This window comes from Electrophorus electricus, chromosome 21 (assembly GCF_013358815.1).
Source record: "Electrophorus electricus isolate fEleEle1 chromosome 21, fEleEle1.pri, whole genome shotgun sequence".
Classification (NCBI taxonomy): Eukaryota; Metazoa; Chordata; class Actinopteri; order Gymnotiformes; family Gymnotidae; genus Electrophorus; species Electrophorus electricus.
The window spans coordinates 1,252,500-1,386,635 of record NC_049555.1 but is presented as its reverse complement, the minus strand read 5'-3'; the positions used below and the strand labels follow the sequence as shown (position 1 = coordinate 1,386,635).

The 134,136-nt window shown below is 39.5% G+C and overlaps 4 protein-coding genes, 4 long non-coding RNA genes and 1 pseudogene across 9 annotated transcripts; all 9 read right to left on the bottom strand.

The window, feature by feature from the left end:
* Positions 1-12,866: 12,866 nt before the first annotated feature.
* LOC118240477 lies at positions 12,867-21,126 on the bottom strand (annotated as a pseudogene).
* A 22,637-nt stretch (positions 21,127-43,763) lies between these two features.
* LOC118240419 (rho guanine nucleotide exchange factor 11-like) lies at positions 43,764-46,544 on the bottom strand. The gene is made up of 9 exons (XM_035520740.1): positions 46,425-46,544; positions 46,043-46,160; positions 45,727-45,905; positions 45,545-45,620; positions 45,017-45,199; positions 44,773-44,854; positions 44,421-44,590; positions 44,001-44,266; positions 43,764-43,840 (listed from the first exon to the last, which is right to left on the bottom strand). The coding sequence occupies exons 2-9, from the start codon at positions 46,098-46,100 to the stop codon at positions 43,823-43,825; spliced, it is 1,032 nt and encodes a 343-aa protein (XP_035376633.1). The 5' UTR covers positions 46,101-46,160; positions 46,425-46,544; the 3' UTR covers positions 43,764-43,822.
* Positions 46,545-47,243: 699 nt separating this feature from the next.
* On the bottom strand, positions 47,244-51,221 carry LOC118240423. Its single transcript, XR_004775403.1, has 3 exons — positions 51,167-51,221; positions 47,538-47,794; positions 47,244-47,303 (listed from the first exon to the last, which is right to left on the bottom strand). It is a non-coding gene; the product is annotated as an uncharacterized LOC118240423 (long non-coding RNA).
* Positions 50,036-51,095, bottom strand: LOC118240421. The gene is made up of 2 exons (XR_004775401.1): positions 50,883-51,095; positions 50,036-50,536 (listed from the first exon to the last, which is right to left on the bottom strand). It is a non-coding gene; the product is annotated as an uncharacterized LOC118240421 (long non-coding RNA).
* Positions 51,222-53,941: 2,720 nt separating the features above from the next.
* LOC118240476 (rho guanine nucleotide exchange factor 11-like) lies at positions 53,942-58,919 on the bottom strand. The gene is made up of 14 exons (XM_035521140.1): positions 58,885-58,919; positions 58,514-58,662; positions 58,121-58,261; positions 57,691-57,767; positions 57,419-57,541; positions 57,037-57,154; positions 56,721-56,899; positions 56,539-56,614; positions 55,999-56,181; positions 55,755-55,836; positions 55,403-55,572; positions 54,983-55,248; positions 54,694-54,822; positions 53,942-54,326 (listed from the first exon to the last, which is right to left on the bottom strand). Exons 1-13 carry the CDS (start codon positions 58,917-58,919, stop codon positions 54,805-54,807), a joined length of 1,617 nt encoding a protein of 538 aa, XP_035377033.1. The 3' UTR covers positions 53,942-54,326; positions 54,694-54,804.
* Positions 58,920-71,177: 12,258 nt separating this feature from the next.
* Positions 71,178-72,237, bottom strand: LOC118240422. The gene is made up of 2 exons (XR_004775402.1): positions 72,025-72,237; positions 71,178-71,678 (listed from the first exon to the last, which is right to left on the bottom strand). It is a non-coding gene; the product is annotated as an uncharacterized LOC118240422 (long non-coding RNA).
* Positions 72,238-75,084: 2,847 nt separating this feature from the next.
* Positions 75,085-75,924, bottom strand: LOC118240424. Its single transcript, XR_004775404.1, has 2 exons — positions 75,838-75,924; positions 75,085-75,470 (listed from the first exon to the last, which is right to left on the bottom strand). It is a non-coding gene; the product is annotated as an uncharacterized LOC118240424 (long non-coding RNA).
* On the bottom strand, positions 75,900-77,964 carry LOC118240475 (rho guanine nucleotide exchange factor 1-like). Its single transcript, XM_035521139.1, has 7 exons — positions 77,879-77,964; positions 77,697-77,772; positions 77,149-77,331; positions 76,905-76,986; positions 76,553-76,722; positions 76,136-76,401; positions 75,900-75,971 (listed from the first exon to the last, which is right to left on the bottom strand). The coding sequence occupies exons 2-7, from the start codon at positions 77,746-77,748 to the stop codon at positions 75,900-75,902; spliced, it is 825 nt and encodes a 274-aa protein (XP_035377032.1). The 5' UTR covers positions 77,749-77,772; positions 77,879-77,964.
* LOC118240420 (4-hydroxy-2-oxoglutarate aldolase, mitochondrial-like) lies at positions 77,960-113,500 on the bottom strand. Of its 2 annotated transcripts, XM_035520741.1 has the most exons (9): positions 112,487-113,500; positions 97,704-97,918; positions 96,818-96,946; positions 92,705-92,832; positions 84,984-85,118; positions 84,587-84,683; positions 80,173-80,306; positions 78,195-78,310; positions 77,960-78,057 (listed from the first exon to the last, which is right to left on the bottom strand). In XM_035520741.1, the coding sequence occupies exons 2-9, from the start codon at positions 97,900-97,902 to the stop codon at positions 77,985-77,987; spliced, it is 1,011 nt and encodes a 336-aa protein (XP_035376634.1). In that variant the 5' UTR covers positions 97,903-97,918; positions 112,487-113,500; the 3' UTR covers positions 77,960-77,984. The 2 variants fall into 2 exon arrangements, with proteins under 2 accessions (XP_035376634.1, XP_035376635.1); XM_035520742.1 differs by lacking the exons at positions 77,960-78,057; positions 78,195-78,310; positions 112,487-113,500 and adding exons at positions 78,515-78,575; positions 105,960-106,275.
* Positions 113,501-134,136: the final 20,636 nt, after the last annotated feature.

Below are 134,136 nucleotides of genomic sequence, written 5' to 3'. Positions count from 1 at the left end.
TATGTTACCACAGGCCGGCTACTTTTATAATGTACATTTATCTGCATGTTCCCATTTATTGTGCAAACAGAAAAATATGAGTCTGTTGACAAATCATTTGATGACGTGACTCTGATGAGATAACAGCAAATGTTACAATCTAAGATAGATAACAATTGTAATTAAGGGTTAATAAAATGCACTTGTAAAGCAGAGTACCATTATACTCTATATCAGCACTCATGAAATCTCTATCGTCTAATCAAAGAACTAACTGTTCTATAATAAACAATATCATTGGATTTTAATGTTGAGCTGAGTTTTGGTCTGTCTTGTTCTTGTTACTTTTACTTAATTTTCACAATAATACACACAACCATTTACATGGAACTCCAATTTCATTGTGCCAACCCTTCCGTTTTTGCACAATAAAAGATGTCTAAAAATGACCGCAACACACATTCCAAAGTCATAAAAAATATGTGATTGCGCTGGAAGTGACAGAGTGTACCTGGAGTCTCATTCAACCTCTTTCTTGATATTCTGCTGGAGATGCTTCCGAATTGACCTGTAAGAGGATAGAAACTGTCTGGGGGTTTATGAAACAGCCAGTGATAGAATGCATGTGTACATGTGTTTTGTATGAGAGAGAGATCGCAAGAGAGAGATGTAGAGAGATCTGGCTGCTTGCCCAGATTTTGGATATATAGCCTTAATGTTTAGCAGACACATTTAGGCCAAGATTTGCCACAACATGACAACAAATATGCCATGACAAGATTGGTTCATTTAGGCCAAGGCTAAATCTGATCCTGGCATTTCATCAGCATTTCTCCTGTGATATTTTATAGTGACACTTAATAAGGCTTGTAGAAATACAACCACCCAGAACCTTCAACTTCCCAAGAATCATTTTATATAATGTGAATGGTTAGTGGCTTTCATGGCTATGCAGAGACAATGGAAAGACCGTAGGTCCACCAAAAGCTTTAATCAGCTACTTTGGGTGGACCCACTTGCACATGAAAGCAGTAATTTAAATATTCAATCCATTAACTGCTTTATAGTTATGCAATTGTCTCCCCTCTATGATCACCACATCTGTCAGAGCATTTTCCCCTAGTCCTGTCTGAAGCAGAGCAGAGCCCTGATCGATGCTATTGTTTTTTGGGCAGGCTTTAGCAAGTGATTGCTGTCTCTTTACACGCTTCTCAGAAAAGACACGTTCTTTGTCTTGTGTTACTCAAAGGTGGTTCTGTGTGCTAAAACAACATCTTGACCTTTCAGCGATGCTGCCACACTGAAAAACAGAAGGCCAAGAAAAAAACAGCTTCTATTCTTAGACTCTCTGGCACTCTAAGTGCTTGCTGATACCTTGCTGACTGCAGTATTTCCTACACCTTTCCAACTGAGAGGCTCCTGAACTTGCAGCACCTCTGTCAATTAATCAATTGCATAACAAGAGTTCATCCACTCTATAATTGAGGGAGATACCCCCTCTAATCATTAACGCTCATCATTACAAAGACCATTAGTGTAAGCTGATGAAAAATTACTATTGGTCCTGATCAAACAAGGTTTCATAGACTTTAATGAGCACAGCAGACGCAAGGCTACACTGGGGGTCTGCAGCCTTTTGTAGTGCTTTTATTTTTAGGACTCATGTAAGGTGGTGCATGACCACCATGTGCATTGTAAGCTGTTGCCTTGGAAACAGGAGAAGCCATAGCACTGGCTGTGCAATGTTGCATCATTCATTGTTATAGCTTTCAAGAAAGCCCAGGTTGAGGAAATCATACATTCAAGCTTTAATGCATGCTTTCATACTAGTGCATAGTCCCAAAAAGCATTTGGAAATGGATGACAAACAGTGGCCACTGCATCCTCCTTAAGCCCAGAAAGCAAGAAGAAATTCTGAATATTGCAGCTAAGAAACCAATTTGTCAGTAGATCCAAATTTGGAAGACATTTCATGCCATGTCTGGTGTTCTTTGCAGTGATGACCAGTCTTACCTAAGCATTTCATTATTCACTGCTGATTTCCAGATATTTGTCACCTGGGATGCCCTACAGTGCTCCTTGCAGTCATAAGCACAGTTGCCCAATGAAATTCATTCAAACCAAGCTTCATTCAGCTAACTGACCTCTGGAAAGAAAAGGTGATCACAGCAGAGTACAGCTAGAACAGAGATAACCATTCTCAGGTCAGTTCAACTTCACAATCTCTTACCCTCTTTTGTACCAGGCCACATTTAAAGTGAATAAAAGTAAGAGGTAACTTGGCATCATTTGGTAGCAAGATTTGTTAACCACTAGACTGATTAAACTGTGCTTTATGTGCAATTATTTCTGAGGATACAAAGCACTCAAATAATCAGAATTTTTTGATGTTCATATTGTCTTCTATATTAAAGCAATTAAAATGTTGGTGGACTGATTCCATTTTCCAGCACAGTAATTTAGCCTTTATGTACTTATTCATGTGGAGCCAGACTATGATAAATCTCTCTCTCACACACTCACTCACTCACACACTCACTCACACACACACACACACACACACACACACACACACACACACACACACACACACACACACACACACACACACACACACACACACCCCACATAGCAAGTCATATGATACAGGACAAAAAAAGGTGCAGTAATTTTCTAATATGCAGTGTGAAGCACACTCTACGTTACCATGAACATCACAATTCCCCCTACAATTTTTTGCAATTTAAAAAAATATGCTGGGTGAAGTGATGTGTAACTCTGGACACATGATTCAAAGTAAACAATGCTTCGTCATGCTTCTCCACACCAGCCACTCCCCCACAGCAAGGGATGTTGGTGGCAGGGGACAAAAAAACCAGAGTGGTTTAACTAAATCCTTCTAATTGAACAGAATATACCACAGCAAAATTCGATGAAAGATGCAGTTCTTTTATTACAGCTCTTTTACACATGTCCATATTGAGAAACATGTCATTTTAAGTCTGCTGGCCTTAATATTTTATACATGGATGCAGCAGCTGGGAAGAGAATGTTTTTGTCAGTTGCTCTTCAGTTGTCCAGAGAGTACAGACAGCACATACCCTGGAACAAATGCAATTTCCCTCTTCATTAAAATGATTGTTTTTTTTTATTATTATTATGCCAGAAATGGTTTCCAGCAACATGCTTTCCTTTCTCAAAACTGTGTTTGGACCACTCAAGGACCTATATTCACCCATTCCTCAGGCTATTTAAGTCTTTTTTTTTTCATAATCTTAATGCATATTCCATATGCAGGTTGTCAAGGTTCAGATGGCTTCCTGGACAGCAAAATGAAGGTTAAATGCACATTTATAATCAGTATGGAATAATGCATTCCATTTTGTGATTAGCGATAGACGTGGTTATTTTTACTCCATCCAGATTAATGAGGTCCATATTCTTATTGGTCCAGTTTCCCTAGAATGTTTGCATTTCTCCAGATTATTTGTCTTTGTATTGCTAATCCTAGCAAGCATTGTTATTATTACAAACTCAGCCTGTATTTAATCATCTTTTTTATTCATTTAGTCTTTTAATCATCTTTTCTTATACAGACACATACATAATAAGAGATGTGCAAAATGTATGATGTATAGTCCATGTATCATATCCAAGAGCCTTTTATCCCTTTTAATGCCTTTTAAAAATCTTTTTTCCAGTGGCATATCAGAGTGTGATTCCTGCTATGCCAAAAGTATTATTACATATTTTTTCCTTTGGCTAGTTTCTGTTCCCATCTCTCCAGACTGCAAGCGTCCTGTGCTGTCCCATTTCTCTTTCACATTCTCTCTCTCTCTCCTGCCCTCTCTCTCACTCCAATAATAGCATACTTCCTGTGGCTCCTGTAGTTCCATTACTAACTGTAACGCTCTCTGAGATCCTAATCATGCTGTATCAAGTGTAGGTAGACACGAAAGCAAAGGGACCCAGTAAATTTTCATATGGTAGTTTACACCAAGATTTGTTTGGAGATCTGTTTTCTGTTGTGATATGTGGAACTGATATTAGCTTTTGATGAATTGCTATAAAGAAATATTATGAACCCATAGAGGGGTGTCATCATTTTTATTTGAAATATGAATGGATGCTGAGGAACACAAAGGTGGGAATACATGTGTAGGTTAAGTCAGGTTACAGTGTGATAAATCACTCCCACCGTCATTTAAACATGCTTTTCTAACCATAGTTTACTATACCATGTAATGGACACCTGAGTCTTAAGGTGGACCCCTAAAGCTACCAGTAAAATGACACTCATGAGTTAGGTGATGTTTCAGCAAGGTCCCTCGCTGTCTCTTGCAGACTCCTCTGCGGTGACTCTGCGGCGGCGCACTGGCTCAGATGAAACCACGTTTCCCCTTTACCCTTCAGGCGTACGGCGTGGCTGGTTCTTTCTGTCACCTGGAATGGACCTGTCCACCTCGGCTCACTCCATTTTCTCTTGATGACTCTCAGCAGCACCCAGTCCCTAACGGGTATCGTCTGGGTTTGTCTGCTCCCTGTCCGGTCCCCCTCCTGCGTGGAGAAAGCTGAAACGATACTTTGCAATTCATTAAAGTATGATGTGTGTGTGAGATGTCTTTGTTTTCTCATTTATTGTTAAGGGTCCCTGGGGTCCTGGAAGTCCTCGACCTGTCTGCAATTCAAAAGGGGTAAAACCAGTTGTTGCATTTACTGAACATCTCATTTGCATTAATGCCAAAGGGAAGGCGTCAACCAAATTTAATTTTGTCTGTGCACAGATTTTGGCCACGTACGTGTACCCCTGTGCTGAGTCCACCATGTCTGTGTAGTCAATTACTATCTCTTCCCCTGGTGTTAATGACAACGGATACTTACCGGGTGCCACCTTAATTGCAGGTTTGGGATTGTACTGTTGACATACTCTACATGTCCCCTGCACTTTTGAGGAGAGACCACAGGTTCTCAATGGGACTAAGATCTGGGGAGTTTCCTGGCCATGGACCAAAAATGTCAATGTTTTGTTCACCGAGCCACTTGGTTATCATCATTTTGGCCTTGTGACATGGTGCTCTGGAAAAAGCAACCCACTAGCAAGTCTGGGTTTGACATCCTAAGACGGCGGCTTCGTAGCTAGCAAGCTATAGCGCCAACTAGCTACTGAAACTCTGCATTTCCATACAATTATGTCGCTATTAACAAGATAGCGAAGATTAATTAGCTACTTTGTTTCATTCTTTGGAAAGGTGCCATTTATAGTGATATAGATGGCTACTTATGTGGTGTTGCTTAAACGTACAGGTTTGATGGTATAGATTGACTTTTGCTAGCCAATATAGAGCTAACTAGCGAGCTAATAGAAATAGCTAGCTAGCAGAAAACGTTCGCCATTAGCGATCACAAAACCAGGTACAACTAGGAAACTCATTGCGCTCCATTGGTTGCCCGAACAGTTACATTTCTAACAGTGATTTAATATCGGTACTTACTTAATACTTTTGTTGTTTTTATTAATTTAACTGGTGGAGTTTCTGTCAGCCACGACCCTCATGTTTCTCCAGTGGTGGTGTTCATCTCTGCCCATCTGAATTATTGCATTTAACTACTTGTTGTTTCACGTTGACATTTTTTTTTTATTATCGGGGACACTGCGTGTATATAAGCAGATATGATTTCTTTTCCGCCATCTGTTTCCATCTTCTTGTTGTCCATGATTTTTCTTCAAAAGAGTGGACATATTCCAGTTAGCTAGACTCTCTCTCCAGATACCGTTTTAGACAGATAAACGTCGGCTGGCCCTAAATGATGGCTTTGGCTCAACGTCCACGATAAAGCGTCAAACTATTGGCTGTGGAAAAACAACCAGTTTAAGACAAGACATGCGGTGCGTAAAGATACGAAAGAGCTTAAACGTACCGCTTGTCTAAACAGACTTTTGGGGGATATGAATAAGCATAAAACGGACAAGTAAGACACATGAAAATGACCATTGCCAGAGTGAAGGACAACTGATATTCAAGTCAATTATATTTAAAGGTATTTCAACGCAGACGTCGCCCCTGTGTGGCGAACTGTGTTAACCCTGAGTGACCGTGTTAATAGAGTTATGGTTACTGCACAATATTTTATCTTTTTAACCTATCGTCCTTCTTTTTTAAACAAAGTAAAAGCGCATATGAAAAATCTACATATGCTTTCTACTTTATATATATAAATTATATTGGCTGTGGAACCAAAGTATTAATCAATCTTTTTTCTGGAAAGCCCAGTAATATGAAGGCAACCTAGCTTTAGGAGGCTCAGTGAATGTTTACTTTGCATTTCTTGACTGACAGGAGAGCATAATCTCTCCTGTCTTGGACAATAAAGCATTCGTGTGAGTATTACTGAAAAACACTAACCATAAGAGAAAAAAGCATATTTTTTTCAATTGTTGTGTCCTGTGTTCGTTTGGTGTGTGTGTGTGTGTGTGTGTGTGTGTGTGTATCCATAAGACAAGCTTCCACTGTTGACAGCATTTGACCTCACCCTCAACCACTCTCCTCCGACCCACAAAGCGGCCAATGTTCTGGACCTGATCTTCACCTGTACCACCACAACATCGGACATCAGTCACCCCCCTCCACCTCTCGGACCATCACTTTCTATCCTTCTCTCTCTCCCTTCCTTCTCTTTCCATCCTGTCCTCTCCAACATGTTCCTCCTTCCTCCATCACAATCTGCACTCCATAACTCCCTCTTCCCTTACTTCTACTGTTTTGTCCACCCTTCCTCACCCTGACTCTCTGTCTTCTCTCTCTTTGGATACAGTTACAAATTCTTTCATTTCTACACTCTCCTCGTTAATGAATCTTCTGTGCCCTCTCTCCTCTAGACTTGCTAAGTCCTCCCCACCTGCCCGCTGGCTAACAGAAAAACTTCGCTGCCACAGGAGAGAACGAAGGACTGCAGAGAGGCGGTGGAGGAAATCTCACGTAGATTCAGACCTCAGCTCATACAAGTCTCTCCTTTCCAAGTTCTCACTGGAAGTAACATCTGCAAAGTCATCCTACTACAGAGAGAATTTCAAATCATCAGCATCTGATCCACGCAAGCTCTTCACTATTTTTTCTTCTCTCCTTAATCCTCCCCCTCCCCCTCCTTCCTCTTACTCTTACTCTGGAGGATTTTATCACCTTCTTTGAGGAGAAGGTTGCAGCAATCCGCCAGTCCTTTTCCTCTGTGCCCACTCTTCCAACCAACATATATTCCCCAACATCCAACTCTCTGACCTATTTTTCTCCTCTTTCCTCAGATTAAATTCTTCAACTCCTCACTTCCTGCAATCTGACTACATGTCTGCTGGATCCTCTGTTCCAGACAATCGCAAGAGATCTGCTTCCTTTCATCTCTTTCATCATCAACAACTCCTTATCTTCTGGATGCGTGCCTACTGCATTCAAAACCGCCAGGGTGGTACCAATCCTCAAGAAGGCCACACTTGACAGCTTCAGTGTTACCAACTACAGACTGGTATCACTTCTCTCTTTTCTCTCAAAAGCCCTTTAAAGCAGTTTATAATCAATTCTTTTTTTCACCCAGAACCAGCTGCATGATCCCAACCAGTCTGGCTACAAACCGGCACAGGTGACATGGAGAGGATCCACATCCAAACCATGTAGACTCTCCACTGGTGTTCCACAAGGCTCAGTATTAGGCCCCCTTCTCTTCTCTTTGTATACTCATTATCTTGGTGATGTAACATCTTCTCATGGTTTCTCCTACCACTGCTATGCTGATAACACTCAATTATTTCTTTCTTTTCCACCCTCTGACATGCAGGTCTCCAGATGTATCTCAGCATGTTTGACTGACATTGCGTCATGGATGATAGCCCACCACTTGAAGCTCAACCCCAGTAAAACCGAGCTTCTGTTCATCCCAGGTACTCCCAACCCTTACCATGACCTCACTGTTTCCTTTGAGAACTCCCTAGTATCACCATTCGAAGCTGCCTGTAGCCTGGGCGTAACTTTGGACAACCAGTTGTCGTTTTGAACTCGTTTCTAATCTAACCCGGTCTTGGAGATTCCTCCTTTGTAACATATGATGGATTCGACCCTTTCTCTCACAGGAAGCTACCCAGGTGCTTGTGCAGTCTCTTGTGATCTCAAAGCCAGACTACTGCAACTTGCTACTTGCTGGTCTTCCTCTAAGAGCCATCAAAGCTCTACAAGTTGTCCAGAATGCAGCAGCACGACTGGTCTTCAATCTTCCGAAGTTCACACATTACGCCACTGCTGCGCTTTCTTCACTGGCTTCCTGTAGCTGCACGCATCAGATTTAAAACCTTGATGCTTGCCTACAAAGCCAAAAATCGACCAGCCCCTTCATACATGAGGTCAATGGTCAAAGCCCAATCTATACCTCGAGTAATTCGAACCTCAAGTACGGCTCGGCTTGAAATACCTTGCTTCAGGTCTCATGGATGACAAGCATCGAGACTATTTTCTGTCTTGGCTCCAAGATGGTGGCATGAACTCCCACTTCCTGTCCGGACAGCAGAGTCCCTTGCAGTCTTCAAATGCAGACTGAAGACCCATCTATTTGCAGAATATTTAAAGGACAACTGACACTGCTCCCATATTGACTGACTAAATTAATACTTTTTGTAGGGTATTGTTTATGTTGTTTAACAAACTCTAGCACTTATTGTTTATAGCACTTATCATTGTTTAAGATAGACCTTATGTATTTTGTACTTCTAGTTATTAGCATTCATCCCTGTATTCTACAGTATTCTAGTTCATTGGTATGTCTGATTCTAAACTACTGTACTGTACTTGGATATATTCTATGAGTAAATGACAAAGCACTTTTGTAAGTTGCTCTGGATAAGAGCGTCTGCTAAATGCCGTAAATGTAAATGTGTGTGTGTGTGTGTGTGTGTGTGTGTGTGTGTGTGTGTGTGTGTTCCATTCTAGATCCACTTCTAGATTCCATTACAGAGTTTCATGTTTGCAGAAAATCAGGAGACAAGACTCTGCCCACCCTGAGGAGAAATAAAAGAGGGAAGAAGCTAGAGGAAGAGAGAGATGTTCTCTTGAGTTGTTTGTTAGCAGTGTTGATGGTTGGCTTAGTGTATGACTTTGCTTCCCATGTTGACTTTGCACTAGCAGTTTGTTTTTGCCGTTGTGTATTTGTATATGTTCCACTTTGTTCCCTTTGTTGTGTTTCACTGGTAAGTAGGAAGTGACTGCCATTTTGTTTGGGGGGTGGGTTTGCTCTGTGTTTTCCACGTAGTGTAGTTGTATGTGTATTTTTCTTTTGTCTGTTTAGGTTTAGTGAGTTATTTTGGCCTGTGTCACTCCTGACGTTATAATCCAGTGTTACACTGTCTCTTATATATATATATATATATATATATATATAAATATCATACTGTCTATTGTACAATACACTGTATATCATTGAACTGTTTTGGTTTGTCGCTGTCTGACTTCATTTCCACCATTCCACTTGATTTGTGGTTTTTATCACATTTCCTCTTACGACCTGGAGCCTTAAATGTTGTCACAATTTTCATTAATAATTTTACAATAAGCATTTAATTATGCTTTAATTGGGGTGCATGTACATAAAGCTTCTCAATGCTTATCTAGGATTTGTTTGTCAGTGTTGTAGATGAGACAAAAATATCACCTTAGGTTAGCACTCATGCTTTGAGAAGCTTTAAGAATATAGGCCTAGATTTAGTAAAATTAAAGTTTAGTTAAGCCTCTTTTCCTGTAAACATTCTTTTAGTTACCTCAACACCACCTATTTTTCACACACATACTGTTAGCTTTAGTCTTTGAGCAAGTAGTATACTCTAGTATCTGAAACAACAGAAAGGACAAAACAATATGAGCTGAAAACAGAAGAAAATGGAAATATAATGCTCTGTAAGTGTATGTAGCATTTAATATGAGAGTGCGCTGACCAAACATGCTGCAATGAACAGGTGATGCCTTTAGGATGTGCAGATTGTGGGGACATTCTGTTTCATGAATTCTAATGGTTTTTTTTAAATACCTAAATTGTTATTACTTTTCTATCATTACTTTTGCACTGTTAGAATAGATCTGTATATATCTATGATAAACTGTGGACCTCCGTAATAGGCATGCTACAGCCCTAGCTACAAAATCTAGATAATTTTCTGGTGTCAGATGATCTAATCTGGTCAATGATGGTCAAGATAGTTGAAAAGCTGGACATCCAGGCAATAGATGTACTTTATGCTATTAAATCATCTGATTAAACTGGTAGACTAGCAAAAGCTACGTTTTGTTTCAGGTTTGATGGTTTAGCCACAATTTCCAACTGGACAGCAGGTCCAGCAGCATAAACAACTTGACCAAGCTATTCAACCAGTATGATTGAGCAGTTGGGTCATACTGGTCAAATCTCAATCTGATTATACTGGGCAACCAGTTTGGTCATTGGTTATGCTGGCCAACTATCTTGTTCTTATCTTATCTGAAGTGTAATGCTTATAGATACATACAAAACACTCTTAATTGTAGGTATTTATCCAGAAACCAGAGTTGTATTATGCAGCATCTCTTTAGATTGAATACTATTCTGTAAAATAGTAGGCAGGTATTTAGACAGAACCTGAATTGTGTTAAATGGGATTTATATCAGCGTTTGTAAGGCTGCGATATGTACAACCTAGCATAAATAAATACGCTAGAATGTATAGCACGAATAGCCAGCCATGATAAAACCATGGTAACCTAAAAACGTACTTTTCACTTGGTTGTTGTTGCTTCCCGCTGGTCTCATTGAAGTCCAATCGCCTCTGTGTCCTCTGGAAACAGCACTTCTGTTGTGTTGGGAATGGATTTGAAGCATTTTTGAAGTTGCATGTGTTTTCTGAATTTGCACCGGGTTGTGTTGTCATTTTGATGAATGTGCTTTATGTATTTGCATTGCGTTTGTGAAATGTATCGCAAGTGTTGTCATTTTGATGAATGTGCTTTATGTATTTGCAGCACGATGGGTCTTCCCTGCAACCGTAGTGGGTGTGGAGTGTGAATCAAGCTCCAACTTTGCTAAAATGAAAATGTAAATAAAACATTTTCTCTCTTGCACTTTATGTATGTTCTTTAGAAAGGCTCTTCGTTCGGCTCTACATTCCTTCACTTACACACAACCCCACACCTGTTCCACCTTCTAGCTTGCCAAATGAGAGTAGGGAGGATTGGGAACTTTCTGCTCACCTACCCGACAGGCAAACCTAAAAGCCACCCTGAAATCATGTGATGAGCGACCCCAGCCCTTAAATTCTGACTCGAGATACCCTAACACAAAATCGATTCCGGTTGAGTCTAAAATGAGAAACTCCAAAACCAGTGGCAATGCTTAACAAGTGCCTTTGACCTTGCTATTCAACCATGCCATCTGATGGACAGCAGTGGGGAAGTCATTTTACATTCTCAAAACCTAACCCCAACAACATATACAATGTGTCATCGCAGTGCTATTGAAAATCTTGGGATTATGAGTGAGTGAGCTCTCATAGAGCTCCTAAAATGATCCAGTTCAAGGGTGAACTGTGACCTGATCCTGAACTCAACTCAACAAACAGGTAACGGGGTCAGCATGGTCTACTTTGATGCCAGTTCGCTGTGTGTTATCATACTACCTGACCACAGAATGACATTTAGGCAAATCCAGTCTAGTTCAATGATTATTTAGGACACACTTCCCTTTCAGGAGTCCCAGTTTAGTGTTCCAAAATCCATGGCATTTCCCTTTTGGCTCTATTTAGTTGTTAATCAATTTTTTTTTCTCTTTCTAGTTTTGTGGTAGCTTGGTGGTTAAGGTAGTTGACTTGTAATCAGAAGATTGTGGTTTCAAGCACCACTGCTGCCAGGTTGCCACTGATGGGCCCCTGAGCAAGACCCTTAACCTTCAGTTGCTCAAGTTGTACTCAGTCATAATTGTAAGTTGCTTTGGATAGAAGCATCTGCAAATGTTATTTGTGGTTTTTCTACAACAATTACTATACCTATAGCTTCATTTTAGTTGGTTCCATATACTCAAGCCCTGTTTATTTACTATATATGTTTATTAACATTTAATTTACCATATAATGCAGGATTCACTTTCATTTTTATAATCCCTGCATACGTGATTAGGACTCTGACTAACCATAACCTGAGTGAGACTGAATTAATATAAAGCTTTTTTTAAAGTAATTACACTTCAATTATAATTAACATATTTCCCTACATTTAGCATGGTGCCCTGGTTAAAGGTATTTTGACAAATTTAAAACATACATTGCTACTATTTCAATCCACTAACAAAAAACTTGATCATCTTAGGGAGGACAAGATGCAACAATTTCTATCAAATGTTTCCAGATGATGAGAGTGTTTACAGTGAAATGCATCATACCTTGTGCAGTAGAAATATTAGACTTTATTTGAAGATTATGGCAAAACAGAGGCAGACTTCCCATGTTGTTCATATGTGTCACACTACTGTCAGATGAAACATTTGTAATAATGTATATACGAATTATACTGAGGGATGACTATGAACTTGACTTGGCATGAAAAACTAAAAGCACTGTTAATATTTACTGTAAATTATTAAGGTTCATTCACATATAAGAAATCATACATTTATTATAAAACTGAATGTTACTCAGCAATATGAATGATGAGGGTTTAATTTTAGGTGCCAAGTGTTGGGGCAGATAAGTGAGTTACATGTGAATGTGTTGGTCACGTGTGATGAACTTTGAAATCCAGGTTGCACCAGTGCCTGTGAATTTTTAAATAGTATTTTGCCAATATTATTCCAACCTTGAATGTAAATACTACCCTTACATGTTAAAAGTGAATGGATTATGCCAAGTAGTTTACTGCGCTGAGCTTATGGGGAGAGGGGTCAACGTGAAGCCCACAGCTGGCATGAGGTCCAACTGTTCCTCAGACACGCCAGGTGGAGGAGTGAAACGAAAGTGCTGCAGAAGAGTGGCGAAGAAGAGGAACAGCTCCATCCTGGCCAGACTCTCTCCCAGACACACCCTACGCCCTTAACAGACACACAGACAGACATTTAAAGTACAACATGAAATCTGGAGCACCAGATCAATGACAGAAAATGATTTCAGTGCACCTCCACAGAAGGGCATGAAGGCATCTCTCTTAATGAAGTGTCCCTACTCATCGAGGAAGTGTCCTGGATTAAAAGTGTAAGGGCTCTCCCACTCATTCTCATCCTTCAACACGGATGTCAAAAGAGCAAATACACAGGTTCCCTGCAAAGAATCACAGTTTTAGCTTAAGCAGGAAGCTAGTGACAGCTTTCTCTGGTATGACAACAGTGCAAAATTTAAATTTACGCAGCCATTTTGTCATGTCTTTGTTATATTTATAAACCAGCCAGTTTCAGCTCTCAGTCTCCTACGTACATTTAATAATTTTATCCTATGCATGCTTTTGTTGTATTGCTTTTAGACTCTTCTCAGTTAATCTAACAGCCTGACCTTCTTGATGAAGAAGCCTTGGAAGTTAATATCACAGGTAGTGGTGTGAGGGAGACTCATGGGTACTATGTCTGCCAGTCTCTGTGTCTCATGGATGACTGCATCTGTGTAAGGCAGGTTCTTGTGGTCATCCAGCACTGGCTGGCGGCCTCCAACCACCCTGTCAATCTCCTGTTGTACCTGATCTGGAGCACAACAGAAGATATTGTCTCGTGTTTTTAAGAAGACAAAAGCAATCAACTCTTTCAATATTACAATATAAACAAATACAAGAAGCAACCATGGTAAACCCTCAAACACCATCAAGCACCTCTTTGTCTTCCTCATTGGAGAAATGTCTTGGACACTGGATATTCACATTGCAGTTGGAATTCTTACCTTGTATGTGGGGGTACTTGGCCATTAAGCAGAATGCCCCAGTGGAGCGTTGTGCTGGTTGTCTCAGTACCAGCAGCAAACAGGTTGGAAACAGTTTGAAGGAGATTCTGTGCATGGAACAATGAGTTCTTTTTTCCAGCCTCCTAACCAATAATCAGAAGGGATCAATTAGTCAGCCAACATAAGAGACCACTTTCTTCCATCAGAGTACAACTGAGTAATACCAGGGATCATATAGAGAGATGTTTGAAAACCATCAAACCACTGGCTTTTTCCATACCAAGCCTAATCAGCTGGCCTAACAGTGAACCAATTCAACAAGCATGAAAAGGTTTTCTTAAGAAGTCCCATTTTATTTATATTTTTAAGGAACCAGTTTTGCTGTGCTAAAACCTATAAAGAAGCTTAAAATCATAAGGTTCCATTTATGCTTGCCAACTTAAGCCATTGTTTCATCCATGTTCATTTGTATGGTGGCCAGGAAGACCCAACATGCTGCAACTACATTAAACACATTCATCAAAACACATGTGCTACATTTCAGAAATGCAATGCAAATTCATGAATGTTATACAAATTCCAAAAACATTTTATTCAAAATGACAACATATGCTACATTTCAGAAATGCAGTGCAAATTCAAAAAACACATGCAACTTCAGAAATGCTACAAATCCAGTCACAACACAATGAAAGTGTTGTTTCAGGGGGACACAAAAAGGGGTTATTCAACCAAACAGCCAGTGAAAAGTAATTTATATTTGTGATTTCCAAAGTTTTGTCACTGGTGGTACAGAATGAACAATTGGCCTATTTGTGCTTTGCATTCTTGCACATGTTTGGTTGTAAAGAATGCAGCCTTAAAGAACACTGATAAAACAAAATCCCAACTAACAGAAATATAAACCTGATCCTGCCAGTTAATAACTAGCTAGATGCATTCAGAGTGTGTTACTATTTTAAACTCCAGTTCAGCCTAAAGAGATTCTGTCGAATACAACTAGGTTTCTGTCCATATACCTACTTTTAGAGCGTTATTGATTTCAAACCATATTTTGTATGTATGTAAAAACAACACACTTGAGATTAACTAGTAAGAATAAGACAATTGACAAGATGGTCACTGTAGCAGACCAGTTAAACTATCAAACCTGAACAAAAACATAGTGTATCCTGTAAATTAGTAACACACTCTGAAGGTAGCTAGCTAGCTAGCTAACTAACTACGTATTAAGCCAGAAACATAGTCGCGTTAAATGGGATTTTTTTTTTCATCAGCGTTCTTTAAAGCTGCATTACAACCTAGCAGAATTAAATATGCAAAACTGCTGAGCATGAATAGATCAGTTGTTCATTCTGTATCAACATAATCCATAACAAACGATATAACCATGGTAATCACAAATATAAATATTTTTCATTAGCTACTCGGTCACCACTGGTCTCATAGGAGTCCATTCCCTCTCCGTGTCCTCAGAAACATGTCCGTCGTGTTGTAGCTGTTATTTGCAGGGTTTCTGAAGTTGCATGCGTTTTTTGAATTTGCATCACGTTTCATTTGCAGCACAGTGGGTCTTCACATTCATCGTACATTTGTGTTATTTTTAATTTTATTTTCTGCAATCTGAACAGTGTTACATTTAACTTTCCACTGAATTAAGAGAGTCAATCAAGGACACTCTGCCAATTGTAAACGCAATGTGTATAAATACTGCTATTATCAATGTTTAAACACCAGTTAAAGAGGTGTATACCAAGCTTGAAACAGGTGTTTGACAGTTCATGACTGAACTTGCTTTGGAGCAAGGGAAAGACATTCCTGTCTCCCATGAATATTGCCCCTATCTGTATTGTGAATTGTGTGATTTTTGTGTGCTTGTTTTTGTCCCACACAGAGCATCACGCACACATGGACAATGTTCCAGGCTGCTGGAACTGTCCAAATGCCCCATAATAAGAAGTGATAACGGCCTTTTGAAAGCCAACTTTGATGTTGTCATTCTTGTGACATAGCGAACAGGGAATTCCTTTACACAGTGTGACAATCAGGCTTCCCACACTCATAGAGCTCCTTGTGCAAGTATAGTCAATTAAGCAAAACATGTTAATTTTGTTAGTCTTTCCACTACTGCTTCCACTTACTGTAGTACTAGCAATTAAACTTCACATCTAGTAGTTCTCTAGGTAATGCTGTCAGTTATTAGGGATCCCTGTATGACCTTTATTCTCATTTATCCTGTCTGTTTTTAAAAATGATATTACCTATATGAATCAATACATTAATTCCTTTAGAATTGGTGATTAGTTGCTAAACATCCTATCGATTGTTGATCAAACTCAAAATCTCCCACTGAGATGCAAACGAGAGTTTTCTGTTTCACCATTTGGCAGCCAGATAGTGCTACTGAAGCACTTTGAATTGCCACAGTATATGAAAAGTGCTATATAAATTAACTTAAGTTGCCTATTGATTAAAGGTCAGATTGAGTCGTCTTCTAGTTAGTCCTGTAGATTACTTTTGTTTTCTAAACAAATATTCTCATTTGTTTTATCTGGTTTCTCTCTTTATTCCCTCTATTCTTCAATGTATTATACACTATGCGATTGCTGATTAGTTCAACGTTCCATTAGCTGTCAAGTTTGTGGCTTCACTGGTGGCATTTCTAACCTGTGGTGGATGATCACGAGTTAGACAACTTGCGACTTCCAGTTGAGACTGATTAAAATATTTCCATATGCGATGGTGCCCCATTAATTTACTATAACTATAACAAATTTGATGAGTGCAGAATTATAAATTAGGAGTTCATACCACTACAGAGGTCATATGGATACTCCAAAATATGAGTGGTTGTATATGCACTATGTACAAGATAAAACTTGACACATTAAGCATTTCTGTATACAGCACAAGAAGGACATACCACGTTTTGTTTGCATGCTAGAAAACAGTCAATAAAGCCTCTGCACTCCTGAGGGTTCAGGGTCTCCTGGAGGCTGTGCACAAGCTGCATTATATCCTTCAGAGTTTTTTCACAGTTTGCCATGATAATTTTCCAGTCCTTTAGCCAGAGCCGAAGCCAGGGGAACATATTGTAAAGCTACAAACACACAGATTAACATTTTGTTATGTGCCTCCTACATTTATCCATACATCATCCTATCTTTGTGTCTCTTGCTTATTCAAAAACATAGCAGGGTACCTGTATAGAAGCTGAACCAGTGATCCTGATATTCTCATTGCTTCGGTTTACCATGTTTTGGAACCGAGGATCACTGTATTCAAACCTGCTTCCATATACAATGGCTGAGGTGATATTTGAGGCATTTATACAATAACCAATAACAGGATGTTAAATGTTCCCATATATTACATTTTGGATAAATGGATAATTACATTATGGATAATTTGGATAATTACATTTTTGGCTCAACTACAAAAAATAGTTACTTCTGGTAAGAGTAAAATAGAAAATATATACTTATGTCTCTTACCCTTAAAGTTCTCCACCACTTCCCTCAAATTCCACATCTCTTCTATGATTCTCTCTTCACTCCCTCTCTTGCCCTGCCCAAAGTCCTGCAGGGTGCTAAGGGCAAAGCGCCTCATCTCTTTCCAGTTCTCACCATTAGAAAACAGAATTCCTTGATCATAAACAGAAATCATTAAACCTTTGTTGTTAAACAGCTAAATGTCAGCGAAATGCCATAAATGTAAATGTAAACACAAAATGCAGAATGGTTTTTCATCTTAACTGTGAGACAACTGCATGTTTTTACAATATTTATATAAAACAGGTATTCATGATGAAACACACATTGGGAAACTGCTTATGATCTATTCCAGTGCAAAACCAAATTATAACCATGATTAATAAGGAAAATAACATAAAATAATAATTGTCTTCAGAAAATGGCCTTTTATGAAGAACATTGCTGGCCTGGCTTCCCTCTGGCTGTTTCACAACGGTTTCCCCTTTTCTCCTAATTCTTCTCTTACACTTTAGTCATGCTCTTTCACCATGAATCTTGTTTTATTAATGTTTCCCTTGTTGGTGTCACTCTGGGTGACTTCTCCTTCAGGATATAAACACCTCCCCTGCCCTTCTTTTGGAAAATCTGATCACACCTCCATCCTTATCCTGCCTGCATACAGACAAAACTCAAACAGGAAAAAAGGTTTTCTGATCAGTCTATCAATGGAGTGCAGAGGCCACCTTCACACTTCAGGACTGCTTTGAAACCACAGACTGGTGGATATTTTGTGACACAGCTGGCACTAACATCAATGAATTCTCAGACATATGTGGAATAGACTTTGCATGATCACTGACTACAAAGGAAGTTGGTACTGTGATAGGGGGGTTGACCTCCTCACTTGCAGAGAAGCTAAATGTTCATTATGCTCGGTTTGAGGAAAACATCCCCCTTGCTGCAAAACTCCCAGTAGATCAGGAGAGCTTTGTGTCTGAGGAGGTCAGATCCTTTAAGGCAGTTAACCCACGCAAGGTACCTGGTCCACAATTGGATACTGGACTACCTGATATGCAGACCCAAGGTGGGGAAAGTAGAAAACAGCTTCTCTTCAACACTGACTCTGAAGCACAGGGGCTCCACAGGGTTGTGTGCTCAGCCCCCTCCTGTACTCCCCATTTACACATGACTGTGTAGCCAAACACACATCTAACATCATCTTCAAGTTTGCTGATAGCACAACCATCCTAGGCCTCATCACAAGGGGAGACAAGTCAACCTACAGAGACAAGGTTAGTGCTCTATCAAAGTGTTGCTACGACAACATCCTCCAGCTCAATGTCAGTAAAATGAAGGAGATGATTGTGGACTACAGGAAGCTGCATTTGGGTGGTCACTCTCGCCTATACATCAACGTATCCCAAGGGGAAAGAGTCGGTTGAGTTTTTCGGTATACACCTCACAGATGACCTCACCTGGTTCAACCACACCAACACACTGGTGAGATCAGCCCAACAGCACCTCTTCTTTCTGTGAAGGTTCAGGAGGTTTGGCCTGCCGCCTGACATTTTCACCACCTTTTATAGATCTAAAACAGAGAGCAAACCCACAGGTTGCATCACTGTCTGGTACTGCAGCTGCACTGCAAGTGACTGAAGGTCCTCCAGAGAGTAGTGAGGACTGCAGAATCCATCATAGGCCACAAACCTCCAGCCTTACAGGATAGCCATCAGTCCTGCTGCTTGAGGAAAATGAAAATGATGCAGCTAGACAGTAGCCACCCAGCACACAGCCTGCTCACTGTGTGTCACAGGCATCGCAGTTCCCACGGCGACATATTTACGTGCTTGGTTTGGTTTCTGTCCCTGGTATACTTGGCTCGGTTTTGTCAAGCTCTTGTTTTGGTTTCGTTCTGTTCCACCCCCGAGCCTGTATCCCCAGCTGTAATTATGTTCACCCGTGTCTGGTAATGTTTATCTGGATCTTCATCAGTCTTGGTTATTTAAGCCCTGTTTTGCTTTCCAGTTTGTCGGTTATTTTGGTTTGCCAGTTGTGTTTAGATTTGGTGTTGCTGTTGCTGTCATTGTCTCTGTTACTTCCTAGTTAGTTTCCTGAAGTCTACCTCATTCTGTGCTGATGAACAGTTTCTACCCTCCTATAAGGCTCTTAAACAGGATGTGAAACAGTTAGTCCTTAGTATTAGTTCTTGGCAGCACACCACTACTTGAACATTTCCACATAGTCACTATTAACATACAGGGTGTAGTTTATCTACAGATTACCCTGGGCTAATATATTCAATAGCAGGAGGCTCCTTATTAGGACTCTTCTGAAGTCTAGTCACCATCTATTCTGAAAAAAATCAAAACAAAAAAGTAAATAAATAATGAATGAAAAACAAATAATTTACCTAATTAAAATTTAAATAGTACCATGATCAACTCACACACACATTCCATCATCTAAATTGGCTGAATAAGGTTTTCTGAATCCTTGGCTGAAGTCATAGAATATGGGACTGATGTCTCTTGTCTCCAAATTCTTCTGCATGATTCACCAGTGCTTGTTTGACAGTTTGATATCCTGTCAGGACAACTACTTTCTTTGGACCAAAATACACAGTGAATATGGATCCATATTGTTTTGACATCTGCAAACACAAATTGGATGGATAAAAAGTTTTCTGTTAATACAATGTACTCTATACAATGGGTTGATGGATTTTTTTGAATTTTAAGTAAAGACACTGCCATATTTATTTATTTAGTTAGGGTTTCAGAAGTAATAATCACATTGTTGAACTTGTGACTTTATGAGTCAAGACTGATTTAACATAGTCCTTAAATAATAATTAATTCATTAATTTTCCCTGCTAATCAGAGTGGTGCGGTAACGTGCGGTGGCCCGAGTGCCGTAGGGGGAGCGGCAGGACGCACAGACTCCTCCGACTGGGACGAACATTTATTCACATTTAACATGAAACACTAACGGCACTCACAAGAATCACTCACGACTGATACAAACAAGAAACGATTAACATTAAACACATACGGTGAACACTAATACAGTGAACATTGACTATGTTACAGCACACGTTACAGAATAACCAACCGCTACAGCACGCACTCTCCCTCGACAAAAAAAGTAATTCCTAGCGGGGGGTGCATGAACATCCTCTGCACCTCTGCCTGGATCCCAGGATATTGGGGAGAGGACCGTTGTCTGCGTCTTCTCCGGAGGTAGAGGGGAACAGCCCCAGGAATTTCTTGGGGGGGGCCTCAGGCGGTTGAGCCCGGGCCAGGGAGGACCGAGGGGCACCACAACCACCAGAAAGAGGGCGGTTGCGTGGAGCCAGCGGGATCTCCCAAGACCCTTCTCCTCAGCTGACTCGCCAGCGAAACTGGAAAGGTCTGCCCAAAGCCTCAGAGGCAACCCGCCTCTGGGACGCTCTTAGAGCGGCGGGAAAGAGGAGGACCGTTTAGGGATGTCTGGAACCGGGGCGGACGTGCACCCCCGCGTGTCCGCTGAGGCCTCGGACACGTCAAGGAGCCTGCGGGGACGGCGGGCGCCACGTCACAGCGCCTTGTGTTTGTGTGTTGGTGCTATTGTGTGTTTCTGTTTGCGCCTTTTGTGTTTACAGGCGCAACGTGTGGTGGAGTGTACCGGACTGCCCCGAGAGAGGCAGGGAAGCTGCCTTTCTCTCTCTCCCCGCGAGGTCTCTCTTGCTGGCGGCACCTGGCCCGCCTGGGCGCCGGGCACTGCCATGCTGTGTTTGTGTGTACGTGTACACGGTACCTGGAGGTTCACGTTCATTGGACGGATGCGTCGGGATCCGCGCCCCTTGGGAGGGGGTTCTGTCACGGAACGCTCGCCTCCCGCGATTCACGTGGTTCGACCCGCCATGTGCAGTGGGAGGACTGTCTTGTCTGTAACCACACCTGCACCTCGTATATACACCTGCACCTTAATGTATATAAACGCGTGTTAAAGTGTGCAGGATGTTGGTTATTGTTGGCGTAATGTCTGAATGTAATGTGTTTGTTAGATGTATTCTTGTGTATCGTGTTTGTTTAACTTTAACCATTTCATGTTCCTTGTTTGTGATAAGCGTGCCATTGTGTCGTTTGTTAATAAATGTTCGTCCCAGTCGGTAGAGTCTGTGCATCCTGCCCCTCGCCCTACGGCACTCGGGCCGCCGCACCTTACAGGTGCCCCAAGTAATCTTATCATTTTTGATTGCCAATTTATTGAGGTGATCATAACACTATATTTGTGACAATAGCTGTTGTAAAAAATGCTATATACCAACTAGCTAGCTATCTTCTCCGTAAACTAGCTACTGTTAGCTCACACCTACGTTCCATGCAAACATTATTGTAAAAAGTAGAAAAATGAACATTATGAAAACTATTCCAGTGTTTAATTAATATCACTTCCACTTTGTAAATATTTCTACCATGTGAGTCACGTATCTGTGACTATCATGAACAATTGCATCATTTCCTAGATGAGGCAGATGTAAAAGGAGACATTTACAGCGAGGCATTACTTAGCCATTGTTGTAAAACAATTATTTTGTAGCCTTCTTGTCATTTTACTACCTTAACCCTTTCCTTTTATAAGCTGTTTTTTAATCAGTAACAATTTATGAAACATTAGCTAACCTACTAATATGCAAAAAATAGGCTTGTCTTCATAGCCAGAGTACACATATTATACTGTTACTGTTCCATATTACACAGGGTACTGTTCTGAATGTTTCTTGTAGATAATGGTCTAATGAATCATTGCTTGGTCTTACTAAATGCTACGCTGTCTGCCAGTTCACACAAGCCACCTGTTGCAGTGTTGCTGTCAATGTATGTCAATTAGAATTCTGTCAGTGGAGGTGCTGATGCCATCAGGGGCTGCTGTGTTCTCGCACACATAGCTGGCACTAAATAACAGGTCTAAACCAAGTTAAGAATGCACTCTTCTCGGTAAAATTTAATTTTTAGCTCTGAAAATGACCAAGGTGTGGACCTCAGTGACCTCATAGCTAGCTATGAGCATGCTCCTAAAGTTAAAGGGGAACTTCATGGATTTGACTAATTTTCTTTATCATTCAATGATTTAGACATAAACAAAGTTATTAAGAGTTTTTTGGTGTGAAATGTGCATTTCTAGACACATTTAGTAATTAGCTGTCAGAGTAGTTCACAGTGGTAGTACTAGAACCACACGTTGTGACGTCTACACTGCAAAAATAGTCACTTAATCTGTTCTCCAAAATGAGCAGTATCTGTCTTCTAAGTTTGTATATGATGATGGTAAAAGAGTGATAAACTTTAAAAACTACATCTTTGGGTCCTATTTTTCCTTACAACATCCTCCATGTGTCTCTCCATCCTACACCTCCTGGTTCTTCTGCTTGTGTGTGTGTGTTCAGTCACTCTCCTTGCATTCAACCAACCAGCAGGTCAGCAGGTGTAGTGTTACGATAGAAATGACAAGTCACCATTTACTACATAATTAATGTGAAGTAGCCCTATTTTGTTAGAATAACTTGAAAGTAGTCTAAAAATGTCATTTTATTTATTTTATTTTTTTAATGCCCTGGCCAGTATTCTTTGGCTGCACTTTAGGGGGACATTGATTTTATTTTTCAATTTTCATTAGTGATGTCACATACGTCATTGTTTGTATGCAGACCTCTACAGGATTTTATATTTGAAGGTTCAGTTTTACAACTAGCTGACTGGGGATTTAGGAACGACAATATCACAATATTTTTTACTAATATCAGCCTTTATCCAGTAGACTCAGTATAATGTGCAAACAGCAGTAAGATGTTGTAAAGGGATTGTGGGGCAAAACATGGGTGCAAATTCACAGAGCTGATGGACCTGGAATGTGGAACAGGTTGCACTGAATGGTGGGAGATGCTAGAGTGACGCTGAAAGGACAAAAGCTGAATGTGACATCATCAGGAACAAGGCGCGATTAACAGTACTCATTAAGTGACGATTTATTAATGAAACACACAAAGAAAACAAAGCAGCTTCAAATAGAAGCAAAAGAAAATAAATGAAAATAAAATAAAATTAAAAACAAGCAGGAACGCTACTAAATGGTGGGCAGGCTCAGCAAAGCCTGTAACAGCAGGGTTAGGGACCATCAGTAGGGTCAGAGCTGATGAGATAGCACCTCTTTTATATCTGAGGTCAATTTTTCAACTAGGAGTGAGATATTGTATTTATTTGATGCTATGAGTTTATGTATTTGTGTTAACATTTTCTGAGGTTTAATTTAGTGTAGTTATATATATGGCTAGGGGGAGTATGGTTACAAAAGTGTCTGATATTGACTGTTTTCTTTAAAACATCTTTGTACAAATTGAAAGTGACAGTTATCTGGTATGTTGTATTTTTCTGACGTCAAAGAAAATACCAGAGAATAACTGTGCCCGGCTGATTATACCTCTCTGCCTCCATGTGCAAAATACAAAGGGTTTGTTATTGATTAAAAACATGGGATTGTTCCATAAAGTTTGATCATAGGGAGAATAGATGCAATTAAGAATTTTGTTTGAAATCTACCAAGTATTCAAGGTAGTACTTATTGTATTGTATTCATAACATTTCAATTTTTTAATAATTTTGTTTATGAATGGAATGCTATTGATGCCTACTTCTTGAATTAAGCTCCTCAATGTCTAATCATGATTGGTTTAAATTACTTGTCCAGTGTCTGATGTAAAGCAATTGGTGGGAAAAGAAGTAGTAATAAAAATTTGTATTAATAAATAAATTTAATTTTGAGGTTGACATTCAGGTACATGCTGATGGCAAACACCTAGAAATCACAGAGGGGGAGAGTTAGAGAGTTAGTGTGCACCTTCTGCAGTTGTTTGACACATTTAGGTCCTTTTCAGGATACGAGATTAACTGGTCCAACTTTTCCAACTGGTCAGCTCTTACATCTTTGAACAACATGGCCAGTTCAATTCAACTACCCTCCTTATTTCCTGTTAATGATTCATTTAAATACCCGGGGTTTGATTCTTTCTTCTTTATCAGTGATGGCAATGGACAATTTTCACACCTTGCTGCAAAAAATTGAGATGATTTATATAGGTGGAGCTCACTGAGAACATCTCTGGGATAAAAATGAATATACTTCTACAACTCAGCTATCATTTTTACATACTCCTGATTTACCTCCCACTCCCTGTATAAATGACATAGGCTACCGTGATTTGGGCTGGCATTTCAACAAGCAAAATGGCTCAGTTTTTTGGCTTGATACATCATTGTTTATTCAAAAAACCTTTTTCCATAACTCTTTTTCACATTTTGACTTTAGCAATATTCTGACTTTTCCATCTCATCCTAGCGTAAAAATCTTTTTGTGATATTTGGGTGTTTGGGCCTTTTTCCAATTCTGCAAAAACTTTGTGGACAGAAACCCCACTACTGATGGTGTCTAACCCTGTTGAGGGTCCCTAACCCTACTGATGGTCCCTAAACCTGCTGATGGTGCCTAACCGAGTTTACGGAGGCAGTAGGAGGGTTTATTGGAAAACTGGTGGACGAAATGATTCCAAGAGCCACCATAAAGACATTTCCCAACCAGGGTGAGAAAAAAACCATCTGCAAGCCTCTGAACTCTCACACTACTGCCTACAACGTGGGGCTCATCAGGAACATGAACAAGTACAAGTCTGTGGCATACGGAAAGCACAGGGCGGTGAGAGAGCTGAATCAGCGCTATGGGAGGAAACTAGAGTCACAGTTCCAGCAGAGTGGCTCTAGATCCCTGTGGCATGGACTATGGATAGATACATAAATATATATACCTACAGAGAGACAGATAGACACAAACCTACCGATACATACCTGCAGATGGATGGACAGATACATACATAAATATACATACCTATAGATAGATAGATAGACACATACCTACCGATACGTACCTATAGATGGATAGACAGATACATAAACAACTATACATACCTAAAGAGCGATAGATAGATACATACCTATCAATACATACCTGCAGATAGATAAAAACATAGATACATACCTGCAGATGGATAGACATATACATACATAACAATACATAACTATAGAGAGAGATAGATAGGTACATACCTACCAATACATACGTGCAGATAGATAAATACATAGATACATACTTTCTGATACATACCTGTAGATGGATAGACAAATACATACATAACTATACATACACTATAGACAAATAGATAGATACATACCTACCGATACGTACCTATAGATATCTATCTATAGGTACGTATCGGTAGGTATGTATCTATCTATTTGTCTATACAGATACATAAATAACTATACATACCTAAAGAGAGATAGATAGATACATACTTACCGATACATACATGAAGATAGATAAATACATAGATACATACTTACCAATACAGACCTGCAGATGGATAGACAGATTCATACATAGCTATACATACCTATAGAGAGAGAGATAGATAAATACCTACAGATACATACATGCAGACAGATAATACATAGATACATACTTACCGATACATACCTGTAGATGGATAGACAGATACATGCATTACAATACATACCTTTAGATAAATACATAGATACATACTTACCGATACATACCTGTAGGTGGATAGACAGATACATACAAAACTATACATACCTACAGACAGATAGATAGATATATACCTACCGATACGTACCTGCGGATACATACATAACAATACATACCTATAGAGAGATAGACAGATACATACCTACCGATACATACCTGCAGATAGATAAATACATAGATACATACTTACTGATACATGCCTGCAGATGGACAGACAGATTCATACATAACTATACATACCTATAGAGAGAGAGATAGATAAATACCTACAGATACGTACGTACGTATAGATGGACAGACAGATTCATACATAACTATACATACCTATAGAGAGAGAGATAGATAAATACCTACAGATACGTACGTACGTATAGATGGACAGACAGATACATAAACAACTATACATACCTAAAGAGACAGACAGATATATACCTATCGATACATACCTGCAGATAGATATATAGATATACACTTACCGATACATACGTGCAGATGGACAGACAGATATATACATAACTATACATACCTATAGACAGATAGATAGATACATATCTACCGATACATACATAACAATACATACCTATAGAGAGATAGACAGATACATACCTACAGATAGAGAAATAGATACATACGTAGCGATACATGCGTGCAGATGGACAGACAGAATCATACATAACTATACATACCTGTAGAGAGAGAGAGAGATAGATAAATACCTACAATTACATACCCATAGATGGAAAGACAGATACATAAACAACTATACATACCTAAAGAGAGATAGAGATACATACTTACCGATACATACCTGCAGATAGATAAATACATAGATACATACTTACTGATACATGCCTGCAGATGGACAGACAGATTCATACATAACTATACATACCTATAGAGAGAGAGAGAGATAAATACCTACAGATATGTACCTATAGATGTATAGACAGATACATAAACAACTATACATACCTAAAGAGAGAGCGACATATACATACCTATCGATACATACCTGCAGATAGAAAAATACATAGACACCTACTTACCAATACATACCTGCAGATGGAAAGACAGATACATACATAACTATACATACCTATAGACAGATAGATAGATACATACCTAGCGATACATACCTGCAGACAGATAAACACATAGATATACACTTACCGATACATACCTGCAGATGGAAAGACAGATACATACATAACTATACATACCTATAGACAGATAGATAGATACATACCTACTGATACATACGTGCAGATAGATAAATACATAGATAGATACTTACCGATACATACCTGTAGGTGGATACACAGGTACATACATAACTTTACATATCAATAGAGAGATAGATAGATACATACCTACCGATACATACGTGCAGATAGATAAATACATAGATACATACTTACCGATACATACCTGTAGGTGGCCAGACAGATACATACATAACAATACATAACTATAGACAGATAGATAGATACATACCTACCGATACGTACCTGCGGATACATACATAACTATACATACCTACAGAGAGATATATAGATACATACCTACCGATACCTACATGCAGATAGATAAATACATAGATACATACCTAGCGATACATAACTGCAGACAGATAAATATATACACTTACCGATACATACCTGCAGATGGACAGACAGATATAGACAGAACTATACATACCTATAGACAGATAGATAGATACATACCTACCGATACGTACCTATAGATGGATAGACAAATACATAAACAACTATACATACCTAAAGAGAGACAGACAGATACATACCTATCGATACATACCTGCAGATAGATAAATACATAGATATACACTTACCGATACATACCTCCAGATGGACAGAGATATATACATAACTATACATACCTGTATAGAGAGAGAGATAGATAAATACCTACAGTTACATACCCATAGATGGATAGACAGATCCATAAACAACTATACATACCTAAAGAGAGATAGATAGATACATACTTACCGATACATACGTGCAGATAGATAAATGCATAGATACATACTTACCGATACATACCTGTAGGTGGATAGACAGATATATACATAACTATACATACCGACAGACAGATAGATAGATACATACCTACCGATACATACATGCAGATATATAAATACATAGATACATACCTGCAGATGGACAGACAGATATATACATAACTATACATACCTATAGATAGATAGATAGATAGATAGATAGATAGATAGATAGATAGATAGATACATACCTACCGATACGTACCTATAGATGTATAGACAGATACATAAACAACTATACATACCTAAAGAGAGATAGATAGATACATACCTACTGATACATACCTGCAGATAGAAAAATACATAGACACCTACTTACCAATACATACCTGCAGAAGGATAGACAGATACATACATAACAATACATACCTATAGAGAGATAGATAGATACACACCTACCGATACATACGTGCAGATAGATAAATACATAGATACATACTTACCGATACATACCTATAGATGGATAGACAGATATGTATGGTTATGTATGTATCAATAGAGAGGTAGATAGATACATACCTACCGATACGTACCTATAGATGGATAGACAGATACATAAACAACTATACATACCTAAAGAGAGATAGACCTATCTAGAGATACCTATCGATACATACCTGCAGATACATAAATACATAGCTACATACTTATCAATACATACCTGCAGATGGATAGACAGATACATACAAAACAACACATACCTATAGAGAGATAGATAGATACATACCTACCGATACATACTTACAGATAGATTACATATATACATACTTACCAATACATACCTATAGATGGATAGGCAGATACATACATAACTATACATATCAATAGAGAGATAGATAGATACATACCTACCGATACATACATGCTGATAGATAAAAACATATACATACTTACCAATGCATACCTGCAGATGGATAGATACATACCTATAGATACATACCTGCAGACAAATAGCTAGATCCATACTTACTGATACATACCTGTAGATGGATAGACAGATACATACCTACCAATACATACCTACAGATAGATACATATATACCTACTGATACATATGTATAGATAGATACTTACAGTGAGAGAGATAGATACCTACCAATACATACCTACAGATGGACAGATGCTTACCTACCAATACATACCTGCAGATAGATATATAGTTACATACCTACCGATATAGATAGATAGAGCGATAGATACATACATACATACAGACACATAGATACAGATAGATGCATACATACATACGTACATACACAGATAGATAGATAGACACTTACATACAGATACATACATACATACATACATACATAGATACATCCAAACATACATACGTATATAGATACATACATACATATATACATACATACAGATACATAGTTACAGATGGATACATACATACAATCATACACAGATACATATTTACAGATAGATAGATAGATACAGATACATAGTTACAGATACATAGATACATACATACAGATACAAACATACATACGTACATAGATAGATAGATACATACATAAATACAAACAAGCATACATAGATACATAGTTACAGATGGATACATACATACATACATACATACAAATACATAGTTAGATAGATACATACATACATACAGATACATAGTTACATACGTACATAGATACATAGATACATACAGATACGTACGTACATACATACGCAGATAGATAGATAGATAGATAGATAGATAGATAGATAGATACATACATACATACACAGATACAGTACAGATACTTACATACATACACAGATACAGTTACAGATACAGATACATAGATACACAGATAGATACATACATACATAGATACAGATAGATACGTACATAAATAGATACATAGTTACAGATAGATAGATAGATAGATACATACATACACACACAGATACATAATTACAGATACACAGATGCATACATACATAGATAGATACATACAAACATACAAAAGTAATTAGATACACGTAGGAAGACAAAGAAGAATTTTAGGTCTACCTTTGATATCGAAGAAATCAAGAATTGTCCTAACTATCCAATATGAGGAAAAGGCACGCAATCGTTATTTTGCAGTGTCGGTTTGCGCTCTGACCGTAATGTCAACACCGCGTGCAGTCGGACCTTTATAAAATAACTTGTTCTATTCTGTCTCACACACACACACACACACACACACACACACACACACACACACACACACACAGTGACGTCATATACACCACTGTGTCGTTTTAGCGTGATTAAAATAGGCTACTCACAGGACTGTTACGGATCTTTTGCTTTGACTAGCTAGGTTAGCTAAATCAGCTAGGTTAGCTAGCTAGCTAACTATTCGACGAAACTGAGTATACAAACGCAATGGTAAAAACCTGTGGTAAAAAGACCAAAACCTTAAGTAAATTGTTAACTGTTAAAAAATAGATTTCTAAAGCCTGGATTATGAATTATTGGGAGATAGAGGCGACAATGCAGCGCTAAAGACAAAAAAGGAATTTTAACCGCAGTTATGAGTGGCAGCACCAGCAATCGCAGGTGTGAGTGGCATTATATTTACATTTACCCTCCACATCCTTTGTGTCTGTATATTCGTCCTCGATGCGTCCAGTACACCATCTCCAGAAACGCCTCATTTTTCCTCTGTCCTCTTCAGTGACTTTCCACAGACTGATTTGTAAAGGTGTTCATGGGATTCCCCTCACATGTGACATCAGGCCACAGGACATATGGGGTTCTAAAGTTCCAAGAGTGTAGATGAGTTGTTTTTCTTTGAATTTCCTAATTTCATTGCTGCCATAGCAACAACTGGCAATGCAAACAGACGTGTCATTAATGCAGTGACTCTACCTCAACCTGGATTGATTAACCATGTACGGCTCACCGGAGACTGTGATACATATAACATCCCAAAGTGTACTTCATTCTGAGCAAAATCTAACTAGCCTCATTACTGCTGAACTATGAGGGGCCCTTTAGGGAGAAATCAGGGAAACACGACTTGTACATACATATGAAACATTTTCACATAAATAGCCTACTACTTACATTTGTGTATAATAATTTAAACTTGCATATACACGCACTTGCCCACTCAATCCCTGGTGCGTAAACATAGAGTTGCACTATGCTTATGTTGGTATGGGGATGTCTGTGTGTATATAACAATTTTCTGTGCGCCCGGAAGTCATTTCATTGTAACTTCAAGGCAGATATTTAACATGTGTACAGTGCGTATAATAGACAGAGGAAGACTGTTGAACTATTAATATTACGACAGTTATTGACATTTGTGTAATAAGTAGTGCTTCTCTTAATGACAAATGTAACTTTTCCCATATAGAATTGTGTGCTTTATATTGTTTGGAGGAACTTTTTCTTCTCATTTAGAAATATGTTCACTAAGTGCTCAGATTGTCTTATTATTTATTATGCTCAGTCTCAGCATTTTTGGCAGATTTCACCACGTTATTACGAACGTGGATACGTCATCTTATAATTATAAGCAGTGTGAGATGTGAAGCTAAGCGAATCACATGTGCAGAATTTCTAACAATAGCCTGTTTTGTATAGCCTGGCTAACTGACCAATCAGTGAAATTAAATGTGGCTGCTGAGCTTGTTGCAGCTGGGTCAATTTAATTTGATTTAATTGTGTTTAATTTTAAACTCAGCTGCGTGCCATGAGACACAAGTTAATCTGAGCATTTTTTTTTGTTCTAGCTGTAAGATAACGCCGACTTAACCTAGCCATGTTTTAGTTCGCTTGAAATAATTGAGGTTCATCGCTAGAGGGTGCTGTTCACTTTTTTTCTTTTTTCTTTTTGTATTATTGATCAGGAAAAAACTGAAATAGATGAGGTGGACGTTTTCTATGTATGATATGGAATTTGAGTATATGAGTGAATGTTACTATGTAAATGTGTAAGAATTTGTGGATAAGATTATTATGAGATTATTTATAATCAAACGACTACATTATACAACCACATCTTCCTTTTATTTACATATAATACAGATATTTTATTTACAGAGCAGCTCCTCATTGGTTCAGCTCAGAAGCTTCTTTTTTGATGTCCTCTTTCTCCAGGTACTCCTGCAGAATTTGTAGATAAGATTATTATGAGATTATTTATAATCAAATGACTACACTATGCAACCACATCTTCCTTTTATTTACATATTATACAGATATTTACAGATATTTATATTTTACTTACAGAGCAGCTCCTCATTGGTTTGGCTCAGAAGCTTCTTTTCAATGTCCTCTTTCTCCAGGTAGTCCTGCAGTTTAGGCATCTCATCTGCCAACCGCCTGAGGGCAGAAGAGACGTGGTGTGAAGCTTAGCCTGCTGTTAAAGGTTACAGATATAGTACATCTGTGAGGCTAAAAGCGCTTATTATATGAAGCCTTATAGAGGTCATTTGGAATGATCTCTTTCGATCAACCCTAATGTAACCCTTACAAACTTTCATGAACTCATTTGAATAACACTACCATAGCCCTTAAGAACTTTCCTAAAATTTTTTAGGATGTTCTGAACAGATTATCTCTTAAAGGTTAAATCCCTCAAAGGTCTTAGTCCTGCTCATCCCACATGCTGATGTGTGAGTGAAACAGTGCAGAGGTGTAGAGACCTGGACTTGGCGGCATGCAGGGCTTTCCTGGCAATTAGTGCTGCCGGAGAACCAGAACATGCTTCCACATCCAGTATATTTTACTCCAGTTATTCTTTTTATGAGCCTACACACACACACACACACACACACACACACACACACCACACATTGGCTTTTACTTTGCTTAAAAAAGGAGGGAAGATAGGTTAAAAAAGAAAATATTGTGCACTGACCATAACTCTATTAACATGCTCACTCAGAGTTAACACAGATCACCACACGGGGGTGATGTCCGAGTTGAAATACCTTTGAATATAATTTACTTGAATATCAGTTTTCCTTCAATCCGGCAATGGTCATTTTCATGTGTCTTACTTGCCTGTTTTATGCTTATTCATATCCCCCAAAAGTCTGTTTAGACAAGCGGTACGTTTAAGCTCTTTCGTGGTGCATTTGACATACGAGTTTATCTTTTGCTCATAATGCATTAATGACATTTACCATCTCCAGTTAACAATTTACTTCAGGTTTTGGTCTTTTTACACAGGTTTTTACCATAGCGTTTGTGTACTCAGTTTCGTCGAATAGTTAGCTAGCTAACCTAGTGCCTGTGTGTGTGATAGTTAGGACAACTCTTGATTTCTTCGATATCAAAGGTAGACCTAAAATTCTTCTTTATGTCTTTCTGTGTGCATGTATGTTTGTATGTATCTATCTCTCTATAGGTATGTATTGTTATGTATGTATCTGTTTATCCATCTACAGGTATGTATCAGTAACGTACCGATGGATAGACAGTGAGGGAAGCCCATTGTAGGTATGTGACCTACAACCTTCACCTGTCTGTCTTTAAGTGGGTTTCCCCTAAGGCTGGATTTTAAGGCCCTGTTTTGGGTCTACACTGAACACCATCAGTCCATCCAACAGTCCATCATCTTAGCCATTCATCTACCCACCTCTGCCCTGAAGTCATTCCCCTCAGTCCTAGCTTAGCTAGGTCCTCCCTCCTTGTTTGATCAATCTCCCTCTCTTTTTCTATCTAGCTCTTTGTTTTTTCACATTGCACAAGAAACGTTTGTGCGCAATTAGACACGCACGCACGCACGCACGCACAAACACGCACACACACTCGTGCTCACACGCACACACTCGCGCGCGCACACACACACACACACATGCACATGTGTACACACACACACATATGCTGTACTGACTCTGTAGTCTAACTCAGAGCATTTTAAATTTAAAAAATTCCATTGAGATTAAGCTGCAAAACCACATCTTTAATTTGAGAAATTAACATCAATAATGGATGAACTATACAATAATAACTGCTCAGTTTGTTCTGAATCCTCTTATTTAACGGGACCATGAGTAACTGGCCCCATGGCTGCTTGTTTCTCAGCCAGCTGTTTGTCATTACGTTATTAGATCCTGCACTAGAGAGCTAGCAAAGGTCTAGAACAAACCCATTTAATACACAAAAAGGTCTGGAGTAAACGCCTTCACATCACTTAGAGTGTGGCCTCCTTATAGACTGTCTTGTAGGTGTAGTGATGGAGTACCAAACTCCCTCTCATTAACTGTAAACCTGGAATGTATTTATGATGGCCAGTAACCTGAATTTCCAACACCCTAGACAATGCAGACTCAGTACGGTATGCTGCCTTCTCTATTCAATTGCCGTTAAGGGTTCTTATTGATGGGTTGGGATTATAGAATTATGGTGTATTAACAGATTATTGCTTCTGTGTGCTTTGGATGACATGCCCAAATCCACCTGAATATGTCAAAGCCAATCCAGGTGGTGTTTATATGAGTAAGGTTTATATGAGTAATCTTCATCACTGCCCACTGGTTCTCTGGCAGCTCCAAGCGCAGACATGACGAGCGTGAAGAAGTGGGCGCCTTCGCCTCTCCGGGTCCTACACCTGTCCGCCAGGCTCTTCTCACACCCACGCGCTTCCAGTCAGTGGGGGCGGCCTCCCACGACCCCCGCCCACAGCACTTCTCGCGGACGTGCAATGCTGTGCACTTCCTGTGTCAAATGTATGGGTTCGGCGTGCCACTCTACAACGTGCGCTATCATACCAACACCAATGGCTTACTCTGTGTCAACTACAGCGTGCTGGTACCAGGGTTATCCGAACCGTTCTGCGGTGCTGCCGAAGTTCTCCCCTGCCCCAACAACAACAACATGGAGGAGGAGGCCCACCACACCGCAAGGCCATGGGTCATGCCTAGAGTTACTGCTGTTACTTCTCAGTTTGAATAAGCTTGGTTCATTTTGTTGTTTGAATTCTCATGTTTACCGATGTTTTATGTTATGTTTTTTCTTAAGTTGTATAATGTTTTAATTATGCAGTAAGAGTTTCCAGTTTGTAAAGGCTTTTTGTGGTTTTTGCATGTAGATGAGTTCACAATTTTGACTGTGTTGCACATTAAAAAAGAAAGTTGTTGGATACATTTCTCCCTCTTTTCCCACAGATATTAAAAATGTTTTCATTGACTGGGGGGGGGGGTTTACACCTGTCAAAGCGTAATGCAAGTGTCCTAATGTGAGCTTGGGCAGGACAGAAACCTCCCATGGAGCAGAACAGCAAAAGCTCGTTTAATTTTCATTTTCAGTAGGTATACAGACCGTGAAAATGGGGCTTCTGGCTTTTTGGGTTTTAAGCAGGAAGTGTCAGAAAAGTTACCACAGGGATAACTGACTTGTGGCGGCCAAGCGTTCATAGCGACGTCGCTTTTTGATCCTTCGATGTCGGCTCTTCCCATGATTGCGAAGCAGAATTCACCAAGCGTTGGGTTGTTCACTCACTAACAGGGAACGTGAGGTGGGTTTAGACCGTCATGAGACAGGTTAGTTTTACCCTACTGATGATGTGATGTTGCAACAGTAATCCTGCTCAGTATGAGAGGAACCGCAGGTTCAGACATTTGGTGCGTGTGGGATTATGACTGAACGCCTCCAAATCAGAATCCTCCCGGACCCCAGTGAGCAAAGACACATGTGAACGGACCAGGGATTCAGCTGCAAAGCATGTTTGTGGAGAACCTGGTGCTAATTGACCTTAAATGACCTGATTCTGGGCCAGGTTCTTGTGAGTGGCAGAGCAGCTACGTTGCTGCGATCCATTGAAAATTAGCCCTTGATCCAATCTAAGAGGTTTAGCCCGAGGAGGGGGGCTTAAGTGTGGTCCCTAAAGGGTCGGCTGGTGCGCTGCATTCCTGGAGGTCTGGAGCTCCGGAATGTAGCATGGGACATGGTGAGGAGTGTGTCCAGGTGAGTATGTGCTGTGCTGGGCATGAGTGATGGAGCGTAGTGCCCTGGAGGTATGGATGTTCCATAAGGGGAAATGATGTGGAGTGTGCCCAGGTGAGGATGCACTTAGTCGAAGCTTTCTCTCTCCTCCTGCCGTATACTCCCCAACTCGTTGCAGTGCCGACGTAGAGCATGTGGCCGCACGTTTGCTTGCAGCGTCCAGTATTAGTATATCCTATACACACAAACCCCATTCAACCGCCCAGCACGGCTGTCAGAGGGGGTGTGTGACTGTCGATCTACAACAGGTGGTAGTAACACTGAAAGAACTTTTTTAAAGCCAGAATTTACCGAATTTATTTTTTCACATTACATTCTATATTACATAAAGTCATTTACTTCAGATCTCAAGGCAGAGCTGTATGGCAAATAGTAAATTGTTAATACAGATTTTTTTTTTGTATTATTAATAGGTTAATAATATTAGTTTATTCGATCAAGTAGGCTAACGCTGGGTATTGTTAACACCATCAACTACAATGTGTTTATTTCCTTACCTTTATTTACATTCTGAGTGTAAAATCTCATATTTACGTAAACATTCACATAAAAGATTCACAATCTTTTCATCATGAGTGGGCATACAGAGAAACCGCTTTCCCAACGCGTCAGTCCGACGGGACCCCAGAGTTTAGAGCATGGACCCCTTCAGTGCACTGGTAGCCTTTACCAGAGCTGAGCTCAAGACCTGCTCCACTGGGTTGAGCTCCGGTCCCGGTGACCAGAACAATTTAATCAAATGTGTTGTGTTTTTTGTTCCTCTCCAAGATGTTTCAGACGCCGATATTCAGATTTGAGTCTGAGCAAGTTGAGAAACCCACTATGAGGGTTTCTGGGTGCTCTGGAGGAGCATTCAGAAGTACTTGTGACTAGAGAAACACAGCCAACCACATAAACAAGAAATAATGTCAGTAATGTTTGCGGCAGGTGTTTCAAATGTGCCCAGACTCATATTCAAAAATATCCATGTTTCAACAGTTTGAAGGAGGCCATGACATGAACAGTCTGGTGGAAATTCCACAAGATATCAAACTCCACACTCACACAAACTAGTCATTCTCCCATTTGGAACAATCCAGACTTTACCATGAACAAAAATATTAAACTTTACCTCTTGGATAGAAAAAGGCATTAAACACCTTAAACATATTTATCATAAGACTTCTTTCATGTCACGCCCACAACTAGCCCCAAAATATGGTATAGAAAGCCCCAGTTCCTACAATACCATCAGCTAAGATCACCTATGTGTTCAAAAATCAATTCCGATACCTACATCCATATCAGATTTTATAAACAAACATTCTTAATTCAAAAAACCTATTATCTAAGATATACAAAATAATAGTGAAATCAAATCTCACAGTTACTCTCCCATCGAGACAATGGGAGGAAGATTTATTACTAGCCCCCGATGCCACAGTTTGGATTAAAATGTGTAATAATAATTACCACATGACAGCAACACTAACCCACAATGTATTCAGTACAAAATAATACAGAGTACATTATACTACACATTGGATGTTTAACATTGGTTTCACAAGCTCAGCAATCTGTACATATTTTACTCAAAACACAGCTGACGATTACATTCACACCACGTGGCAGAGCACACCTATCAAGCAATTTTGGCAAGTCATCATCACCAACATATCCCATGCTTTAAATAACCATATCCATCCAACACCATCTTTATTTCTCCTAGGAGATATATCATCAACCAATATGACAGGATACTATGTATAACATTATTATATTGATATAATAAAAATATTATTGCAAAAAAACAACAAACAAAAAAAACATACTCATGAACTGGAAAACAAAAAATAATATTAGTGTCACCCAATAGAAAAATCTATTGATAGACTATGTATCAATAGAATAATTCTATTAATTATTAATCAATAACAGAACCGATCATCTAGACTGGACACCATTGATAAAATCCATACAGAGCCAATCCATAAACGATAAATATCACACTCTAATACGTGTACATATACAATCCAACATACATGTACTCGCACATAACCATATATATATATACATACATACATACATACATACATACATACACACACACACACACACACACACACACATCATTCCTGTAATGGTGCAGATGGCGAATACTTAAAAATATTCTATATACATTTTGCGTTTTTCTGTTCATCTGTCTGTCTTTTTTTAATAATAAAGCTCTAAAGGTCCTCTGATGGGGGGTAATAAATTAATATATTTATTTCTCCAGATTTCTAACTCTGAGAGAAAAAAAATGTCCTTTTACAAATTGCACCTCGGCTAGGTTTACATTCCAGGTGATTATTTTAGAATTCAAGGGGAGGAGCTGCAGGAGTTGGAAGAATTAATTAGGAAAAAAGAAGTTATCAGAGCAATAGAGGAATGAAACCCACGCAAGAATCCTAGAGCCGATGGTTTACCTGCTGAATTTCATAAGGTGTGCGTTAGTGAAATTGCTGATCTTCTAGCTGATGTTTTTAATGAAGCATTAGATGGGGGGCAATTGCATGATTCATTTTATCATAGTGTGATATCATTAATATATAAAAAAAGGAGATCCTTGTAAGTTGGATAATTGGAGACAGGTCAGCCTATTAAACTTGGAGTACAAAATTTGTGCAAAAATAATTGTTAATAGGATGTCAGAAATATTGAATGATATCATAGAGTTGGAACAGATATGTGCGATAAGAGTAAGATACATGTGGGATAGTTTAGGAGTAATAAGGAGTTTGGTTATTGAAGGGTCTGAGAGGGATTTTTATATAATAGGACTGGATCAGAAAAAGGCCTTTGATTATATTTCTAGAGACTACTTATGGTGTACATTGGAACATTATGGATTTCCAGAGAGGTTTGTAAATATGATTAAATTATTGTATAGTAAATCAAAAGTACAAATGAATGTTAATGGTGTGTTAACTGAAGATTTTGAAATACATAGAGGGGTTAAACAAGGATGCCCATTGAGTGCTGCATTATATGTCATCGCTATTAGCCCACTATTATATAAAATTAAAAATGATCAGCAATTACAAGGTGTTCACATGTTAGGTATGGAAAGATGGAAAATATCTGCGTACGCAGATGATGTGACGGCTTATGTCAAGAATCAAAATGAGTTTCATATAGTTAAAAGGCACTTTGAAATGTATGAAGTTGTGGCTGGAGCAAAATTAAATGAAAGTAAAAGTGAAGGGGTATGGATAGGAGATGGGCAACCTGTACCAATAGATGTAGAAATAAAAAATGAAATTAAAATATTAGGTTTGATGGTAGTAAATGGTAGATGTAGCGAATGGAATTGGGAGAAAAACGAGTGTGAAATTAAACTAGAATTGGGAAAATGGAGGGTGTCAAACTATAAGACTAGAATACAGGAGGTTAAGACCTTTATTTTTTCGAAATTGTTGTTTTTGGCTATGGTTTTCCCTCCGGATGAGAAATGTATTAAGAGGTTGAATAAAATGTGTGTTCGTTTTATTTGGGGAAATAACAGAAGTGACAAAAAGGGAAATTATGTACAAGTCAAAAGATAAAGGCGGATTAGGGGGAGTTGAGTTAGCTCAGAAATTAGAAAATGCCTTTTGCAAAAATGTAACGAAAGCTATATTTCGGAAAGCAATTTGGGTAGGAGATGTAAATCAGTGGAAAGAAAAGAGGCAAGTCAAGGAAACATGCTCCTTATTTTAAATTACTATATGGAGATTTTTTGTTTAAATATAGGCAGCTTAATATTGATTGGAATAAGTCCCCAAATAAAATGATATATAAAACAATACAAGACTGTGATTTTGGGGGAATGTCAATTATAAGGGTCTGACAGTGACAGAATGTGAAACCTGTGTTAAAAATGTACAGTCTAAAAGTATCTCGGAAAATGTTTGAGATACTGCATGGCTTATATCTGTTGGAAGATTGCCTGTACGATGTAAAATTGCATAGCCGATGAAATGATAGAACATATATTACTGCAGTGCACAAGGACTATTGAAATTTGGGAGAAAATGAAAGGTATTGGGTTTAAATGGGATCATAACAGGAAAAGTATTATGTATGGAGTGTTTAATGAGAATTTGACTGAGAATGTGAAGGACCTTTGTTGGATGATTGTTTGTGTGCCAAATTCGAAGATTTGGAAAACACGATGTAAGATGATTATTGAGCAATGTATAATACCTGCAGAAATAGTTTTTAAACAGATTGTGTGTGAGTTAAAAAGGTTGAAGACGTTTGATATGAGAGGAAAAATTCCCTGGACTCTTTGACATATAAATGGATGTATACCTAATTTACAGATGTAAATTGTATTGTTAATTATTAATGTATAGAGTGAAGGTAGTCTGTGTCCTCTGGTAGATATTGTTTGTGAGGTTTTTGTGATGGAGGGTTTGTATTGAATTGAATTGAATTTTCTTAATAAAGTCAATTTAAAAATGGAGAAAGGCGGTCCTAGAAACATTATTTATTTACATGAGCTTTGAACGAGAGAGTGGGATCCATAACTCCAAGATCTTTAACCGTTAGATAAGATGTGATTGGGAGACCATTGAGGTTCATTGAGTAATTAGACAGTGGGGACCTAGCTAACTCTGGGCCTAATAGAAACACCTCTGAATGTCTCCGAATGTTAGAAATTAATTAAAAATACTAATGTCAATGTATTTACGACACATGCATTTAGGACATGTAATTTTTTCAATTATGCTTGCTACAGAATTAACAGTCAAACGTTCAGTGACTTTGCATGCAGAGTTGTAATTCTGCTTATTACTAGAACTGTGGCTAGAATCAAAATCAACGCTAGTGTCGTTCCTAAAGCCATTAGACTCCTGAACTCTGGCTAACTCCAATTCCAATTCAGATTCCAAAATGGGCACTTTTATACATGCTTATAGACAGTCACACACACACACACACACACACACACACACACACACACACACACACACACACACACACACACACACACACATACATACGTACCTACATACATACATACATATCTATACAGACACTCACACATTGTTTTGCATCGGACTAGTGCTGAAGTCAAACGTCACACAAATAAACTATGCACTCCTGTTGCAGTCTTGCACATTATCCTACTTGCTGCTAGAGTACTGTACTAAACCAGCACTGTACTCTGAACTGTTCTGGCTGCTACCGGTGACTGCTATGTTCAGGGTAGCATATCACTGATTGCTATGCACAACTCGCTTTACATATGCCCAGTACTGTGTACTGTACTAAATTGCACTGTCTACTCATTTTGTATTTTGTATTTGTCCTGTCCTGTATTTATTATTGTTTATTTAATGTTTATTTAATGACATTTTGCAGTATATTGGACTGTTTGCACTTGTGTAGCATGTTGTCTGTTGCACTGTTGTTTTTATGTTGCACCATGGTCCTGGAGGAACATTGTCGTGTTTTTTTTGTGTACTTGTATATAGCTGAAATGACAATAAAACCTCTTGAACTTGAACTTGAACTTGAAGTCCCTCCGGACAGGCCAAGCCCTACAGCCTAGAACTGGGCTGCAGGATCAAGCAGCGCCTGTGGGAAGCACTCTTCTGTCCGACTCTGCGAGAGGAAGTGAAGCCTGATGGACAGTTCAACGTGACTGAGACCTTCTCTACTCCAATTTTCAACAGCTTCGTGCTGCACTTTGAAGTGGACATGAGTGGAGAACCCATGCCTGAACAGCCTAAGAAGAAAAGCCGAAGACACTGACTTTATTATTATTATTGTGATTGTTATTGTCATCCTTGTTTGTATTATTACTATTATTCTTCTTATTCTTATTATTATTGTGATTGTTGTTATTAACTTTTTATATTCTATATGTATAGTTTCTGTATTGTTTAAAATTTGTTTAAGCTTTTCTTAATTTTAAATTTACTCAATCAGTCTGTCCCTTGTAAAATAATTGTGCAATAGTTCATGAGGTCATTGTAATAACATTTAAAATTATTTTGCATTATAATAAATTTACTGTAAATAACAATAACTTCAAATGTTTAAGGTGTGGCATCTTAAATAAATTGTTAGAACTGTACATCTTTTTTCTAACGTTACAAAAAAAACCGTTTTCTAACGTTTTCTAATGTTTCTAACGTTAGTGCCGAATGTTAGCTAATGCATTATGATGAGCCTATCCTTTTTGAGTTACTTACTGAGATCATTCTCATAGCAAGTTCATTACACCTTGTGTACTTGTTGTAGTGCAGTGAGCAGTTTCAATCTTAGTTACAATCTTAGTTATCAAAGACTCATTCCACCCAACCACAATACATCAGAGAGCTGTTTTGCATGTCAGAGCATCTTCACCTTGAGCCACAAAGTTAAATAGCTTTTAGGCCTGGTTCAGGCTTCAGTTCTTACTTCACAGTATTCTCACTGCTGAGCTGAGTATAGAATTCATTTTCTGAAAATAAATGTTTTCCCTCAGAATAGGGAGACATATCTAAAGTTGTGGGGCACAGCAGAACCACTTCAAACTGGCAGTGTTTGAGTGCTGTCGTATGGCAGATTAGGTCTAGTGGAGCTCATTTGATGGTACAGATAAGAAATTTGGCTAACATTACTGAAGGGCACTGTTCAGAGTGCTAGATGACTCCAACATAAGCCCTTAATGACAATTGACATAAACATACTTGAACATTTATAAATGCTTATGCCAACAAGCATCAGCTGACATTAAAAGCTGCTTTTGACATCTTTGATATCAAGTTAACATAACTATAATCAAGTGGCACATTTTTGGTAAGATTAGGAGATGTAATAACACTAGGTGGGGAGAAATTACATCACACATTATAACAACTGACTTTGCAGTTATGTGGGTTTTTTTTTTTTTTAACTAAAATTAATTTTTAACAAAATGTTTAATTAATAAAATATTTTATTATTTAATCCTTTAATGAACCATCTTGTTCTTCAGGTCAGTGAAGACCTGCCAAAAATACTGCGGGTCATTGTTAATCTGCAGCATCTTGCCACTCATGCGGTTAGCAATGTCCAGGGATCGGGCCCAGAAGGCCCCTTTGTTTTCCTCCACCAGGAAAGCTTTGGCTGGGTAGCTGATCTCCTCACACATGTAGGAGCAAGACACATACAAGCATGTGAGCAGGACGGCCTGCAGCTCCTCCTTGGTGGCCACCTCAGCTGAAATGATGTCGCGGCACAGCATGTAGAGAAAGACCACGGTGCTTGGAATGAGGAAGCTTTGCTCCTGCCATTCTGTCAGTGTCACGTAGCGGTCCACAATGCGCAGCCACTGCACAGGCTCGTCAGCAGTCAGGTCCTTCAGCAGGCAGCAACGCCGGCACAAGAACACACCCAGGCATGTGAGCAGCTCGTTGGTGGAGGACTGCATGAGCAGTCTACGCATTCAGTGCTGGCCTGGCCCAGCCTTTCAGGCTTACTCGCAGTGGGGGACTGGGTTAAAGAAACATCACAAAAGACAGTTCACAACTGAAACCGGATTATGAGTGATAACAGTGGGCTCCATTTAAACTCAACCCAAAATAATCCCAGTGATTCCAGACTAGATCTTTTTGTTTGGTACAATCAAAAAGAATTGTGGTACAGCATTAAACAGATTTAGCCCCAGTATTTATAAATTGCTTCTTTGACACACTTACCATTGCTCGACCCAAGATAAATAGATGGTGTCCTGATAATGGAGGAAGACGCATGGATGGTGTCATCTGAACTGACTGACAGGTGACTTTTTTCTCACCATTGTGAGCAGTCTACAGTGCTTCAATCTCCTATGAAAATGAAAACAAGGAGTTAACCAGGATCTCACAAGTGCACAAAGCCATTCTTTTAAAACATAACATGAAAGTGCTAGCTAGCTGCAATGATAGTGTGTGTGTGTGTGTGTGTGTGTGTGTGTTTGAGAGAGCGTGAGTAATATATCCACTTTACCCTAAGCTGATGCAGGTTTTTCATCAGCCCCTTCATTGATTGAAAGATTCCATCCACATTTTTTATCATGCGCTGCCGTATGCTTGCTCGTGATTGGCAGGGCCTCGTTTCATGCCTCAGCATCTCCAGGTGTGAACGGCCTTTTGGTGACTGGCAAGGCATCTCCTGCCCTTCTTGCTGTGAGGACAATGATGTCACTTTCTGCTTCTGACTGGCAGCCTCTAAAGGATCCAAGGATCCAAGGATCAACAGTCTTAGTGTCCTGACTGGCAGAACACAAAGGGTGCAAAAAAGTTGGTAAATATCTGAGCCTGCTAAAATTCTATTTATAAAAACACCACCACCACCACCACCAGAAATATACTGTTTAACTATCATAGTGCAACAATGACTGTGTAACGGAGTGTAACAAATTCTTACCATCTTGAAGAGCAGCATCAGCCATTTTAGCTCGTCCTCCCACATAACCCTGCCCACCAGTATGCATGTAGGCTTCTGATTGGTCAGTTGGGATAGCTGTTGATCCTTGCTTGGTGGCTTCACTGCCTCCAGAGGCCGAGGAGATGGTCTTTTCTAACAGGTTCTTCCATCTGTGGAAACATCGCTAAAGCCATCAGGTCCCAATTTCTACAACAGCACAATGTTGTTAAAATCATCTGAACATAAATGGCCTGACACCATAAATGTTATCACAAAACAGACACAGCAGTGCTGACTGGTTGACCTTGATGAGAAGATGGTGGGTCAGAGAGAGACAAAAAAACAAACTCACGTGTTTTTCTCAGAGGAAGTCCCAGCCACCAGCTCGTATATCTGTCTCTCTGATGTACTGATCACATACAAGGCCTTGTTATCTGATAGAGAAGAGCAGGTTGTCAAACAATGTATTCAAACTAACCCACATGCAATTTCTAACTGGCTTCTTAATTTTTTAAAAATAAAATAAAGACATAGTTATTCCAGACCCATTCATCTATTCTGGCTATTCATAGCTGTAAGAATAACTACAAATATACCTGTAGCCACAGATCTGACAAGAGATGAATCCAAGCGAACAACGGGGCAAAAGGGGGTTTTGAGGTCCGTGTTCCTACCCCAAACCCCACCCAGTGAGCGCGCTGGACATCGCAAGATCAAACGGTCACCTGAACCCCTTTGGAGTAGCACCAACATGTCTGAGAGAAGCAGAGCATGAATGTCTGGAACACACACACACACACAGAGTGAGAATGGACCTGTCAAGTAATCATTTGCAAGAGGAAAAACAAAAATGTATGCAAGCTTGCACACAGATCACTGAAAGCATCCATTCACATTAAAAGTCCTTGAAACATGTGTATACACACGTATGAACATACAGGCAGATGCAGATGTACACACACACACACACACACACACACACACACACACACACAGTTATTCAGACCATGTCATGTGTGAGGTAGCAGGGAACCAAATAACTCCAAGTCAGCATAGCACCATGCTCTCAATAGCTGCATTCCCCAGAGTTAACAGTGATTTGTTCAGCTGTGATGATCTCTTACCTATAGCTTTATCTTTGTTAACTTTCCAAGTCAACCGTCCTTCGTGGATCAGTTTTTTAGTGGTCAGGTCCAGATTCTACATAGAAAAAGAATATAGTTAATAATTCATACTCTGGATCAGGTGCTCCAAGACCAGAGAAGCTGTTTCGAAGGCAGATGGTGGATACATAGTAAGGCCGTACCTTGAACTGAGCAGCGACAGGACTGGCCTGCCTCTCCAGAGGGGACAAGTCTAGCCTGCGCTGATAACGGCTGAGCTGTCGCCGGTGCTCCGTCTCCCTGACGACCTCATTGACAGCTCGTAGTATCCCACGGCAGCACGCCTGTGCCCTCAGCAATGGCTGCAGGTCTGGAGAACCAGCTGTTGTGGGGGCACATACTAGTGTTAATCCAGGAGAAAGGGTGTGTGTGCTTGCCTCCTTGGTAAGCTGGTATGTGTGTGTATACTGAAGTGTTTTCATGGTTCAATACATTGTATGTGAGTGTTTCTATACATGCCTTCTGTGTGTCTGATGATGTTATCCAGCAGCAAGGGGTATTTGGTGAGTCTCTGCATCTCAGACACTAGAAGGTCCTTTAATTGTAGTCGGCGGCAGTGAGGGCTGGCTTCACATTCCTAACACACACACACACACACACACGAATGAGCCAAGGACATCTAAGTCCAAATGTGGATTCTGTTGACTGCAACACCAATTTATACCTAAAACAGCATCACTAGAAGTTATGTGCTGCAATAAAAGTCAAATCTAAAAGACTGGATAGTCTCCAATTCAAAATATGGGTCAACCAATTCACAACCCAGCCCACTAACAAATATGGCAGAAGCTCTAGTGTTTGTAGGTTTGTCCAAAGGCTTTATACCTCTAAAAAGTGTTACCTGTATAAGGTGCGCGAAACGCGGGTCTTTGCGTTTATTTTTAATGAGCTCCAGTGCCTGACTCTGCTGACTGCACAGGTGAGACACCTGCTCCTGGAACTCCTCTCCTGCAGCGTCTTCAAACTAACACGCACACACACAAACACATGAGCTACTGACATATCAAGTAAAGCAACAAGTATATCCCACACTACACAGAACAACCACTTCATTTTAGACAGCACCAAAAGATGATGTGAACTAGAAAGGGAGTAACACTAGCCAGCTCTCACTGTAGACACCATGATGTCTCCTATGCCTTGAACTATAGGAGAGTCCCTCAGCCTCTTCATGGACTCACACAGATTCGCTGAAACACAAATGCAACACCACAAAACAGAATCTGTTTAAGCGAGCCAGTGTGTATGTGGTTTGTTAGAAAGTTGTGTCAGTGGGCAACAAAACTCTACTTGTGTCATGAAGGCCACCGCAGAAACAACATGTACAGCCTCCAGTCCATACCTGCTCACAGTAATGGCATGGTGCCAATAGCTGATATTGTTCTGTCATTAAATTCCCAGGTTGGGTGGGTTTTACACTTCTTTAATCTTGATTATGATTTAGACACCAAGTAGGCTTCAGAAATTTAGGTTTGAAAACACACTAAGACAAATGGAGGGGATTTGCACGCACGCACACACGCGCGCACACAGAGAGACTGACCATGAAGACTGTAGACCTGGGGCAGGTTGGGGAAGACACAGGAAAGTTCTTCGACGGTCAAAAGGTTCCTCATCTTCTGGAAGAACACCTGATCGAGAACCCTGAGAGTCCGCAGGTGTGACCGATTTGTCCCCTCTGCTGTCCCTGCTCTTAGAGCGGTGCCTGTCTCTCCGATCCCTGAAACACCACCACACACGCATGCGCACACAGATGTATATAAACATTTATATACACAGTATACTCCAAGTTGGTACATAAAGCAACATAAAATGGATAATCGTTAAATAACGATACGGTGGTACCCTCAGTGTTTGCAGTAGTGTACATTCACATTTGTATGTTCTAGACAAAACATCAATGCCCACCCACATTTAGGCAAAAGGGAAGAATGTCGGGAAATGGCATACGCACCTGTGCTTGCGAGAGCTACGGGAATGGGAGGACTTGTAGGAGTAGCCCGAGTACTGTGACTCGTTGTCCATGTCTGGGGCCAGTGGGCGGGGTTTGTGGACCCCAGCTCCGCCTCCTGGAACATTTTGTTGCTATGCCCAGTTGAGTTTTGCGCTCTGAGATAGATTTAGAGGATAGAGCCAGCGGCAGCTGCAGCAGTTCAACCTTACTCCTGAGAGAATCTATTTTGAAGGCTGAAGAGGAGGAGGAGGACTAACCTGAGGGAGGAAGAGTAATAAGTATACCTTTAAAGCAAATACCATAATCCAGAGCAACACATCTCAGAGTGAACACGCTCCCTGTTAATCAAACCAAAGACTGGTGGTGTCAGCACAAAGCTCTATCTGCTCTTAAAGGTGAGCTACAAGTGCCCACAATTTCACTACAATCTGTTCTCATTCAGAATGAACAAGTGCATATAAAATCAGAGCAACACCATAATATGTAGAGATCTATAAAGATCTGTTTTTATATATTTCAATGAATCCATTAATGTCCCAGAACAGTGATAGTATAAAATTGAGTCACATTTTGAAAATGAACATCTTGAATACACACTGAAAATTGAAACAAAGGTTGTAGTCTTCATCTATTAATTGAACTGTGCAAGAATAATGAACAAACCAGAAAATAGCATTACACACCACTTCACCTTCAAGGTATTAAATGTTTTTCACCCTAAGGAAGCAATTTACAAAAACAGGCTCATCGTTCAACAACTTTGTGAATCGGTACTTTCACAATTCTCACACTCACCACAAGGTCTCATCACTCTCACACACACACACACACACACACACACACACACACACACACACACACACACACACACACACACACACACCAGCCATCTCCCATCATCTCCAGGGTTACCAAGCTTGGCTCTTACCAAAGGAATGAATAAGAGGGTACAGGAGCAGTGAACAGTGTGGGGGCTAGGTTTCTATGGTTACATGACCTTTAACCACACAACCCTATTTCTGGGGAGAGCAAAAATATGTCAGTGAGCTGTTCGTATGTTTACCTGGGTCTGTGTGTGTGGTCAGCTCTAAAATAACAGCAGCAACTGTCATTGAAGAAGCTGTTGTGTGTGCCTGAGTAGGTACTAAACACATTCTTAAGAATAGTGACTCTTAATCCAATTCCTTTAATGAAGAACCACAACTTTCCTCACTTTCTATTTCTAAATGTCTGTCCCCTTCTCTCTGATTGGCTGTATATGAAGGGAACGCAAGCTTTCCTGATTAGGAAGCCAAAAACACAGACCTCCTCTTTCTGCTGTGTCTGTGTGCATGCACTTCTTACTCACCCACTTGTCAGGGATTGTTTACAAAACTGGTAATACAGTCAAGGATACCATTTGTCGAGGGCAGACTCCCAACACATGCCACGCATCAATCTCAAATAGGGGCTCTTGGATTCTCTCACACACACACGCTTCTCACAGGAATTGTAAAAACAGTAGGCCTACGTTTGAACAGAATAGAATGGGACCATAACCCCATGCATTTTATAATAAAGGTTAGAATAAAAACTCATATATAAAAACATAACTCTCGAAGAAAATTAAGAGATCAGTCCCAATCAGTATCTCTGCATTTGGCAATGATTTCAATTCCACAGTCTGTTGAATTCCACCACATGTACAGCTCTTTGTATTTAATGAGATTCTGATTAGGTAATCAAAGCTTATTTAACAAGCAGTGTGAAAGACTGGTGGAGAACACCTGAAGATGCATGAACAAGCTGCAATCAAAATCTGAGATATTCCACCAAATACTGATTTCTTAACTAATCCTAAGTTAAAACATTAGTACCATGAATGTGTTTTCTTTGCATTATTCTGTGGTTTGGAAACAATGCATTTTTTTTTTTGACCCATTGTCATTTTGTAGGTAGGTGTAAACCATCAACAGTGATCTCAAATTACTTGTCGCCAAGCGACGTAACCAGCTCAGCGGATCATTGTCTGCACAGGGTAAGGCCTAAATGCCTCAGAGTAACAGTGGACAAGAATTGCAGGGGAGGTACTCAGGGCGCCCCCAACACCCACGCAAAGACAGGCCGAGGCTTAGAGGCCTTCATTGAAAAGCTCGAATGCTGGGACTGGACCAAGTTTGGTACAGTAATCAAAATATCCATGAATCTAAGGCAGTTTACGCCGCACCTACATTTAAGAAAAGTTTAAGTTGGTGTTCGATTGTAAATACATAACCAGGACTATCTACATCCCAGCTTTTGCAACAACTTAAGTCGCTGCTTGACACACAGTATCGGTTCTCTCTCGCGTTTACTGGAGTTAGGCGAGCTAAGGATTAAATCGTAGCCAAACCCATTTTCCAATGAAGACTGCAATAAGGTATGGTGGAAACAGTTTGCGTCTACTGATACAAAGATTACTGCTGTAAGCATACATTAAAACATGCACTTCAAGCCACCAAAACAATAAACAAGTGAAATGAGTGGAAACATTAAGAATTATTTTATTGAAATCAAGTATTTGGGTTTAAGAAACAATTTGACGAGACTCCACACAAAGGAAATGAAAGAATACCCAGCAGGGTTCATCAATCCGGTTCCATTTTGTTTGCATGTCAGCACCGAGTTCACCGTATTCCAATAACCCTATCCACCAATACGCCAAGAACTATTAAATTACTGCAGGCTTAGAGCACAGCGACGCGGACAGGACAATGCGACGCTTAAAATGAGTTTTACTTGGCTCCAAAAGTTAAAAGGTGAAAAACACAAAGCGAAGACAGGCGTCGTTCCCTCAATTCGCTGTGAGGGGAAAAAAGACTACAAAAATTAGGCGACTTGCCTTTCTTTGCGAGGGGCTACATCCGAATGCTAAGGACCTTGCGGCACAAAGAAAATCCAAGCGCAGGGGTTTTCCAGACTGGAATAAAATGCACTTTTCAACATCCACGTCGTGAAATTTTGCAAAACACTGCCCAGTTCTATGGAAATAAAGAAAGTAATCCTTAAAGGCAATACGTTACATCTTAAGATCAGTGCAATGTAAAATCCATGATCCGTTCCCAACTCTTCCACTATGCGTTGGTTCAATGCCTTGAGCCCCGCTGCGTGTGTGAATACTATCATTCATCACCCAGACACTTGCGAATCAGAGCTATTCGGCTGGAAAACCATCCAAATGAAGAGCGTTAAGGATCATGGAGAGAGCATAAAACGTATGCTTTACTTTCCATTACGGCATGCATAATATTGTTTCACCTAAGCATATAATTTATCCTCACTCTTATACGCTTGAGCAGTTTTAACGCCACGTTTCTTTACACTCACTATTAGACAACAGGCGTACTCGTCGCACTTTCTTGTCTGTTCCTTTGGCCGTGCACCTTCCCTAAACCAAACAATTCCACTCCGTTTTCCCCTGTTTTGCCTGCGGGAACAGCTACTCATCTGTTATTCACAGAAACACATATTTCCGTCTCCTTCATTCAAACCGTGGCTACTACACCGACTACGCCCCATGCCAACACTTCTCCTCCCCCATGTTCCTTGTGTCGCCCCGCCGTCCCAAACTCCCGATCCCTTTCCTCAATATTCTACAGGTTATCACTCACCGAATATACAGCTTTCAATCGTTGTTCACCCTATTCTACCATACTACTTCAGATCATAGTTTAGGTCATTATTTAACCGCCTGCTTCAGCTTCATTTTTTTTTTTTTTTTGTAGATTTGATTCTTTATTGATCGTTGACCGACTGTTATCTGGGTTGCGGGCCACCTTCAATACAGCAGCGTTGTATTTAGAAAGCGATCCTAGAGAATTAGGACAGCTAACGTAAACTGCATGGCGCAAAAGATGGCCTGTAGTCCTTTGGGTTTTTCTCCGGGATCATTCTCTGATTGGGTATGGTAGGCTCTGAGTTTAATTATTTTTGCCTTAGATTCTGTTAATTCAAGGCTTCTTGTCTGAACCTTGTCTGATCCTCTTCTTTGAGGAGAAGGTTGCAGCAATCCGCCGGTCCTTTTCCTCTGTTCCCATTCTTCCAGCCAGTGTTCATTCCTGTACATCCAACTCTCTGGCTTCTTTTTCCCCTCTCTGCTCAGAAAAACTCTTCAACTCCTGACTTCCAGCAATCCGACATGTCCGCTGGATCCCATTGCCTCCACTCTGTTCTAGACGATCTCAAGAGATCTGCATTCTGCATTCAGAACCACCAGGGTGGTACCAATCCTCAAGAATGCCACACTCAACAGCACCAACATAACCAGTTACAGACCAGTATCACTTCTCTCTTTCCTCTCAAAAGCCCTTGAACGAGAAGTTTACAATTCATTATCTGGTTTCCTCACACAGAAGTAGCTGCATGATCCCCATCAGTCTGGCTACAATCCAGCACATTCAACAGCCCTCATAGCAGTGACTGCGAATCTTTATGCTGCTAAAGCTGCCAAACTGTCTTCTGTCCTGATTCTTCTGGACCTTTCAGCAGCCTTTGACACAGTAAACCACAACATTCTCCTCTCTGTTCTCTCCAGCCTTGGTGTGACTGGCTCTGCATGGAAATGTTTTCAGTCCATTTAGGTAACATGGAAAGGATCCACTTCCAATCCATGTAGACTCTCCTCTGGTGTCCCCCAGGGCTCAGTATTAGGCCCTCTTCTCTTTGTATACCTGTTCTCTTGGTGATGTAATATCTTCTCATGGCTTTTCCTACCACTGCTATGCTGATGACACCCAATTATTTCTTTCTTTCCCACCCTCCGATACGCAGGTCTCCAGACTTATCTCAGCATGCTTGACTGACATTGTGTCATGGATGACAGCCACCACTTGAGGCTCAACCCCAGTAAAGCCGAGCTTATGTACATCGAGAACTCCCTGGTATCACTATCTGAAGCTGCTCGTAGCCTGGGCATAACTTTGGACAACCAGTTGTCATTCTCTACTCATATTTCAAATCTGACCTGGTCTTGCAGATTTCTCCTTTGTAGCATACGAAGGATTCGGCCCTTTCTTTCACAGGAAGCTGCCCAGGTAATTGTGCAGTCTTTTGTAATCTCAAAGCTAAGCTACTGCAACTCGCTACTTGCTGGTCTTCCTCTAAGAGCCATCAGCCCTCTACAGCTTGTCCATAATGCAGCTGCATCACTGGTCTTCAATCTTCCTAAATTCATATGTCACTCCACTGCTGCGCTCACTTCATTGGCAGTATGAAGTAACTGACCACATCAGATTTGAAATCTTGATGCTTGCATACAAAGCCAAAAATGGACCAGCCGCTCTATACATTTTGTCAATTGTCAAAGCCCGGTCCACATTCACCCCAAAATCCAATTACACCAACGACCCTCAAAACAGTCCCAACACATGGGAGTGGGAAAGCCACACAGGATAGAGGGCCATTCTTCCTTCTCCCTTTCACAGGTTAGTTTATAAAAGGGAAATGTGATGGCATAATCTAGCATTAGGCTATTAGCATCCAGATGCAGCTAGATTAAGGTAGAACCTGGTCCTTAACACTGATCTTGGACAATTTCATTCTTTTTTGAACCATAACATTAGCCATTATACAACAAAGGCCAAACTGGAGTCAGTGTAAAGGAGCCACTTCTACCAACATCTTAACAGATCAAAGTATAAATCCTTTCATATGTGTCAAAAACCAACCCTGGCATCACTGAGCCATTTCAAGAGGTGAGGGACGAGCTTCACAGTATTTACACTACACAGAAGGTGCCCCTTCATAGGTAATGACATGATATCAGACAACAAATATGTTCCTTTTTGTTCCCTGCAATGTTGACAGGAGTCAGTCCAGAACAGGGCTGCACAAATAAGTATACAGTAATGAGCAGTGAAGATGATGTCTTGCCACAACACAATGGCAATCCCAGTACGCCCTGCCTTATCCATTGTGCGTAAAGAGAGGCCAAACCTTTATTTTCTATTCTGTAGAACGCTTAAAGAAATAAAATAAACTCCTTCCACACTCTTTATTCTTTGCTCTCGCATAGTGTTAATTTATAAAATAAAGGATACAACATAGACATATGATGATATTAATGCAAAATACTCTCTTGGAGCCCATGTGTCTTGCAGGGGTCCCAGTGAAAAAGAACCTGAATTTGTTTAAGTCACCCATCCACACATTCCATAAGGCGAAGAGAGCCACAATCTTGGGTCAAGTTGACATGGGCTGATTATGGGTCCTCGAGCAAAATGGCACCTGTTGGGTTGCCAGTTTGTCACTGATGACGTGAGTGAGTATTAACATACATGTATTGGGTAAAGTGCTTGGGGGGGGGTCCCTTTAATGGGCAGATTCATTTCCTCAGCCATACATTTTCAGTCTCATTTTAGTTCCATTTCTTCATCTTCATTGACTAATTTTTTTTTTAAACTGTCACCTCAGTTCCCTTGTTCCAACTTTAGCTTTACCTAATAAAAAAAAAACACCTCACATATCTGGACTTTCATTTGAATGCTTTTTATTCCAACTCGGTGCATGAGCTGAAGGTTCGTCTGTCCTGTCTCTCTTCTCAGTTGCAGACAATACAATATTTGCAGGTTTCTCCCAGGAGAAAGGCATGCTGGGATTCTAGTAAAGAGCTACACAGGATGTATGAAATGGCAGGAATGCCACACCCTTAGTATGTGTGTGTTCATGTTTCAAATGTGTAAGTAAAACTCTTTACAATGTCTCGTGTAATAAATCAAAATCCTGTAGAATGGATCTTGGGCTGAACTGGTTCTGTTGGCCCTTCTTCGTTACCTAAACAGGTTGGAAAGATGACCATACAATTGCCACAGTCTGCAGGGGTAGTACACCATAAGCAACATAATTACATCAACTCCAAAATCAATACTAAACATTATTCAAATAAATACATAAAATTCTTAAAGTTAAAATTGGGAATTGCTACAGGTTTGAAGGCCAGTTTTCAGTCTGGCAATAGCAAGACCCAAGATCTGCGGTGATGTTTTAATATTCAACTGTGTGCTCCATTTAAACTCAACCCCAAATTATTCTAGTGATTCCAGACTAGATCTTTTTGTTTGGTACAATCAAAAAGAATTGTGGTACAGCATTAAACAGGTTTAGCCCCAGTATTTATAAATGGCTTCTTTGACACACTTACCATCGCTCGACCCAAGATAAATAGATGGTGTCCTGATAATGGAGGAAGACCCATGGATGGTGTCATCTGAACTGACTGACAGGTGACTTTTTTCTCACCATTGTGAGCAGTCTACAGTGCTTCAATCTCCTATGAAAATGAAAACAAGGAGTTAACCAGGATCTCACAAGTGCACAAAGCCATTCTTTTAAAACATAACATGAAAGTGCTAGCTAGCTGCAATGATAGTGTGTGTGTGTGTGTGTGTGTGTGTGTGTTTGAGAGAGCGTGAGTAATATATCCACTTTACCCTAAGCTGATGCAGGTTTTTCATCAGCCCCTTCATTGATTGAAAGATTCCATCCACATTTTTTATCATGCGCTGCCGTATGCTTGCTCGTGATTGGCAGGGCCTCGTTTCATGCCTCAGCATCTCCAGGTGTGAACGGCCTTTTGGTGACTGGCAAGGCATCTCCTGCCCTTCTTGCTGTGAGGACAATGATGTCACTTTCTGCTTCTGACTGGCAGCCTCTAAAGGATCCAAGGATCCAAGGATCAACAGTCTTAGTGTCCTGACTGGCAGAACACAAAGGGTGCAAAAAAGTTGGTAAATATCTGAGCCTGCTAAAATTCTATTTATAAAAACACCACCACCACCACCACCAGAAATATACTGTTTAACTATCATAGTGCAACAATGACTGTGTAACGGAGTGTAACAAATTCTTACCATCTTGAAGAGCAGCATCAGCCATTTTAGCTCGTCCTCCCACATAACCCTGCCCACCAGTATGCATGTAGGCTTCTGATTGGTCAGTTGGGATAGCTGTTGATCCTTGCTTGGTGGCTTCACTGCCTCCAGAGGCCGAGGAGATGGTCTTTTCTAACAGGTTCTTCCATCTGTGGAAACATCGCTAAAGCCATCAGGTCCCAATTTCTACAACAGCACAATGTTGTTAAAATCATCTGAACATAAATGGCCTGACACCATAAATGTTATCACAAAACAGACACAGCAGTGCTGACTGGTTGACCTTGATGAGAAGATGGTGGGTCAGAGAGAGACAAAAAAACAAACTCACGTGTTTTTCTCAGAGGAAGTCCCAGCCACCAGCTCGTATATCTGTCTCTCTGATGTACTGATCACATACAAGGCCTTGTTATCTGATAGAGAAGAGCAGGTTGTCAAACAATGTATTCAAACTAACCCACATGCAATTTCTAACTGGCTTCTTAATTTTTTAAAAATAAAATAAAGACATAGTTATTCCAGACCCATTCATCTATTCTGGCTATTCATAGCTGTAAGAATAACTACAAATATACCTGTAGCCACAGATCTGACAAGAGATGAATCCAAGCGAACAACGGGGCAAAAGGGGGTTTTGAGGTCCGTGTTCCTACCCCAAACCCCACCCAGTGAGCGCGCTGGACATCGCAAGATCAAACGGTCACCTGAACCCCTTTGGAGTAGCACCAACATGTCTGAGAGAAGCAGAGCATGAATGTCTGGAACACACACACACACACACACACACACACACACACACACACACAGAGTGAGAATGGACCTGTCAAGTAATCATTTGCAAGAGGAAAAACAAAAATGTATGCAAGCTTGCACACAGATCACTGAAAGCATCCATTCACATTAAAAGTCCTTGAAACATGTGTATACACACGTATGAACATACAGGCAGATGCAGGTGTACACACACACACACACACACACACACAGTTATTCAGACCATGTCATGTGTGAGGTAGCAGGGAACCAAATAACTCCAAGTCAGCATAGCACCATGCTCTCAATAGCTGCATTCCCCAGAGTTAACAGTGATTTGTTCAGCTGTGATGATCTCTTACCTATAGCTTTATCTTTGTTAACTTTCCAAGTCAACGGTCCTTCGTGGATCAGTTTTTTAGTGGTCAGGTCCAGATTCTACATAGAAAAAGAATATAGTTAATAATTCATACTCTGGATCAGGTGCTCCAAGACCAGAGAAGCTGTTTGGAAGGCAGATGGTGGATACATAGTAAGGCCGTACCTTGAACTGAGCAGCGACAGGACTGGCCTGCCTCTCCAGAGGGGACAAGTCTAGCCTGCGCTGATAACGGCTGAGCTGTCGCCGGTGCTCCGTCTCCCTGACGACCTCATTGACAGCTCGTAGTATCCCACGGCAGCACGCCTGTGCCCTCAGCAATGGCTGCAGGTCTGGAGAACCAGCTGTTGTGGGGGCACATACTAGTGTTAATCCAGGAGAAAGGGTGTGTGTGCTTGCCTCCTTGGTAAGCTGGTATGTGTGTGTATACTGAAGTGTTTTCATGGTTCAATACATTGTATGTGAGTGTTTCTATACATGCCTTCTGTGTGTCTGATGATGTTATCCAGCAGCAAGGGGTATTTGGTGAGTCTCTGCATCTCAGACACTAGAAGGTCCTTTAACTGTAGTCGGCGGCAGTGAGGGCTGGCTTCACATTCCTAACACACACACACACACACACACGAATGAGCCAAGGACATCTAAGTCCAAATGTGGATTCTGTTGACTGCAACACCAATTTATACCTAAAACAGCATCACTAGAAGTTATGTGCTGCAATAAAAGTCAAATCTAAAAGACTGGATAGTCTCCAATTCAAAATATGGGTCAACCAATTCACAACCCAGCCCACTAACAAATATGGCAGAAGCTCTAGTGTTTGTAGGTTTGTCCAAAGGCTTTATACCTCTAAAAAGTGTTACCTGTATAAGGTGCGCGAAACGCGGGTCTTTGCGTTTATTTTTAATGAGCTCCAGTGCCTGACTCTGCTGACTGCACAGGTGAGACACCTGCTCCTGGAACTCCTCTCCTGCAGCGTCTTCAAACTAACACGCACACACACAAACACATTAGCTACTGACATATCAAGTAAAGCAACAAGTATATCCCACACTACACAGAACAACCACTTCATTTTAGACAGCACCAAAAGATGATGTGAACTAGAAAGGGAGTAACACTAGCCAGCTCTCACTCTAGACACCATGATGTCTCCTATGCCTTGAACTATAGGAGAGTCCCTCAGCCTCTTCATGGACTCACACAGATTCGCTGAAACACAAATGCAACACCACAAAACAGAATCTGTTTAAGCGAGCCAGTGTGTATGTGGTTTGTTAGAAAGTTGTGTCAGTGGGCAACAAAACTCTACTTGTGTCATGAAGGCCACCGCAGAAACAACATGTACAGCCTCCAGTCCATACCTGCTCACAGTAATGGCATGGTGCCAATAGCTGATATTGTTCTGTCATTAAATTCCCAGTTTGGGTGGCTTTTACACTTCTTTAATCTTGATTATGATTTAGACACCAAGTAGGCTTCAGAAATTTAGGTTTGAAAACACACTAAGACAAATGGAGCGGATTTGCACGCACGCACACACACGCGCACACAGAGAGACTGACCATGAAGACTGTAGACCTGGGGCAGGTTGGGGAAGATACAGGAAAGTTCTTCGACGGTCAAAAGGTTCCTCATCTTCTGGAAGAACACCTGATCGAGAACCCTGAGAGTCCGCAGGTGAGACGCTTCCGTTGTGAACAGCTCTGAGGAAGAGGATATAGCAAAGTCACTACAATTTCTTACAAACGTTACACAATTCAGAATTCCACATGTTCATGAGTCAGGATAGAATTACCATATGTGCATAATAAATAGAATACTGTATGTTCAAAAGATTTAGTAGCTATTTAGTTTAAGTTAGATCAGTAAATAATTTTTTTTCATTTTACATGTTAACTGTGTACTGGGAGTTGTCTTTTATAGTCAGTTGCTGTGCACCACATTTGCTGTTTTACCATATATGACAGCCTGCCGTTCGATCTCCCGGGAGCCGAGAGAGGCGAGTGTGTGCGGCTCCACTGTCTCCTGCCAGTTCTGACAGTGGACCGTGTCCTCTTCCAAAGGAGGTGCATCAGGCAACAACGCCAGTGGTGTATCCACACTCCTACAGGAAGAGAAGGAGGCATGGGGAAAGAGAGAAAGAGAGACAGAGCTTCAGCAGCAACTAACTAAGATAAATCAAGGTGATGGATATGGATGTTAAAGAACTGGACAGCAGGTGTGCATGTGTGCTCATTAGCATCAGACTAATGAGGTGTATATAGTTATAATTACATCTCAGTCATGCTCATGGATCTCTGCATCCTGGTGCAAGGCGGTGACATACCTGTCCAGAGTAGATGCTGTAGGCCGGAAATTCATGGCTCAGGAACCTCAGCAGCTCTTCCACTAGTGTGTCTAGTGAAATATGTTCAATGTTGGATGATCTCCTTAGTGTTCGTTTCAGTATCTGTTCATTCAGCTGAAGAACACCTTTTCTGAACGGGTTATCAGACGCAACAATGGTCCTTAAAAAGTCCACATTACCTATTATGATGTAATAAACGGAGGTGTGAGAGCTGCAGTAGTGATCTAAGCCAGTTAGCTAGCTAGCTATGTTCTTGTCCAGACACTTTAATGCCTCATGGCTGGTGCAATGACACAATATTCAACATTTCCTTCTGATTCTACTTTTAATTCTGTGACATTAGCTAAGCAACTATAAAGCTACTCGTCCAAAAATGCCAGTGTCGTTAGACGTATCAAAACGTATCAAACATAGCTTTAGCTAGGCTAGCTAATCAGACCTTCTATGAAACAATCACAACTTAGTAAATTCATAGTTGTTAATCACAGTAAAGTGTTTTTTCTTTTTGTTGTTTGAAAAGAGTTACCTTGTTACCTTGCTAGCTAACAGTTAGCTAGTAACAATGCCATCAAAAGTAGTTCTCCACTGATACAAGATAGCTAAGAGAAGTTTGGCTCGGAATGTGACTGATTGAAAAACAAAAATACATCACAAATAGCGTTATGCAATAATACCTAACGTGCATACATCAAATACAAACAGTCCCCAATGCAAACCTCTTTTACAAGGCAGCTATTTAGCGTCTGCTACTTCTGCAAAACAAACTCAGTCTTGCATGTTAGTGTTAGCTATCCAGCTAGCTAGGCATTGCTCCAGGACAGGTTTTAGTATAGCCAAAATAATTTGATTGCCTGTTAATTTTTTTAAAAGGTTGATGTAGTGATGTGACGTTTTACTAAGCGTGCCCTGATAAAAAGCTAATAAAATAGCTAAGGGCCAGATTCTGTTATATCATTAGTTAATGTCGTGTCCGTTGATGCAGGAAAGAAGAGACAGGAACCAATGCGTTACCCTGTGGCCTTTTATTAATGCAGAGCTCTGGAGATGTCACTTCACAACACAGTGCGAGTGAGATCTAAAGCATAACTTTGCAACAGACAGACTTATATTTCTCTCGCCTTGTGACACTTCTGCTTTTGTGTTTTTCCATCTCAGCCGTCACCTCTGTTTGACCGTCTCGTACACGTGTCTTCTTGCATAATCACACATATGCACGTCTAGGGCATTTCCTGTTATGTCTGGACATACAGTAATTATTTTATTTATTCAAGGATTAGTCCTATTCCATTCTGCGCATTATTCTCTACTAGTGTAAGCTTAGCATTCATTTAATTTCTGAAACCCCACAATTCCCCCTTTTGATCTCTACAAAGAGATCACCAATCACACTCCTTTATTCTGGCATCTCCTGTCTCTACGTCCCTTTCCCCCTGTATCAGTGGCATCATCGTGGTACCCTCATGCACATCTTTCCTTTCTATCATAGCTGAGATTAGTCTAACCATTAACGCCCTAATACATGGAATACAGCAGCACCCGCATGTCACAGCAATTCCCGTGAATGTGGCTAATGAAACCATCAATGACACAATTAAGTCTTTCCACTGACCGAACCGGCTCACCATCCAGGATTCCAACTGGTTGTTTATGCCTGAATTCTCATGCATTTCCTCTGATAGGGTCTTCAAACCATCCAATGCTCTACTAACTGACCCATCCGGAGCGGTATTATTAGGAATGAATGTACAACACATATCCTCAAGCATAGCGCAGACGCCCCCCTTTTCCGCCAACAACATATCTAATGCCATACAATTTTGCACCGCTATCAGTGAGGTTGGTCCCAGCTGATCTCTAAGTCCTTGCACTGCATCCCTAGTCAGGTTGGCTAGCCTGAGGACATTATAATGTACATAGTTAATCCGATCCACATTTTTATTTGGAGTAATGGGGAATAATGCGGAAAGTATCGGAATATTCTCAAATCCCCCTGCTATCTGGTCTGCTAACTTATACCTGTCCGGAACTCCACGAGGTATTTCTATTGCATCTATGTATGTGGGGGTATTCCTTGTTAAATCAAAATGGTTTGCCTTTCGCTTCTGTCTTGCTGCATCAGTTACCGGGTCCCTGTGTAGTTTTTTGCCTATCAGTAATAAAGGAGCTGCTAACCTGACCATGGCGCATGTCCCCTCCGAGTTCTCTGGCATGTTAACAACCAAAGTCATCCTTCCACAATAATCATACAATCCTGCTCGTGCCCATGAACCCACAGACTCGTTCCCAGTGACTGTGCGGTTACACCGCCGGGATGTGCCCCAAGCGTACTTGAGGTGTGCTTGAACTTCTAACGAAGCAAGTGTAGTTCCCCTCCCCCTTTTTGGGTGAAAATAGTCCTGTTCTGGTTCTGTTACTGATGGGGGGGAAAATAACGCTCAAAGTGTCACAATTCTTAGGGTTTCTTTCCTTAGTCAGGCCAATCATGCACACATAACCCTTGGGGTCTTTTTGTGGGAATAGGGGTGCCGGGGTTGTTATAAGTCTGGGTCTTGTGGCTGCACATGCTACACATCCACCAATCTCTACCCCCATTCTGCTTCACCGTCTTGTTCTTAATGTTTTAATCCTTTCCTACTGCCATGCTATTATTTAACCCAAGCGTGACCAAACTGTAAATGGAAACACACAACACAATACACCAACAAATAATCAAACAACACAATTGTCCAGAAGTCATCACTGGTGTTCTGTTCTTCTTACTTCGGGGTCTAAGGGTGGACTACCTTCACCCTTTTGCTCCCGGGGATTATTCTGCCCCTTCTGTGTGGGAGTGAACACCTGACCCGTCCGGGTCAGGTGAGTTAGGTGATGTTTCAGAAAGGTCCCTTGCTGTCTCTTGCAGACTCCTCTGCCGTGACACTGTGGCGGCGCACTGGCTCAGATGAAACCATGTTTCCCCTTTACCCTTCAGGCCTACGGCGTGGCTGGTTCTTTCTGTCACCTGGAATGGACCTGTCCACCTCGGCTCACTCCATTTTCTCTGTCTGCTCCCCGTCCGGTCCCCCTCCTGCGTGGAGAAAGCTGAAACGATACTTTGCAATTCATTAAAGTATGATGTGTGTGTGAGATGTTTTTGTTTTCTCATTTATTGTTAAGGGTCCGTGGGGTCCTGGAAATCCTCGACCTGTCTGCAATTCAAAAGGGGTAAAACCAGTTGTTGCATTTACTGAACATCTCATTTGCATTAATGCCAAAGGGAAGGCGTCAACCCAATTTAATTTTGTCTGTGCACAGATTTTGGCCACTTTGTTTTTCACATTTAGATTCATCCTTTCCACCTTACCTTGAGACTGAGGATGATACACTGCCCCAAATGAATGTTTCAGACCCAGCATTTTCTCTAACTCCTGCAAATTGCGCGCTGTAAAATGAGTGCCATTATCTGATCTCACCTTTCTCGGAAACCCATGGTGAGGAATGTACTGGTTCACCAGGAACTTTACCACTGAAGCACTGTCTTCCCGTTTTGTTGGCCACGCTTCCGTCCACCCTGTGTAGTTGTCTACGCGCATCAATACGTACGTGTACCCCTGTGCTGAGTCCACCATGTCTGTGTAGTCATTTACTATCTCTTCCCCTGGTGTTAATGACAACGGATACTTACAGGGTGCCACCTTAATTGTAGGTTTGGGATTGTACTGTTGACATACTCTACATGTCCCCTGCACTTTATGATAGCTACTCTTTCTGGTCCCTGCAAGGCCTTTGCCAGCTCCCTCATTTCTGCCTCATGTTTAATTGGTTTGTTTCCCGCTGTCCTAAACCCTGCTCTCATCCATTGTCTTAGCTCCACATGTGCTGCCCCTACCGTGTAAGCAGAGTCAGTATAAATATTCACTTCCTTGCCCTTTGCTAACTTCAAGGCCTCCACTACTGCCATTACCTCAGCTCGCTGTGCTGATTGCTAACCTTTCAGCCTTTCTGCTTTCACCGTCCAAAATTCATCTACTTCTCCCTGTGTTTCTGCCACCACTGCACACCCTGCTTTTATATCCCCGTATGGTCCTCTAAATCCACATCCATCGGTGAACATGTTCCCTGCTCCTGGAATTGGTTCTCCTTCTAGGTCTGGTCTCACCTTCTCCTGCTTTTTGACTTCCTGTTCGCACTGATGAGGCTCTTCTCCTCCCATCATGTCTGCCATGTTGATTCGTTCATGCGTGTACGTGATGTGTGGTGCTTCCAAAATTTTGCTGATCCTCTGTTGCCTTAGTGCTGTCAAGGCGAAGGCTTGTGAGTTCACGTATGCTATTACACTGTGTGTGGTTAGTACCGTGATTGGATGTCCCATTACCAGATGCGCTGTTTTCTGTATGGCTTTAGCCACTCCTGCTGCATGTTGGGTGCATGTTGGGTGTCTTTTTTCCATGTTGTCTAGCTGTGTGCTCACATGCATGAGTACTTGTCTCTCTCTCCCTTTCTTAGCTCACAATCTGATTCCAGTTTTTTCAGTCCTATCAGGTAACATGGAAAGGATCCACTTCCAATCCATGTAGACTCTCCTCTGGTGTCCCCCAGGGCTCAGTATTAGGCCCTCTTCTCTTTGTATACCTGTTCTCTTGGTGATGTAATATCTTCTCATGGCTTTTCCTACCACTGCTATGCTGATGACACCCAATTATTTCTTTCTTTCCCACCCTCCGATACGCAGGTCTCCAGACTTATCTCAGCATGCTTGACTGACATTGTGTCATGGATGACAGCCACCACTTGAGGCTCAACCCCAGTAAAGCCGAGCTTATGTACATCGAGAACTCCCTGGTATCACTATCTGAAGCTGCTCGTAGCCTGGGCATAACTTTGGACAACCAGTTGTCATTCTCTACTCATATTTCAAATCTGACCTGGTCTTGCAGATTTCTCCTTTGTAGCATACGAAGGATTCGGCCCTTTCTTTCACAGGAAGCTGCCCAATGTGTAATAATATTTCTTGTTTTTGTTCAGGAGATGTGCAGACATTATCTGCTGTATTATTTTTGTGGCTGCCATTGTCACCTATATTCTTATTCGCTCCCTGGGTAAGAAACATTTCCAACTACACTTTCATTGGGGAAAAAAATCATTATTATTGTGGGCTCAAGCGGAAGGTGTTTTACCCATGTATGGCTTGTGAGATATCCTTCTAACGGAGGTTCTAACACAGCGTGGCTGCTTGGAGACTCTCGTCATGTCGTGTTGCCCCAGAACTCCACTGGGATGTTTTGTGGAGCTGGAGTCAATGTGTAAGTCCCTCACATACTGGATTGGTATTTATATCTTCACAGGAATACCAAAACAGCACACCCAGTATGTAAGGAACACCGTCAGTATTCTTTCGAATGGACTTTAGTGAGTCGGACTAGGGTTACAATGGAGCTGTGCAGGTGCAAATCATGTGGAAACATGAAACATCAACAAGACAAGATGGGTTAGACTTTAGCTTTAAGATTTTCATGATTGGCACTGCACAGCAACAAGTGGAACCAATCAAATCACTTGTGTTTAATGATTGTCTCTAAACCAAGGGGTCCAAACTCATGTCTAGGAGTGTCACAACACTGCAGAGTTTATTGGTTACCCCTGTCAAATTCACCCTCGAAGAAAGAACACTTAGCTGGGTAGTGTTGTGACTCTTCAGCACTGAATCCTGATACACATACTCAAAAAATTGAATAAAAATTGTTTATTTAATTGGCTAATATTCATGTGTCAAGCTGCATTTGTTTCCTGCATCCTCTCGTGTTTCAGTGACAAACCAAACGTCCTCTACTTTGACCTTCTGAAGTGTGCCTAGAGCAACGACAGAAATGGACGCCACTCTAGAGGGTCTCCAGTGTCCAACCACTCAAGTGAGATTTCCATACAAATGTCCTGTTGACATTGTACAGAAACCAAACACGTATGTCAGTAGCCTTTTAGAAATATGCACATGAGACTCATTTATTACAAAACAGTTTAGCATGTAATATGTGAATGCCAGTTTGTAATTCTGGGGGCTTGGGTCTCTTTTCGCTGCTTGGTTTGGGAGCCTTTTGCTGTATCATGCAATGAACAATGTGTAAATAGTGTAGATAGAAATTAAAAAAAGCAACACTGTGTTTAGCTACTCAAATAAGATCTCCTTCACTCTGTGTGTTTGTGCGTTGGTTTGCAGGTCTGTGTTAAAAAATGCCCTTCAGAGTTCTGGAAGTTGCCCCCAGAGGCGTATGCCCCAAATGCCCTGCCTAAAGACTTCTTTCAGCAGCAGTATTGTGACCCTAGACTTGACCTCGCCCAAACCACATTGGTAAAACCTCACACTGCAAATAAGCAATGTAACCAGCTTCATCTCTGAGAAATAAACCTTCACCTCACTCTTGACAGAACAGAATTTGTCGTATCAAAAGTCTTTGCAATATGCAACTCTTTGTACATGTAATTCATGCATTGGCTTAGCCACTCACGCATACATAGCATTTGTGCATACATAGCATTCTGCATGTTAATGAGATTTTCACATGCATTTCCACTACAGAGTGTCCAAGACATCCTCAATCAAGAGCTTTGTCCATATTTCTACACCCCAAGTAAACCAGGTACAGACAGCAGGATTACACAACTACCTGTCTATTTGTCCATTCTGTTTTGTAACAGTTTGACTATGCTATGTACCAAAACATAACCAAACCACCAGGAAAGTACTTATACCTGCAGTGATAAGTCAGCAGGTTTAATTGTTAGTCATATTATTTTCTGTCTCTCCCTCCACCCAGAACTAGGGAGATGTCTGCCTAGCTTTGACTGGCAGGACGTTCCTCCAGACTTCTCTCTCCCTGGATTCGCTTCCGTTTATGAAACAGTCGAGCACATAAAGGGATCTATGGAGTAATCCTTCACACACACTCACACACACATTTCACTCTCAAGCTACTACACATATGCCAATCATCAGGACTATATTGTTTTTATTTCCACTGTGATGTTTCTGTCTCCTCTAGTGGAGGGTCTGGAGCGTAACGACGGCACCGTGCAGAGACCATACCACATGCCCAGGTCTCTGTGGCAAATCCTTCACAAGAGAGACAGCTTTCTCCCTTAATGAATAAACCATCCAGCATATATTTGAGTCTTTTTTCTGTTGTTGTAACTGTAAAACTGTTCTCAACAGCATTTCGACCACTGTTTTGTTCAAGAGAGATCTGACGGGGCGGCCTCTGGACTGATCCAGTTTTGACCGAACGGCAGACACACACTGGATGTTCTGGCAGACATTTACATATCTGGCTGGACCTTAACCATGTTGCTCTGTTTATTTGATACGCCTGCTCTTTTCATATACCGCACTGCTTATTGTGTAGGAGTAGGCTTGTTCCTAAATGTGGAGTATATGAGAGGCTTAAGGGGAAGTTGATATATTTAATTGAGTTTTAGTTCATTGCCAACTGCTCTCATTATGTGTGAAAGATCACATTTCATGGGATGCTACAATATATTTTTTTTAATTCCTGAGTGTAATAATGTCACGATTGGCCACCCTCCTGGACTCCCTGTTTCCGTGGTTTCACGTCTTGCGCTGCAGGCTGCTCCCCCCTGCAGCGTTGGTCAAGACGGGTAGACGCTTACCTGGGATCTCGTCGTTATCAAAATAAACGTGACCCTGCTTCTTCCGGGAACGACGAGATGCCCGTGTACAGGCAGCCACGACCAAGGCACACAGCAGGGTTTAAATACATGAACTAGAAACGAGGGACAGGTGTACGCAATCAGTGTGAGGACAAAATGAAACCGTGGAACGGAACAAAACACAAGACATGGAAAACACGGAACATGGAAGGGACTGATCGTGACAATCAGCATAGATTATTTAACACAAAGATTCAGAACTGCTGGTGCGGTGTATTTAATCATCTAATATAGACACCAGTACCTCCACTAAATCCTGCCATAATGATATCAACATCAAATGCAAAAAAAGTAATTTTGTTTACAATAGTGAATCTAACACCAAAAAAAAAGCCAAACAAATAAAACGTGATGATGGACATGCGCCTCTTTAAAGGATTTTCTCAATAAATATATGTAGAATTTATGACTATAACAGAAAACAGCAAAGAGAAAAATGCAAGAATGCATATGGCGAAGGACGTATGGCAAGTATGGCAAATTCCTCCTAAATGTCTATTTGGTTCCATCAATGCAATATTTGAAGCTCTATGAAATAAACAAACCAAATTGTTATCAGAACACTCCACTATATTCATGAAAAACACTTTCTCATGTACTCATGTTTTCTGTATGGCTTTAGCCACTCCTGCTGCATGTTGGGTGTCTTTTTTCCATGTTGTCTAGCTGTGTGCTCACATGCATGAGTACTTGTCTCTCTCCCCCTTTCTTAGCTCACAGGCGAAACTCTCTCTCCTGGGGGCTACGTGTTGACATTCAAGCCGACAGCAGGGCCCAAACTTCGGGAATTAAACCTTAACAAGCTTGCCTGTCTAGCTAACTCAACCAGCGAGTAGGCTTAGTTAAAATAACAGCTTTAGTGAGCAAGGCTCCGATGAAAAATGCAAGTTATGATGGCCATTCACACTCCAGACACATTTTTTTTTAACTCAACAACGACTCCTAAGTTCTTTCAAACTTCTCAGTAAGGAATTCAAATCTGAAAAAGTACGTTCAAGAATAGTTTTGAGATGTCATTCACCATCAGTTGGTTCTGAAAACTTGACTTGTAGAGTAACATACCATGCTGATGAGGTTACAGTGTCAAGTGTGAATGTGTGGAAGCTTGACTTGGAAAAAAGACAATGAATCGGCCATCAAGTCTACAACAAAAGCATGCCAGCTAACATTGGTACTCACCCCAACCTGCCTTTGCACTGTGCAATTCCAGCAGTCTTAAACATTGTTTTGCATTTCAAACTGTACAAGACGATGCATCTGAAACCTTGACCAAACTCCATGGCACAGTGCTCCATCGATAGTTGTTCTCAATATCGGACTACATGATACAGATTTTCTGGAAACTATCATGCTAGATCATTAAGATATTGTGCTTTTGTCACAAAAATGTGACATCAAAAAGGCATTCTATCTGCTGCCACAACTGCACAAAATATTTTTGTGTCCCACATACTTCATGCTCATTTTGCTATACCACTGTTATTTGTAGTTGGCATGTGAGCTATGGCAGGCTGTTCCCTATTGGTTGTTTTTATACGCGTGTTGCGTATATGTGTACTGCGAGATTTTAGAGCAAAATTTCTGACACTGCATGAGGAGACATGAGATGCCCAGTCCAACATTTCAGTAAAAAAAAAAAAAAAAGTCAATCATTCATATTTTGAAGCACTATAGACTTTTTATGGTCTGAAGCTATAGTGGAATGGTTTTCCAGGCTGGAGGAGGTATGAAGTGAAAACATGGACTCGATCATCTCCACGTGTGGACTCTGTGTCCAGCAGGGCCTCTCCAGGAGCCTGGATAGTGACCGATTTGTCCCCTCTGCTGTCCCTGCTCTTAGAGCGGTGCCTGTCTCTCCGATCCCTGAAACACCACCACACACGCATGCGCACACAGATGTATATAAACATTTATATACACAGTATACTCCAAGTTGGTACATAAAGCAACATAAAATGGATAATCGTTAAATAACGATACGGTGGTACCCTCAGTGTTTGCAGTAGTGTACATTCACATTTGTATGTTCTAGACAAAACATCAATGCCCACCCACATTTAGGCAAAAGGGAAGAATGTCGGGAAATGGCATACGCACCTGTGCTTGCGAGAGCTACGGGAATGGGAGGACTTGTAGGAGTAGCCCGAGTACTGTGACTCGTTGTCCATGTCTGGGGCCAGTGGGCGGGGTTTGTGGACCCCAGCTCCGCCTCCTGGAACATTTTGTTGCTATGCCCAGTTGAGTTTTGCGCTCTGAGATAGATTTAGAGGATAGAGCCAGCGGCAGCTGCAGCAGTTCAACCTTACTCCTGAGAGAATCTATTTTGAAGGCTGAAGAGGAGGAGGAGGACTAACCTGAGGGAGGAAGAGTAATAAGTATACCTTTAAAGCAAATACCATAATCCAGAGCAACACATCTCAGAGTGAACACGCTCCCTGTTAATCAAACCAAAGACTGGTGGTGTCAGCACAAAGCTCTATCTGCTCTTAAAGGTGAGCTACAAGTGCCCACAATTTCACTACAATCTGTTCTCATTCAGAATGAACAAGTGCATATAAAATCAGAGCAACACCATAATATGTAGAGATCTATAAAGATCTGTTTTTATATATTTCAATGAATCCATTAATGTCCCAGAACAGTGATAGTATAAAATTGAGTCACATTTTGAAAATGAACATCTTGAATACACACTGAAAATTGAAACAAAGGTTGTAGTCTTCATCTATTAATTGAACTGTGCAAGAATAATGAACAAACCAGAAAATAGCATTACACACCACTTCACCTTCAAGGTATTAAATGTTTTTCACCCTAAGGAAGCAATTTACAAAAACAGGCTCTTCGTTCAACAACTTTGTGAATCGGTACTTTCACAATTCTCACACTCACCACAAGGTCTCATCACTCTCACACACACACACACACACACACACACACACACACACACACACACCAGCCATCTCCCATCATCTCCAGGGTTACCAAGCTTGGCTCTTACCAAAGGAATGAATAAGAGGGTACAGGAGCAGTGAACAGTGTGGGGGCTAGGTTTCTATGGTTACATGACCTTTAACCACACAACCCTATTTCTGGGGAGAGCAAAAATATGTCAGTGAGCTGTTCGTATGTTTACCTGGGTCTGTGTGTGTGGTCAGCTCTAAAATAACAGCAGCAACTGTCATTGAAGAAGCTGTTGTGTGTGCCTGAGTAGGTACTAAACACATTCTTAAGAATAGTGACTCTTAATCCAATTCCTTTAATGAAGAACCACAACTTTCCTCACTTTCTATTTCTAAATGTCTGTCCCCTTCTCTCTGATTGGCTGTATATGAAGGGAACGCAAGCTTTCCTGATTAGGAAGCCAAAAACACAGACCTCCTCTTTCTGCTGTGTCTGTGTGCATGCACTTCTTACTCACCCACTTGTCAGGGATTGTTTACAAAACTGGTAATACAGTCAAGGATACCATTTGTCGAGGGCAGACTCCCAACACATGCCACGCATCAATCTCAAATAGGGGCTCTTGGATTCTCTCACACACACACGCTTCTCACAGGAATTGTAAAAACAGTAGGCCTACGTTTGAACAGAATAGAATGGGACCATAACCCCATGCATTTTATAATAAAGGTTAGAATAAAAACTCATATATAAAAACATAACTCTCGAAGAAAATTAAGAGATCAGTCCCAATCAGTATCTCTGCATTTGGCAATGATTTCAATTCCACAGTCTGTTGAATTCCACCACATGTACAGCTCTTTGTATTTAATGAGATTCTGATTAGGTAATCAAAGCTTATTTAACAAGCAGTGTGAAAGACTGGTGGAGAACACCTGAAGATGCATGAACAAGCTGCAATCAAAATCTGAGATATTCCACCAAATACTGATTTCTTAACTAATCCTAAGTTAAAACATTAGTACCATGAATGTGTTTTCTTTGCATTATTCTGTGGTTTGGAAACAATGCATTTTTTTTTTTGACCCATTGTCATTTTGTAGGTAGGTGTAAACCATCAACAGTGATCTCAAATTACTTGTCGCCAAGCGACGTAACCAGCTCAGCGGATCATTGTCTGCACAGGGTAAGGCCTAAATGCCTCAGAGTAACAGTGGACAAGAATTGCAGGGGAGGTACTCAGGGCGCCCCCAACACCCACGCAAAGACAGGCCGAGGCTTAGAGGCCTTCATTGAAAAGCTCGAATGCTGGGACTGGACCAAGTTTGGTACAGTAATCAAAATATCCATGAATCTAAGGCAGTTTACGCCGCACCTACATTTAAGAAAAGTTTAAGTTGGTGTTCGATTGTAAATACATAACCAGGACTATCTACATCCCAGCTTTTGCAACAACTTAAGTCGCTGCTTGACACACAGTATCGGTTCTCTCTCGCGTTTACTGGAGTTAGGCGAGCTAAGGATTAAATCGTAGCCAAACCCATTTTCCAATGAAGACTGCAATAAGGTATGGTGGAAACAGTTTGCGTCTACTGATACAAAGATTACTGCTGTAAGCATACATTAAAACATGCACTTCAAGCCACCAAAACAATAAACAAGTGAAATGAGTGGAAACATTAAGAATTATTTTATTGAAATCAAGTATTTGGGTTTAAGAAACAATTTGACGAGACTCCACACAAAGGAAATGAAAGAATACCCAGCAGGGTTCATCAATCCGGTTCCATTTTGTTTGCATGTCAGCACCGAGTTCACCGTATTCCAATAACCCTATCCACCAATACGCCAAGAACTATTAAATTACTGCAGGCTTAGAGCACAGCGACGCGGACAGGACAATGCGACGCTTAAAATGAGTTTTACTTGGCTCCAAAAGTTAAAAGGTGAAAAACACAAAGCGAAGACAGGCGTCGTTCCCTCAATTCGCTGTGAGGGGAAAAAAGACTACAAAAATTAGGCGACTTGCCTTTCTTTGCGAGGGGCTACATCCGAATGCTAAGGACCTTGCGGCACAAAGAAAATCCAAGCGCAGGGGTTTTCCAGACTGGAATAAAATGCACTTTTCAACATCCACGTCGTGAAATTTTGCAAAACACTGCCCAGTTCTATGGAAATAAAGAAAGTAATCCTTAAAGGCAATACGTTACATCTTAAGATCAGTGCAATGTAAAATCCATGATCCGTTCCCAACTCTTCCACTATGCGTTGGTTCAATGCCTTGAGCCCCGCTGCGTGTGTGAATACTATCATTCATCACCCAGACACTTGCGAATCAGAGCTATTCGGCTGGAAAACCATCCAAATGAAGAGCGTTAAGGATCATGGAGAGAGCATAAAACGTATGCTTTACTTTCCATTACGGCATGCATAATATTGTTTCACCTAAGCATATAATTTATCCTCACTCTTATACGCTTGAGCAGTTTTAACGCCACGTTTCTTTACACTCACTATTAGACAACAGGCGTACTCGTCGCACTTTCTTGTCTGTTCCTTTGGCCGTGCACCTTCCCTAAACCAAACAATTCCACTCCGTTTTCCCCTGTTTTGCCTGCGGGAACAGCTACTCATCTGTTATTCACAGAAACACATATTTCCGTCTCCTTCATTCAAACCGTGGCTACTACACCGACTACGCCCCATGCCAACACTTCTCCTCCCCCATGTTCCTTGTGTCGCCCCGCCGTCCCAAACTCCCGATCCCTTTCCTCAATATTCTACAGGTTATCACTCACCGAATATACAGCTTTCAATCGTTGTTCACCCTATTCTACCATACTACTTCAGATCATAGTTTAGGTTATTATTTAACCGCCTGCTTCAGCTTCATTTTTTTTTTTTTTTTTGTAGATTTGATTCTTTATTGATCGTTGACCGACTGTTATCTGGGTTGCGGGCCACCTTCAATACAGCAGCGTTGTATTTAGAAAGCGATCCTAGAGAATTAGGACAGCTAACGTAAACTGCATGGCGCAAAAGATGGCCTGTAGTCCTTTGGGTTTTTCTCCGGGATCATTCTCTGATTGGGTATGGTAGGCTCTGAGTTTAATTATTTTTGCCTTAGATTCTGTTAATTCAAGGCTTCTTGTCTGAACCTTGTCTGATCCTCTTCTTTGAGGAGAAGGTTGCAGCAATCCGCCGGTCCTTTTCCTCTGTTCCCATTCTTCCAGCCAGTGTTCATTCCTGTACATCCAACTCTCTGGCTTCTTTTTCCCCTCTCTGCTCAGAAAAACTCTTCAACTCCTGACTTCCAGCAATCCGACATGTCCGCTGGATCCCATTGCCTCCACTCTGTTCTAGACGATCTCAAGAGATCTGCATTCTGCATTCAGAACCACCAGGGTGGTACCAATCCTCAAGAATGCCACACTCAACAGCACCAACATAACCAGTTACAGACCAGTATCACTTCTCTCTTTCCTCTCAAAAGCCCTTGAACGAGAAGTTTACAATTCATTATCTGGTTTCCTCACACAGAAGTAGCTGCATGATCCCCATCAGTCTGGCTACAATCCAGCACATTCAACAGCCCTCATAGCAGTGACTGCGAATCTTTATGCTGCTAAAGCTGCCAAACTGTCTTCTGTCCTGATTCTTCTGGACCTTTCAGCAGCCTTTGACACAGTAAACCACAACATTCTCCTCTCTGTTCTCTCCAGCCTTGGTGTGACTGGCTCTGCATGGAAATGTTTTCAGTCCATTTAGGTAACATGGAAAGGATCCACTTCCAATCCATGTAGACTCTCCTCTGGTGTCCCCCAGGGCTCAGTATTAGGCCCTCTTCTCTTTGTATACCTGTTCTCTTGGTGATGTAATATCTTCTCATGGCTTTTCCTACCACTGCTATGCTGATGACACCCAATTATTTCTTTCTTTCCCACCCTCCGATACGCAGGTCTCCAGACTTATCTCAGCATGCTTGACTGACATTGTGTCATGGATGACAGCCACCACTTGAGGCTCAACCCCAGTAAAGCCAAGCTTATGTACATCGAGAACTCCCTGGTATCACTATCTGAAGCTGCTCGTAGCCTGGGCATAACTTTGGACAACCAGTTGTCATTCTCTACTCATATTTCAAATCTGACCTGGTCTTGCAGATTTCTCCTTTGTAGCATACGAAGGATTCGGCCCTTTCTTTCACAGGAAGCTGCCCAGGTAATTGTGCAGTCTTTTGTAATCTCAAAGCTAAACTACTGCAACTCGCTACTTGCTGGTCTTCCTCTAAGAGCCATCAGCCCTCTACAACTTGTCCATAATGCAGCTGCATCACTGGTCTTCAATCTTCCTAAATTCATATGTCACTCCACTGCTGCGCTCACTTCATTGGCAGTATGAAGTAACTGACCACATCAGATTTGAAATCTTGATGCTTGCATACAAAGCCAAAAATGGACCAGCCGCTCTATACATTTTGTCAATTGTCAAAGCCCGGTCCACATTCACCCCAAAATCCAATTACACCAACGACCCTCAAAACAGTCCCAACACATGGGAGTGGGAAAGCCACACAGGATAGAGGGCCATTCTTCCTTCTCCCTTTCACAGGTTAGTTTATAAAAGGGAAATGTGATGGCATAATCTAGCATTAGGCTATTAGCATCCAGATGCAGCTAGATTAAGGTAGAACCTGGTCCTTAACACTGATCTTGGACAGTTTCATTCTTTTTTGAACCATAACATTAGCCATTATACAACAAAGGCCAAACTGGAGTCAGTGTAAAGGAGCCACTTCTACCAACATCTTAACAGATCAAAGTATAAATCCTTTCATATGTGTCAAAAACCAACCCTGGCATCACTGAGCCATTTCAAGAGGTGAGGGACGAGCTTCACAGTATTTACACTACACAGAAGGTGCCCCTTCATAGGTAATGACATGATATCAGACAACAAATATGTTCCTTTTTGTTCCCTGCAATGTTGACAGGAGTCAGTCCAGAACAGGGCTGCACAAATAAGTATACAGTAATGAGCAGTGAAGATGATGTCTTGCCACAACACAATGGCAATCCCAGTACGCCCTGCCTTATCCATTGTGCGTAAAGAGAGGCCAAACCTTTATTTTCTATTCTGTAGAACGCTTAAAGAAATAAAATAAACTCCTTCCACACTCTTTATTCTTTGCTCTCGCATAGTGTTAATTTATAAAATAAAGGATACAACATAGACATATGATGATATTAATGCAAAATACTCTCTTGGAGCCCATGTGTCTTGCAGGGGTCCCAGTGAAAAAGAACCTGAATTTGTTTAAGTCACCCATCCACACTTTCCATAAGGCGAAGAGAGCCACAATCTTGGGTCAAGTTGACATGGGCTGATTATGGGTCCTCGAGCAAAATGGTACCTGTTGGGTTGCCAGTTTGTCACTGATGACGTGAGTGAGTATTAACATACATGTATTGGGTAAAGTGCTTGGGGGGGGGTCCCTTTAATGGGCAGATTCATTTCCTCAGCCATACATTTTCAGTCTCATTTTAGTTCCATTTCTTCATCTTCACTGACTAATTTTTTTTTTAAACTGTCACCTCAGTTCCCTTGTTCCAACTTTAGCTTTACCTAATAAAAAAAAAAACACCTCACATATCTGGACTTTCATTTGAATGCTTTTTATTCCAACTCGGTGCATGAGCTGAAGGTTCGTCTGTCCTGTCTCTCTTCTCAGTTGCAGACAATACAATATTTGCAGGTTTCTCCCAGGAGAAAGGCATGCTGGGATTCTAGTAAAGAGCTACACAGGATGTATGAAATGGCAGGAATGCCACACCCTTAGTATGTGTGTGTTCATGTTTCAAATGTGTAAGTAAAACTCTTTACAATGTCTCGTGTAATAAATCAAAATCCTGTAGAATGGATCTTGGGCTGAACTGGTTCTGTTGGCCCTTCTTCGTTACCTAAACAGGTTGGAAAGATGACCATACAATTGCCACAGTCTGCAGGGGTAGTACACCATAAGCAACATAATTACATCAACTCCAAAATCAATACTAAACATTATTCAAATAAATACATAAAATTCTTAAAGTTAAAATTGGGAATTGCTACAGGTTTGAAGGCCAGTTTTCAGTCTGGCAATAGCAAGACCCAAGATCTGCGGTGATGTTTTAATATTCAACTGTGTGCTCCATTTAAACTCAACCCCAAATTATTCTAGTGATTCCAGACTAGATCTTTTTGTTTGGTACAATCAAAAAGAATTGTGGTACAGCATTAAACAGGTTTAGCCCCAGTATTTATAAATGGCTTCTTTGACACACTTACCATCGCTCGACCCAAGATAAATAGATGGTGTCCTGATAATGGAGGAAGACCCATGGATGGTGTCATCTGAACTGACTGACAGGTGACATTTTTCTCACCATTGTGAGCAGTCTACAGTGGTCTGCTTCAATCTCCTATGAAAATGAAAACAAGGAGTTAACCAGGATCTCACAAGTGCACAAAGCCATTCTTTTAAAACATAACATGAAAGTGCTAGCTAGCTGCAATGATAGTGTGTGTGTGTGTGTGTGTGTGTGTGTGTGTGTTTGAGAGAGCGTGAGTAATATATCCACTTTACCCTAAGCTGATGCAGGTTTTTCATCAGCCCCTTCATTGATTGAAAGATTCCATCCACATTTTTTATCATGCGCTGCCGTATGCTTGCTCGTGATTGGCAGGGCCTCGTTTCATGCCTCAGCATCTCCAGGTGTGAACGGCCTTTTGGTGACTGGCAAGGCATCTCCTGCCCTTCTTGCTGTGAGGACAATGATGTCACTTTCTGCTTCTGACTGGCAGCCTCTAAAGGATCCAAGGATCCAAGGATCAACAGTCTTAGTGTCCTGACTGGCAGAACACAAAGGGTGCAAAAAAGTTGGTAAATATCTGAGCCTGCTAAAATTCTATTTATAAAAACACCACCACCACCACCAGAAATATACTGTTTAACTATCATAGTGCAACAATGACTGTGTAACGGAGTGTAACAAATTCTTACCATCTTGAAGAGCAGCATCAGCCATTTTAGCTCGTCCTCCCACATAACCCTGCCCACCAGTATGCATGTAGGCTTCTGATTGGTCAGTTGGGATAGCTGTTGATCCTTGCTTGGTGGCTTCACTGCCTCCAGAGGCCGAGGAGATGGTCTTTTCTAACAGGTTCTTCCATCTGTGGAAACATCGCTAAAGCCATCAGGTCCCAATTTCTACAACAGCACAATGTTGTTAAAATCATCTGAACATAAATGGCCTGACACCATAAATGTTATCACAAAACAGACACAGCAGTGCTGACTGGTTGACCTTGATGAGAAGACGGTGGGTCAGAGAGAGACAAAAAAACAAACTCACGTGTTTTTCTCAGAGGAAGTCCCAGCCACCAGCTCGTATATCTGTCTCTCTGATGTACTGATCACATACAAGGCCTTGTTATCTGATAGAGAAGAGCAGGTTGTCAAACAATGTATTCAAACTAACCCAAATGCAATTTCTAACTGGCATCTTAATTTTTTAAAAATAAAATAAAGACATAGTTATTCCAGACCCATTCATCTATTCTGGCTATTCATAGCTGTAAGAATAACTACAAATATACCTGTAGCCACAGATCTGACAAGAGATGAATCCAAGCGAACAACGGGGCAAAAGGGGGTTTTGAGGTCCGTGTTCCTACCCCAAACCCCACCCAGTGAGCGCACTGGACATCGCAAGATCAAACGGTCACCTGAACCCCTTTGGAGTAGCACCAACATGTCTGAGAGAAGCAGAGCATGAATGTCTGGAACACACACACACACACACACACACACACACACACACACACACACACACACACAGAGTGAGAATGGACCTGTCAAGTAATCATTTGCAAGAGGAAAAACAAAAATGTATGCAAGCTTGCACACAGATCACTGAAAGCATCCATTCACATTAAAAGTCCTTGAAACGTGTATACACACGTATGAACATACAGGCAGATGCAGGTGTACACACACACACACACACACACACACAGTTATTCAGACCATGTCATGTGTGAGGTAGCAGGGAACCAAATAACTCCAAGTCAGCATAGCACCATGCTCTCAATAGCTGCATTCCCCAGAGTTAACAGTGATTTGTTCAGCTGTGATGATCTCTTACCGATAGCTTTATCTTTACTAACTTTCCAAGTCAACGGTCCTTCGTGGATCATTTTCTTAGTGGTCAGGTCCAGATTCTACATAGAAAAAGAATATAGTTAATAATTCATACTCTGGATCAGGTGCTCCAAGACCAGAGAAGCTGTTTGGAAGGCAGATGGTGGATACATAGTAAGGCCGTACCTTGAACTGAGCAGCGACAGGACTGGCCTGCCTCTCCAGAGGGGACAAGTCTAGCCTGCGCTGATAACGGCTGAGCTGTCGCCGGTGCTCCGTCTCCCTGACGACCTCATTGACAGCTCGTAGTATCCCACGGCAGCACGCCTGTGCCCTCAGCAATGGCTGCAGGTCTGGAGAACCAGCTGTTGTGGGGGCACATACTAGTGTTAATCCAGGAGAAAGGGTGTGTGTGCTTGCCTCCTTGGTAAGCTGGTATGTGTGTGTATACTGAAGTGTTTTCATGGTTCAATACATTGTATGTGAGGGTTTCTATACATGCCTTCTGTGTCTGTTGATGTTATCCAGCAGCAAGGGGTATTTGGTGAGTCTCTGCATCTCAGACACTAGAAGGTCCTTTAATTGTAGTCGGCGGCAGTGAGGGCTGGCTTCACATTCCTAACACACACACACACACACACACGAATGAGCCAAGGACATCTAAGTCCAAATGTGGATTCTGTTGACTGCAACACCAATTTATACCTAAAACAGCATCACTAGAAGTTATGTGCTGCAATAAAAGTCAAATCTAAAAGACTGGATAGTCTCCAATTCAAAATATGGGTCAACCAATTCATGCATCTCACTCCAGATCAATAGAAGATAGATGACCACATTCAATGGCTTATCGTCATGACAATCATGTGTCCCCTGGAAAAGCCTGTAAGTGTATGGACCAAAAGTGGGAATGCTTAGAGCTGGATTAAAGCAAAAACTTTTCAAACTGCTGACACCCTATTTAACCAAGTTTTTCATTTCTATGCTATGCCAGAAGACATGGTTTCAGAAAGAAGTCTGTAATAAACATCCAAAGCATGAAAGCCATTTACAGACCAACTGGCAGTGACTTTGTATCACTTCCATTCTCTATCCACAACCAAACCAGCAGGTTGTTTGGCCCGGTTTTTGTTATGGTCAGAGTATGCCCAGAATTCTCCATGTAGCACTTCAACAAGACTTGCTATGTGCCTGTCACAGTTTCTCACCCTTTGGCATTATGATTCATATGGCACTTTGTGGTGCTTTTGTTTTTCTGTTTTTGTTCCTTTTCCATAGCATCAATCGCAAAGTGGTTATGTTTTGTTTTATCATGTTATAACATTTTATATATATATATATATATATATACACACACACACACACACACACACACACACACACACACACACACACACACACACACACACACACACAAACACACACACACATACATACATACATATATATAAATAATTTTTTACATTAAGCCAGTTCCAGCTTTGATTTCACATATATAGGGGTGGCACGATCAGTCCCTCCCAGGTTCTGTTTTCCGTGTTTTCCCTATCTTGTGTTTTTTAGTTCCATGGTTTCGTTTTTCTCCTTCCCTCATTTGATTTTCCACACCTGTCCCTCGTTTCTAGTATTAAGTTCATGTATAAACCCTGTCTGGATCCCAAAGTTTAGGGCTGTTCATTTGAATGGTTGCGTTTATGTGATTGTGAATGTGTTGGTTTGTACTCTGTGTATTCTAGCCTTCGTGTTTCTTAGCCCTGAGTTCTCCCTAGTCTTTGTTATAGCCTGCTTCCCCTGTTTGTCTCCTTGTGTTTGTTTTGTTATTCATGTATCCCCGTACTCTCCATGTCGGCTCTTTGACCCTAGACTGCCTTAACGACTCTGATTTTTGATTTGCCCATAATAAATCTCACTCCTCTCCGCACATGCATCTGCCTCCTTACCGCTCAACGTTATAATGGGGGACTTTTGGCCCATTAAAGTAGAAGTTCAGGGACTAGGTGGAAGATGTTCAGGGACTAGTTCATTAAAATGTCCATTTTTTTCAACTTTTAAACTTTTTTAGGTAGAGTTCCATATAGTTGTCTAATTGTATTTGCCACTGCACATTCGGTATCCTAATGTGACAACATGATAGAGTTAAATAAAGTCTTTCATTATAAAAAAATTATTAAAGGTTTATTTAAAAAATAAATACTCAGGCAGATATGCTAAAAATTACTTTAAGCTGAGAATTTAAGAATCTCACAGCTAGGGTTGAAACCACAATGCCCTATTTCATATTTTTCAATGATGGGGGGGTTCAGATGCCCTGAAGAAAACAATACCCACTAGATGGTACTGAGAGGTTAAAATTTGAAGGTCAGGTTCATGGACTGTGGAGCTGTCATTTATCACCTTGATACCTATACAGCATTCCTATAAAATATCTTCCTCTTACAATGGTGTGCAATGCTGTGTTACCATGGTAATAAAACACTCACTGCTATGTTTGGTTCAATGAGTCGATACTGGAGCTTTCTTGCCTTGTCCCACTCCCCGGATGTACACAGCTGTGCTAGCTCACACACCTCTTGCCCCAGGACATTCGCTAGAGCACACACTCCACCCACAGCACCTTACAAATACAAGAATAGTTGAGGTCAGCCTATAATTGGTTATCACAACAATGTAGTCATTATAATCACTCACCATCATTATATGTAAAATAAATATGCATTGAAACAACTATGACAAATAAATCATTATTAGAACAATATATTATTTGATATATTTACATTTTCAGTATTACATATTTATCTGTACAACAGTACAGATGGAAAAATTTGAAACAGCCTGTGTTTTTCACACAAATTGTATGATGATTGACAAATCCATTGCACACTTAAACATCATTAAAGCCACAGAGTAATGGCATTCCAAAGTGACTGCAGTACTTATTCACTCATCACACTTCAGTTAATAGCGCTCCCTTGAAGATAACTGTACTGAGGTCGGTCACATTTCCCTTTCCCAAGTAGCAAACATTCTACTTGGTGTTTAATACAGTGCATCCTTTAATGTCATGAAAACAATATTTCACTCAATCAACATGTAGATCTCTATCAATATACATCACATACATAACATTTGAGTAATGGTAGGCTTATACAGATAAAGTAAATTACAATGCATTTCTAAATTTAACATTTCAGTCAGTTAATCTGATCCATCCAAATTTTACTTTACACTTGGTAAATGTGTTATTGTGTTCTTCCATGTGAGTAATCACTTCACTGGGGTCATCAGATAAGCACCCTCATTCCTTTGGTGTTTTACTTATAAGCCACAACACCTCCAGATGGCTTAACAGAGACACCTGACATCACTTCTTTCAGCAATTCCCAGAGTCTTTTTCTGCTATTGCTCAAGTGTAAGGAGAGGACAAACTAAACATCTGCCAGTGTAGAAACTTTATTTCATGATTTTTTTAATACTGCATACACATTTCCTGTATTTTCTGATGAAAAAATAAACGTCACTTAGTCTGTAAAGTACCACTTTGTAACAGTTTCTTCAGTTGTTTTATAACTGGTGAGCACTGAAAATATAAAGAAAACATAGTAACAGTCCAAGAGTCTTACATCAAGTATGTTTGACACCTTGATCTCTACCACAAGGAATATAACTAAGTCTAAAGAATAGCCATATTTATATGTAGGCCCTATTATATGTTGCGTGAGGTCAAAGGAATTTAACAACACGGCGAAATCACAAGTAGTAGGATCTGTGGTTTTGTCAAAATAGAGTAGTAGGACCGACCAGTGGGCTTGTTAAAATCAACAGGAAGTAAAATGTAGTCAAAGTCAGTTGTTTTGCAAACAAATTCATCAAATAAATATGTGTTGTGTCTAGGTGTGTGATATAGGACAATCATTAGAACTGATTGCTTGCCTTAATAGCAAAATATTCAAAAGACATATCTTACAATATTGGGGTGGGGCTGATTTGTTTAAAGCATCACTGTTGAGCCAGGTTTCAGTTAGAAAAATAATATCCAACTCATAGTATTCAATTATTTGCCCTATTGTGAAGACTTTGTTAACTGATACAATATTAAGAATTGCAGCATTTAACACATGTGACACCTCAATTTGTCTGCCCAGCTTTAATATAATTAAATTAGATCTAACAGGGCTATAATTAAAGCTGTTGTGGAGCTTATTATCGTGCCACCGGCTATTGCATAGCAGCAGAATAGAAGAATGTGCCATAGTGTAGTAATAGTGATAGCATGGATTCTAACACATCTGTATTCTCGCTCCTTATGGCATGGTGTAACAGTATTTTAGGCTTCGTGGTCTGATGTTAATGGTCATCCACAGTTTGTGATTGATGATTTGTACAGCATTTTGTCTAAATAGTATTGATTTTTATCTTTGTCTGCCTATTGTGTTGAGAAAAAAGCAAATAGTAATTATTGGTGAAATATTTGTTATGTTTGGGCTTATTGTTTTGTTTTTTAATTTATCTGCTCTTCTGGCTTCATTTTTGATTTGACCTAATGTTTTGTTTTTATATGTTTTATTTATTTATTTTTTTGGTTATCTGTTTGGGTATTTTGGATGTATATGTGAAACAAAAATAGAAAAAAAATTTAATCTTCATTTAATGAAAATTAAACATCAAAAACAAGACAAGTGCAAACAGCTAACAAACAAACAGCAATAGAAAGGCATTCACAAAAGGATTCACAAACATAGTTACATAGTTACATGGGCACAATAACCAACCAAGGTTGGAACTAACAGTGGGGTATTTATACACACACTGAAAGAAGGAAGATACAAAGGTGAAGGGGGGACACACTGCTAACATGGAAACAGGAAAGTAACCAGAGGGCACATGGGACACATAACAGGTGGGAAAAAAGCCACATAGTGACACTCACCATAAGGGCAAGGGGGTAGAGGAGGGTACTGTGATAAGCCCATTTATGCATATTGGTTGTGTAGCGTTCTCTTGCCTTACAGTACTTAGTTACTTGAAAGCTGGTGCTGCACTGTGTCTGTTTTAGTGTATATGGTTCCTTTCTGGCATTCATCCTTGTCGTCGCAGGTGGGACATTAGTCTCTATATCAGAGTGTGTCCCATTTGTGTACTACAGATTAATATTATAAAGGTATATACACACACATCATTGTTAGCTGAGAGTCTTTTGACATGGGTTTTAAACTTAAAATAGTAACAGCTGATAATCAACCTTGTTTACATATACGGATAAGACAGCTACATTTAGCTGCCATGAGCTAGCTAATTAGCTAGCTTACAAAGCTTAATTAGCTTAATTACAAAGGCCAAACACTGTGGTAAGTAGCTACTGTGGAGCTAAATCACAAATAAACATGCATTTCAAACAGCCTTCTAAAATAGCAACCATTTATTATATTTAATATAATTATTCATTATTTTACTTTTGTAAAAAGAAGTTGTAGTGACATTTAAACATCCATTCTCCTGTCACCATCGCTGTAAAACTTGTGTCATGGTCCATAACACAGTGACATGCCTTGTGTATTTGTTGTAGCCTACAATGTATCTTTTAGTACCAATTATTATTAGACTATTGCAGACTATTATTACTATTTATAATTACTTTTAGCTATTAGTTATAGTGGGAAAAAGCAAGTATAATTGTGAAGTAAATATACCTGGCCAAGCCACATATATATTTTAAAAAGTCTAGGTAAAATACCTAAAATTGTATTCTATGACACACTTAAATGTTTCTCTGGGCAAAAGTCATAGAAAAGTCATAGAAAAGACTGCTGTTAAGGCGAAATAGCCTACTTTTTGAATAAACAAACATACAAAAAGGGCAGGACATAGGTTATATTATGTTCATAATTGCCTAAAACCCCCAAATTATAAAAAGCACCATTCTAGGTTAAATCCAGTCTTCATTAAAATCTTAAAATGATGTTGTAGAACTTCAGGCTCTCTAAATACAATGTGATTATCCACTGCATTTACAACAATGTGCAGTTCTCTAAATAGAGAACGTAACTGCACATAACATTAATATCTAGCCCACTCACACCAGATATACACAGAAGGTTTGTGCCAACTCTTTCATTTCCTATATTAGAATCCGAAATCAACACAGAACTCTTGTTTATGACAGCCTCCCCCAACCCCCCACCCCCCAGTATGGACTTGGGAGAACCCACCTCCTATTCTTAGCAAATGATTTTGTATATTAACCCTGCCACAGTGCTTCTTGTGCGGTGTGGAATTTTTCCCCCTCAACCGAGGTTAGACCTCAAAAGGAGGGTTAATTTATCTGCACTACTGCAAACAGCTCAAAGACTTTTCTCTTAATTTTGAGTAATGGTAAAATCTTAGCTAACATCTATTCAATGTTAATTGGCAATAGATTAACCCAAGCTTGTGAGGGCAGTCACGCAGCCTGAAATAAGGGTGATCATTTCCCTTCTGTGAAACCGCAGATAAAACTCCCATTCCTGGACATTAGTGCCAGAAGTACAGAATTCCCAGCACATGTGCATTTTGAATATGTGGTATTTACATTTAAAATCTGTTGCTGTTGTTTCCATCATAAGGCTGAAAAGTCTGAATAAATCGTTCAGTGGCACAGTCATTAGATATGTTTAATCATATGTGTGTGACATTATAAAGTGAGAAGGTACTAGTGGATCATGCAATAACTTGTAAGACTAGGCTATACATAAAAAAATTTAAGTTTTATTATTTACTGCACCATTAACATATTCCTCAGAAGGGAAAAAGCCTTACAGCAACTTTAACAACAGACTACATAATTTACCCGATCATGAAATCCACAAACCTCTGTTTTGCATGGAGAAGTCGAGCAAGGGGACTGGGATTAACTCTTACCTACTGTGTATGAAGCCATTAGAAACCCAGCTGATCCTGCCAACACTTGGAAATCCTGTGATCTGGTTTTATGCACAATGAGACCTATTCTTGTAATCTAACCATTATGCAAATGGAAAAGGCAAAAGAAAGAAACCATGAATTCATTTGCATTATAAGTTTGTAATATATGCTTTACTGCAGCCTACAAAGTAATACAGTGTAAGAATTGGAGCTTTGAATCCAATGCTGTACCACGATAAATACTGAATGGTTTATATTCTAAATGATCCTGCATGGGTGACAAAAATTTGATTCTTTTCCACACTTTCCTAGCATTTCCTAGCATTTCCTTTTAGCATGAGATCTGCTAAAGAAATGGAAAAAATACATTATTAAATAAAAAAAAGTGTCTCACATCTCCACCACTGTCCTTGATGCCGATTATATTTGGATGTTGGGATAACTCAATCACAGCACTCACAGGTAAATCCAGAAAGGTACTGGCTGGTACATTGTACAGGACAATGGGTACAGGGCTGGAGTCTGCCACCTATAAATGGTGAAGGGGGAGGCAAACATAACATGAAATTTTACGAAATTATTATTTATCAGAGGTAACTGGAATGTTACAAACTGACAAGCAATGAAAACGTGTCAGCCTATAAAGTGATAAAAGTATACAACCCTGAAAGAAATTAACATTGCCATGAAAAAAAGGTATCAGGGCCTACCTATAAGAGACTTATAAAAACAGTGCCAGGGTCTCTCAGTACAGTATGAACTGTATAATGTATACATGATGGTAGAAGATCCCTCTTCTAAACTGAAGAACAGTTCTTACAAATTCTCCACATAAACCTTATGCAGACTCCTGAAATGGTGCAGGTGCATTGATTCTTTTTATGCTTGAATGTACAGTACCAGCAATAAATTTCTGATAGAGTAGTAAAATTGAAAAATGGTGCCATGTGTATAACCATAGCAACCTCAAATTAAAAGAAGAATGAAAAAGCAAAAAAAAAAAAGAAATCTTATAAAAAAGGTCACATTTTTGTTTTAGTGTAAAAACAACTTTCCTAAAAAAGTAGAATAAATAACTTGTATTTTTTGAAAAACATAATAAATTATTTTTAATGTCATGTGAAAAGTAAAAAATAACTTGCATCTTTTGTAAACAAATATTTCAAATATTGCAATAATCAAAAATGTCAAGAAAATACTGCTAATTAAGAGCAATCTTTCAGCGATACCATCCTATGCACTAGTATACTATTATTTATTTAGGTACTAGGTTATATTATTTTATTTAGGTATTAGGTATGCATTAGTGCCTAGGTTTTTACCAAGAAACACTAGCATGTTTAACTTTTCACATTTTAGGCTAGATCTGAGGCAAGTAACAATGTTTCCTCCTGAACTAAAAAGTTGCTCAGATAGGGAGCTGGTATGCAGGAGATCATTTTTGTCACCTTACTTGGAGTGGGAAAGATGCTTTTTCCACCATTTCAGTGGATTTTCCTCAATATCTAGCATAGGACATCAACTAGCTGCTCAGCTCTGTTTCTAGTCTTTTGCTGAAGCTAACAGTTATAATGCTTTTTTTTCTAATTACAGGACAACAAGTAGCTGCTCAGCTCTGATTCTAGTTTTTGCTGAAGCTGACAGTTATATTGCCTTCTTTTTTTCTAATTATAGGAAAAAGCACACCCTCCCTGCTCGCGCCACATGGTGATCTTTCTTTGCTTTTTCTGAAATAAACATGCACACAAAAACAATTATATTACTGATGATTTCACTTACACTTGAAGATTTTACAAACTTTACAGCTCATGCAAAATTAACAAAAGAAGAGAAATGCCTCTTAATTCTAAACTAAATAATATCCGATTAATAACAGCACATTTTTATTTATACTCTGATGACTCAGTGTAGCATTTTGTTACATTGTAATGTCAATATTACATTGCAACACTAATATCAGGCACACTAACATTAATAAAGGTGCTATATGAACAGATTTTGTTGTCACAGTATTTATTGAGCATGATGAAATTAGCTGTAAATCTTTATTTACATAGCACCTTTTTAAACATATGCTTAACAATAGCACAAAGAAAATAAAAAACACAAGGCATGTAGAATTTATGACACACAAACACAGAAAGAATACAGCAGCAAGTCAGCACCGAGATATCCCCATTCAGATGATTAAATATTGTAGCATTGTGTCTGTTAAGCTCATGTGCACTTAGCGATTGGCAGGTACAGCCTGTGTCCTAAACATTGCTGCCGTGTCCATGCATTGAGCTCTGCAGCTTTGACAACATTAGTGTCACTGTCTGTTGTAATGGCCACAAGTCTCTTCTGAACTCAAGTCTCTTCTGAACGTCTTGAACTCTTCAAGAACTAATAACATTTCTCAGGCCCTGTGCAACCATTTGACGTGTGATCCACTGGAATATTTGCCAGTTCAAAGCATCTGTTACGCTTCCATTCATTGTCAATGTAGTACAAAGAAAGTATGGGTCCATCATCCTACATAACCAGAGATCAGATGTAGCTGTGGAATAGATTTCAGTTGGGCAGCTACATTTTAATGACATTTTATACATTCTGAGCCCTGCAGTTTGAGAAAAATATTTTTGCAAAGGTATAGTACGTCTTTTGTCGAGGGTTTTAATGAGCTTTTAATCGCACTGTAGCTATGGGAGCCATATCCTTCATGATGTAGTAGAAAATGGCATTAGTTATTTCTTTCCATATTCTTGAATCCTTTTCATGCTGCATTACTGAAAGGTGCTTTGTGGAGACATTTGTTGCTGGGTGCTTGTTGCTCTCTCTTTTTGAGCCATGCACTGGTCATATTTGATAATATGATTGCACTCCAAGTGTTGAAAAAGATTCATGGTATTACCTTTGGTTTCTGAAATGCCTTCTCCACAGTGTTTACACACAGTGTTCAGTGTCATCTTCACTAAAGACAAAATATGCCAATGGACATGATATTTTGATTTATTTTTTGGTACAAGCTGCTCTGTGTTTGAGTTCTCCTCCATATTGCTTCCATTTGGCTTATTGGATGGGACCACACATGCTAGTTGTTGTTTTTTTAAATTTATTTAATGAAATAACAAACATGGCCAAGATTGCATCAGTTAGACATTCTGAATGTCAGTTTCGATTCATAATTGCCCAGTCCTATGCAACAGCCAAATTAAGAATTACTTAGTAAAATGTAACTAAAAAGAGAGGGAGTCTGGTTATCTAACTACCCAATCAAAAAGTAACTAAAACTTTGCTAGTCTTCAAAGTTTTTCTGGATTCGGGACAGTTTTAAATAAAAACCAGAGAACTCTTCTTAACAAGTCACTCTTGTTATAATATATAACTGATATAATATCAAAAAATAAGTTGTAGAGAGTCACCAAAAAACTACAACAAAGTTATCTGCTAAAATGTCTGCCAGATTCTAGCAGTCAGCTGCTAGAGGCTACTGCAAAAGCTCTACTCAAGACAAGATTTTTTTGTTTGTTTTTCTATGAATTATAGACTTAAAAGCACTGTAGCCAAACACTACAAAACATTGAAACATCTATCCCAGATGATTCCATAAAACTGCATTTAAAAACAAAAACAAGCAAAGAAATTCCAATACACCTCCAATTATAACTCACATAAAATAATTGCAATAGGAAGCAAGGAGGCTTTGCTCTACTACCAGTGACTATTCTGCTATGGTGGGGGGGGGGGGGGGGGGGGGGGGCAGGGGCCAGTGCCCCTGTGACAACAAGCGTGGCAACCCTGCAGTGCCCTAAATAAGAAGTGAGTATTCTATTGCCAACAGACAGCCCCTCTAACAACTGGTTTGCTTTACTTATCTAAACTTCTTCCATACACTCCCTTCCAGAATTGTAGATTCTCTGACACTGGCCTTCTTACCAAATCTCAAACATGACTGTCCTCAATGAGAAGCAGATTATTCCATGTCATTGCTATAAAAACCCTGGCATGTACTCCCTTTTCACATATGAATGTGCATACCTTCACACAGCTCTATAAAACTCAAGCATCTAACTAAGTCTTCGTTTCTCTTTTTTGTTTTCACATGCTTGCTATGACAATCAATTGTTTTTGTTTTGAACTTACTTTTGTTAATATATTATTTTTATTGTGTTGCTTGTATTTTAATATTTGTTTATATTTTAAACTTTAAACACATCACTGAGAGTGACAAATGTCCTACAAAACAACATTTTTAAAATCATCCTGGTCATTATTATTATTATTTAAAGTTAACTGTGACATTCCAGTTCTAGTTTTATTGATATATCACCCTATAAATCTAATTTACAGTTTCTTGGAGTTGATCATAGTTCCTGTGTTTTTGTTTGTCTACCTTCTTTTGAAGGATTGTCCACAGGTTCTCAATGGGATTGAGATCTAAGGAGTTTACTGGTCATGGACCCTAAATTTTAATGTTTTGTTCATCAAGAAACTTTTGTTATCACTTTTTCCTTGTGACATGGTGCTCCGTCATGATGGAAAAAGCATAGCTCATCACCAAATTGCTCCTGGATAGTTGGGAGAAGTTGCTCTTGGAGGATGTTTTGATACCATTCCTTATTCATGGCAGTAATCTTTGGCAAAATTTTGAGCAAATTCAGTCCCTTGGATGAGAAGCAACCCCACATATGAATAATTTCAGGATGCCTTACTGTTGGCATGACACAGGACACATAGTAGCGCTCACCTTTTCTTCTCCAGACAGTCATTTGTCCAGATGTCCCAAACAGTCTGAAGGGGACTTCATCAGAGAAATAACTTTACCCCAGTCCTCTGCAGTCCAATACCTATACTTCCTGCAGAATGTCAGTCTGTCCTTGATGTTTTTCTTGGAGAGAAGTGGCTGCTTTGCTGCCCTTCTTGACACCAAGCCATCCTCCAAAAGCCTTCGCCTCAATGTGCGTGCAGATGCACTCACACCTGCCTTCTACCATTCCTGAGCAAGCTTAGCACTGGTGGTTACCCAATGCCATAGCTGCATCCTCTTTAGGAGAAGGTCCTGGTGCTTGCTTGACTTTCTTGGGCGTCCTGAAGCCTTCTTCATTGCCATTGAACCTCTCTCCTTGAAGTTCTTGATGAGTCAATAAATAGTTGAATTAAATCAGCTGCCTTGTCCTCATTATCACTTTCTCCTGACCTAACAAGAAGATCACTGAAATTATGTTAGCAAGCCATTCTGTGGCAGGGCTGAAATGCAGTAATTTTTCATGGTGAGGAATGACTTTGCAATTAATTGCAATTCCTCTGATCACTCTTCACAATCTAGAGTTAATGCAAATTGGCCCCATAAAAACTGAAGCAGCAAAGTTTGTGAAAACCAAAATGTGTGCTAGTCTTAAAACTTGACAAAACACAAGACTAGTTGTGGTTTTGTAGATGTCGCTTTGCTCTTTTGATAACAGAGGGAATAGACGTTGATACTTCAAATCACATACTACTAACAATTGATGTCTTCACTCCACTTTTTAAGTAAGCATATCAGATTTAGGAATTTGAAACAGAATATGAAACCCTGTCAAATGCTGTTTCTGCACTTACAAACAAGTTCACTGTTGACTGTTCTAATTCTGTTATTGCATCTGTGTTGGATCAAGATCCTTCAACATTATGAGCTTTTTTTTTTGTAATTGGCCTCCATCGTACACTAATGAGGTATGTACAATAAACACCTGCAGCAAGCAACCTGAGCACCTGGACTTGTCCGTAGACCAGAATGTATGAGCAACATGTAGTGGAATACAGTGCATCCCTAAGAGCAGCTAGAACCTTGTTAATTACAAAGTATAAAGAATGACAGGGGAAATACCAAGCAGCTTTTCACTACAACTAACAAATTGCTTAAGCCTAATAATGTTTACTGATAGAAATGCAAAAAAATACACAGCAATTTATCTTGCTTTTTCTAGTTTTACTGTTATTAATATTGAATTTATTTCCATGTTGGGGTCCAAAACCTATGTGCATCATTCAGGTCCCACAGCACTTTTAATAAAATGTTTGCTCACCATATTACTAGTAGAGTACATAATTCTCTTGACATAGAATTTATTCCTCCAGAATTTAAGATTGCAGTTATGTCTCCGGTTCCTAAGAAGGATGGTTCTGATGGCTAAAAATACTCAAAGGAGTGGATGCTGTCCAGAGCCAGAATCATATTTAATTTATCAGAGCCTTTTCAAGCTAGTCTAAAGCTAAACACAGCACTAAGACAGGTCATAATTCTGAATGATCTCATTTCAACAGACTCTAGAGCATTAACAATAATACTGCCTGTCCTTACAGTTGTTGTATGCATGCATGTTTTTGGAAACCATTAGTTGTTCTCTTTTACTTTATCAGATGGAAATACTTCTTGGACTATCTGGCACTGTGCTTTATTGTTTCAGATCTTATCTTTCTGGATGTTATTTTTTTTTATTAAGGGTATGAAATCTTCCTCTACACTTGTGTGACAGGGCATTCCTCAAGGGTCTTTCCTTGGACCAATTCCATTCTGTATTTATTCTCACTTGAGCATATCAGTAAATTTGGTTTGGATTTTTACTATGCAAATGATACCCAAATTTATATTTCCATAAAATCTAGTCTGTCTCATTCCATAGCTGTTCTTACATGTTGTCTCAATGAAATGAAGTTTCTTAAACTTAACTGTTCTAAGAATGAGGTTCTGTTAAAAGGTACATTTTCTACTGTTCCTTGGACTCTTGCATAGAATCTTGGCATCCTCTGTGATAAAAGTTAACTTTAAAAGCCCACTTAAAACATAATTTATATAATATCGCTTGGCTGGGGCATCACTAGTCAAGTTTTCCACTAACTAGCCCACAAAGTCATGGCATGTTGGCATTCATATAAGGCCAAATTGTTAAGTTGATTATGGAGATTGTTTACACTATGATGATACTTTTCACTGCTGAAATGTCCTTCAACATAAATGTTCTGTTGATGACTGTGCTGTTGTTCTATGGCAACAATCAACTGGGAATGTGTTAAATTCCTAATTGTAGTACCTATGGTTTGTAGTTTAATTGAATGACCACCTTAATATAAAGGAAACCATCCCAAAATATACACTCTCATTTTGGTATACAATTTTTAATTATTTTTGAACACAGAAATCTATACCTAAACTTACTGTCACATCTCCACACTGCTCTAGATCATCCGGCCAATCCTCTCTGACAGACCGACCAGACTCACCCAGAACACCATCCCCAGTTTACCAACCACATCTGCCCTCATCTAGAACTTCCGTAAATGTTCACTTCTCATCCACACTCTCATTGTGAAGTATTATTTCCTCAGTGGTTAAGGTACTTGACTTGTAATTTGAAAGTTACTGATTCAAGTCCCACCACCGCCGAGTTGCCCCTTAACCCTCAATTGCTCAAATTGTACTCTTTCATAACTGTAAGTCGCTCTGGATAAAAGAGTCAGCTAAATGCCATAAGTGTCTGTTTTTGCGGTTAATTGTTCATGAATTTCTGGTTTGTTCAACTCTTTTGGTGTTTGACTTTTGCCTGTTCCTTGTCATCAATTTTTGGAACGTGTTTTCTGTGCACCTGTTTTTCTGTCCTTGTGATTCATGAGTTATTATATACATATGTAAATTATGTTTTGGAAGAAATGTCAGTGCACCCATGTCCTGTCAATTGCTACACTCCGCAAAGAAGTTTTCATTCATTTTATTCATAACAAAGAAAATTCCTGTACCTGACAAATACTGGCAAATCAAACTGATTCTAATTATTAAGTAAATATTTTTGTTAAGACTTGGGTCTATGTTTAAAGGTCTTAAATTGTGATTTTCAAATGTTTAAAACTTGTAAAAGTCAAAATTGGAAAACAATTCTCTTTGGACCTCCTGACTAGCCCTGGATGTTATGTCAAAGCCCCAGATGTCTCCAAATCTTCTTTTTAAATTCTGGTTTGGTAATTTTCTCTACAATGGTTTACTTTATCAATAAAAATCAGCTTTATCATCTCAACCAGCAAATTATGCAATATTTCTGAAAAAGCAAGGGGAATGTCACATTAACCATGTAAAGAACCCCATCATTATACATAACTTACCTGGATATAGTGGTGAATGAGAGCACTGCCATCCATCCTACCATGATAAAAACATGGTGTCACTACCAGCAGGCAATCAGCACCAGCACTGGCCATATTTTCACTCATTTGGATTGTCGCTTTGGTAGCTTTAACAAGAGAGTTCATTTAAGACTTTGATTAAATCATTAATACATGCCATTTTAATGAAAAATATTAAACCACAGGTAAAAAGATAACTTTGTTCAGTTCATCTTGAATGGCCAAAGCTGAAATGAACAAAATATCTTTCTAACAGGCTCACTGTTGCAACTAGTAATAACAAAAAAAAATCAATCAAAAAAAAAAAACAGCAGCAGCAAGTGGAAAGCACATTTGCATTCATAAGTTTTTGCTAATTATGTCAAAACAGCCAACAATGAAACCACAATAACCTGTTCTGTTTTTCACTCATCTTTGCTTTTCCAGTGGGTCTTATTCTTTTGTCCTTTGTATCTGTTGGTTTTGTATACTGAGAGGAGATGGGGACAGAATTCCAGTAAAAAAAAAAAATCAGCATGATAATGGGACATCTGAATAATTTATTTTGGAATCTGTTTTCATCGTAATCTGAAACATGTGAGATTATTCAGAATCGTGGCATTAGTTTGGCTAGTTTTTTGGTGCCGCTGCAAAGGGTTGTTCTTTATTCCAGAGATCATTCAAGGTGAGGTAGTGTTAGGGGTTTGATCTGCATTCCCTGTGGATGGCGTTTCAGTGATTTTAGGAAACCAGTGTTTGGTCACTTCCTCGATTGGTAATGCCCACTTCCCTCAAGAGTATGCCTGATCAGTGCATGGTGCAGTTTCCAGAGGTGTTCTCACAGTGCACTGCAGTTCACTGGTCCTTATGAAGTACTGCAGTGCAAGTCTAACAAAAATTGCCTCTCTGGATATAAGAGGGCATACACAACTCTGTCACATATACTTGTTATGAGTGGAAAGAAGAAAGAAGGGTTGTGCAACCTTTGTAAAATCGCTGTTACTAACTGATGGGAATTTCTCATCCATCCTATGTGTTAGACAAATACCTGATAAAAGGGTCTGATGTAGCAGTGTTGACAATGCATTTGGCGCATCTTTCTCCAGATTGGCAGGCATAATTGATTACTCTGATCCTGGAATTCCCTGCTTAATTTTTTTGGATACTCTCCATGTATGTTGTTTTGTGAATAAGCTTGTTTCCATGGCTATGTCATGTTTATAATTCTAGCCACTTGTTTATCCTTACTTCCATGTGTTACATCTTAGCCCTTGTATAATATTGTGCACTTTGTTTTTATTTAGTTTATCATGTGTTCCCATACTTTACATATTGGTAAATTGATCCTGGACTGTTGATGCTGACTCTGCATTTGCCCCTAATAAATCTTGTTCTTCTCCGCACATGCATCTGCCTCCTTACCACTCAGCGTTACACCTTTTGATTCTGTACTGAATCTGTACATTATCTGAGTGCACACACAATGTCTTTGCTTTTATTATGGCAGATGGGTTATATTCTTAAAGGTTATGAGTTCTGGTTTACATAATGCACTGGCCACATTTCAGTAGTTTATGAATCAGATGGTGGATTGAAAGTCTGTGTGGTGTATTTAGATAATGTGGTAATATTTAGTGATACATGGGAGCAATTTTACAGGACACCTGTTCCTTATTTAATTGTTTGAAGCACATCTTGCCATTAATTTGGCAAAAGCTGAGTTTGCCAGGGCAACAGTGACCTACCTGAGTAAAGTAGGCAGGTCAAGGCCAAGTGCATCTTCTGCAGGCTAAAGTCCAGTACACACCACCAACCACCAAGAAGAAACTGATGAGTTACCTCGGACATTCTCCTTTTGAGGCTGTTAAAGTTCCTCTTATTTCAGCTCCTCATTGATGGCTCCATGGTTTGATCAGCCATTTAAAATTTAGGTGGATGTCAATTAATTTTAGTTTAACTATTCAGTGATTTGGCTGGGCTTTGATTGGGCTTTGCACCATTTTGATATTTATGTTGGGGGAGTTTTGGTTCCATTGATGGTCTATTATCATGGTGACAATCCTCTGACATTTCTTCATTCTTTGCAGAACCTTAACATTTAATGCCATTTCTTACAGCTTTATGCTTTTGATGTGCACCATATATGTGGATAACTTGATTGCGGACATGTCAGGGGTGCTTGTGTTTTATGATTGTTTGTTTTTGTCATGTTCTCCTGTCTTTAGTCTTCCCAGGGCCAGAGTTTTGACATCTTAAAATGCTGAACTTTCTACTTTTATGGGGGTTTTTTTGTTGGTGTTTGAAGGTTTGTTTTTTTGTGGTATTTGTTTGGTTGTTTTTGTGGGGGCAGGGGTGAGACAACTCTATGGGCCATCTGGCTTATTTTTGCTTTGATTGTTGTACGTGAAATGATTAGGCGGAATGAACCTCATTGGTTGCTGACACAGTGGAGGTCAGGAGTTTTGGGTCTCTTTAAAAAGCTCTTCAGTCTGCAGTCTTTGATTTCTTTTTTTTCAGTTTGGACATTATTGCTGATGGGGACTGCTAAGTTCATTTTAGTAGTGCAAGGTAGCATTGTGTGGAAATAGAGTCAATTTTTGACTACAAACACTACTCGTTGCCTCCTTCAATTGTTTGTTACGGACTGGTCTCCAGGTGGTCAACAAAGTGTAACATTTCTTTTAACTTAACCTTTTTTTTTTGCAATTTATCTATTAACTAATTATTTGTTAATTACTTTAATAATTATATAATTGTTTTACACTCATTAATAAAATATGAATTATTAAACATTTATTCTGTTGTTTAACTGTCATTTTTTAAATAAAAAATGCTGGGGTTTTTTTTGTTTGTTTTGTTTTTTTTACAGTTTTCTGGTAAATGACTAAAATATATTTAAACTAAAGCTAGAATGCTAGGCTAACTTGTAGAGAATTGTACACACATGCAACCAAGTATAAGGAACATATTGACACCCCCCAAGTCCAAATGGGAGGAGCCACAGAGAGAACATCAAGGCTAAGATATAGTAATGCAAGTAACGGCAGACCAACAGACCTTGTACTAGTAACAAGATGCAGAAAACAGCTGATAAAAAATCCAAAAAAAAGTAATATGAAAAGTCAAAGAAATATTCAGGAATAACAATGGAAATAGAGAGAATGGGGAAAATTAATACCAAGGTTGTCCCACTGGTGTCAGGAGCACTTGGGGCTATGAATCTAGAGGAGTAGCTCAAATGACAATGTCAGTAAAAATCTCAATCTAAAAAAATGCAATTCTAAAAACTGCAAATAAATAAATAATATAATATAATCTATAGAGGATCTTATCCTGCCATGAAAACAACTCTGCTTCCATGTCCCCCATTTGTCTGAGACACTCCATTCTTGCACGTATTCATGGATGCACCATTCAGCAGAGTGGTGTCTAAATAAACCCATATATATATATACAGAATTAATGTAAATTATTCCCTGAATGGCACCACATACAATAGCAGTCAAAAGTTTGGACACACCTGATTGAATGCATGTTTTAATTGTAATAAAGGCATTTTAATCTAGTGGATTGTGCTTAAATTTGTTTCTAAGAAAATTATAATTTGGGAAAGGTTTTCACCTATATATGAATTCATTTTCAACACACACACACACACACACACACACACACACAGACACACACACACACACGCGCGCGCACACACACACAATGATGCCCCATGAAGCTAGTTAAGAGAACACCAAAAGCATGCAAAGCCTTCATCAAAGTATAGTTACTTCAAAGAATCTAAAAGTCAATATTTAATCACAGCATACTAATATGTGTTATTCCATTGGTTTGATGCCTTCCCTGTTTTTTTCCTGTGGAAAATAGTTAAAGAAACAGAGTAGGCGTGTCCAAGTGTTTGACTGGTACTGAAAATATTTTTCATTTATCCCTTTTTGTGTATAGTCAGCTTTTGAGCATGTCTGTTTAGGAGCCTCATCAATGTCTGACTGTCAAATGTGATTTTATTCCTTTGTTCCTTCCATTTTAGGGTGGATTTCAATTTGCCTTCTAATGATGCCCAAGTGGAAGCAGCACAAAAAATATAAAAGATATACAGCTCACATTCACAGCCAGATCCTGCCATCAGCAACTTGGCTTTAGGCAGTGCCTGTTTAACTCTTCTCACAACCTCGATCCGCTCTTCTGTTGACAGATATGGGTACTCCCCATTAGAGCCCTGAACCACAAGACCTGTCAGTGAAATGAAATATGAAATAAACCCACACAGAATAGAGGCAGATAGTTATTTTTCACATAAAAGTAACAAGTATATTTACCTCAAAATGTACAAAGTTCTGAAATTGTGAATATCTGGAATGTACAGTCAAATATTTGGACACCCCTGATTTAATGCAGGTTTTTCACATTCTTAAAGAAAGTTTAATTCCAAGGTTTATGCATAATTCTTTTTTCAAGACAAAATAAACAGTTCAAAAAGAACAACCCCCTCAAGAGTTAAACTTCAGACTTTAGTCAACCCTAGCCAACACTTGCTTAGCATATGTGGCTACCTCTTTAGTACCAAAACCATCCCATGTGGCTACCATATGAAGCGGGTTAAGAAAAAGCCAAAAGTGTGAAAAGTTGTCATCAGTGGTCACCATGATAAAATTACAATATAACATTATCTTTTTTTTTTTTTTTGGCACTATTTAATTCCATATATGTTCTTTACTCATTATTCTAAAATATGAAAAAAAAAGAGTTGATATATTAAAACACTTAGATTGGTGCTAAATATGAAGGCAAGTATAGCACAAATGATATTAACTCAAATTATCACATTATATTGGGACTTTCTAATTCTTTTAATTTTACACACAGGATCACATTCACATTTTTAACCTCTGTCTGTTTTACAAAGAATTTTAGTTATGTCTACATAAGTATTCCAAAATAAGCATATCAGATAAAGATTTATTTTTAATTATATGACCATTATACTCACCTTTAAAAGGTATGTTGTTATACTTCTGCAGATTTTTATATAGGCTTTGATAATCTACCTCTCCCTTCTGTGTAAAAGGAGTGACTATAGGAGGATAAATTCCACTAATGTCAAGTGTTTGACCAGCACAGTGACTTGATCGTCTCCATAGAGAAGCAATACTTCTTGTGTAGATATTAAAACTTCTGACGGACAACATGCCTCTGATTATGGGTCTGAAAATAAAAGACAGAAAAAATGGAATGAGGCTATCTGACCTTTGTTTCAGTTAATATTTAACAGCAGTCTAAATATTGACAGAATGTTTAGAGAGGAAAAAGTCTTGTGATGACTATGTCATGAGGTTGCTTCATTGGAAAGTCGACCGGATGGGGTAATTTATGTGGAATAGGCGCCGTGGATCAGTGCACCCATGGCCAACTATGCCAACCTACAACTTTTGATATTAGTAAAAATTATGTACACTTGTTTAAAAGTACTGACAGCTGTAAATGTACTAGTTTAAGGATGCTACCACCCTGCTTAAGGCCATTTCCATGGAACCATGCCGCACATCTTAAAGAGTCAATCAGAATATGTCTGATGCATCCAACACATCCAACTGCTTGTTAAAAATGAACTTTTACAGCTTCCACAAGAGCCACTAATTACTCATCTTACCTCAAAACTGAAGATGATTCAGGGAAGAAAGGCTAAAGCAATACCTGCCAGCAAAACCAAGGAAATGGGGATACAAGGTACTTCTCTTTGCTGGTTCTAATGGTGTCCCACACAACTTTGATATATACATAAGGAGAATTGTACAACCCCTTGAAATACCAGATATGGGAGCCAATGGCAATGTTGTCCTGTGCCTGGCTAAACCTATAGCCAAGCACAAGAACTATAAGACCTTCTTTGAAAACATGTTCAGGAGTGTCCCTCTTGTGCTCAGACTGATTCAACAAGGAATTCACTGTACTGGTACTATTCATAGTAACATATTACCAGGCAGCAACATAACGAGTGATGGACAGCTAAAAAAACTGAACAAGGATCTTCTCAAGAAAAAACTGACATTGTTGGAGAAACCAACCTACATGTAGGGAAGTTGTATGACAACCTCTCTGCGACCCTGCTTAGTAACTACACCCAGTCACTGAGGCTGAGAGGTTGGATGGCAAGCAAAAGTCCTTGCACTTCCTGAATACAATATCTGTGACTGCCAGGATCATATACAGAAGAGACTGTAGTGCCATTGGTATAAAAAAGGAGGAACAAATGAGGCTCTACACATTTAAATCTTATATTGCTGAAGGACTTTGCAAAACTGCAAAAAGGTCTTGAGGGCAAAAGAGGTTATCCCAGTTTCAAAATTGCTGGCAAAGATGTGTGACTGGATGCCATGGCACACTGGATAGTTATGTCTGAGAAGAAGGGGGATGCAAGGTACCAGAATTCAAAGGCATACCAAAAGCCAAGTGCCAGAAATGTGATGCCCATCTCTGTTTCACAATCATGAGTAACTGCTTTTTAAGGTTCCAAACAGTGAATCAAACAAACAATGAAAGATAAAACACAAACCCACTAATAGACACAGCATGCCTTGATAAAAATACATTCATTCTTTCTCAATATAGTCAATAAAGATGATATGAAACAATTTGATGCTTTGATGGCATTTTTTTTTATTGGTAGCTGAACCATTTTCTAGTTGATATTTATTATAATAAAACAAATTCTAATTAATATATTACTTGTTTTCACCATATTCCCTTATTTGTAAACAATAGAACTCCCCAGGAGTTTAGTATATTTGTAGCACATTGTTGCCCTGAGGCAACAAACCAATATCTGGTTGGGGGGTGTGGAGTTTCAACCCTACTCCAGGTGTTCGTGTATGTGTGGAGAAGAAACACAATCCTCAAAGCACTCGGGTACACAATTAATTGCACCTTTATTACAGAGATCTCTGGAGAGCCACTACACCACGCTGGGTGCACCTAAATCAGGAAGTGGCTCTGCCTTTGCCGACAAACAAACATACATTTATAGGGAAGACCGCAATTGTCTCCTGTCACAATCATTCTTTGTATTTTTCACTCCATTTAAGGAGTTGTTTTTTTTTTTACTTCGTGCTGAAAGGGCAGCCTTTTTCGTCACCTCTTTCACCTCCCCCTCCCTTCTTTGCTCTCTGTGCGGTCTCCTCCAAGTCTCTTTGTAAAACTGCAGTAATATACGCGACAAGCCTATGCATGTTCTTAATACCCCTTACCCTTTTAAATAATGCAATGTAATTACTCACCCACATCCTATACTTTATGCCATGTTTAATGCCATGTGCCTTTCATTACTGACCCCATCCCACAGGGGTGACCAATTTTATGATTATCAAGGACCCTAAAAAAATAGGTTGAATTTTTTTTCCCCAAAATAACAAAATGTATACCATAGAAGGTTAACTTTAAGTACTTGAATTAAATACACAGCTACCACTAACCATTAGCACTGAAAGGTATCTAGATACAAAATGTTTGTCAGTACCAATAATGTTGTCACGGAACGTTTGCCTCCCGCGAGGCACGTGGTTTGGCCAGCTACGTGCAGTAGGAGGACCTTCGTTTGTGGCCACTCCTGCACACACTTGCACCTCGTTTCGTCTGTGTATTTAAAGCCATGTCAGGGTGTGCAGTATCATTAGTCATTTTTGACTAGCATGTGGATGTAACATCATAAATGTGGATGTAATGTCGTAAATGTCTTGATGTAATGTTCCCTTTATCATTGTTAAAAGCATTTGTTTTTATTGTCCTTGTTTAAATGTTAACCGTTTCATGTTCGTATTAATCGTGTGTAATTCTTGTGAGTGCTGTTAGTGTTTTATGTTTATATGTAAATAAATGTACATCCCAGTCGCTGGAGTTTGTGCGTCCTGCCCCTCGCCCTGCGGCACTCGGGCCACCACGCGTTACACATGTTTACACAACTTTCCAATTATTCAATCAGTTAAGGTATATTTGAAATCCAAACTATGGTTTTATAGCTAGTTCAGATATAAATAAACTAGCAAGCTAAAACTTTAAAGCAATTTCCATAAAATATCCCTTGGATGGAAATGTAGCTAATGTAATTGCTGCACCTTAAGGTGAAACAGAAAATAAGATTAAAATAATTTTAATCTCAGCAATTGAGTATCTACCAGATAACCAGCACCACTTTCTGTACTGATAAATTAGCTAATTTTTAAGCATGGGTCGACATCATCTTAAGCCTGATTTACACTGTGCAATTAAAGCTGTCTTAAATGTAGTGCATGCTACACTCAGTGGTGGATTTGGATGTGGGCAACATGGGTTTTGTCAAGGGGTTGAAGCAGTTTGCTGTGGGAAAAGCACTACTATTAGATGGTCACTAGCTACACCATTTCAATGTATTTGTAGCAATAGCAAATTTTCAAGTTCAAGTTTCAAGTTTGGTTTATTTGTCACATACATAGTCATACACAGTATAACTCGCAGTGAAATGGTTGAGAGTGCTCTGTCCAAACTGAGGAAAAAGAAAACAGGGGTGCATAGAGAAATAAAGATATTCTATATATGTACAAAAATATATTAACAATGTATGTACAATATATGTATATTATGTTTATGTACACAATGTACAATGTATATGGTTATGTATATATGAATATACACAATGCACAGAATGTACAGTTCCATCTTGTAAATTACATATTTACAGTTTTTATGTTAAATGGTGGTAATTGAACATATTTACAGTTATGTTACATGGTGGTGGTGGTCCCCACAGTTTATCAGTTTCCCTGATTCAGGGCCTGAATGGCCTGTGGGAAGAAGCTCATCTTCAGTCTCTCTGTCTTGGTCTTCAGGGAGCAAAAGCACTTCCCTGACCTCAACAGAGAGAAGAGCCTGTTGTTTGGATGGGTGGGGTCCTTCACAATCCTCCTGGCCTTGGTCTGGCACCGCTTGTAGTAGATGGTCTGCAGGTCAGGAAGTTCCATGTGAGTGATGCGCTCTGCTGAACGCACTACCCTTTGGAGTGCTTGTCTGTCCTGCTTCGTGCTATTCCCAAACCAGACTGTGATGTTCCCCGTGAGGATGCTCTTGATAGTGCAGGTGTAGAACTTCACGCGGTACCTTGGAGGGCAGTCTGAAGTCTCTTAAGCGTCTGAGGTGGTAAAGACACTGATGTCTTCTTTGCCAGGGAGATGGTATGGCGGGACCAGGACAGGTCCTGCGAGATGTGAACACCAAGGTACCTGAAACTATCTACTCTCTTCACAGTGGTTCCACTGATCCTCACAGGTTGGTAGTGCCGCTCCTGCTTCTTGCTGCAATCCACAATCAGCTCCTTTGTCTTACTGATGTTTAGGAGGAGATTATTTTCCTGGCACCAGTTTTCCAGGTGTTTAATCTCCTCCAGTTAGGCCCTCTCATCGTTGTCCGAGATCAGGCCCATGACAACGGTGTCGTCAGCAAACTTGACAATGATGGTGGAGCTGGAAGTGGCTGTGCAGTCATAGGTGTACAGTGAGTAGAGCAGGGGGGTTAGGACACAACCCTGAGGAGCTCCAGTGCTGAGGATGAGGCACGGTTGCCCACCCGTACTGATTGTGGTCTGTCTGTTAGGAAGTTGGAGATCCAGTCACACAGGGATGTATGCAGTCCTAGATTCTCCAACTTGGTAGTGAGTAGGGAGGGGATGATAGTGTTAAATGCTGAACTGTAGTCGACAAACAGCATTTTAACATAATTACCCCTCCCTTTGTCCAGGTGGGTCAGTGTGGTGTGGAGCAGATGTGCAATTGCATCATCAGTGGAGCGGTTGTGGCGGTATGCAAACTGCAGTGGGTCCATGGAGGCTGGCAGTGAAGATGTGATGAAGTCTCTGACTAGCTTTTCAAAGCACTTCATCACGACTGATGTGAGGGCAACAGGGCGGTAGTCATTGAGGCCGGAGGGTCGAGGTTTCTTCGGGATGGGGACGATCGTGGATCACTTGAAGGTGGACGGGACGATACCGAGCATCAGGGAGAGATTGAAGATGTCAGTGAATACTGGGGCTAGCTGATCTGCGCAGAATTTGAGGACTTTCCCACAGATACCGTCTGGTCCCACCGCCTTCCTGGTATTCACCCTTTTAAACACTCTCCTCACGTCACTCTCCGTGATGATGAGAGGGTGCTGTTCTATGGTGGGCTCTGCGCATGCACCGTTGGCTGCGCCGATAGTACCATTACCATTTGCACTAGCACTGTTAGCATTGGCGCTGCTAGCATTAGCACTGCTAGATGTAGCCTCGAAGTGAGCGAAGAATGTATTCAGCTCGTTCGTCAGAGACTCATCTGCACTCATCAGTCCGGAGGGTGGCCACAGGGATCTAGAGCCACTCTACTGGAACTGTGTCTCTAGTTTCCTCCCGTAGCACCGCTTCGCCTCCCTCACCACCTGAGCACTCCGTATGATGCAGACTTGTACTCGTCCATATTCCCGCTGATGATCCTCGTGTTGTAGGCAGCAGTGCGAGAGTTCAGAGCCTTGCGGATGGTTTTGTCCACCCAGGGCTTCTGGTTGGGAAACTTCTTGATGGTGATTCTTGGAATCGTGTCATCCACCAGTTTCCCAATGAACCCTACTACTGCCTCCGTAAATTCGCAGACATCATCAGTGCTGCGCCGGAACATGTCCCAGTCTGCGTCATCCAGAGCATCCTGCAGAGCGGCCCCCGATTGGTCTGTCCAGCACGTGACCTCCCTCTGAACTGGAGCTTCCCATTTCAGCCTTTGTTTATATTTTGGTAGGAGGAAGATGGCGGCGTGGTCCGACTTACCAAACGGTTGATCAGCTAGTGCCTTGTAGCTGTCCTTGTATGGGGTGTAGCAGTGGTCAAGTGTCCTATTTCCCCTGGTGGGGAAGATGACGTGCTGGTAAAGGGTGGGCACTGCACGACTGAGGTTAGCGCTGTTGAAATCCCCAACCACGATAAGTGCAGCGTCCCGGTGCTGTGCCTGAAACTGTGTGAGAGCCTCATGAAGTTCCATACAGTGCAGTGTCCATGTTGGCCTGAGGTGGGATGTACACGGTGTTGATGATGACTGAAGTGAACTCCCGGGGAAGGTAGAAAGGATGAAACTTGAGGGCGAGCAGCTCCAGGTTGGGTGAGCAGAAGCGGGCGAGAGTAACAACATTGGCATTGTTGCACCAGCTGTTGTTTACTTTCTCACACACTCCACTGCCTCTCGACTTTCCCGAATCTGCCATCCTGTCCATACGGTAAACCGAGAAGAACTCGGCCGGCTGGATGGCATGGTTTGGTACCGCTGGGTTCAGCCACGACTCGGTGAAGCAGAGGAGATTGCACTACCGAATGTCCCTCTGGAACTTTATCTTGGCCCGGAGGTCGTCGAGCTTGTTGTCCAGAGACTGGACATTGGCTAGCAGGATGCTGGGTAAGGGAGCTCGGTGTGCCCGAGCCCTCAGATTGTTCCTGAAGCCAGCTTGCTTTCCTCGAGGTCTTTTCCTTGCGTCACGTCCTTTCTTTTCCCTCAGGATCTCCGTCGGCCATCTTGGGTCCGGGGTTAGAGACGGCTTGAGGTGAGTGCTATGTATATTAAGAGAAATAAGAGCATCTCTGCTGTACGAGATATGCGTCGTGGTGTAGAGAGAAGGGCTGCGGAGAAATCAGGGGTAGCGGGAAGAGCGAAAAGGGCGAGAAAGATAGCGAAAAGAGCGAAAAAAGTGCCAGGTGTGGACGGAGCAGTCGTGACTGCAGCCGACCTCACCGGCGCCATCTTGGGATCTCACAATTAGCAACGATTAGCTAGGTTTAGCAAATGTTTTACAAGGATTAACTAGGTCATCTACCACGATGATATAAGTTTAAAGATTTAAATATAAATTTAACAGACACATGTGCCCAACTACAATATGGTTATAATTGCATATGTAATTTTACTAATCTCTTTACATTGCTATGGGCCTATCTGAAAGAAGCAGTAAGAAGAAATCCACTATGTGCCCAGGCCACTGAATTAGAGGTTGAACATCTGGCTAGTGATCAGGAGGGCTGGAGGGAAAGGAGAAAACTAAATACAGAGTACACATTGGACAATGCATCAGCACAAAACAATGGAATGGACAATATACCACCATACACTGGAAACTGCTGACTGCATAAAGACAAAATGGACAATTTAACAAACAGATAATACAGAAAGCTAAAAGGACACCTACAGCACACACTGGACTCCACAAGCCATAATGGATACTGGAATACAACACTGACCACTACAGGCCACAATGAACATTAAACGTCCTCTCACATTTGAACACGGACAGAACAAGGAGACCTGGTACCTAAAAAATAGATCGACGTCATATTTTATGACACTGGGAAATTGATTTAACCAGCACCTCTAAAAAAGAAAAGTCTATTATATTGAGAACACGGAGTGAACGGATTTAATTGGAACTCTGAGAAAGGTAGTTCATTACATTAGGTTAGAATGCCAGAGTTCAAGCACAGTAAAAGACTGTAGTAACGTTAATATGGCTACTAGCCAGTGTAACAGATGGAGAGGGCATATAATCAAGAAGAACTTACGTTTGCTTCTGCTAGTGTACGCATGTTGTATGCTGTTATAACAATTCTCTTCCGGACAAGTGCATGAAAGCGGTTTAATCAAACTGTGAAAGAAAAGTTTGGAGTAGCAGCTAGATTGACCATTTCAACCCACTATCCCCAGCCTTCGCAACTGGCTGCAGTAATAAAAGACTCAGATGCGCAATCCAACATTTAGTTGTTACGGTGGCTGGGAAGAGCCAAAGTGCTTCGTTACCCAGCACGATGCAAATACACATAGCATGTTAATCAAAATGTCAAAATATGCGATACATTCACAAATGCGATGCAAATTAATGAGCGCTATATACATTTAGAGAACACTTGCTCTACATGACAACACATGTTTTAAATTTTGGAAATGCGCTTCAAATTCAAAAAAACGCATGCAACTTCAGAAACGCTGAAAATACAATCACAGCCCAACGGAAGAAGGCCACAATACAATGAAAGTGTTGTTTCTGGATTGCACGGAGAATGAAATCCTAAGAGGCCAGCGGGAAGTACCGTGGTCAAGCTATCCTCGCTTTAGCGATTCACAGTCAAGTCCACTACCGATTCCACTACCACATAACAGGAGTTCAGACAGATTTCACTGTACCATTCCTTCATAAATCTGTATTAAATTCATATTACCTTTAGGCAAATTAATGTATTTATTTCATAAAGGCTGCCTTTTTTTCTTCAAGCTTGGGTCCCCTACCAGATGCCTGGAAGCTTGAGTGTCTAGCGTAGAATCCTAGCCTTTCCCATAACTGCACTCTTCTGAACAGAGATCTCGGATGTAGGTCCTAGGATCTGCTGTAGCCATTCTACCAGTTTTGCGTGTCACAGCCCTTAGTGCTCCGATTACCACAGGAAATCACTGTTGCCTTCATGCGCCACGTCTTTTGCAGCTCTTCTCTCAGCCCTAGGTATTTCTCTTCAGCTTCCTGAGACACTGCTTCCTGTTTTTGAAACTGTTAGAGAAGGGTATCTCTACAGACCAGAGTCAGCTCCAAATGGGCAGTACAGCTCCAAATAGGTGGGACTGGCTCCAAATTGAGTTGGACATTACATCAAAGGGCATGCCAAACGTGTTAGCACATCACCTGAGTAGATTATAGCTAACTTCAACCTGTTCAGTGTATTTAGTGGGTGTCGTGAGAGTCAAGATATCATTTTTAAGTAGCAAGTGAAATTACACATAGTTTCATACACTGTTTAGCATGATAAATGACTAAACATTTAAAATATTTTTTATGTTAGCTGTGTAATATTAGCAGGAAAACGAGGACCAAATGTGGAAGACTTTATTAGGATCACAATACAGATAGGGGCTGTATGAGGAGTTGGTAGGATTGTTTGTAATGTGAACTGAAAGTAATTGCAACTCTGTTTTTACACCTCCAACCACAACGAAACAGTGTTTCATTGCAATGCAAAAGGCTTATACACCGTTTCAGAGCAAGATATATAGTTTTTAACCAAAGTGAATAACTTACAATGCGCTAAGAAAACACATATTTGAAGTGAAAAGAGTTTATACAGGGGAGAACAAGTTGTTTGTAATGTGAGCATTGAAAGTAATGCAACTGTTTTTACATCTCTAACGACAACGAAACAGTGTTTCACTGCATTGTAATTGGTTTATACATCGTTTCAGAACAATATATATTGTTTTAAACCGAAGTGAATAACTTACATTTGGCTAAGAAAACACGTTTCAAGTGAAAAGAGTTTATCCAAAAGCATACAAACTGTTTGCAATGAGCACATTGCAGGTATTTGAAACTCTGCTCTTTCACCTCTGCCCACAATGAATAAGAGTTTCAAATCATTCTACTTGACTTTTACATTGGTTCAGAGCAAGGCAAACTGTTTTTGACCAAAATGTAAAACAATTTGTAACACGGATTTCAAGTGAAAAGAGTTTATACAGGGGAGAACAAGTTGTTTGTAATGTGAGCATTGAAAGTAATGCATCTTTTTTACATCTCTAACGACAACGAAACAGTGTTTCACTGCATTGTAATTGGTTTATACACCGTTTCAGAGCAATATATATTGTTTTAAACCAACGTGAATAACTTACATTTTGCTAAGAAAACACATATTTGAAGTGAAAAGAGTTTATACAGGGGAGAACAAGTTGTTTTAAGATGTTTGTAATGTGAGCATTGAAAGTAATGCAACTGTTTTTACATCTCTAACGACAACGAAATAGTGTTTCACTGCATTGTAATTGGTTTATACACAGTTTCAGAGCAATATATATTGTTTTAAACCAAAGTGAATAACTTACATTTGGCTAAGAAAACACATTTTTCAAGTGAAAAGAGTTTATCCAAAGGCATACAAACTGTTTGCAATGAGCACATTGCAGGTATTTGAAACTCTGCTCTTTCACCTCTGCCCACAATGAATAAGAGTTTCAAATCATTCTACTTGACTTTTACATTGGTTCAGAGCAAGGCAAACTATTTTTGACCAAAATGTAAAACAATTTGTAACACGGATTTCAAGTGAAAAGAGTTTATACAGGGGAGAACAAGTTGTTTGTATTGTGAACTGAAATTAATTGCAACTCTGTTTTTACACCTCCAACCACAACGAAACAGCGTTTCATTGCATTGCAAAAGGCTTATACACCGTGTGAAGGAAATATTGTTGTGTTTCTTTCTCTATCATTGTAAAGCGTGAGAAAGCTTAGCATAATATTAGAAGAACAGGACGTTCCCTAGAGAACGTCCTTGAAGAAATACACTCCTTCCAAGGAGTTATCTGGTCTCAGCAGAAGCAAACCCTCCCTCGTTCTCTCGAACGCTACGGCTATTATATAAGGGGAGGGAAATCACCCAAAGGGGAGCGAAGCAAATAGGCACGCTCATTTTTTGAAACTAATAACTCAATAAAATCTTCTTATCCACATCTGACTCCTTGTTTGCTGAATTTCCACCACAGAATTTGGCGTAGTCGGCAGGATCAGCGAGAGGCACCATGCGGAGCGGCGGTGACTAAACTTCGAGGACGCTCCTCAGAGAGAAAACTGAGCTGGAGGAAGAGGGAAACCCCGGGGTTGTGCTCCGCCTGATCTAACGAACAGAAAGTAAGTGGTGAAGTTCAGTAATTTAATCCTAGAAGAAAGTGACATAGTGATCCGCCTGAGTCTACCCTGGGGTGGGTCTGTAAAGTAGCATAGTATATGAGATACTAGGGCTTAAAAATAGGGTCTAGAGGACTCCGGAGTCTGGGACTCCGCCAGCCTAAGAGAATAGGCACACTGAGTAGACGTACTGTAAGAAATAGGCCCGGGCCGACAGAACACCCCGCAGGGAAAGGAGTGGACTCAGTATACTAGCACGATTTGCTGGAGCGGAACTAATCCATATCGGGGGTAGATGGTGTGGATAATAAGATAAAAAATAGGAAAATTGTAGAGAGTAGGTAAGTTTCCTTTGTTCGTTTGTTGCCTGAATCCAAAAGTAAAAAAAAAAAAAAAAAAATGGGTGCGGGCAATAGTAAGGAGTATGAGTTCGGTAAGGACAAGCTCTCCAGTAGCCTATTCTTTCAAATGAGTAAAGATTATGGGGAACATGTAAACAAACATGTCCCGTTTTGGATTAAACATTATGGGTTTAATACCTCAGGGACGCTGAGTGTTGCATACCTGTTAAAATTAATTAAGAGAGTCGAGGTCAAACCTAGAGAAGCTGATAAGAAAGCACGGAAATATTTTGACAAAAACAGTGAGGATATGCTAGAAAAGGCAAAAATGTGGTTAGAAGAAGCTGAGAAAAGGCAGAAGAAACAGGAAGGGCAAAAGAAATGTAATAACGAAGTATCTCAGTGTGTTTCCTTAGCTGATCCTGACCTCGATGCCGCCCCACCAAGAGCCCCCCAGCTGATTCAGCAACCACAAGCGCTAGCAAATCCACCTCCTTATCCCCAACCAGGAACTTCATCAACACCAAAGCCGTCTCCATATGACGAATTAAGACGACAACTGGAGGCAATAACCTCACCAGTGGCTCATCGTACCCGAAGCCACACCCCTGCAGAGTCCTCCACAGAGCCTGAGGTAGGCTATGCCCCATAGTTCCCGATGGTGGAAGTGTCAGGACCTGAGGGAGTGATTATGGTCCACCGTCACTGGACTACAGACGACATCATGAAAGCGGCCGACGGCCTGAGCAAGCCAGGTGATATCGGCGGACGACGCTTCGGACAAGAACTGATGGCATTCATGCAGTCCTGCAGACCAACACAGGTTGAACTGAGACGGTTGTTGATGATTCGACTCGGACCACAGTATAATCGCATCGATAGAAACTGGGGGAATGGAGATGTCCGTCTCCATCTGCCTGAGTGGAATGCACCGCCCCAAGGCCAACCTGACCTAAATGGCCCATACAGAGAGATGATAAGAGGACTCATCGAAAGGGTGGAAACGGCCTATCCTACCACCATCAACACCGACGTGATCGCATCATGCAAACAGAAAGATGACGAACCCATCGCTGACTTTCTCGTCCGTCTGACACGTGTCCACACTGACCATTGTGGCATTGACACACCAGCACAACGAGCAGCAGGACCCGGAGAAGTAGGTGCGTGGGAAGCTCATCTGAGAAACAGCTTCCTAATGAATATGAGAAAAGACATCAGCGATCTCATTAAAAAAAATCTCATTAAAAAAAATACTGCATAGGCTATAGTAGAGCTCCCCTATCTACTATTGAGGAGCACGCCAAGCATCATGAGACGATCCTGGGAAAGAAAGACGCCAAACGAGAGCGTCAACGAGCAGATACCACGCACCAGGCAATGCTAACGCTAGTCCAGACGGTGGGAGACCAAGGGAAAGGTCGCGGACGAGAAAACAATCGTGGAAGGGGACGGAGGGAAAAACGAGTGGATGAAAGAGCAGGAATGCTACAACTGTGGAAAGCTTGGACATTTCGCCAGAGATTGCCCAGAGGAGGAGAACTCTTATAGCGGGGGCACAGACCTGGATCCCACTATCCACGAATGACGGGCGGTGGAGAGGCAGGACAGCAGCGGACCACTGAGTGAAGACGGCAAAAGGGAAGTAACAAATTTAAATTACCAACTATTGCAGCAGATTAGTAAAGGGCCAAGAGGCCTCCCCGAAGTAACTGTGAAAGTAGAGGGAAAAAATGTTAGGTTTTTGGTTGACAGTGGTGCCACCCACTCAGTGTTAAAAGAAGGATTAATAGAATGTAAAATGAGAACAGGATATGGGATAACAGTAATCGGAGTAGGGGGTCATCCCATTGATGAAAGGATGTCCGAGCCTCTCCAATGTAGTTTAGGAAACAGCCAATTCAAACACAGCTTTTTGGTGTCAGAAACCTGTCCAATTAATTTGTTAGCTAGATATTTAATGTGTAAACTTGGGTGCACAATTAGCAGCAACCCAGAGGGGTTATTTGTTATGTGGGAAACACCTACACAGGGAGTCCAGCTAGAGGCAGGAGTCCCTTTGTACGTGTATGAATTGCAGTGCACTGCTGGGGAAGTACTAACACATTTTATGACTGAAGTTACTAACACGCTACCTGGTGAGCTGACAGTTAAACAAAGTGATTCTATTCACTGTACAATGAAGGTCCATGAGGGATCTGATGTTGATTTTGAACAAAAATTTGACTTAAGGGGCAGTGACAGTCTGATTATCACAGCTATAGCGTGGGACTGCGAGTGGGCTGCGGGAGTGGTGCAGCTCTCAGCTAAACAGAAATCTTTATATTCAATCTCACATGCAGCACCTCATGTGTCGCTGGCTAGCGCACATGTTGACCCAGACTGGCAGAGAGTAGGGTTGTGGACAAAACGCATGTTGAGCACAACTGATTGGATAAAAGAACCCCAGTGTAAAGTCATGTACAGCCCAAGCATAGGTGTGTGGAAAATGCCAACCCCGTATAGGCTAAATTGTAAAAGGGGGGTTGAGCTTGTAAGTCCTAATATAGTAATTATGGCAGCCTCTGTTACCCTCTCAGAGGAAGAGGAGGAGGAATTGAAAACAGTTCCTGCAGGATTATGGGCACAGGGAAAAAATGATGTGGGCTTAATAAAAGGATGTGAGCCTGTCCACATCACCCCAAAATCTGATTACAGACCACGCCAGCAGCAATACCCTCTAAAACTAGAGGCAGTGGAGGGCATCAGGCCTGTGTTCCAATCATTAAAACAAGCAGGAGTTATCGTACCATGCCCAGACTCACCAGTACGTACTCCAATTTTCCCAGTTAAAAAGCCAGGGAGAGATGAATGGAGATTTGTGCAGGATTTGCAGGCTGTCAACACGGCAGTACACCCTAGAGCCCCAGAAGTTCCAAACCCGCACACCATTCTCTCTCAGATCCCACCAGACAGTAAGTGGTTCAGTGTAGTTGATTTGTCCAACGCTTTCTTTAGCGTACCTGTGCACAAGGATAGCCAATTTTGGTTTGCTTTTACTTTTGAAGGAAAGCCATACACATTCACGAGATTGTGTCAGGGGTATTGTGAATCACCAACAATTTACAATGCCGCCTTACATCGAAGCCTAGAGGTTTTAGAACTCCCTGAAGGAACAGCCTTGCTGCAATACGTTGATGATCTTTTGATTTGTGGAAGAACACGAGAAGCGTGTAAACAAGCCACGGTGGCACTGCTACATCATTTAGCAGGGGAAGGCCACAAGGCATCCAAATCCAAATTACAGTTTTGTAAGCAGCAAGTGCATTTTTTAGGACATGACATCACTGAACAAACGCGCATGCTGACTAAAGACCGAGTGAATGCCATTTTGACTATACCAAAGCCCATGATGAAAAAACAACTGTTGTCCTTTTTAGGAATGTGTTCCTATTGTAGGACATTCATACCATCCTATGCAGAACATGAGGGACCACTCAGAGATATAATACCGACCAAAGGGTCAAATTCCTCACAGCCGGAATGGACGCCGGAAGCTGAGGCGGCCTTCACAACACTGAAACAGCTGTTACAAGTCATGCCAGCGTTGGGCATTCCAGACCCAAACAAATCATTTGAACAGACAGTAGACGTTAAAGGGCAATATATGATAAGTGTATTGACACAGAAACATGGGGACAAACAAAGGCCGGTGGCCTACTTCTCAGGAAAATTAGATACAGTCGCAGCAGGCCTACCTTTATGTGTAAGAGCTGTGGCAGCCGCCGAGAAGGCACTAGTGGCTTCCAGAGACATAGTAGGCTACGCCAAGCTTACCCTATATGTGCCTCATGCAGTGTCAAGAATACTGCAAGATCAAAAGGTGGCACATTTGTCCACTCAGCGATGGCTTAGATACCACACTGCCTTACTAGACCTGCCAAATGTTACTGTGAAACGATGCACAACTCTAAACCCCTCCACTCTATTGCCTACAGGGGAGGAGGGAGAGCCCCATGACTGCCAACAGGTGTTAGAAATTGCAACATCTCCCAGAATAGATTTAAAGGAGGAACCAATATTTAATGCGGACCTGGAATTGTTTGTGGACGTGTCGCTAAACGTGACTCTCAAGGCACTAATCGAGCAGCATATGCTGTTGTGTCACACACAGAAGTGGTGAAAGCAGAATCACTCCCATCTAATTACTCAGCGCAGGCAGCTGAACTTGTTGCACTCATACAGGCGTGTAAACTAGCACAAGATAAGACCGTGAACGTCTGGACCGATTCCTGGTACGCGTGGGGAGTGGCACATGACTTTGGGGCTATTTGGAGACATCGTAACTTCCTTACGAGCTCAGGAGCAAAGATAAAGAACCATTGCCTAGTAGCAGAACTGTTGGAAGCAATCCAACTACCAAAGAAAGTGGCCATCATAAAATGTGCAGCACACACAAAAGCAGGGGACCCTGTGTCGAGAGGAAACGCTTATGCAGACAAAGTAGCTCAACTCACAGCCACACAACCAGTCCATACACAAATGGCACAAATAGATAATGGAACCAGGATAACAACCAAAGATATCCAAAAACAAGCTACTCCACAAGCTTATGTGAAATGGAAAAAAGGGGGGTGCAAACAAATAGGCGGGATATGGGTACACCCAGAGATAAACAAACCCTGTCTCCCCACGGCTTACATGAAAGGACTAATTGAGATTGCTCATGGGAGGAGTCACATGAGCAAAGGGGGGATAGTGGAAAGTATAACAAAATATTGGTATGCACCAGGAATAAACACACACACCAGAAAATTTTGTTCCCGATGCTTGGTATGTGCACAAAACACACCACACAGAGACAATCATACCAAACACGCACCCGCCAGACGCCTAGTGAGCCTTTTCAACATTGGCAAATAGATTTCGTAGAACTGACACCAGCTGAAGGAAAGAGATACATGCTTGTGTGTGTGTGCATGTTTAGTAAGTGGGTGGAGGCCTTCCCAACGGGAAAACAAGATAGTGAGGCAGTAGCAAAAGCGCTATTGAGAGAAATTATTCCCCGGTGGGGGTTACCACAACGAGTGTCCAGTGACAATGGGACACCCTTCGTACACGAAGGACTAAAAGCTTTGACTAAATACCTAGGGGTAGATATGAGAAAACACTGCAGTTACCACCCTGCTAGTGCAGGGGCAGTAGAATGGACAAACGGCACCATTAAAGGAGGTCTAGCTAAAGTAACGCAGGAAACAGGCATGAATTGGGTAAAATGCCTTCCCCTCGTCCTGTGGCAATGTCGAACCAGACCACAGGCACGAACAGGGTTATCAGCTTTTGAAATAGTGTTTGGACGGCCTCCCAACACGGGGGTGGGTCCGCCTGACTGGGATACTAACCTGATCAATGAATCACTTTTGCAGTACTGTGTGTCTCTGCACAAATCTCTCTCCCATGTGTCTAAGCAGGTGAAGGCAGTTCTTCCCGAGGTGATGGATACTCCACTCCACACCCACCAACCAGGTGATTGGGTGCTGATAAAGGACTTCAGAAGGAAGCGGTGGAACCAGCCCAGGTGGAGAGGACCATTCCAGTGCTGCTGACGACTAACACCGCCGTCAAAACCGACGGACGAGCAACGTGGATACACCACACTCATTGCAAGAAGGCGCCAGAACGACCTGAGGACTCATGATGAATTCTCTGTTTGTCACTATCCTACTCACTACTCTCGCCCCGATCGCGGGACGACAACTCCTGCCAGAGGAAAGATGCAAAGGCAATATCGCTTGTGCAATGGCATTGGTGACGGCAACCACTGCCAAGCCAAACCAGTCTTGCCTAGTGTGTCACCCCTTTCAGGTGCCATGGACGCCCATACCCATCACCCACGACATGGCGACCCAGATGACCAATAAGACTACATGTGAACTAAATAGGCTAACAGGACAGCTCTATAATTTATCTAGAGAAATCATAAGCTCGATGAAAATACCCGGCTGGGCGGGTAATGGGAGGGCAGAAGTGGCACATCGAAATAATGACTGCGAGACTACGACAAAGATGCATTTAGCCGATATGACTTTTGATACAACTAATATTCAAGGGGACTGGTGCTTGTGTTCAAAAGGGGGGGAACCCACTGACCCTTATCTAGGACATACCGAGTGTAAGGTGAATTATATAGCATTAGATAAGGATGGGCACAACTGTACCATTCAGGGAAGAAATGAATTAAGGAATGCCACAAAAACCTTTAGTGGGAGATGCAACAGTATAGTCAACCCTATTACACAAGGGGCAATGATGTGGGCATGTGGGGCAAAAACCTACTCCGCCCTCCCCATTACCAAGGCCAGTAATTGGAAGAAAACTGGAAAGAACTATGAGTTCCAGTGGTCAGGATGTTGCACACCAGTACTCCTAACCCCGCCAGTGTCTATTTTCAAACTACGTGGGGCACATGCACACACCATACATAAACGAGGCACTGGCAAGCAGCACCCCGCTAAATACAATGGCTATACCCTGGCCGACCCATGGACCACCCCTGCATCGGCAATAGGTTGGTCTATATTTCTGGGAGGAGGCACCACTGCAGCCTTGAATAAGATTAACGGTTTAGCGTGGCAAGTCCTAACTCTGGCCAATAGGACTGAGAAGATTTTTACACTCCTAAACCAAGAATTGCACCAGATTCGCCAAGTAGTCCTGCAGAATAGAATGGCCTTAGATTTGCTCCTAACTGAGGAAGGTGGGGTGTGTAAGAAGATAAATGTATCATGTTGTTTTCACATCCCAGATTATTATGATAATATAACAGACCTGATTACACATATGAAACAGGACATCCAGGAGCCGTCCCCAGCAGACAATTCATGGTTCTCATGGTTCACCTTGGCCCTGGGCCCGTGGGGACACTGGGCAATGACGGTGCTTTTTCCTGTGTTCATTGTCGTATTGATGGTTATGTGTTTCCTGCCATGTATTATGAATTGTTGTGTCACCTGGGTGACTAATCTTACTCGTGTACAGTATCAACTGTTGCAAGAATTGCCAGAGGGGGTGGATGAGGATTCTGAGGAATTTAATGACCTCCAGGCACTATTCACTGAAAATTAAAGTCTAGATGATGTTGATGATTGACAAAGAATCAAAGGGGGTAAGTGTGAAGGAAATATTGTTGTGTTTCTTTCTCTATCATTGTAAAGCGTGAGAAATCTTAGCATAAGATTAGAAGAACAGGACGTTCCCTAGAGAACGTCCTTGAAGAAATACACTCCTTCCAAGGAGTTATCTGGTCTCAGCAGAAACAAACCCTCCCTCGTTCTCTCGAACGCTACGGCTATTATATAAGGGGAGGGAAATCACCCAAAGGGGAGCGAAGCAAATAGGCACGCTCATTTTTTGAAACTAATAACTCAATAAAATCTTCTTATCCACATCTGACTCCTTGTTTGCTGAATTTCCACCACAACCGTTTCAGAGCAAGATATATTGTTTTTAACCAAACTGAATAACTTACAATATCCTAAGAAAACACATATTTCAAGTGAAAAGATTTTATACAGGGGAGAAACAAGGTGTTTTAACATGTTTGTAATTTGACCATTTAAAGTAATTGCAACTCTGTTTCTACACCTCTAACCAGAAAGAAACAGGGTTTCTATGCATTGTAATCGGCTTATACATGGTTTCAGAGCAAGAAATACTGTTTTTAACCAAACTGAATAACTTACAATATCCTAAGAAAACACATATTTCAAGTGAAAAGATTTTATACAGGGGAGAAACAAGGTGTTTTAACATGTTTGTAATTTGACCATTTAAAGTAATTGCAACTCTGTTTCTACACCTCTAACCAGAAAGAAACAGGGCTTCTATGCATTGTAATCAGCTTATACACTGTTTCAGAGCAAGACATCTTGTTTTTAAGCAAACTGAACAACTTACAATATCCTAAGAAAACACATATTTCAAGTGAAAAGATTTTATACAGGGGAGAAACAAGGTGTTTTAACATGTTTGTAATTTGACCATTTAAAGTAATTGCAACTCTGTTTCTACACCTCTAACCAAAAAGAAACAGGGTTTCTATGCATTGTAATCGGCTTATACATGGTTTCAGAGCAAGAAATACTGTTTTTAACCAAACTGAATAACTTACAATATCCTAAGAAAACACATATTTCAAGTGAAAAGATTTTATACAGGGGAGAAACAAGGTGTTTTAACATGTTTGTAATTTGACCATTTAAAGTAATTGCAACTCTGTTTCTACACCTCTAACCAGAAAGAAACAGGGCTTCTATGCATTGTAATCGGCTTATACACTGTTTCAGAGCAAGACATCTTGTTTTTAAGCAAACTGAATAACTTACAATATCCTAAGAAAACACATATTTCAAGTGAAAAGATTTTATACAGGGGAGAAACAAGGTGTTTTAACATGTTTGTAATTTGACCATTTAAAGTAATTGCAACTCTGTTTCTACACCTCTAACCAGAAAGAAACAGGGCTTCTATGCATTGTAATCGGCTTATACACTGTTTCAGAGCAAGACATCTTGTTTATAACTAAACTGAATAAAATACAATGGGTTAAGAAAACACATATTTCAAATAAAAAGAGTTTATAACAGGGGAGAAACAAGTTGTTTGTAATTTGACCATTTAAAGTAATTGCAACTCTGTTTCTACACCTCTAACCAGAAAGAAACAGGGCTTCTATGCATTGTAATCGGCTTATACACTGTTTCAGAGCAAGACATCTTGTTTTTAAGCAAACTGAATAACTTACAATATCCTAAGAAAACACATATTTCAAGTGAAAAGATTTTATACAGGGGAGAAACAAGGGGATTTAACATGTTTGTAATTTGACCATTTAAAGTAATTGCAACTCTGTTTCTACACCTCTAACCAGAAAGAAACAGGGCTTACTATGCATTGTAATCGGCTTATACACTGTTTCAGAGCAAGACATACTTGTTTTTAAGCAAACTGAATAACTTACAATATCCTAAGAAAACACATATTTCAAGTGAAAAGATTTTATACAGGGGAGAAACAAGGTGTTTTAACATGTTTGTAATTTGACCATTTAAAGTAATTGCAACTCTGTTTCTACACCTCTAACCAGAAAGAAACAGGGCTTCTATGCATTGTAATCGGCTTATACACTGTTTCAGAGCAAGACATCTTGTTTTTAAGCAAACTGAATAACTTACAATATCCTAAGAAAACACATATTTCAAGTGAAAAGATTTTATACAGGGGAGAAACAAGGTGTTTTAACATGTTTGTAATTTGACCATTTAAAGTAATTGCAACTCTGTTTCTACACCTCTAACCAGAAAGAAACAGGGCTTTCTATGCATTGTAATCGGCTTATACACTGTTTCAGAGCAAGACATACTTGTTTTTAAGCAAACTGAATAACTTACAATATCCTAAGAAAACACATATTTCAAGTAAAAGATTTTATACAGGGGAGAAACAAGGGGTTTTAACATGTTTGTAATTTGACCATTTAAAGTAATTGCAACTCTGTTTCTACACCTCTAACCAGAAAGAAACAGGGCTTCTATGCATTGTAATCGGCTTATACACTGTTTCAGAGCAAGACATCTTGTTTTTAAGCAAACTGAACAACTTACAATATCCTAAGAAAACACATATAAACAGATTTTATACAGGGGAGAAACAAGGTGTTTTAACATGTTTGTAATTTGACCATTTAAAGTAATTGCAACTCTGTTTCTACACCTCTAACCAGAAAGAAACAGGGCTTCTATGCATTGTAATCGGCTTATACACTGTTTCAGAGCAAGACATCTTGTTTTTAAGCAAACTGAATAACTTACAATATCCTAAGAAAACACATATTTCAAGTAAAAAGATTTTATACAGGGGAGAAACAAGGTGTTTTAACATGTTTGTAATTTGACCATTTAAAGTAATTGCAACTCTGTTTCTACACCTCTAACCAGAAAGAAACAGGGCTTCTATGCATTGTAATCAGCTTATACACTGTTTCAGAGCAAGACATCTTGTTTTTAAGCAAACTGAATAACTTACAATATCCTAAGAAAACACATATTTCATAGTAAACAGATTTTATCCAGGGGAGAAACAAGGTGTTTTAACATGTTTGTAATTTGACCATTTAAAGTAATTGCAACTCTGTTTCTACACCTCTAACCAGAAAGAAACAGGGCTTCTATGCATTGTAATCGGCTTATACACTGTTTCAGAGCAAGACATCTTGTTTTTAAGCAAACTGAATAACTTACAATATCCTAAGAAAACACATATTTCAAGTGAAAAGATTTTATACAGGGGAGAAACAAGGTGTTTTAACATGTTTGTAATTTGACCATTTAAAGTAATTGCAACTCTGTTTCTACACCTCTAACCAGAAAGAAACAGGGTTTCTATGCATTGTAATCGGCTTATACACTGTTTCAGAGCAAGAAATACTGTTTTTAACCAAACTGAATAACTTACAATATCCTAAGAAAACACATATTTCAAGTGAAAAGATTTTATACAGGGGAGAAACAAGGTGTTTTAACATGTTTGTAATTTGACCATTTAAAGTAATTGCAACTCTGTTTCTACACCTCTAACCACAAGGAGGCAACGTTTCGATGCATTGTAATCGGCTTATACACTGTTTCAGAGCAAGACATCTTGTTTTTAAGCAAACTGAACAACTTACAATATCCTAAGAAAACACATATTTCAAGTGAAAAGATTTTATACAGGGGAGAAACAAGGTGTTTTAACATGTTTGTAATTTGACCATTTAAAGTAATTGCAACTCTGTTTCTACACCTCTAACCAGAAAGAAACAGGGCTTCTATGCATTGTAATCGGCTTATACACTGTTTCAGAGCAAGACATCTTGTTTTTAAGCAAACTGAATAACTTACAATATCCTAAGAAAACACATATTTCATAGTAAACAGATTTTATCCAGGGGAGAAACAAGGTGTTTTAACATGTTTGTAATTTGACCATTTAAAGTAATTGCAACTCTGTTTCTACACCTCTAACCAGAAAGAAACAGGGCTTCTATGCATTGTAATCAGCTTATACACTGTTTCAGAGCAAGACATCTTGTTTTTAAGCAAACTGAATAACTTACAATATCCTAAGAAAACACATATTTCAAGTGAAAAGATTTTATACAGGGGAGAAACAAGGTGTTTTAACATGTTTGTAATTTGACCATTTAAAGTAATTGCAACTCTGTTTCTACACCTCTAACCAGAAAGAAACAGGGTTTCTATGCATTGTAATCGGCTTATACATGGTTTCAGAGCAAGAAATACTGTTTTTAACCAAACTGAATAACTTACAATATCCTAAGAAAACACATATTTCAAGTGAAAAGATTTTATACAGGGGAGAAACAAGGTGTTTTAACATGTTTGTAATTTGACCATTTAAAGTAATTGCAACTCTGTTTCTACACCTCTAACCAGAAAGAAACAGGGCTTCTATGCATTGTAATCGGCTTATACACTGTTTCAGAGCAAGACATCTTGTTTTTAAGCAAACTGAATAACTTACAATATCCTAAGAAAACACATATTTCAAGTAAAAAGATTTTATACAGGGGAGAAACAAGGTGTTTTAACATGTTTGTAATTTGACCATTTAAAGTAATTGCAACTCTGTTTCTACACCTCTAACCAGAAAGAAACAGGGCTTCTATGCATTGTAATCGGCTTATACACTGTTTCAGAGCAAGACATCTTGTTTTTAAGCAAACTGAATAACTTACAATATCCTAAGAAAACACATATTTCAAGTAAAAAAGATTTTATACAGGGGAGAAACAAGGTGTTTTAACATGTTTGTAATTTGACCATTTAAAGTAATTGCAACTCTGTTTCTACACCTCTAACCAGAAAGAAACAGGGCTTCTATGCATTGTAATCGGCTTATACACTGTTTCAGAGCAAGACATCTTGTTTTTAAGCAAACTGAATAACTTACAATATCCTAAGAAAACACATATTTCAAGTAAAAAGATTTTATACAGGGGAGAAACAAGGGGATTTAACATGTTTGTAATTTGACCATTTAAAGTAATTGCAACTCTGTTTCTACACCTCTAACCAGAAAGAAACAGGGCTTCTATGCATTGTAATCGGCTTATACACTGTTTCAGAGCAAGACATCTTGTTTTTAAGCAAACTGAATAACTTACAATATCCTAAGAAAACACATATTTCAAGTGAAAAGATTTTATACAGGGGAGAAACAAGGTGTTTTAACATGTTTGTAATTTGACCATTTAAAGTAATTGCAACTCTGTTTCTACACCTCTAACCAGAAAGAAACAGGGCTTTCTATGCATTGTAATCGGCTTATACACTGTTTCAGAGCAAGACATACTTGTTTTTAAGCAAACTGAATAACTTACAATATCCTAAGAAAACACATATTTCAAGTGAAAAGATTTTATACAGGGGAGAAACAAGGTGTTTTAACATGTTTGTAATTTGACCATTTAAAGTAATTGCAACTCTGTTTCTACACCTCTAACCAGAAAGAAACAGGGCTTCTATGCATTGTAATCGGCTTATACACTGTTTCAGAGCAAGACATCTTGTTTTTAAGCAAACTGAATAACTTACAATATCCTAAGAAAACACATATTTCAAGTAAAAGATTTTATACAGGGGAGAAACAAGGTGTTTTAACATGTTTGTAATTTGACCATTTAAAGTAATTGCAACTCTGTTTCTACACCTCTAACCAGAAAGAAACAGGGCTTTCTATGCATTGTAATCGGCTTATACACTGTTTCAGAGCAAGACATACTTGTTTTTAAGCAAACTGAATAACTTACAATATCCTAAGAAAACACATATTTCAAGTGAAAAGATTTTATACAGGGGAGAAACAAGGTGTTTTAACATGTTTGTAATTTGACCATTTAAAGTAATTGCAACTCTGTTTCTACACCTCTAACCAGAAAGAAACAGGGCTTCTATGCATTGTAATCGGCTTATACACTGTTTCAGAGCAAGACATCTTGTTTTTAAGCAAACTGAATAACTTACAATATCCTAAGAAAACACATATTTCAAGTAAAAGATTTTATACAGGGGAGAAACAAGGTGTTTTAACATGTTTGTAATTTGACCATTTAAAGTAATTGCAACTCTGTTTCTACACCTCTAACCAGAAAGAAACAGGGCTTCTATGCATTGTAATCGGCTTATACACTGTTTCAGAGCAAGACATCTTGTTTTTAAGCAAACTGAATAACTTACAATATCCTAAGAAAACACATATTTCAAGTAAAAGATTTTATACAGGGGAGAAACAAGGTGTTTTAACATGTTTGTAATTTGACCATTTAAAGTAATTGCAACTCTGTTTCTACACCTCTAACCAGAAAGAAACAGGGCTTCTATGCATTGTAATCGGCTTATACACTGTTTCAGAGCAAGACATCTGTTTTTAAGCAAACTGAATAACTTACAATATCCTAAGAAAACACATATTTCAAGTGAAAAGATTTTATACAGGGGAGAAACAAGGTGTTTTAACATGTTTGTAATTTGACCATTTAAAGTAATTGCAACTCTGTTTCTACACCTCTAACCAGAAAGAAACAGGGCTTCTATGCATTGTAATCGGCTTATACACTGTTTCAGAGCAAGACATCTTGTTTTTAAGCAAACTGAATAACTTACAATATCCTAAGAAAACACATATTTCAAGTAAAAGATTTTATACAGGGGAGAAACAAGGTGTTTTAACATGTTTGTAATTTGACCATTTAAAGTAATTGCAACTCTGTTTCTACACCTCTAACCAGAAAGAAACAGGGCTTCTATGCATTGTAATCGGCTTATACACTGTTTCAGAGCAAGACATCTTGTTTTTAAGCAAACTGAATAACTTACAATATCCTAAGAAAACACATATTTCAAGTGAAAAGATTTTATACAGGGGAGAAACAAGGTGTTTTATCATGTTTGTAATTTGACCATTTAAAGTAATTGCAACTCTGTTTCTACACCTCTAACCAGAAAGAAACAGGGCTTCTATGCATTGTAATCGGCTTATACACTGTTTCAGAGCAAGACATCTTGTTTTTAAGCAAACTGAATAACTTACAATATCCTAAGAAAACACATATTTCAAGTAAAAGATTTTATACAGGGGAGAAACAAGGTGTTTTAACATGTTTGTAATTTGACCATTTAAAGTAATTGCAACTCTGTTTCTACACCTCTAACCAGAAAGAAACAGGGCTTCTATGCATTGTAATCAGCTTATACACTGTTTCAGAGCAAGACATCTTGTTTTTAAGCAAACTGAATAACTTACAATATCCTAAGAAAACACATATTTCAAGTGAAAATATTTTATACAGGGGAGAAACAAGGTGTTTTAACATGTTTGTAATTTGACCATTTAAAGTAATTGCAACTCTGTTTCTACACCTCTAACCAGAAAGAAACAGGGCTTCTATGCATTGTAATCGGCTTATACACTGTTTCAGAGCAAGACATCTTGTTTTTAAGCAAACTGAATAACTTACAATATCCTAAGAAAACACATATTTCAAGTGAAAAGATTTTATACAGGGGAGAAACAAGGGGATTTAACATGTTTGTAATTTGACCATTTAAAGTAATTGCAACTCTGTTTCTACACCTCTAACCAGAAAGAAACAGGGCTTCTATGCATTGTAATCGGCTTATACACTGTTTCAGAGCAAGAAATACTGTTTTTAAGCAAACTGAATAACTTACAATATCCTAAGAAAACACATATTTCAAGTAAAAAGATTTTATACAGGGGAGAAACAAGGTGTTTTAACATGTTTGTAATTTGACCATTTAAAGTAATTGCAACTCTGTTTCTACACCTCTAACCAGAAAGAAACAGGGCTTCTATGCATTGTAATCGGCTTATACACTGTTTCAGAGCAAGACATCTTGTTTTTAAGCAAACTGAATAACTTACAATATCCTAAGAAAACACATATTTCAAGTAAAAGATTTTATACAGGGGAGAAACAAGGGGATTTAACATGTTTGTAATTTGACCATTTAAAGTAATTGCAACTCTGTTTCTACACCTCTAACCACAAGGAGGCAACGTTTCGATGCATTGTAATCGGCTTATACACTGTTTCAGAGCAAGACATCTTGTTTTTAAGCAAACTGAACAACTTACAATATCCTAAGAAAACACATATTTCAAGTAAAAGATTTTATACAGGGGAGAAACAAGGGGATTTAACATGTTTGTAATTTGACCATTTAAAGTAATTGCAACTCTGTTTCTACACCTCTAACCAGAAAGAAACAGGGCTTCTATGCATTGTAATCGGCTTATACACTGTTTCAGAGCAAGACATCTTGTTTTTAAGCAAACTGAACAACTTACAATATCCTAAGAAAACACATATTTCAAGTGAAAAGATTTTATACAGGGGAGAAACAAGGTGTTTTAACATGTTTGTAATTTGACCATTTAAAGTAATTGCAACTCTGTTTCTACACCTCTAACCAGAAAGAAACAGGGTTTCTATGCATTGTAATCGGCTTATACACTGTTTCAGAGCAAGAAATACTGTTTTTAAGCAAACTGAATAACTTACAATATCCTAAGAAAACACATATTTCAAGTAAAAAGATTTTATACAGGGGAGAAACAAGGTGTTTTAACATGTTTGTAATTTGACCATTTAAAGTAATTGCAACTCTGTTTCTACACCTCTAACCAGAAAGAAACAGGGCTTCTATGCATTGTAATCGGCTTATACACTGTTTCAGAGCAAGACATCTTGTTTTTAAGCAAACTGAATAACTTACAATATCCTAAGAAAACACATATTTCAAGTGAAAAGATTTTATACAGGGGAGAAACAAGGTGTTTTAACATGTTTGTAATTTGACCATTTAAAGTAATTGCAACTCTGTTTCTACACCTCTAACCAGAAAGAAACAGGGCTTTCTATGCATTGTAATCGGCTTATACACTGTTTCAGAGCAAGACATACTGTTTTTAAGCCAAACTGAATAACTTACAATATCCTAAGAAAACACATATTTCAAGTGAAAAGATTTTATACAGGGGAGAAACAAGGGGATTTAACATGTTTGTAATTTGACCATTTAAAGTAATTGCAACTCTGTTTCTACACCTCTAACCAGAAAGAAACAGGGCTTCTATGCATTGTAATCGGCTTATACACTGTTTCAGAGCAAGACATCTTGTTTTTAAGCAAACTGAATAACTTACAATATCCTAAGAAAACACATATTTCAAGTAAAAAGATTTTATACAGGGGAGAAACAAGGGGATTTAACATGTTTGTAATTTGACCATTTAAAGTAATTGCAACTCTGTTTCTACACCTCTAACCAGAAAGAAACAGGGCTTTCCATGCATTGTAATCGGCTTATACACTGTTTCAGAGCAAGACATATTTGTTTTTAAGCAAACTGAATAACTTACAATATCCTAAGAAAACACATATTTCAAGTAAAAAGATTTTATACAGGGGAGAAACAAGGTGTTTTAACATGTTTGTAATTTGACCATTTAAAGTAATTGCAACTCTGTTTCTACACCTCTAACCAGAAAGAAACAGGGCTTCTATGCATTGTAATCGGCTTATACACTGTTTCAGAGCAAGACATCTTGTTTTTAAGCAAACTGAATAACTTACAATATCCTAAGAAAACACATATTTCAAGTAAAAAGATTTTATACAGGGGAGAAACAAGGTGTTTTAACATGTTTGTAATTTGACCATTTAAAGTAATTGCAACTCTGTTTCTACACCTCTAACCATAAAGAAACAGGGTTTCTATGCATTGGAATCGGCTTATACATGGTTTCAGAGCAAGACATATTGTTTTTAAGCAAACTGAACAACTTACAATATCCTAAGAAAACACATATTTCAAGTGAAAAGATTTTATACAGGGGAGAAACAAGGTGTTTTAACATGTTTGTAATTTGACCATTTAAAGTAATTGCAACTCTGTTTCTACACCTCTAACCAGAAAGAAACAGGGCTTCTATGCATTGTAATCAGCTTATACACTGTTTCAGAGCAAGACATCTTGTTTTTAAGCAAACTGAACAACTTACAATATCCTAAGAAAACACATATTTCAAGTGAAAGATTTTATACAGGGGAGAAACAAGTTATTTGTAATATGACCATTTAAAGTAATTGCAACTCTGTTTGTACACCTCTAACCAGAAAGAAACAGGGCTTCTATGCATTGTAAACTGCTTATACACTGTTTCAGAGCAAGACATCTTGTTTATAACTAAACTGAATAACTTACAATATCCTAAGAAAACACATATTTCAAGTGAAAAGAGTTTATACAGGGGAGAAACAAGGTGTTTTAACATGTTTGTAATTTGACCATTTAAAGTAATTGCAACTCTGTTTCTACACCTCTAACCAGAAAGAAACAGGGTTTCTATGCATTGTAATCGGCTTATACATGGTTTCAGAGCAAGAAATACTGTTTTTAAGCAAACTGAATAACTTACAATATCCTAAGAAAACACATATTTCAAGTAAAAAGATTTTATACAGGGGAGAAACAAGGTGTTTTAACATGTTTGTAATTTGACCATTTAAAGTAATTGCAACTCTGTTTCTACACCTCTAACCAGAAAGAAACAGGGCTTCTATGCATTGTAATCAGCTTATACACTGTTTCAGAGCAAGACATCTTGTTTTTAAGCAAACTGAACAACTTACAATATCCTAAGAAAACACATATTTCAAGTGAAAGATTTTATACAGGGGAGAAACAAGGTGTTTTAACATGTTTGTAATTTGACCATTTAAAGTAATTGCAACTCTGTTTCTACACCTCTAACCAGAAAGAAACAGGGCTTCTATGCATTGTAATCGGCTTATACACTGTTTCAGAGCAAGACATCTTGTTTTTAAGCAAACTGAATAACTTACAATATCCTAAGAAAACACATATTTCAAGTGAAAAGATTTTATACAGGGGAGAAACAAGGTGTTTTAACATGTTTGTAATTTGACCATTTAAAGTAATTGCAACTCTGTTTCTACACCTCTAACCAGAAAGAAACAGGGCTTCTATGCATTGTAATCGGCTTATACACTGTTTCAGAGCAAGACATCTTGTTTATAACTAAACTGAATAACTTACAATATCCTAAGAAAACACATATTTCAAGTAAAAGATTTTATACAGGGGAGAAACAAGGTGTTTTAACATGTTTGTAATTTGACCATTTAAAGTAATTGCAACTCTGTTTCTACACCTCTAACCATAAAGAAACAGGGCTTCTATGCATTGTAATCGGCTTATACACTGTTTCAGAGCAAGACATCTTGTTTTTAAGCAAACTGAATAACTTACAATATCCTAAGAAAACACATATTTCAAGTGAAAAGATTTTATACAGGGGAGAAACAAGGTGTTTTAACATGTTTGTAATTTGACCATTTAAAGTAATTGCAACTCTGTTTCTACACCTCTAACCAAAAATAAACAGGGTTTCTATGCATTGTAATCGGCTTATACACTGGTTTCAGAGCAAGAAATACTGTTTTTAACCAAACTGAATAACTTACAATATCCTAAGAAAACACATATTTCAAGTGAAAAGATTTTATACAGGGGAGAAACAAGGTGTTTTAACATGTTTGTAATTTGACCATTTAAAGTAATTGCAACTCTGTTTCTACACCTCTAACCAGAAAGAAACAGGGCTTCTATGCATTGTAATCAGCTTATACACTGTTTCAGAGCAAGACATCTTGTTTTTAAGCAAACTGAATAACTTACAATATCCTAAGAAAACACATATTTCAAGTAAAAAGATTTTATACAGGGGAGAAACAAGGGGATTTAACATGTTTGTAATTTGACCATTTAAAGTAATTGCAACTCTGTTTCTACACCTCTAACCAGAAAGAAACAGGGCTTCTATGCATTGTAATCGGCTTATACACTGTTTCAGAGCAAGACATCTTGTTTTTAAGCAAACTGAACAACTTACAATATCCTAAGAAAACACATATTTCAAGTGAAAAGATTTTATACAGGGGAGAAACAAGGTGTTTTAACATGTTTGTAATTTGACCATTTAAAGTAATTGCAACTCTGTTTCTACACCTCTAACCAGAAAGAAACAGGGCTTCTATGCATTGTAATCAGCTTATACACTGTTTCAGAGCAAGACATCTTGTTTTTAAGCAAACTGAATAACTTACAATATCCTAAGAAAACACATATTTCAAGTGAAAAGATTTTATACAGGGGAGAAACAAGGTGTTTTAACATGTTTGTAATTTGACCATTTAAAGTAATTGCAACTCTGTTTCTACACCTCTAACCAGAAAGAAACAGGGCTTCTATGCATTGTAATCGGCTTATACACTGTTTCAGAGCAAGACATCTTGTTTTTAAGCAAACTGAATAACTTACAATATCCTAAGAAAACACATATTTCAAGTGAAAAGATTTTATACAGGGGAGAAACAAGGTGTTTTAACATGTTTGTAATTTGACCATTTAAAGTAATTGCAACTCTGTTTCTACACCTCTAACCAGAAAGAAACAGGGCTTCTATGCATTGTAATCAGCTTATACACTGTTTCAGAGCAAGACATCTTGTTTTTAAGCAAACTGAATAACTTACAATATCCTAAGAAAACACATATTTCAAGTAAAAGATTTTATACAGGGGAGAAACAAGGTGTTTTAACATGTTTGTAATTTGACCATTTAAAGTAATTGCAACTCTGTTTCTACACCTCTAACCATAAAGAAACAGGGTTTCTATGCATTGTAATCGGCTTATACATGGTTTCAGAGCAAGAAATACTGTTTTTAACCAAACTGAATAACTTACAATATCCTAAGAAAACACATATTTCAAGTGAAAAGATTTTATACAGGGGAGAAACAAGGTGTTTTAACATGTTTGTAATTTGACCATTTAAAGTAATTGCAACTCTGTTTCTACACCTCTAACCAGAAAGAAACAGGGCTTCTATGCATTGTAATCGGCTTATACACTGTTTCAGAGCAAGACATCTTGTTTTTAAGCAAACTGAATAACTTACAATATCCTAAGAAAACACATATTTCAAGTAAAAAGATTTTATACAGGGGAGAAACAAGGTGTTTTAACATGTTTGTAATTTGACCATTTAAAGTAATTGCAACTCTGTTTCTACACCTCTAACCAGAAAGAAACAGGGCTTCTATGCATTGTAATCGGCTTATACACTGTTTCAGAGCAAGACATCTTGTTTTTAAGCAAACTGAACAACTTACAATATCCTAAGAAAACACATATAAAAAGATTTTATACAGGGGAGAAACAAGGTGTTTTAACATGTTTGTAATTTGACCATTTAAAGTAATTGCAACTCTGTTTCTACACCTCTAACCAGAAAGAAACAGGGCTTCTATGCATTGTAATCGGCTTATACACTGTTTCAGAGCAAGACATCTTGTTTTTAAGCAAACTGAACAACTTACAATATCCTAAGAAAACACATATTTCAAGTAAAAGATTTTATACAGGGGAGAAACAAGGTGTTTTAACATGTTTGTAATTTGACCATTTAAAGTAATTGCAACTCTGTTTCTACACCTCTAACCATAAAGAAACAGGGTTTCTATGCATTGTAATCGGCTTATACATGGTTTCAGAGCAAGAAATACTGTTTTTAACCAAACTGAATAACTTACAATATCCTAAGAAAACACATATTTCAAGTGAAAAGATTTTATACAGGGGAGAAACAAGGTGTTTTAACATGTTTGTAATTTGACCATTTAAAGTAATTGCAACTCTGTTTCTACACCTCTAACCAGAAAGAAACAGGGCTTCTATGCATTGTAATCAGCTTATACACTGTTTCAGAGCAAGACATCTTGTTTTTAAGCAAACTGAATAACTTACAATATCCTAAGAAAACACATATTTCAAGTGAAAAGATTTTATACAGGGGAGAAACAAGGTGTTTTAACATGTTTGTAATTTGACCATTTAAAGTAATTGCAACTCTGTTTCTACACCTCTAACCAGAAAGAAACAGGGTTTCTATGCATTGTAATCGGCTTATACATGGTTTCAGAGCAAGACATATTGTTTTTAAAGCAAACTGAACAACTTACAATATCCTAAGAAAACACATATTTCAAGTGAAAAGATTTTATACAGGGGAGAAACAAGGTGTTTTAACATGTTTGTAATTTGACCATTTAAAGTAATTGCAACTCTGTTTCTACACCTCTAACCAGAAAGAAACAGGGCTTCTATGCATTGTAATCGGCTTATACACTGTTTCAGAGCAAGACATCTTGTTTTTAAGCAAACTGAACAACTTACAATATCCTAAGAAAACACATATTTCAAGTGAAAAGATTTTATACAGGGGAGAAACAAGGTGTTTTAACATGTTTGTAATTTGACCATTTAAAGTAATTGCAACTCTGTTTCTACACCTCTAACCACAAGGAGGCAACGTTTCGATGCATTGTAATCGGCTTATACACTGTTTCAGAGCAAGACATCTTGTTTTTAAGCAAACTGAACAACTTACAATATCCTAAGAAAACACATATTTCAAGTGAAAAGATTTTATACAGGGGAGAAACAAGGTGTTTTAACATGTTTGTAATTTGACCATTTAAAGTAATTGCAACTCTGTTTCTACACCTCTAACCAGAAAGAAACAGGGCTTCTATGCATTGTAATCGGCTTATACACTGTTTCAGAGCAAGACATCTTGTTTTTAAGCAAACTGAATAACTTACAATATCCTAAGAAAACACATATTTCAAGTGAAAAGATTTTATACAGGGGAGAAACAAGGTGTTTTAACATGTTTGTAATTTGACCATTTAAAGTAATTGCAACTCTGTTTCTACACCTCTAACCAGAAAGAAACAGGGCTTCTATGCATTGTAATCGGCTTATACACTGTTTCAGAGCAAGACATCTTGTTTTTAAGCAAACTGAATAACTTACAATATCCTAAGAAAACACATATTTCAAGTAAAAGATTTTATACAGGGGAGAAACAAGGTGTTTTAACATGTTTGTAATTTGACCATTTAAAGTAATTGCAACTCTGTTTCTACACCTCTAACCAGAAAGAAACAGGGCTTTCTATGCATTGTAATCGGCTTATACATTGTTTCAGAGCAAGAAATACTGTTTTTAAGCAAACTGAATAACTTACAATATCCTAAGAAAACACATATTTCAAGTGAAAAGATTTTATACAGGGGAGAAACAAGGTGTTTTAACATGTTTGTAATTTGACCATTTAAAGTAATTGCAACTCTGTTTCTACACCTCTAACCAGAAAGAAACAGGGCTTCTATGCATTGTAATCGGCTTATACACTGTTTCAGAGCAAGACATCTTGTTTTTAAGCAAACTGAATAACTTACAATATCCTAAGAAAACACATATTTCAAGTAAAAGATTTTATACAGGGGAGAAACAAGGTGTTTTATCATGTTTGTAATTTGACCATTTAAAGTAATTGCAACTCTGTTTCTACACCTCTAACCAGAAAGAAACAGGGCTTCTATGCATTGTAATCGGCTTATACACTGTTTCAGAGCAAGACATCTTGTTTTTAAGCAAACTGAATAACTTACAATATGCTAAGAAAACACATATTTCAAGTGAAAAGATTTTATACAGGGGAGAAACAAGGTGTTTTAACATGTTTGTAATTTGACCATTTAAAGTAATTGCAACTCTGTTTCTACACCTCTAACCAGAAAGAAACAGGGTTTCTATGCATTGTAATCGGCTTATACACTGTTTCAGAGCAAGAAATACTGTTTTTAAGCAAACTGAATAACTTACAATATCCTAAGAAAACACATATTTCAAGTAAAAAGATTTTATACAGGGGAGAAACAAGGTGTTTTAACATGTTTGTAATTTGACCATTTAAAGTAATTGCAACTCTGTTTCTACACCTCTAACCAGAAAGAAACAGGGCTTCTATGCATTGTAATCGGCTTATACACTGTTTCAGAGCAAGACATCTTGTTTTTAAGCAAACTGAATAACTTACAATATCCTAAGAAAACACATATTTCAAGTAAAATGATTTTATACAGGGGAGAAACAAGGTGTTTTAACATGTTTGTAATTTGACCATTTAAAGTAATTGCAACTCTGTTTCTACACCTCTAACCAGAAAGAAACAGGGCTTCTATGCATTGTAATCAGGCTTATACACTGTTTCAGAGCAAGACATCTTGTTTTTAAGCAAACTGAATAACTTACAATATCCTAAGAAAACACATATTTCAAGTGAAAAGATTTTATACAGGGGAGAAACAAGGTGTTTTAACATGTTTGTAATTTGACCATTTAAAGTAATTGCAACTCTGTTTCTACACCTCTAACCACAAGGAGGCAACGTTTCGATGCATTGTAATCGGCTTATACACTGTTTCAGAGCAAGACATCTTGTTTTTAAGCAAACTGAACAACTTACAATATCCTAAGAAAACACATATAAACAGATTTTATCCAGGGGAGAAACAAGGGGTTTTAACATGTTTGTAATTTGACCATTTAAAGTAATTGCAACTCTGTTTCTACACCTCTAACCAGAAAGAAACAGGGCTTCTATGCATTGTAATCGGCTTATACACTGTTTCAGAGCAAGACATCTTGTTTTTAAGCAAACTGAACAACTTACAATATCCTAAGAAAACACATATTTCAAGTGAAAAGATTTTATACAGGGGAGAAACAAGGTGTTTTAACATGTTTGTAATTTGACCATTTAAAGTAATTGCAACTCTGTTTCTACACCTCTAACCAGAAAGAAACAGGGCTTCTATGCATTGTAATCGGCTTATACACTGTTTCAGAGCAAGACATCTTGTTTTTAAGCAAACTGAATAACTTACAATATCCTAAGAAAACACATATTTCAAGTAAAAAGATTTTATACAGGGGAGAAACAAGGTGTTTTAACATGTTTGTAATTTGACCATTTAAAGTAATTGCAACTCTGTTTCTACACCTCTAACCAGAAAGAAACAGGGCTTCTATGCATTGTAATCGGCTTATACACTGTTTCAGAGCAAGACATCTTGTTTTTAAGCAAACTGAATAACTTACAATATCCTAAGAAAACACATATTTCAAGTAAAAAGATTTTATACAGGGGAGAAACAAGGTGTTTTAACATGTTTGTAATTTGACCATTTAAAGTAATTGCAACTCTGTTTCTACACCTCTAACCAGAAAGAAACAGGGTTTCTATGCATTGTAATCGGCTTATACATGGTTTCAGAGCAAGAAATACTGTTTTTAACCAAACTGAATAACTTACAATATGCTAAGAAAACACATATTTCAAGTGAAAAGATTTTATACAGGGGAGAAACAAGGTGTTTTATCATGTTTGTAATTTGACCATTTAAAGTAATTGCAACTCTGTTTCTACACCTCTAACCAGAAAGAAACAGGGCTTCTATGCATTGTAATCGGCTTATACACTGTTTCAGAGCAAGACATCTTGTTTTTAAGCAAACTGAATAACTTACAATATCCTAAGAAAACACATATTTCAAGTGAAAAGATTTTATACAGGGGAGAAACAAGGTGTTTTAACATGTTTGTAATTTGACCATTTAAAGTAATTGCAACTCTGTTTCTACACCTCTAACCAGAAAGAAACAGGGCTTTCTATGCATTGTAATCGGCTTATACACTGTTTCAGAGCAAGAAATACTGTTTTTAAGCAAACTGAATAACTTACAATATCCTAAGAAAACACATATTTCAAGTGAAAAGATTTTATACAGGGGAGAAACAAGGTGTTTTAACATGTTTGTAATTTGACCATTTAAAGTAATTGCAACTCTGTTTCTACACCTCTAACCAGAAAGAAACAGGGCTTCTATGCATTGTAATCGGCTTATACACTGTTTCAGAGCAAGACATCTTGTTTTTAAGCAAACTGAATAACTTACAATATCCTAAGAAAACACATATTTCAAGTGAAAAGATTTTATACAGGGGAGAAACAAGGTGTTTTAACATGTTTGTAATTTGACCATTTAAAGTAATTGCAACTCTGTTTCTACACCTCTAACCACAAGGATGCAACGTTTCGATGCATTGTAATCGGCTTATACACTGTTTCAGAGCAAGAAATACTGTTTTTAAGCAAACTGAATAACTTACAATATCCTAAGAAAACACATATTTCAAGTGAAAAGATTTTATACAGGGGAGAAACAAGGTGTTTTAACATGTTTGTAATTTGACCATTTAAAGTAATTGCAACTCTGTTTCTACACCTCTAACCAGAAAGAAACAGGGCTTCTATGCATTGTAA

Bases quoted from the DNA above. Each gene is read 5' to 3' on its own strand.
- LOC118240419 (XM_035520740.1), bottom strand. From the start codon at position 46,100: ATGCAGAGACTCACCAAATACCCCTTGCTGCTGGATAACATCATCAGA. The intron at 45,906-46,042 runs GCATGTATAGAA...CCCCCACAACAG, and splicing joins CATCATCAGACACACAGAAG to CTGGTTCTCCAGACCTGCAG. The intron at 44,855-45,016 runs GTATATTTGTAG...CTTCTCTATCAG, and splicing joins TGTCAGATCTGTGGCTACAG to ATAACAAGGCCTTGTATGTG.
- LOC118240476 (XM_035521140.1), bottom strand. From the start codon at position 58,919: ATGAATTTCCGGCCTACAGCATCTACTCTGGACAG. The intron at 58,262-58,513 runs GTAAAACAGCAA...CCTCTTCCTCAG, and splicing joins ACGGCAGGCTGTCATATATG to AGCTGTTCACAACGGAAGCG. The intron at 56,182-56,538 runs GTAAGAGATCAT...TGTGTGTTCCAG, and splicing joins TAACAAAGATAAAGCTATAG to ACATTCATGCTCTGCTTCTC.
- LOC118240475 (XM_035521139.1), bottom strand. From the start codon at position 77,748: ATGATCCACGAAGGACCGTTGACTTGGAAAGTTAGTAAAGATAAAGCT. The intron at 76,987-77,148 runs GTATATTTGTAG...CTTCTCTATCAG, and splicing joins TGTCAGATCTGTGGCTACAG to ATAACAAGGCCTTGTATGTG. The intron at 76,402-76,552 runs GTAAGAATTTGT...GTGTTCTGCCAG, and splicing joins TGATGCTGCTCTTCAAGATG to TCAGGACACTAAGACTGTTG.
- LOC118240420 (XM_035520741.1), bottom strand. From the start codon at position 97,902: ATGTTGTCCGTCAGAAGTTTTAATATCTACACAAGAAGTATTGCTTCT. The intron at 85,119-92,704 runs GTAAGTTATGTA...CACCATTTATAG, and splicing joins TCATTCACCACTATATCCAG to GTGGCAGACTCCAGCCCTGT. The intron at 78,058-78,194 runs GCATGTATAGAA...CCCCCACAACAG, and splicing joins AACATCAACAGACACAGAAG to CTGGTTCTCCAGACCTGCAG.